Source organism: Mesocricetus auratus, unplaced genomic scaffold, assembly GCF_017639785.1.
Source record: "Mesocricetus auratus isolate SY011 unplaced genomic scaffold, BCM_Maur_2.0 Super-Scaffold_100010, whole genome shotgun sequence".
NCBI classification, from domain to species: domain Eukaryota; kingdom Metazoa; phylum Chordata; class Mammalia; order Rodentia; family Cricetidae; genus Mesocricetus; species Mesocricetus auratus.
Window position 1 is genome coordinate 75,697,625 of NW_024429194.1, and position 141,554 is coordinate 75,839,178.

At 49.2% G+C, this 141,554-nt stretch overlaps 5 protein-coding genes and 1 long non-coding RNA gene across 14 annotated transcripts in view; 3 read left to right on the forward strand and 3 right to left on the reverse strand.

Moving 5' to 3' along the window:
- The first annotated feature begins 13,644 nt into the window (after window positions 1-13,644).
- Window positions 13,645-23,946, forward strand: Rabl2b (RAB, member of RAS oncogene family like 2B). 4 transcript variants are annotated; one of them, XM_013111345.3, is made up of 9 exons: window positions 13,645-13,757; window positions 15,390-15,543; window positions 17,655-17,684; window positions 19,007-19,086; window positions 19,950-20,029; window positions 22,030-22,141; window positions 22,438-22,532; window positions 22,805-22,888; window positions 22,990-23,946. In XM_013111345.3, the coding sequence occupies exons 2-9, from the start codon at window positions 15,437-15,439 to the stop codon at window positions 23,080-23,082; spliced, it is 681 nt and encodes a 226-aa protein (XP_012966799.1). In that variant the 5' UTR covers window positions 13,645-13,757; window positions 15,390-15,436; the 3' UTR covers window positions 23,083-23,946. The 4 variants fall into 4 exon arrangements, with proteins under 4 accessions (XP_012966799.1, XP_012966798.1, XP_005067171.1 ...); XM_013111344.3 differs by having other exon boundaries at window positions 13,646-13,757; window positions 22,435-22,532; XM_005067114.4 differs by having other exon boundaries at window positions 13,646-13,757; window positions 22,435-22,532; window positions 23,051-23,946.
- A 7,822-nt stretch (window positions 23,947-31,768) lies between these two features.
- Window positions 31,769-37,934, reverse strand: Acr (acrosin). Of its 3 annotated transcripts, none has more exons than XM_005067109.4 (5): window positions 37,815-37,930; window positions 36,719-36,925; window positions 36,231-36,514; window positions 33,077-33,222; window positions 31,769-32,516 (listed from the first exon to the last, which is right to left on the reverse strand). In XM_005067109.4, exons 1-5 carry the CDS (start codon window positions 37,889-37,891, stop codon window positions 31,929-31,931), a joined length of 1,302 nt encoding a protein of 433 aa, XP_005067166.1. In that variant the 5' UTR covers window positions 37,892-37,930; the 3' UTR covers window positions 31,769-31,928. The 3 variants fall into 3 exon arrangements, with proteins under 3 accessions (XP_005067166.1, XP_040609904.1, XP_005067169.1); XM_040753970.1 differs by having other exon boundaries at window positions 37,819-37,905; XM_005067112.4 differs by having other exon boundaries at window positions 32,419-32,508; window positions 37,815-37,934.
- A 7,684-nt stretch (window positions 37,935-45,618) lies between these two features.
- Window positions 45,619-103,555, reverse strand: Shank3 (SH3 and multiple ankyrin repeat domains 3). Its single transcript, XM_040753971.1, is given in 23 exon segments — window positions 45,619-48,091; window positions 55,851-58,110; window positions 61,793-61,877; window positions 62,433-62,563; window positions 66,871-66,894; window positions 71,767-71,847; window positions 72,787-72,919; window positions 73,028-73,152; window positions 73,546-73,628; window positions 73,866-73,941; window positions 79,489-79,602; window positions 80,542-80,735; window positions 83,324-83,597; window positions 97,782-97,848; window positions 98,809-98,886; window positions 99,331-99,447; window positions 99,530-99,697; window positions 99,789-99,940; window positions 100,027-100,135; window positions 101,696-101,767; window positions 102,750-102,953; window positions 103,248-103,391; window positions 103,394-103,555. Coding segments are annotated over 23 exon segments (5,424 nt in total). The 5' UTR covers window positions 103,538-103,555; the 3' UTR covers window positions 45,619-47,502.
- Window positions 81,004-92,085, forward strand: LOC121142911. Of its 3 annotated transcripts, none has more exons than XR_005880054.1 (4): window positions 81,004-81,200; window positions 82,673-83,229; window positions 88,506-88,748; window positions 91,386-92,085. It is a non-coding gene; the product is annotated as an uncharacterized LOC121142911 (long non-coding RNA). The 3 variants fall into 3 exon arrangements; XR_005880055.1 differs by having other exon boundaries at window positions 81,008-81,200; window positions 82,673-83,011; XR_005880053.1 differs by having other exon boundaries at window positions 81,013-81,200; window positions 82,673-82,858.
- Window positions 103,556-121,771: 18,216 nt separating the features above from the next.
- Window positions 121,772-125,042, forward strand: Arsa (arylsulfatase A). 2 transcript variants are annotated; one of them, XM_040753972.1, is made up of 8 exons: window positions 121,772-122,528; window positions 122,671-122,911; window positions 123,020-123,238; window positions 123,313-123,482; window positions 123,804-123,928; window positions 124,022-124,149; window positions 124,374-124,476; window positions 124,561-124,895. In XM_040753972.1, exons 1-8 carry the CDS (start codon window positions 122,311-122,313, stop codon window positions 124,740-124,742), a joined length of 1,386 nt encoding a protein of 461 aa, XP_040609906.1. In that variant the 5' UTR covers window positions 121,772-122,310; the 3' UTR covers window positions 124,743-124,895. The 2 variants fall into 2 exon arrangements, with proteins under 2 accessions (XP_040609906.1, XP_005067165.1); XM_005067108.4 differs by having other exon boundaries at window positions 121,800-122,528; window positions 124,578-125,042.
- A 9,172-nt stretch (window positions 125,043-134,214) lies between these two features.
- The window catches only part of Mapk8ip2 (mitogen-activated protein kinase 8 interacting protein 2), an 8,120-nt gene continuing 780 nt past the window's right edge, over window positions 134,215-141,554 (reverse strand). Inside the window, exons 2-12 of the mRNA XM_005067107.4 lie at window positions 141,129-141,234; window positions 139,626-139,904; window positions 139,413-139,509; window positions 137,936-139,171; window positions 137,524-137,599; window positions 137,227-137,399; window positions 137,016-137,125; window positions 136,089-136,196; window positions 135,894-135,964; window positions 135,201-135,299; window positions 134,215-135,000 (exon numbers count right to left, since the gene is read on the reverse strand). Coding sequence (XP_005067164.1) covers window positions 134,928-135,000; window positions 135,201-135,299; window positions 135,894-135,964; window positions 136,089-136,196; window positions 137,016-137,125; window positions 137,227-137,399; window positions 137,524-137,599; window positions 137,936-139,171; window positions 139,413-139,509; window positions 139,626-139,904; window positions 141,129-141,234 — 2,428 coding nt within the window. The 3' untranslated portion in view covers window positions 134,215-134,927. The remainder of the gene's footprint in view (window positions 135,001-135,200; window positions 135,300-135,893; window positions 135,965-136,088; window positions 136,197-137,015; window positions 137,126-137,226; window positions 137,400-137,523; window positions 137,600-137,935; window positions 139,172-139,412; window positions 139,510-139,625; window positions 139,905-141,128; window positions 141,235-141,554) is intronic.

Genomic DNA, 141,554 nt, shown 5'->3' on the forward strand with positions numbered 1-141,554 from the left:
ACTAAAAGTTCTCCTTCTACAAACCATGTCAGGTGTCATAGAATTCAGGCATTATTCTGAATCCCATAAATGAATGGCATTTTTCATAATGAGATAATAGGAACTTAACCATTTGTGATTGTGTGGCCCTAAAAAGAAATCACCCAGCATGGTGGTACATGCCTTTAGTCCCATCACTGGAGGAGGTCAGGGATAGCCATATTTCTGGGAATTTGAGACCAGCCTGGTCTATATAAATAGCTCCTGGCTAGCCATAGTAAGACTCCATCTCAAAAACAGAAACACAAAGAAACTGTTTCTTTCAATAAGTAGAACCCCACATGCAATTATAAAGTGCTATGTCCCTTCTGTCTGCAGAGCGTCGAATCCAACTTTGGCATGCCAAAAAATAACACCAATGACAAATTCAGAAACCTACCAACCAGTGAGTGTACTGCATATAGAAACAGAAGGGAATAAAACATGAACGTAATAAAGCCCACAAAAACTAATAGTTTTATGTATGATATTTTACAGGCCACATTAAATGAATGTCTAATAAAATTAGGAGAAATGAGCAGTTAGGAAATGCCTGTGCATTTTGATTAATAAATTAACCTTTTACGTGCACTCCAGTCCTATTTCAAGTAGATACCAACTGTTCATACTAATTAGAAGCTCTGCAAATGTCTCAAGTTCCTTTGAGGTTTTTTGCTTTGTTTTGGTTATGGTGTCAAAAAAAAAAAAAAAACAAGAACTAACACTCAGGTGTTGCAAAGGGGAAAAAACTTATTTTACAACCGGGCTAAATTTTTACAGTCTCCTGGAAGGTAGAAGAATGAAGCAGCCAAGACTAAATGCGCAGAGCCTTTTTATACTCAAGCCTGAGGTGCATAGCAAGTGATTACAAAAAGCAGTGACTTTGCAGCTAATAATTTAGTTAGTTCTCAGCCCGCTCCTGTAACATACCATAAAACACTGGAAACAGTTTACAGTGCGCAAATCACCAGACTATACAGAAAGAACAAATCAAAAGAACAAGTTGACCTTTAGCTGAGGACGTGAGTAGAGAGGAGAAAAGCACCATAAGGAACAACTCAGAAATAAATCAAGTCTAACACTATTTAACTGAAAAAGGAAGAAAAGATGGAGTCACCTTTATGCAGTGCCGAGGGTTGAACCAGGTCTTCATACAAGCTACACAAGCACTCTACCAACTGAACTACAGCCCCCGCCCTGTTTATTCTATATGTGTATGTAGTGTGTGTGTATGTGGGCAGGTATGCACTCATGCCCATGTGCACACATCTGGAGACCAAAGACTGTTATCAGGTGTGACACGTCAAGACAGTACACAGGTTCCTCCATCTTGTATTCTTGCTGAGGTCATTTTAGGTTTAACTAGAGTTTGATCTCCTTGATGGGATGACCCATGGAAAATCACCCAACTCTATTCTAGGAATCTAAGGTCAAGATGCCCCAGCTAACTTAGCTTCTGTTAAACTACTTGTTTATTCAAAACCTCCCTCTGCAGTTGCCAAGTGAGATACCAGATATGGGTTTTGCCTTTAAAAAATCCCTTAATCTAAATGCTCGGCACTACACCTGGGTCCCAAAATACCTGTGTGTAATTCCAGTGGCTGGAATAAGGATTTCAAATAGCTATAGATTGCATCTATGTGTTCTTCTCCAGTTGGCACCCTGTAGCACGGGTGTCTTCAATCACTCCACTTTATATATTAAGCCAAAGTCTCACACTTGAACTCAGAGCTCACCTGTCCAGCTACGCTACCTAGCCTCTCTGTTCCCATGAATTGTCTGTCTGCACCATGAATTCTAATTGTTCTTAATAATAAAAATTAAGAGACAGATATTGGGGTTCAAGCTGAAAATCAGAAAAGCAAAGCAGCCAGTCACTAGAGAGTTCTTACCTCTACCATTGCTCAAGACCGAAAGGGTGATCCCGTCCTTAGACTGCACTGCTCCTCAGCCTGCGCTGAGCTCTTGTCTCCTCCTGCCTTATATTCCTCTCTAGTGCTGGGATTAAAAGTGTGGGATCCCAAGTGCTGAAAGCACCTTTATACGAGCTCTGTTTTTCTTTTAGGCTGGATCAATTTCATGTAGCTCAGGGTAGCCTTGAACTAACAGAGATCGGTCTGCCTCTGTCTCCTGAGTGCTGGAATTAAAGGTGTGTGTCACCACTGCCTGGCCTCTATGGCCAACTAGTGTGACTAGCTTTGCTTTCTGACCTTCAAGAAAGCTTTGTTAGATCATAAATAAAAGATCACCACACCTGTCTCTGCCTTCCACTAATGGGATTACAGGTGAGCCACCACAAACACATCCAGCATTTATGTAGGTTCTACAGATCCCAACTCTGGTCGTCATGTTCACATGGCAAGTTCTTTACTGGATGTACTAGTCAGGGTTATGTAGATGAATGGAATTAATAGGATGAATCTATAGTCGGGCGGTTGTTGGAACGGCTTACAGGTTGTGTTCCTGCTAGTCAAACTATGGCTGTCTAAGAATCCAGTGATTTGTTCAGTCCACATGGCTACACGTAAGTTCTAATGCCAGTGAAGGAATGGACTTGCAAGTGAGAGTGAGAGCAGGCAGAGAGCCTGCAAGCTTCCTTCTCCCACGGCCTTTATGCCTGCAGAGGGTGTGGCCCAGACTAGAGGCGTGGCTTCCCACCTCAAAGGTCCAGATTCAAATGGATCTTCCCACTTCAAAAGATTTAAGAATAAATCCCTCATAGGTGTGCCCAGCCTGGGTTTTAGTTACTTACAGATGCAGTTAAGTTTGTCAACCAAAATAACCATCACACCAGCTAAGCTGTCTCACAGACCCAGGGGTTTTTTGTTTTTTGGGTTTGGGGGGGGGGCTTTATTTGTTTTTCTTTTTTCTTTTCTTTTTTTTTGAGGTAATATCTTGCTATATAGCCCAGGCTGGCCTCAGACTTTCAGCAATCTTCCTGCTTCAACCTCCTGACAGATAGTATTACAGGCTTGCACCACCATGGGTATCTGAAAAGGACATTTGAAGAGAAAATAAAGAGCTTTGCCACTGGGGTCACGGTGTCTGCATAAAAGATCTGGCAAAAATAAATGTCTTCTTGTTTTACCTTTAAAGAAAGCCCGCATCTCAGGCACAGGCAACATCTGAGTGGAACAATTAACTGCTGTCCTATACCCACTACATCCGGGAATTCCAAAGGGCTGGTGTCCCTGCTGCTCAATAGGAAATTCCTCACTGACACATACCTACCTGTTCAGTGGCTTGTTGGTCTCTCCCAACTCTGTGTGTGTGTGTGTGTGTGTGTGTGTGTGTGTGTGTGTGTGTGTGTGTGTGTGCGCGTGTGTGTTTCAGAGAATCTGTGAAAGTGATCCTGAGTGGTGAGAATTCTGGCGGTTGCTTTTGACATGCTAGGCCAGCTGTGGTGATGCATGCCTGTAATATCAACAGTCAGGAGGCTGAGGCAAGAGGATCAGAAGTTCAAGGATATCCTTCTCTACACAGTGAGCTGGAGGCCAACCTGGGCTACACAAGATCCTGTCTCAAATCACAGCTAAAGACAACAAACAAAACGCAGTGTGTTAGAAAATGCCTTTGATCTCAGCACTTGAGAGGAGGAGACAGGTGGACCTCAAAGTCCCAGGCCAGACAGGTCTATATAGTAAGTGTCCAGCCAGCCAGGGCTACACAGTGAGACCCTGTCTCAGAAACAAAACAAAACAGGAGAAGGTGAGGAAGAGGAGGGCCAACTCTTGCTCCTACAGTAAGAGTTACATTTGGCCAGCAGACCTTGTCCAGTTCACTTGACTCCAGGTATGTTACTGAATGATGCCAAAACATGTTCTATACCATGTTGGGAACAGCCCTAAGGCTTCTTCGTGTGTGCTGGAATAGAATGAAATCTATAATCCCCATCACCATTTCTTGTTTTGTTTTTCATCACAGCACCCACCACTTTGTGCTGTAGAATATGTTTACCTTTCCTTTACTTCTAAAAAAAAAAAGAAAATTCAATTTAGAGGTGAGAAAATTGGCTTAACGGTTAGGAACACTTGCTGCTCTTAGAACAACCACCTAGGTTCAATTCCTGGTACTCACATGGCAGCTTACAATGGACTGTAACTCCAGTTCCGAGGGATATGAGGCTTCCTCAGGCACAGCACACAATATATAGTACACTTATGTACATGAAGGCAAAATATTCACAAATAAACATGCATGAAAATAAATTATGTACACAATATTATACATATAAAATTTACATACATCGAAACTTCATTCACACACATAATAACTTAATAATTTTATTTTATTAAAGAGTGTGTGTGTGTACACGAAAAGTTAGAGGACTACTTCTGAGTATCAGATCTCTCCTTCCACTGTGGATTCTGGGTGTCAAACTCAGGTCATCAGCTTTTCCCACAAGCACATAAATCTTATTTTGCCGGCTGAACCATCTCACCTGCCATTTTTTTACTTCCTGCAGTAGTGAGTTTTTAAGCCATCCAGGGTTACACGGGGAGACCCTGTCTCAAAACAAAATTTCAGCAATCACAGGCATAGTGGTGCACACCTGCGTTCCCACCACTGACGACGAAAAACCAGAAGAATCTGGGGTTCAGATCAGCCAGAGCTAGCCTAGGCTACAAGAGAATTTTCTCTCAGAAACAAGCAGAAAACCACCTACAGCGTTTACCATTTACTGAAGAATTAAAACCGAAATAGAAGGGAAAACATCGTGTTCTTTCAAAAGAAAAGAAAAAAATGCCAATGATCGCCTTGTAACAGTGCCCCAATATCATACTCTCCTGCCGGCTGATGAGTAAGAATGTCTCTTGAGTTCTGCTTCCCCACACCTGGCCTGCATACATACCCATCTAGATGCCCAGACCTCAGGAGAAACTGTGAATCAAATGGCTGGAGGAGAGCAGGCTTAATGCAGAACATTTTGGACAGAAACCTTGTTTGGCAAGCAACAAATGTCTTGAGTTTCTTTTTCCGGGCACCAGAGTTGGCAGCTTTATTTATGGTCACGGAGATTATAAAATTGGTGCCATCTGGCCAGAGTTCTAACATCCCTGATGGCACAGATTTCTCATTCTTCTGTTAGCACAGCAAAACCAAAATAGTGGCACGCATCTGCAATCCCACTGGGGAAGCCGAAGTAGGAAGGCCAGAAAGCCAAGGTCACCCTCAGCTACACACCAAGTCTGAGGCTAGCTTGGAATACAGGAGACCCAGGAGGCTTGGGTAACATCAGAGCATAGGCCCTGGATTTATTTTGTACTGTGTTAAGCTGTGAAGGCAGGTGACAGTGAACTACAGCTCTTGGGCTCTATTGCCACCTAGTGGTACACTGCTGTCATCTTGAGACCCTGTCGTCCTCAAGGTAGCCATGCCAGAAGAAACTGGGGAGGACAGGGTAAACGTCCCTTACAGTTCCATGCACATTAGTCACCAATTAAGAAAATGCCCTACTACCTTGTCTACAGCCCAATCTAATAAGGCATTGGTTCCCTCCTCTCAGGTGACTTAGCTTTATGTCAAGTTGACATAAAAGTAGTCATCACAGAACCTGAATGGGTAATCTTGTCCTCTTTTGGGGGTTACTGTCACAGTGCCCCTATTTCAGTCCCTACTTCAGAGAGCTACCAGAAATCACCCACGCAATGGCTTTGTGTCTTTCCTTTCCATTGCTTGGAATATTACAGCTGCCATGTATGTGTGTCCCATCGAAAGGAAAACAGGAGTAGAGTCAGTGTCGTCAGGGTAGACAAGTTATCGCCACTCTAGGGCCTCAGTTACCTCCTGTTTTGGATGAGAATGGTAGCATCTGCCTCGTAGAATTGTTACCATTAAATCAGTTCATATAAGACAGGGTGGGGGAGGGGAGATGGTTCATTGGACAAAGCATTTGCCTCGAAAGTACAGATGGATAGCACATGCTCACATAAATGCTGAGCTCCAGGTTCCACAAGAAAGCCTGTCTCAAAAAATAATTTTGGGCACTGGAGAAATGGTTCAAAAGTATTAGGCTTACAAGTCTTGTGAGCTGGGTTCAACCCCTAGAGAAAGCTGTATGCAGTGGTGTGCATCTGTAATCCCAGCACTCATCCAGCAAAATGGGAGGCAGAAAAGAGTCACTGAGAACCTTGTGAGCCAGGTAGCCTGGAGTACACCGCATAGCAGAAACAAGGGAAAAATGACAAAGACAGTAGAAAGAGATGTGGTTCCTGAAAGAAGGTATTCTCTCTGTGTCTTAGAGTTTCTGTTTCTGTGAAGAGATGCCAGGACCACAGCACCTCTTATCAAGGAAACAGTTAATTGGGGAGGCTCACTTACAGTTCAGAAGTTCAGTCTATTATCATCATGGTGGAATGTGGCAGCATGCAGGCAGACATGATGCTGGAGAGGTAGCTGAGAGTTCTTGTGCAGGCAATAGGAAATGGTCTCTGACACTGGGCGTGGTTTGAGCATATATGAGACTGCAAAGCTTGCCTCCATAGTGACATACTTCCTCCAACAAGGCCACAACTCCTAATAGTGCCACTCCCTTTGGAGGGTATTGTATTTTAAACCCTCTCTCTCACACACAAAACAGAGAAGTCATTGATGTCAATATCTGGCCTCCATTACTCCCAACTTTTCCCATAGGCAGGCACACACACATGCACGCGGGAACACACACACTGGAACACAAGCGTGTGCTCTGCGCACGCGCGCACACACACAGTGGCAGGGTGGGGGCAGGGTGGAAAGAAAGGGAGATGAGACAAAGGGAGATAGAAAGGCAGAGGGAAAATAAGCAGTCAATAAACTTAACGAGCTCACAATAGCATCCAACACACACAAACATTAAATCTTATAAAACACTATAAATTACTCTCGCATACCATGATAGCAAGAGCATCAGTGCTTAAGTGGGAAACCATGGGTTCAAGTACTTCATATTATTTTCCTTTTTTCATTCTTTCTTTTTTAACAAGGTCTCACGTATACCATGCCAACAGTGACTTGCTATATAGCTAAGGATGACTGTTGGTCTTCAGTAAGCTTCCCCTTAAGCAATTGCTGTCCTAATCAGCAACTACAACTCCACAGCTACACGTAGCGGTCTGGCTGCACTTGCCTTAGCCAGCCCAGAATTCTGTTCCCTCAGGCACCAGCTTTATCACAGCTGCTAAAGGGAACTTTATCTAGTTCTCTATCTCCCTATGGAACTCAGGATTCAAAGGTTGAGGTGAAATTCTGTCGCTCAGAGAGGCTGAATAGCAAGTAGCTAACTTTCTCTCCTAGCTCTCGTCTCCCCAAAAACATGGCGTCCTTCTGCTAAACCCCTACTTAAGAACCCAAGCTACACATGGCTCCTCCCTACCACTTCCTGTGAGCTAGCTGCTGACTCAGCCTCCTGACCCAGGTTAATTTTATTTAACCAAACAAATGTAACAGTTCTTCAAATAGTCTACAGCATAAATGAATTAACGCATCTTAAGTTAGTATCCCACAACAGCTGACCTTAAACTTCAACTCCTCCTGCCTCCTCCCATGACCAGTTTTTACAATGCTGAGGATGAACCCCAAGGGTTCGAGCACACTTCCAGGACAGTCTCCAGTCCGTTTCCCCTGTTTGTTTTGAAAGGAGTCTTCTATATAAACCCAGGCTGGCCTCAAAACTCTCCATCCTCCTGCCGCAGCTTCCTGAGGATGACAGACGTGCAGCGCCATGCCCAGAACAATAACCAAACTCCACTTGATGGTGTCACAGTGAGGCCTTGTGATACGGTATTTGAAGGTTTGTGATCTCACAATGCCCCCATGGACACTAGAACGTCCACTGTGACAGTACCGTGCTCCACAATGAGCCACTGAGGGCTGCCATAGCATCGTACCATCATAATACCCTGCTGTTACATGGAATCAATACAATGCCCCATTGTGTCATCACTATGTGAGTATGGCACGTGTGACATCATAAGGAGACATCAAATGTTAAATGGGATTTTGCTATGTCAGAATAATGATTTTTGATATCCCCAGTCAGCTTGGTAGTATAATGGAGAACTGTGATGTCAGAATTGAATACTGTGATAGTTCAGCATTGTTGATGACACAATGGGGCATTGTGTTGACTCAAGGGAACAACAGGGTATTATGATGGTACGACGCTATGGCAGCCCTCAGTGGCTCATTGTGGAGCACTGTACTGTCACAGTGGACGTTCTAGTGTCCATGGGGCATTGTGAGATCACAAGAACCCTGTGGTATCATACCATATGACGACAGACTTGGATTATCTCACCTTCCCTTTGTGATATCACAATGAGCCATGTGATGTCATATTCGAGTATTGTTATAGCACAATGGTACGATGTAATTGCCGAATACAATGCTGTGATGGAAAATGGATAATATGATTCCACAATTTATATTGTCGTGTCCCTGTTTAATTTTACATGTATGTGTGTTTTGCCTGTATGTCTGTGAACCACACGTGTGCCTGGTGTACTCAGAAGCCAGAAGAGGGTGACAGATCCCCTAGAACTAGAGTTACAGACAGTTGTAAGCCATCATATGAGTGCTAGGAATTGAACCCAGGTCCTCCAGAAAAGCAAGAGCTCTTAACCTCTGAGCCATTGCTCCACCTCCCCTTGTTTTGTTTTACATTAGATAAATATAGATGCTCGCATTTTAGTTTGCAGAAGTGAGGGTGTTTCCTGTTATCTAAATGACCGGCAGGCATTGACCTGTTGATATCTGTGGTGGTTTAAATAGGAATGGTCCCCATAGGCTCACATATTTAAATGTTTGGTCATTAGGGAGTGGCACTATTTGTTAGTGATTAGGAGGTGTGGTCTTTTTGGAGTAGGTGTGGCCTTGTTGTCCCTGTGGGTGGACTTTGGGGTTTCAAAAGCCCAAGCCAGTCCCAGAACCTCTCTCTTCCTGCTGCCTTAGGATTTGGGGGTAGAACTCTCAGCTCCTTTTCCAGCACCACGTCTGCCTGCATGCTGCCAAGCTACCCACCATACCAATGATGGACTAAACCTCTGAAACTATAAGCAAGCCCCAACTAAATGCTATCCTTTGTAAGAGTTGCTGTAGTCATGGTGCCTCTTCACAGAAACAGAACACTAACTTAGACGATGTCTATCTGTAGTAAGATTTTGTTTCTCATTACAGTTAAGTACAAATGTCATTCCCTGAACATGACTTCAATGAATGTATGTCTCACTCAGAAGACTTAATAGCATGATGTGTGTGCACTGATTTCCATGTGCTGTGACCAGAAGAGGACATCAGAGGTGTATTGACGTCAATTTGTGAGTCAAATGCTAGCTATCAAAAACCACTTAATAGAGTTGAGAATATAGCTTAGTAGCAGAGTGCACAGGGTTCAAACTTCCGTATGGGGAGCAGGGGTGGGGGGGAGGGAGAAAGGAAAGGCAGACTGTTCTCTGGTGAGGTGAATTCTCAACTTTCATCTGGGCAGAGGGAAACAGAGGGGTGCGAGGGAAAAGAGGCAGATGACAGAGAGGAGAGGGAAAGGAGGGAAGGGCTGGGAGAGATGAGAAAGATGCTAAAAGGAAAGAGAGTTACGACGGGAAGAGAGTGGAGGAGAGATAGAGAGGAGAGCTATGAACGAGAGGAGAGGAGAGAGCGAGATCAGAGGGAGAGGAGAGAATGGACAGTGAGTGAGAAGATGGAGAGAAGACAGAGTGAGGAGAGAGGGAAACAGGAAAGCGAATGTGTGGAGAAAAGAAGAGAAACAGGGAGGATAAATGAGAGCAAACCGAGAGAAAAAAAAGAGGTGAGAGCGAGCAGAGAGATGAGAGAACGGGGGTGAGAATGATGGAAGAAAAGAATGGAGGAGACAGAGACAGAAAAGAGAGGTGAAATCAAACAAAGAGAGAAGAGAGAGCCGAGATTAGAGAGAGGGGAAAAGAAGACAGAGAGCAGAGGTCAAAGAGAGCAGTAAGGGGAGAGAAGAGAGCAAGACAGGAGGGGGGAGGCGAGAAAGGAGAGGTGAGGTAGAGACAGAAGAGAGGAGAGACGTAGGAGAGAGCGAGAAGGCGAGGGGCAGGTCCACCATTTTACACATTACAGTGAGAGCGCAGAGCCGGAGGCCCAGCTAGATAAGTCTGGAAGGCAAGGGTGCTCTGCGGCAAGATGCAGTCTCATTCCCCAACCAAGCAGAAGGAAAGACAGAGACAGGAGGTACTGGGACCGGAGACAGGAGGGTTCCTGTGGTTCACTTCTAGCCAATTAACTAATGGTTAAGCTTCAGATAAAAAAAGACCTTGTTTCAAAAAATAAGCTGGAGAGTGAATGGGAAAGACACTCAGTGTAGACCTCTGGTCTCCAAACACAAACATGAGTATACACAACAAAAAAATAAGAATGAATTTAAAAACGGAAATAGGGCAATTGTACAGATTTGGGGTAAAAACCCATCATTTTTTCAGACTGTGGGCACATTGTGTGACCCAGAATGTCCAATAGTCCAATAAAGCTCAGAAGGACATCGTGGATTGTGTGTGTGTGTGTGTGTGTGTGTGTGTGTGTGTGTGTGAGACAGAGAGAGAGACAGAGAGAGACAGAGAGACAGAGACAGAGAGACAGAGAACCTAGTAGAGAATGGAATGAGCAAGTGTGCTCACACTCAGCATGAACAGAACTGTCCCTGCTGAAGCCTTCTGTCAGAATTCTTAGTGTGAACAGGGGTTGTGCCTCCATTTATTTAACAAAATTGGCGTTAACAATGAACACAGCTAGCTGCTAGCCCAATAGTAAATGTAGACCGATAGTTCAGCACCTGTGCAACCCTCACCTGAGGAAATGGGAGTTGCTTTGGGGGGGGAGTGGTCACCAGACTATGTCAGACTAATGCAGGCTCTGGTCTTCAGCAGATTCCAAGCAACACTCCCCCCACCTCTCGCGCCCTTGGTACAAACAAACAAGAGAGTTTCTGTGGAGAAAGAGTGTCAAAGCTTTGGCACAGAGCACACAGGTAATATAGCAGCCCTGTGTAGGAGGCGTTTCTGTCCCAGCAGCAAGCAGAAGTCTTACAACCTCAAACACACAGCAGTGCACCCCATTCAACCATTAAGAATGGAGCCTACCATCATCCCTACGAAAATGTCTCTTGGGGCAAGGTTGCTTAGGCTGGTGGGCTTCCAAAAGCAAAAGTGGACCTTGTCAGGGAGAAAATACAATTCCTTTTATTCATGTATTTATTCCTGTGTGTAGACAGTCTGCATGTCTATGTGCCACACGCATGCCTGGAACCCACAACAGACAGAAAAAGGTGTCGGGTCCTCTGGGACTGTAGCTACAGATGGTTGTGGCCCACCATGTGGGTGCTGGAAATGGAAACCAAGTTCTCCAGAACAGCAGTCAGGGCTCTTAACCACTTCTCCAACTCTCTAGCCCAAAGGAAATGTAATTCCTTAACAGCCATCAAAAGATCAGCGTTAGGCCAGGAGGAGTGGTACGCACCTGTCATCTTAGCTGAGGTAGAAGACTGTCATAAATTTGAGCATCCTGGGTCATAGAGTGAGACATTGTCTCAAAAAGAATGCTTTAATTTCACAGTTAAAATGGAATCTCTAACAAAAGACAGAACTCAGGACAGCAACCCAGTAGCTTGAAGTGGCCTTGAGGTCACAGAAGTCACACAGCCCTGGCAGGAGTGAGGGTATCAGTCCATCAACTTGAAGGGCCACACCTTGCAAGTCCTGCCTAGTCCCCTCCCTCTAGTATTACAGGTGACAAGTAACCAAACAGCAAGAACAATATTTACCAGATATCCAGAGTCATCCTTGACATCACACCTCCCTGGCAATCTTACCTTTAAATATCTTTCAATCCACCCCACCAGCCTCCAGAAGATATGCCTGTCTCCCAGGACCCAAAAATCCAGATCTGGTCATAGGCTGCTTCCCTTAGTCTTCAAGGAGCTCCCTGATCTCAGGATAAAAATGGAGTCACTGTGGTGGTCAGGTATCCCTTCTGGCTCACTTGGAACATTTCTCCCCATTCCTCAAGAGCCTTTGTTTACCAAGGCTTGCTAGTCAAATGGTCCATGCGTATTGTCGGTCCTGCTCTGTTGCTTCTGGTCCAGTCTTCCAATCTTCTCAGAGACTTGACTGCAACCATACAACCCTATCACTTACTCTAGGAGGGCCCAGTAGCAGCAGGTCCTAGGGAGTACACAGCATTAAGGCCTGCTTTCACAAACGTCTTCCAGGGACACTGGGACAGGGTGGGGTTCCTCTCCTGATTTCTGTTCCCATAAGGCCATCTAGGCCAAAGCTTCTTACATTGTTTCTGCCCATGACCCCAGAAATGTTTAGGTAAACCCAGGTATATCGGTATATAAAATAGTTACACACTTAACTGATAATAAATCATATAGAAATTTGTTTTAACTTTATTTTACAACAATTTTTTGATACACATATAATTTTACCATTTAAGACAAAAGCAAAGTATGGATGTGCTTGTTTTAGGCTTATTTATTAAAACATTAAATATTGACTGGACATTTGTTATTACGTTTTCATAGTTGATTTCATAGTTTAGATACGTGTGACCAATGCTGAAAGCTATGCTCTAGCACAGAATGGCAGAAGTCTGCCTGTCCTACTTCCAAGCCAAAACTTAGTCCTTTTTTTTAAATGAAACTCAAGTAAACAAAACACCAATTTCTAAATCCAAATATTTTACCACAATATAATTCAAAGATATACTAACTTGATACATGCTGATTAAAATAGTGATGAGATAACAGTAGGAATCTTTGTTTCCTGAAACTAAGTCATTATATTTTATATGTTCAGTAAAACACTGCAAATCATAGCACAATAGTATTGACTGAGCTATTTCAGGCCGTGTTCTTGACATTGTGGAAGGGCAGTGTAACATGTGTATGCTGTATTCACAACTAAAGCTTCAATGAAGCCACAAGAGGCCACAAAGGAAAGGCTACCAGAAACCCCACGAATACATTGCATTTTTATTTTGAAATAATTTTTGATTATTACTGTTAGGGACAACCCCCCCACCCTTCCCTATATAATCCAGCCATTTTGATTGCCCAGCCCTTTGTCTGCCCCTTAGTCTCCTGGCTGTCCCCTCTCCCCTCCCTCCTCTCCTCACACGGCCCAATTTGGGGTCAAGTTCACTCCTACCTCTGGCTAAGCTCTCCCTTTTATCTACAATAAACTTTCTCCACCATACCTAGAAGCAGTCATGTCCCTCCTTTTTCTTTCTTTTTCTTTCTTTCTTCCTTCCTTCCTTCCTTTCTTTCTTTCTTTTCATCCAATCGCACGTTCAGAAACTTCACGCAGTTATCAAGTTTTCCCCACTACCCACACACCCATAGGACCGCCATCAACAGATTACAGTGGGCAGAACGCAGATTACGAAAAGTCTAGAGACTTGCTTAGGTTTATCCTCTCAAGGCATCACAACCTGCAGCAACCTGTTGCTGGTCAGATGTCTCTCGGGCCTGCGGTTCCCACTCCCACTCCTGTCCAGTAAGCTGAATGCACCCACTCCGTCCGTCGTCCTCCTGGTCAGTGAAACCGATGTGCGATGCTGGCGGGTGCCAGGCAGCCAGGCACTGCGCTAGCCAGCCCGCGCGCCCCGATGGGGTCCTTCGGGCCATTGCCGGACAGCCCAGCTCGGGGTCCTGGTGCGGTCGCGTAGCAGCGGCAGGGACGCGGCCAAGCCGCTACCGGAGTGCGGTCGCCTGTTAGTGGGTAAGCCGGCTGCCTTTGTGACCCGCGGGCTGTGGTGGGCGAGCGCATCAGCGGTGTCCCGCGTCCCTCCAGGCCGAAGCAAGGACAGAGTGCTTGGGGGGGAACCCGCCTGAGAGGAGGGGCGAAGGGAAGGCGGGGACCCGGCCGAGGCCCCACCACAGTTGGCGAGTCCTTTACGGGAGATGGTGGTTAGGCCTGTTGGGCGCCTAAAAACGTTTGTCACACGAAAGAGAGCTTGCCCCACCCCCAGACCTGTGAGGACAGTGACAGTCACTGAGGGGTTCCTTCGCGAATCGGCAGGCGGGGTTTGGCTTTCGAACGGATCGCCCCCCTGTGCAGGGTGAAGGTGGAAGGGGCAGCGTCCTCGCTATGCTCGCCTGTAATCACTGCTTGGAGCCCGAGTTCCTCGTTTGCCGAGGCCGTGGCTGTGCGGAAATACGGTCGGGCAAACGTGGGACCCTGTTGCTGAGTTTTCTGCCAGGCTAGTGCCCATACCTGTGTCATAGCCCTCACTGCAGCCAGTTGAGCCCGCTCCAATGTCGGCTCGAGTTGATCAATGAGTGCGAGCTCCTGCTGCTGCTGCTGCTGAGTGTTAGCAAGACTTATGGAAGGAGGAGTATGAGTTTGCACAGAACTGAAGTACAGTTTGTGTTTAACATGTAACATCCCTATATGCCCCAGTCTCCTATTTACAAACCTAATGAGCAGTTAAATATCTGAGTTGAGGCAGTGAAGGACAAAATCTTGGCATAGGTATGGTTTGTATTGTCTGTATTTAGGAAACGGTTGAAACTACTAGAACAGTGCTTTACAACCTGTGGGTCGAGACCCCTTGGAGGTCAGATGACCATTTCACAGGGGTCACAAGAACATCAGAAAACATGAGTATTTACATTAGGATTCATAACAGTAGTGATATTACAGTTACGAAGTAATTGTATGAAAATAATTTTATGGTTGGGGTCACCACGACAATGAGGAACTGGATTAAAGGGTTGCAGAACCACTGAACTGAAGGTTAAAAATGACACCTGCAAAAAATGTTCTGTGAAGGCAGCAAGGTGGGAAGGGAAGGTGAGTCAAGAGTATGGGTCACAGGAGGCTGGAGAGATGGCTCAGACCTTGAGAGCACTGGCTGTTCTTCCAGAGGCCCTGAGTTCAGTTCCCAGCAACCACATGGTGGCTCACAACCATCTGTCATGAGATCGGGTGCCTCTTCTGGCCTGCAGGCATACATGCAGACCGAACATTGTATACTTAATAAATAAATATTTTTTTAAAAAGAATATGGGTCAGGCACCGTAGATGGTATGGTTCGTGTCCGCTTGTTTTTGCCAAATATCAGGCTTACCATGTGAGTTAGGCAGTATTTGTTGTTGTTTGTTGCTTTGTGTTTTACAAGCAAAAACACTTGTCTGTTGAACTTGTAAATCTAGTATAGAAGGGAGGAGGAGTGTGGCCGGATCACATCTGCAGCAGGAAATGGCAGGAGAACCTAGTAGCAAAGCGACAGCCCTAAGGCTCAGCAGATGGTGGCCAAGCTGTCAGGTTGTGTGTCCTTGGGCACTCTCTGGGCTTTCAGGAAAAAGAAGAAAGTAGTCTCTAATTGTGGCCTCTTGTTGACTTTTCCAGACAGTGATAAGACTCCAAGGCTGGCTCTTGTCTACGGCCAAGAGCTAATGGCAGGGGACAAAGGCAAGCATTGCGAGCTGGACCAGGAGAAATATGATGCTCACGACAACGTGAAGATCATCTGCCTGGGGGACAGTGCGGTGGGCAAGTCCAAGTATGTTGGGGAATTAGGGAGGAAGACACGATCCCAGAATGAATTGATTAGAAACGTCCTCCAGAGATGATGAAGAAGTGGTTTCTATGAGGCTGATGGAGGCGGGGGAGCCTCGACTGGAGCCCGAGTGTGTGTGGGCGAACAGCAGGCCAGGCTCGTGTCTATAACCCTATTAATGAGGAAATGGGAGAGTCAAAGGGACAGACCAGAGTCCTGACAGAAGTTGTAGAATGGGTCACCACGGGAATTGCTGGAGTAGTACAGAGTGTGGAAGTGGCAAGTGGGATATTACTACATGTGTGGGGGTTGAGGGATTGCTAGAGGGGGCGGTAGGAGTGGAAGAGAGGAACGTGACGGGTAGAATACAGGCAGTAAAGGTGCCTTCTCGGAGGGACTCCCTGAGTTGAAAAGCACAGGTAGCAACAGTGACAGACTGGGATGGTGTTAAAGACTGGACGGTTGTCGGCGCCTGCCTGTGCAGGTGTGGAACTCTCCGCCTGGAGAGCTGAAGTGAAGCTCTGCAGTCCACTTAGCTTATCTCCATCAGGCATCCGACCTCTCACCCGTCCAGGGTGAGACAGTGAGGGTGCCTGTGCATTTCTGCCTTCATAGAATGAGGACAGAGTTGTGCCTATCTAGTTTGGTCTCCCACCCCAGCTGATTCCAGATCACCCCACACTACAGACCCTTCAGACCGGGATAGCTATGGGGAGGTCCTAGAGGCCTTGCTAGTTTTAGGCCAGCTTCATAAATTCACATTCGTTGTTCCGCCTTATGTTAAAGCTCTGCTGTCATATTTTACAATTGCTTTAACCTCAGCAATATCCCATACAATTAAGGTAAGGTTTGGAAGATTATCTGGTAAATATCAGCCCTTGGTCCACACTTGAATTTAGATCTGACAGAAAAGCAAAGTGGTAGGCAAGGGGAGACCGATTGTTGACCTAATAACCAGTAGACCTTTAAGGAAGTGTGGGCTGGAGAGAAGCTAAGGAGAGCCTACTAAATCAGCATTAGCCCAACAGTGCAGTTAAAAAAAAAACTAAGTTGTTAACAGAACATCAAAAGACTAGCACAGTTCTAGCCTCTAGGACATTCTGAAGACAAGGAGTTCCCAGCCCCTTTGAGACCTCAAGCAGAATGTTAGAGAGACCATGGTAGAATCTGCGTCTAACGGAAGGTTGGTGGGTGAGAAAACCTCATTTCACAGGACTCAAGAGTTCTCTACCAGTTTTCAGTATTCCAAGGCCCCCTCCCAGGTGATTCTAGACTGCATCATGTTGACATTTGAAATGAACTATCATAGGAGTGTTAAAATCAGTTTGTTTTTATTTAAAACTTATATACATGGTTTTATAAATCATATGTATATTATTTTAATATCTTTCCAGGAGGTGGGAGGCTTGTTGTTTTGTTCTTTGTTTAGATTTACTATATGGTCTGGTTGGGAGTCAGTAGTTATAATACCAAGAAAAGGTTTCAAGACTACCCTGTGGCTCCAAAATGTATACTAAGTAAAGCTTGCTAACTATGCTCACATTCATGTGTTCAGATCTGACTAGATACTTGTACACTGCCTGGATATTGAAACAGCCATAGACAAAAGATTCCCAAACCACTGTGCCACATACGCTGTTCTGATTGACGAGGCATTAAAGTAAATCAGCTAGTGTTTCTGTTGGGGTTCTGTGCAGGTCAGGGAGGAACTTCTTAGCTACCACAGGGTCACCTTCCTGCTCAGGTGACATCTGAGCAAAGCCTTAAGGGATGGCCGAGCCTTGAGAAAATGACTATTGATTGAATAGTCTTCTTGACCTTGGGTTTTCCCTGCCTAGACAGGGATAATTGTATGTGTAGCAGTATGTGAGATGGAAATAATGGATCAGAGAGCCCCCTGCTAATTGGCCCATAAAGTGACACCAGTGGTTTGGCTCTGTGGGCTTGGTAATGGTGATTCCCACCGTGCAAGCTTGACTAGAAACTGTGACTGAAAGTGCACAAGAGATTGGAAGCCTCAAGTGGCTTCCAGGTTGTCAGCCCAGGGGTAATAAAGCAGGGACAAGAAGATAGAAATGCTACGTGACCTGTGACTTTGCACATTTGCCTTACAGACTCGTGGAGAGGTTTCTCATGGATGGATTGTATCCTTAAAAACTTGAAATTACTTTGTTCCTGTGGCTTTCCCCACTCTCGTGTATCATAACCTCCAGTCCACTCCTTTATACCAGCAGCCCAGGAAAAACCAGTGGGTTGTATCATATAATTCAGGCTGTTTTGTCTAGAGGTTACATATATTGGGGTTTCTACTAGGAAGGCCGGGAGAACAACAGTTAGCACTTAGTCTGTATCAAATGCCAGGATGCAAGTCTTACCTCCTTAGTAGTTCTGACCTTGAGTTAGTCATTTCACCCCTTTCCTCAGAGTCTAAAAAGTCTTTGTAGGAATAAGCTTTATAAAATGTGGTGTGTCCTCTTTTCCCTCATCCTGTACCCTGTGCAGATCTGGAGTAACTGAGATCTCCTTAAAGTTCCCCTAAGTAGACCCCCAAGGACTGCATTCAAGAGTCTCCATTCTGAGTCTCTTCCCTGACCTTAGCCCCCAAAGGCTGATGTCACTCACTCTATACCAAGTCCCACTGTCCAGCATATTTCAGCTTCAAGAGATGCTGTTCCCTGGGTATTTTGTTGGTGTTTCACACACAAGTGAACTTGAGTTTGTAAATGCTTTGTTAGCTGCCTGGTGTAGGTGGTTTTTACTGTGGGACAGTCATGACACTCTAGCCTATAAGAACTGTCCACGCCGGGCGTTGGTGGCGCACGCCTTTAATCCCAGCATTTGGGAGGCAGAGGCAGGCGGATCTCTGTGAGTTCGAGGCCAGCCTGGTCTACAGAGCGAGTTCTAGGACAGCCTCCAAAACAAGACAGAGAAACCCTGACTCGGAAAAAAAAAAAAAAAGAAAAGAAAAGAAAAAAAAAAGAACTCTGTCCACGAAAGACTCAAAGTGTCCACAGTTACATTTCCTAGCATCGTGACATCACAACTTTTCCATAAATTCCTGTTCCATGTTACCTCACACTTAGGTATCCAGGGCATTCTCCCAGGCCCTTCCTTAGACCTTGTGCCACTGAAGCTGGCTCTGTCTGTCTGTAGGATTCATTCAACTTGGAATCTAACATCATTATAGGGAGGGCAAAGTCAGGAGGATAGCCATAAATTTGAGGCCACCCTGGGCTACTTTGGAAAAACTGTCTCAACAAAGAGAGGACCAGGGATGGTGGCTTTTAATCCCAGTACTTGGAAGGTAGAGGCAGGCAAATCTCTGTGAGTTCCAGGCCAGCCAGGACTACAGAGTGAGACCTGTCTCAAAAAATAAAGAAAAACTTAGTAAGGAGAGGGACCATTCTGTCACATAAACATCTTCTTACCTCTTTTTCCTCACCTTTGCTCCTTAACCTGCATCCAGTCAGCCACAGCAGCTGTCCACGTATGCTCTGACCCTGTATAAGCACACGGCCACAGTAGATGGCAAGACCATCCTTGTGGGTGAGCAGCATGGGTGCTGGGGGCCACGCTGAGTGGTGAGGGGGTAGGAAAGGAGGCGCATGAGAGAGTGAAGGAAGAAAAAAAAGGGAAGTCAGGGAGCATTTATGGAGACACACAAAACATACAGTCTCCTAACACCCAGGCCAGGACTAGTGTGCAGGGCAGGAATTAGAAAAGCAGACATTGGGGCCTGGAGAAATGGTTCAGAGGTTAAGAGCACTGACTGCTCTTCCAGAGGACCTGAGTTCAGTTTCCAGCAATCACATGGTGGCTCACAGCCATCTATGATAAGATCTGGTGCCCTCTTCTGGTGTACAGGCATACATGCAGCCAGAACACTGTATACATAATAAATAAACCTTAAGAAGGGAGGGAGGGAGGGGAGGGGAGGGGAGGCAGGCAGGCAGGCAGGCAGACATTGAAAGACTGTCCCTGCCAGAGGGAAGAGGAGCACAGGGCCCTTTGAGTAAACTTCCTTATTGCAGGGATTATTATGCAGCCAGTATCAAGAAATAATCTGTAACCTGACCACTTCTCACATGTAGGACATGACCTTCCCATGGGGTCACTAGGTCACATATTCTGACTGTCCACCATGTGTGGAAATTTCCGTCTTGAAGGGCCCCATATCTTCAGTGTGGGGACAAAGGGCATCTACGTTCTCCATTCTGAGACTCCCGTCTGCACTGTCTGTGCTTCCTTCTGGTTCTGTGTCTTCCTACATATCAGTGCATATGCACCTCTCACAATGCATGCATATTCTGCACAGAGATCTGCATGGAAATCCTTGGGGCATGTGGGGGTCTCTCTGCCCTCTAACCCCCCAACCCTATTGGGCAGACAGAGTTGTGTTCATGTTTCAGACTTCTGGGATACAGCAGGCCAGGAGCGGTTCCAGAGCATGCATGCCTCCTACTACCACAAGGCTCACGCCTGCATCATGGTATGAAACCAGTTGGGTGGTAAAAAATGGTACTAGGCAATTCTGGCCCAAGGGGTAAGGAGACAAGGGGCTCATCTGTCCTTGACCCCACTGCCAAATGCAGATGTGTAGGAGAGGGTTCAAGGCCACCCAGACGATTCACCTCAGACCTTCTAAAAAAGAATATGCCAGAGGAGCTGTCCTCAGATGGGGACAGGTAAAAGAAAGGCCAAGACGCTGGGCTCCTGTAGCCATTGAAGTGTCCAAGGGAAACATGGCTGAAAGAAGGCCCTAGCTGTTTACTGATGGAGCATGCCCACAGTGAAACTTCCAAGAGTGTCCTCAGCTATTACCCACTGCTTCTGAGACCTTTCCCTCTCAGACCAGTCCTCACCTCCCTCCCAGGCTCTCGTTGTGCTGTCTAGGATAGTTACCATGGGTTCACCCAGTAATGGCTTTGGGTAATAGACTGCACAAAAGTCCCCAAAAGTCAGTGTGCACAGGGCTCAAGTGAGATTGAACATCTGTCTCCTGGGAGTGCCTGCCTCCCAGCTCCCCAGCTCATTTTCTAGGCCACCACTCTTACATGCTAAGAAGGAACATGTTTTTCTTTTAACCCACGGATAAAACATTCATATGAATACCATGCCAGCCATGTGTGACATGAGTCAGTAGACTAACTGAGGTTTCGTTCGGGTTGGTTTGGATTGGGTTCAGTACTAGGGAATAAACCCAGGACTTTGTGCATTCTGAATATGTGTTCTCCCACTGAGCTGAACCCCAGCCCCAAAGCCTAGTTCTCTGAATTATGAACCTTAGGGATTGTCACCAAGTGAAAAGAACACTCTGTCAGTAAGAACTGGTGTGGACTTGCTTACAGAATGGCAGCTAGACCTCAAGGCTGAGTGCCCAAAGAGAACCAGGTAGGAGCCATATTGTTTGATGACAGCTCTGTAAGTCACTCTGTCGGTAATCACCAAGGAAGGAAACAGGTGCTGCATCTCTGATAAGAACACAGGGTGTGGATAAGTAGACACCATTGTTATTTGCCCTGGCATTTTATAACATTTGACACCACCTAACCGTCTAACCCTACCTCTTACAATATGCATACCACTGTTTTTTGTTTTTTTGTTTTTTGTTTGGTTTTGGGGTTTTTTTTGTTTGTTTGTTTTTTTTGTTTTTGGTTTTTACGAGACAGGATTTCTCTGTATTGTTTTGGAGGCTGTCAGTCCAGCCCAGCCTGGAACTCACAGAGATCCGCCTGCCTCTGCCTCCCGAGTGCTGGGATTAAAGGCACGTGCCACCACTACCCGGCTGCATACCACTGTTTTATGAATGTGTACCATTTCATCCATAAGGGGTAGCACAAAGGGGACACAGAAAGGACTGGTCCATTCTCCTCACCAACCCCCATCTTCCCTCTGCAGTTTACACCCATTCAGTGAAAATGCCGCTCATGTCTCTGCTTAGATGCCACCATCCTCTGATGGTTTAGAGTCGCACAGGACTCTTGGCTATTTGTGACATAGACTGAGTGTGGTGTGCACATAAAGGCCACCTGGAGGGGCTTGCCAGCTGGTAGATGAGGACAGTGAGAGGGTAATAGAAGGGACTCATCACCTGTTCCTCCACAGTCCCTGGAGCACAGAAGCCCTTGAGAACTTAAAAATTCTTCATTCTGATAACCAAGGGTACTGAATAAAAAGAGTGTGAAATAAGGCAAATGGAGTAGTGTAACCCCAGAATCACACACACACACACACACACACACACACACACACACACACACAGGGTGGGGGGTGTCAGCCATTTTAGTTTCAGTCCTGCTCTGGCATTTGGGATTCCAGCTTACCTCTTTCCTGTATGACCACCGATGTCACCTGTGGCACATGGCCATTGGTTTCTCTATGGTCCTCTTCTGGTGCTGGTCTGAGTTTACATACACCTGGTCTGGGTGTGTGTTGTCTGGAACTGATAAAGTACTTTAACACATCTAAACTGTCTTCCACCCTCCATAGGTATTTGATGTCCAGAGGAAAATCACCTATAAGAACTTGGGTACCTGGTATGCAGAACTTCGGGAGTTCAGGCCGGAGATTCCATGCATCCTGGTGGCCAATAAAATTGATGGTGGGGCCATCTCTGCACCTGGGTGACAGTAATTCCTGGGGACCCAGCACCACACATTTCCTTCTTTCAAAGAATGGGTAGACTTCAGTCACTTCTCCTTCCCAAGATAATTCCTTCCCAATAGTGATGCCAGCAGCAAAACCTGCCCTCCCAAGACACAAATCCCTGTCACCTGTTTCAAGGGCGGTCCTTGATTGTCCCTCCCCTACTTCCTAGCACAGAGCCTCCACTAACCCCTCCAAACTCTTCCCTTTCCCTGAGTGGACAGGCCAATGCCCTGCTTCTCTCTGCAGCAGACATACAGATGACTCAAAAGAACTTCAGTTTTGCCAAGAAGTTCTCCCTGCCCCTGTACTTTGTCTCGGCTGCTGATGGCACCAATGTTGTGAAGGTAAAGGCATACCCGAGGCAGTCTGCTATAGTGGCTTGTCAGTCCTGGACTTACAAGGAGGGGGGAACGAAAGGGGACAACAAGGACAGTGAGTGGCTGGGTGCAGCAGCGGGGAAAGAGGCTGGGAGGACCCCATTTGGTGAGACAAAGACCACTAACTGTGGGATCAGGGTGATGAAAAGATACCGTGGGGGATAAGTCTGCTGATTATAAAGGTAGGGTCCAAGATCCTGCCCACTGCTGTATCTATGCTATTTCTGCCTCACCTTCAGCTCTTCAATGATGCAATTCGATTAGCTGTGGCTTACAAGGAAAGTTCCCAGGACTTCATGGATGAGGTTTTACAGGAGCTTGAGGTAAGTCAGGCTAAGGTACAATAGGAAAAGTAGATGATGTCTTCAGAGTTGTAGACCATAACCCAACACAGAGAGTTTTGCCTGCCTTTGCCACCCCTCAGGGCTTCAGAACTATACCTGGACAAATGCAGGGTCAGGCCTCACCTGTGACCTTGTTCACAGAACTTCAAGTTGGAGCAGAAAGAGGAGGATGAACCAGACCAAGAGCAGAGTAGTGTGATCAAGAGCCCGTCTCCTTAATCAAGAGGACACCCACATGTTGCTGAGTTGGGGTATTGGAGCCATTTGGAATACCCAACATCTCTGGAGAACCTCTCCAGGCTACTCCTGCTCAACTTCCTACAAACCCAGGGTTCTGTGGTCCATGATGAGGTCAACACAAACACACTAGACCGGCGTGATATCCCAGTTCCTGCAGCAGAATGAGGGATTCATGTCTTTCACGTCTCCCTACCCCACCAGCAGCCTGGCAGTGTAGACTCTGAACATTCTCATGTGTCTTAATAGACATTTAATGTTTGTTGTCTTTCATCCCAGACTGACCTCAGGGACTCTCCTTGCATTCCTGCTGACAGAACCACTGCTAACTCCTAACTCCGCTGTGTCCTGCAGAACCTGTGACACCTCTGTCCCCTTTCCCTCTTAACCTCCCAGCCAACTTTTTCAACAATATTTTGGACAGACAACTGTTAATTCCAGATTTCTTAGTGCTAGCTGTTTCAGGAGCCCTTCTAAGGTGGGTGGAGGGCACAGGAGAGGGGCTCTATTGCAGTCACGTGACACCACAGCAAGTCTAGCCATATCTGGTCATCTACACACATTACTGTTCCCACCACGTGAACAACAGCCTCCATCTCAGGGTAGAAAGCATTCCTCCACTTCTCCAGAACTAGTTAAACACTGCATCTTCTATGGTGGCAGGAAATGGCAGAGGGAGAGCTGCGCTGCTTCCTGCAGCTTGCTAGTCTACTTTGATTGTCGTGAGCATCATTTGCATTGTCTTTATATTTTGTTTATATTGGTTCCTTTTTTACAATAAAGATTAAATTTCATAAGCATTAAGTGTCTTAGTTACTTTTCTATTGCCGTGACAAAACATCATGACCAACGCAACTTACAGAAGAAATCATTTCCTGGGGACTCACGGTTTCAGAGGGTGAGTTCAAGACCATCATGCTAGGGAGCCTGGCAGTAGGCATGGAGCGGGAGCAGTAGCTGAGAGCTTGCTCTTGATCCACAAGCACAAGGTGAATGGCATGGTCTTTTGAAGCCCCAAAGCCCATCCCCAGTGACAGACCTCTTCCAAGGCTACCCCTCCTAGTCCTTCCTAACAGTTCTACCAGCTGGGAACCAAGTATTCAAATGTGAACTAATGGGAGCTGTTCTCGTTCACACCACCACACTAGGTAGCTGTGTACTCGGTGATCTGAAATCCCAAAGAAAATCATCAACCACACTGGTGAAGGAAGACTGCCTTGATCTGCTGTAGTCCAAGTTAACTCTTGATTGACTACAGGAGACCATTTCAGTGGAATTTATTGTTTGTGTGTGTGTTTTTTTTAATTAAATACTGATTTGAGATCTCAGCAATAAGTGTTTTGCCCTTTAAAGTGATACTTGCATCTTCTTTTTTTTTTTTTTTTTTTTTTTTTTTTTTGGTTTTTCGAGACAGGGTTTCTCTGTGGCTTTGGAGGCTGTCCTGGAACTCACTCTGTAGACCAGGCTGGCCTCGAACTCACAGAGATCCGCCTGCCTCTGCCTCCCAAGTGCTGGGATTAAAGGCGTGCGCCACCAACGCCCGGCAATACTTGCATCTTCAACTTGGATTTCTGATCAGGGATTTTCAGAAATGCATTACTCAGATGAGGTAAGATTTCTAGAACAAAAATAAAAACTTGTTACTGGGCATGGTGGAACATGCCTTTAATCCCAGCACTCAGGAGGCAGAAGCAGGTGGATCTCTGAGTTCAAGTCCAGCCTGGTCTACATAGTGAATTCTAGTCTATCCAGAGCTATAGAGTAAAATTCTTCCTAAAAGGAAAAAAATAGTTACTATAAATGATTATTAAGTTCTGGGGAGACGAATGTGTGTTGCAATTTTGGGCAACATGAGCTCATGAGCTAGCTAAATGCTCTATCACCAAACTACATTCTAGCCCAGTATTTCCTTTCATGTAAATAGCTCTGTTGAGATAGACTTCATGTACTAAAAAATGCACCAGTATTGATTTCACATAGCTGTCATGCATTAGGTTTCCTCAGGCAGAGCCTGAGAAGATAATTTTTAGATGGTCCCCTGGGGCTGCTTTCTCAGATGACTGAGGGGAACAGAGTGAGGTGAGAGACATAGCAAGGTTTTGATCCCAGCTGGAGACCAACTTTACTACCACCTCCAATCCCAGTGAGACTCTGAAGACAAACTGTCCCAGATTTGGTCCTGCCTGAAGACCAGAGGACTGTCAGCAAGTGAATGAGACACAGGAGACAGCTTGTGTCCTCCAGGGCAAAGTGGCTCCAATTTAGCTCAGACATGTCTCCAGGAAAAGGGGAAACTGTATTTATCCATTAGCACTAGTATTGGGGTAAGGGAGCTCATAAAATACCAACTACTACATAGTAGCTGTCATTATGCTTTATGATTTAGCTAGTTTTTGAAGGGATGTAATATCTGAGATGAAATTCACACTGTCATAATGTGGTCTAATTGCCAAGCCTATGTAGTTCCATCACGCCAAAGAGAAAGCCTTACTAATGATAAGTCTGTATTTCACATAAGTGAAAGCATGCAATGTGTGACTTTTTGTGTCTAACTTCTTCCACTTTCAAAGATTCATCCAGAGCAGGGCATAGTGTTAGGCCTTTAACTCCAGCACTTAGGAGGCAGAGGTGAGTCCCAGGTCAGCAAGGGCTATTTAGCAACCTTGGGGGGGGGAGAGAGAGAGAGAGAGAGGAGGAGAGAGAGAGAGAGAGAGAGAGAGAGAGAGAGAGAGAGAGAGAGAGGAGAGGGAGAGAGAGAGGAGAGAGAGAGAGAGAGAGAGAGAGAGAGGAGAGAGAGAGAGGAGAGAGAGAGGAGAGACAGGAGGAGAGAGAGAGAGAGAGAGAGAGAGAGAGAGAGAGAGAGAGAGAGAGAGAGAGAGAGAGAGAGAGAGATGTATCACGTACTTTGTTTCTTTTATGGCAGGATCACGTTCCAAAATGTATATACTCAACAATTTATTTATTTACTATAAATATTTAAGCCGTTTGCAACTTTTATCTATTGAGAATACCGTGGAGCCTGGTGTGGTGGCACACACCTTTAATCACTCAGGGTCAGAGGTAGGCAGATCACTGCAAATGATCAAAGCCAGGCTGATTCACATGGTGAGTTCCAGGATAGCCATGGCTACACGGTGAGCCCTTGTCTCAAAACTTAAACAAAAAACTGCAAATGTTATCACAAGTGGATCAGTATAATCTTTTTTTTTTGTTGTTTTTGTTTTTGTTTTTCGAGACAGGGTTTCTCTGTGGCTTTGGAGGCTGTCCTGGAACTTGCTTGGTAGTCCAGGCTGGTCTCGAACTCACAGAGATCCGCCTGCCTCTGCCTCCGGAGTGCTGGGATTAAAGGCGTGTGCCACCACCGCCCAGCTGGATCAGTATAATCTTAGGAATTTTAGTAAACTATTATCATCAAACATACATCACCCTTAAGTTCCATTCTCTGCAGACCTTATGGCTTGGCTTTAAACTTCAATGGTTTTGTCCCTTCTGTGGTTTGGATGAGAATGGTTCCCAAAATCTCATGTATTTGAAAGCTTGGTTCCTAGCTGGTAGAACTATTTGGGAAGGGCCTAGGAGGTGTAGCCTCTTCAGAGATGTGCCACTGGAGGTGGATTTTGAGATTTCAAAAGCCCAGTTACCCCTCTCTCTGTCTGCCACCTGCTTGACAATAAGGATATAAGCTCTCCTGGTTAATGGCCCAACACCATGCCTGCCTGCCTGCCTGTCGTCATATTCCCCACCATGCTGGTCATGAACTCACTGTCTCAGTTACTATTACTGTGATGAAACACCATGAGCAACGGAACTTAGAGAAGAAAGGGTTTATTTGGCTTATGCGTCCACGTCAGAGTTCATCACTGAAGGAAGTCAAGAAGGGCAGAAACCTAGAGGTAGGGGCTGGTGCAGAAACCACGGAGGGGAGCCGCTTACTGGCTTGCTCCACATGGCTTGCTCAGCGTGTTTTCTTATAGAACCCAGGACCACCAGCCCAAGGATGGCCCCACTCACAATGGACTGGGTCCTCCCCCATCAATAACTAATTAAGAAAATGTCCAACTGCTGGATCTGATGGAAACACTTTCCCAATTGAGGTTTCCTCCTTTCAGATGACTCTAGCTTTGTGTCAAACTGATGTAGGACGAGCCAGAACACTCACCCTCTTGAAACTGTAAACCCCAATGAAGTCTTTCTTCTATAGGTTTCCTTGGTCATGGTGTCTCTTCATAGCAATAAAACATAACTAAGCCCTCATTTTTATTGTTCATTCCAGGGACAAAAATCTTGTTTTATTACATAAAATGAATCCTTATCTGAAATACCTTCTTAAAACACGTTTTACCAAAACCATGAACTCATACTTACGTCCTTCTCTATAATTCCATCATATAGATTTACTATTTCTTTCCCTACGTAGGAATCAAATCCAAATAACATACATGGCACATTATAGCGAATTAAGGTTACCTATACACATACTTTTAATTACCAAGCTGTTTTCCTGTTGCAAGTCTCATGCAAACTTTTTCTTCCCTGGACTTCTAAGTCTTTTTTATTTTCTCCCTGTGGTTAGAAAAAAACAAAATTTAACAAGAGCCTTGGGCCCATTATCAAAATGGCCTGGATGTGAGGGGATACTCCCTGCTAACAAGGCAGAAAAAAAAGCATATACAGAGGCAAAACTGTCCACATTAGCCCTGGAATCGCAGTCTGAGATGACAAATGATATTCATCAGTCTTTTAATCCTCTGCAAAAGTCACACAGACATTACTTCCTGTTTTCTTTTGAAATGTCCCTTCTCCCTACATTTTCCTGCATTTGTAGCATTGATCTGCCTCTAGAACCTTCTGTCCTGTCAAACCTCAAATCTTTTGTAAATTTTTACTGTGTTTGGCCAGCTGTTCTTACAAAGTGTAACTTTACCATCCCATGTCCCAATCACTTTTATATTTAATCCCAAATACTTTCTCTGATCCTTTAGCCTTTCTAGAGACACTGTGGGCCATTCTTCTCCTTATCGTATACTAAAGGTTTTATATGTAGTCCAGAACTGGAGTACTGACTTTCCAATCCCTCTTATGGCCAAGTTATCCCTCATGTGGCCTCGATGAACCTCACTGTTATTATTCCGGATGTGTTGTTGGTTGGGATTTTTTTAATCTCTTGTCATCACACCCTATCCAGCCATAGCACTCCTTTTTATTGTTACAATTTTTGGGGGTAGGGGATAGATTTAGGCATATTTTGCCAGAAGTCTGTGTACCATGTGGGCTTGGTGCCCTCAGAGTCAGAAAAGGATGTCAGAGGCCCTAGAACTGAAATTCACTGGTGGTTTTGAGACACCATGTGAGTGCTGGGGACCAAATCCAGATCATCTGCAAGAACAACAGCGCTTTTAACTGCTGAGCCATTTCTCCAGCCCCAAAAAGATTGTGACCTCCACTTGAGCAGGAACCTTATCTTTTTAATATTGTATATGTGTTTTGCCTACATGTACATATGTGTAGACAGACCCTCTTAGCATCCCTTCTATTCACCAGAGAAGGCAATACTCAATATTGACATTAACTCAGACCAGGTATAAAGTTGGGTTCCAAGGTTTTGATCCAATTGATCAGACATCACATATGGGTGTTCTATCAAAGGCTTTAGTTCCCTTTATAATTTAAGATCTCTGAACTGGGAAGGGGGATGTTGACAATACTACCCTTTTACCACCCAGGAGAATGTTTCTGAATTAGAACATCAATTGAGGGGATTTCTTTGTTAGAAGGGAAGATTTGGGGTATCCTGTCATTGTTCAGGATTCATTCTTAATCAGGATACCAAGGGATAAAGAGGAGCTGGTACTGGAGCTGGTGGTTCAGAACTGGGGCTCCCAGCATAGATAAAAAGAGGACCCCACTTAGAGGTGCTGTCTATTCTCCTTTATTGCTGCTGTTTCAGAGAAAAGAGGGCCCAGGTCCCCTTCTCCAGCAAAGATCATAATCATCTCCTCCACACTTTTGGCCTTATATCATTAACATATTCTGCAAGTTCACCTACCTAGTGTGCTGGCAGGTTTTTGTCAACTTACACAAACCTATGTATACCTGAGAAGAGGGAATCTTAAGAAAATGCCTTCATAAGATTGTCCTATAGGCAAGCCTATATGGTATTGTTTTAATGACTGATGTGGAAGGACCCAGATCACTGTGAGTGATGCCATCCTGGGCTGGTGGTCCTGGGTGGTATAAGAAAGCAGGTTGAGCCGGGCGTTGGTGGTGCACGTCTTTAATCCCAGCACTCGGGAGGCAGAGGAGGCGGATCTCTGTGAGTTCGAGGCCAGCCTGGTCTACAGAGTGAGTTCCAGGACAGCCTCCAAAACAATACAGAGAAACCCTGTCTCGTAAAACCAAAAAAAAAAAAAAAAAGAAAGAAAGAAAGAAAAAGAAAGAAAGAAAGCAGATTGAGTAGACCACAAGGAGCAAGCCAGTAAGCAGCTCCCTCCATGGCCTCTGCTTCAGTCCCTACCTTCAGTTTCCTGCCCTGCTTGAGTTCCCACTCTGATTTCCCTCATGATGAAGTATAAGCCTGAGAACTATAAGCTAAAATAAACCCTTTCCTCCCCAAGTTGCTTTTGGTCATGGTGTTTTATCACAACAATAGAAACCCTAAGACCCCCAGTTTTAACCCACTTTATTTTCCCCTTTTGTTCTCCCTAATACTGGAGCACAGGCTTTAGAAGACATTTTATTCTTACTGGTCTCAGATCCTTTATACTTGTGTTTTCCCAAAGAGGGAACCTGGTTTCCTATTGTATTGTGATGTCTTGATCAGAGGCTCAACCAACTCTCTTTTCCTATAGTGAAGACCCTTGAAAACCATCAGAAGCCATGCTTAACTCTTGGAGTTTGTGTGGACACCCTTACAATACTGACACTCTACCCAAACGGCTCTTTTCCACACACGAAACTGGAGCTGCAGATCGGGGATCCACACTTGCTTCCCATTGGATTAGACATTTCAGTCACTCTCCTACAACCTCCAGGTGTCTCACCCACCAAAGCAGTATTAACACATCCAAGTTTTGTTTTTCTTCTCTTGGTTCAGAAGCTCTTCCCAGAAGCTCAAATTTCACCCTAATGGACTCAATGGGAACACCAGACAAAAAATATTCATTTCTCCTTTTCCCAAGTCCTCTCTGGAGTTACTCAAAAGCCCCTGCACTGGAGGTTTCCTGTGTTCCCCCTGGACCATCGGTTTTCCACTTTGAAGGAACTTGTGACTGACATCTCAGCCACATTCTCACCCTCCGAAAAAATACCCAACCACATGACAGTACTCTATAGTCCAATTTTCTTACCTTGGTTTATGCACAGAAGTTACCTAGTTGCCGCTATGCTGATTTGAGATCCTTAATCTGGACTGCCGATTTATTTTCCAGTTTGGGTCAGGAGCTTAGGAATGTATCCATATCCAGGGGCACTGCCTCAGGCAGCAGGTCCCAGGACCTTTGGTCACAGAGAAAGAGCCTCTCATATTGGGTGCCAGGCTTTTAGAAATAGGTCTGGGGGGCTCCCAAGAAAGTAACCGTACAATCCAAAGTGTGTTGGTAGGGCAAAAAGTTTTACTTCTGCACACCGGCACACAGCCCTGTCAAATCAAACAGGCAAGCACACCCAGAAGACGTCCTACTTACTGGGTTTTTACTCCTAACACAAAGGGGTCAGAGCGTGGTCTCACACTCCTACTAATTCCAAACGGCACAGCTGAAAAGCAAAATACAACCTTGAGCACACTGTGATTTCAAGAGGTGTTGTCTCTCTGCCCTGCCATCTTTAGAAACACAAGTAGTTAATCCAAACACCAAGCTTGTTTCTTGATCAGAGGTGAACAGCAGAACAGAGCCCACCAGGACTTCCTTCCCCAGGGCTTTGCAAACAAATGTGATCTGGCTGAAGGTCGACCCCAGCCTCAGGCCACGTGGGACAGGTCTGATACCTAGACTGGGCATCCAACAGCCACTTTGAGGAAACTTCAGGCCTTGCCCATGCCTTGCTGGCCTCTCTGACCCTTGAGAATGCTTCTGGTCTTTTCCTACCAGTTCTGTATATCTTTGTATCACTAAATAAGCTCAAAACTGGTTTCTGTCCCTTACCACTGATGTTCTTAAATATCTAATGATGGTAAGAAAGCAATTCCAAACTCCGGTGTACCTGTAAGATACCCCTCCCCCACTGTTATTCCTGGAAAGGTTTAGCATTAGTGGGTACGTTCTGATGTGACTGAATCCAGGAACTAATAAGATTTGGCTGCAGGCCTGTAATAACCCTGAACAGGTGATGCTTGATCAGCCACAAGGAAGGTTATTTGGTGGTAGATACTGGTTTGGGCTGCCCATCAGCCTTGCCATTCCTTGTGCTCTGAAGAGCCTGGCCTTTCACACAGAAGCATCTCTGTGGGTCAGTCCCACAGTAGCATTAAGAGAATATGCACTCCTAGTGAAAGGCTGTCCCTCCTTTTCCAGTCAGCTAGCTGGTAGAGCTTTTCATCCCACTCTCCAGTTACATAAACAGAGGCACACAATGCCTGCCAGCATCAAGCGTTAAAATTCACCCTTAAAAAAACCAGTATGAATGTATGAGCAATTCCATTTTATTTGAGGGTGAAGGGGGGGAGGGGATAGGTTTGATGGCGGGAGGTTTGGGTGGAGTTGGGGAAGGCAGAAGTCCAGAAAGCATGCCCTCGTGTGTATATATATTTATATACAAATATATGCTTTATTTCATTTCTCTTTTCTCAGGAGTGAAGGAGGGGCTCGCTGGGTTTGTTGGAGAGAGGCTCGAAAGTGGAGAGGCGTTGGTAGTTCATTGGTCCACCGTAATGTGAGGAATCATGCACAGGGTAAGTCCTCACCTTCAGGGCCTCTATGAGATGCTGTACACGCTGGGCAAAAGAGAGTGTTGTGTGGGGTCTTGTGCGATGTGTACCAAAAGTATAGGTTATAGGTTGGGTTGGCGTTGGGGGTAGAGGCAAGGGTGGGAATGGTGATTGGCCTTGCGATGGTCGGTGTAGCAGAGGCCGAGGTGGTCGTGGCCGAGGTGGTCGAGGTGGCATGTGTTGGAAATACCAAGGAGAGTGAAGAGGAGGCTGGAAAGAGACTGGTGACTGAGTAGTAGTAGTAGGCGGGGGAGGGGTGGCTGGCTGAATCAAATGCAAGGCATTAGGGCCGATCTTGGAAGCAATCCAATCCAGGTAGTCCCAGGTGGCTGTGTAGACTCCAGGACGTTTAGCACGGGCACAGCCTACCCCCCAGCTTGTGATCCCCACGACCACAAAGGGGCTGTCGACGTTGTCTCTGCACATGAGAGGCCCACCACTGTCCCCCTGTCCAGAAGGACAGAGGGGTCACTTTCAGCCTGAACCACTCTCCCTTTCCAGAAGGGTCATGGGGCTGTGGGAGAACAATGTCTGAAGCCACATAGTTTCCTGCTGCCTTACATACAACTGGTACAGTGAGAGCTACCAATATCCATTGGGATGTGAAGGGCAGGGGGACGGTCCTGAGATGCCCTGCAGTAAGATGAGCTCACATGTACATACAAGTGGCTTTCACTACGTGAATGAACACAGTGGCTTTGGGTACTTTGTGTTCTGGGAAAGAAGAAAACTATCTCTAAGGACTGGGCTTGGGCAATGGATTCTGTGTGCTAATGTTGGGATCAAATGCTCCAGTGTGATAATTGGTTCTCAGTAGGGACAGATGGTAGATAGCATCCCCATACTAGTTGTGACGGTGGATGTTAAGAAAAGGGTACCAGGGGAGGAGTCACTGAAGTGGGCCCTTGGGTAAGGAGAGGATGAAGATGAGGGGCCTAAAGTGAGGTTTCCTTGGGGACTAGGATCCCTAGAGGGACCCAGGGGTCTGGGCACCAGAAGGAAGTTACCTGGCAGGTGTCAATCTTGCCTTCAGGATACCCTGCACACACATTAGTTGATGTGACACGCCCATTGTACCACTGGGTTGAGTTACACAGGTCGAGGTCAATGAGATCCACACGTGCCTCCATCAGGACAGGCGATGGCCTGGGGGCTGCAGCCAGGCCACACAGCGGTCAGTGCTCAAGGAGGACATGAAGGAAGCCCCGCCTCCTCCCCACCATGAACCTTCATCCATCCTATTTAATGCTGTGGTTACACAAAGATCCCTCAGGCTCACCTCACACTCAAGGGGAGGAAATGCACAGTGGAAGGGCAGGTGGGGGTACAAGTAAAAGGAGTTTGCCTGAAGAAAGGAAGGACAGGTGATGCCTAGATTAATGACGGCTGAGGGACTGTGGAGGTTAGTTGTAGCTCTAACAGACACAACTAGCATTTGCCAAGCACTAACTCCATGGTCCTGCTACTCCCGTGTTGGATGAGGGACTGGAGCACCCCCCACCTACGTCAAGAATTTGGCCAGGATTGCCCCTCTCCACACCCATGCCTGAGACACACCTTTCATTCTCCACTGTATGTCTAGAAGTCACCCTCCCTGTTTTTTATCCTCCATTAGGACTCCTCCACCCAGCTTCAGACGGGATCCTCCCATGTGTCTCAGATCTGCTTTGAGGAGATTTTTGAAAGAGGAGAGCTGAGTCAGGGCCTCATTCACTACCACAGACCCTATCGCGGGGGTTAGGAGAGACACAGTTACGCTTCAGCTCATGCAGTCAGGGTGCGTCTGACACATCCTCAGAGCCAGCGCAGCCATCTTCATCACATGCAGCCAGCAGGGCCCTGAACGGCGGCACCTCTGACAGCCCCCTCCCGTAGCAGTGTGGGTGCAACACCCTGACGCAAGGCACACGCAAAAGACAAGCGTGTGAGCGCAGGAGTAAGACAGGAAATGCATGGGGTCTGTATATGCAGGGCTAAACATTCAGCAGGCAGGCAGGAGGTGTCTGTTTCCTGGGATTTGGGTGTTTAAAGGATTTGGGGAGGGTGCAAGGGGTGTTTTGTTTCATTTTCTGTTTTCAACAGAACATCCACCTTTCCTCATAGCCAACCCCCAGCGAGAGGTTTGTACAAGCACTGTTCCTGAGGCGGGAATTACACTAAAATAATAACAACCCAAAACTCGCCAGCCACTAAGATAACTTTTTAGGTCTCTGGCTGAAACCACAGTCTTGAAAGTCATGGACCTCACTGTGAGAAGCCAGGTGTTCTGAGACAGAATGTTCTCAATACCAGACAATTTAAATAAGAGGCCTTTGAGCACTCAAAACCCCAGGGAAAGGAACAATATCTAGGTAGCACTCCCAGCCCCAGAGCGGAGGCAGAAGCAAGCATATATAAATAGGCCATGGGAGTTTGGGGCCTGGAGATTTTTAAGACTGAGGCATTTATAGGAGATATGTGTTTGCAGGACAAAAATGAGAGATGCCCCCACCAATTTAAGGGGATTCTAGAACCAGAGACCAGCTACCCAAGGACCACAAGAACACAAACTGCATGTATGATCAGAGGTAAGATAAGACAGGGCTGAATAACATATGTCCTTATGCTGAGGAGCCACAGACACCAGCAGATGGGATGGGTACCCACAAGGGAGCTCAGATAGCTATCAGCACATGCCAGCAAAGGCCAGCAAAAATAAAGCAGCTACGGTTAAGATCCTCTCCCAGGAAGGACAGGACAGGCAGTAAATCTCTAGAGCAGTGCTTCTCAGTCTTCCTAATGCTTTGACCCTTTAATGCAGTTCCTTATGTTGTGGTGACTCCAACCATTAAATTATTTCATTGCTACTTCATAAATGTAGTGTTGCTACTATTACAAATTGTAATGTAAATATTTGGGGAGATAGTTTGTCAGGGGGTCATGACCCACAGTTTGAGAAACACTGCTTTAAAGAATTAGAACGCCTCTAGGAAAAGGGAGTAGGGGAGCAGGAATTCCAAATTTAAGGGGGGAACTGAGTTGTACACCCCAAACGACTAAATTACCTGGGATTAGAAAACCTAAACTTTCCAACATCAAAGAAGAAACTGATGGCTCAGCTAATTCCAGCCACATTTCCACATCCTTAATGTGACAATAAAAATCTGTGCAACCAGTTACGAGAAGCTGAAAGCACTGCCCATGAGCAGGGAACACCTTGTCTTTGGCCTTGTCCCACTGACAATGCCCTGCTACTTGCTGTTGTGACTTCAGGGTATGACATGTTACTTCTGGTACCAACAGTGACCCTGGACTTTATGGATGTGGGGAAGTTGTCTGGGACTCAGGCTAAAACTCTGCAGTCATTAACGACTCTAGAACATGTCCTGCTCCCTGTCAGCCTGTCTACTACAGAAGTCCTGTACTCACCCAGCGTCATGGGGGCCTGAGCCAGGGGAAAGGCAGACACTTTTAGTAAGGACAGGGAAGTTAAGACTCATCTTGAATGGCAAGAGATCGGCTGCACAATTCCAAGGGCCTTGAACTTATGACCCTAAGAAGATCATACCCACCACCTACATCCTTCCCAGCCTACATAGAGAACATCAAGTAACTTGGAAGGAAATGGTGAGTCTTGGTGCTATGACTATCCAAAGGAGAAAAAAAATGCCAAAGTACCTGTTGCTGATGGTGAATTAAGGCATCCCCGAGACCACAGAAGTTGGAGATGCTCAACTCCAGGGTACAGCCCTTCCACGCAAAAGTGAAGAAAACACCCTGGCAACAGAGCCATATCCAGAGGTCCTTTGCGAATACTGCTTCGGTTTAAGCTTCCAACGCTCAAAGTCTAGCAGTTGGGCCTCCAGATGATAGACACACACAGCTTTGCTATGTTCTAAAGTATTCCAAGGCTCTACTTGTACCTGCCACTCAGCCTTCCATAGGCAGACTATTGCCAGTCCTGCCCTCCGACAATCCGGACACCATGACCTTAGACATTGGACTCAGCTTCTCTCACACTGAATTCTCCAGTTATGAGAGGGCCTATGGTAGGCTCTATTCATGATTCCATGAGGAGAACTGAAACAGTTCAGCCATACACCGACACATGACTCCTGCCATGAAAAGGCAGCAAGGAGAATGGGCACAAGTGCCCACCACGGAGGCCCCACCGATACTCACCATCCTCTTTTATGTATCCCCACCCAGCCACGTAGCAGGTCTGGGGAATTTTGGGAGGACCAGCCTTAAAATGAGGTAGGCAGCTGGGCCCAATGAAGTCCCCACATACAACTGGAGGAGTGATCTTCAGGAGAGCAATGTCGTTCCCCTCTGTCACAATGTTGTATTTTTCGTGAATGATAATTTTCTGCACATATCTCTCCTGCAGAGGCTCTCTCACTGGCTTGTTTCTTCCATATTCAATTTCCTGTGCTCCAAAAACCAGTCTCCAGTCATAGACTTTTCTGTGGGCACAAAGGTAAGCCAGTCTTTCTCGTTTACAGACTGGCTACACAAAACCCTGTGGTGACAGTGACCCTTACAGCCCTGCCAGAATCTGGTTACCGTGTGGTCCCAGAGCTCCAGAGACCCTAGGCATCGCCCCTGGGGAATGTCCCTTTCCATTAGGAGTACTCTGAAGGCCTCCCTCTCTCGAGTCCCACACGTACTTTTTGTTATCGAAGCAGTGCGCAGCTGTAAGCACCCAGTGGGAGTTCAGTAGGCTGCCTCCACAGGCGTGGTACCTGCGGCTGTTATGGGACATGAAGATCTGTAGGCTGACCATCCAAGGCCAGGCCCCACGCTGCGCGGTCTGTCCTCCGACAATCCGGATACCTGCTTGTGGGTTCTGCCTGAATCGTAACCCACAGGGGCCACTGAGGAAAAACCAGGACACTGCTCAAACTAAGAAGAGGCATCCAGTCTTTGTACCTCACCTGGGGGGAAGGCAGGGACATAGGGTTGGGAAAGATGGGGAGGAACTTTGGGGAAAGAGAGGCAATCAAGGGTGGGTATGCAAGAGGCCACAGTCTCCAGGAAATATCTACGCAGGCCTTGAGGTATTGAGGGAGCCCTGGACATAGTGGCAGTCAAAAGTGCTATGGAGGCAGAGGAGTGTGATGATTTTCAAGGGCCAATCTCGGGTGGGAGACTCAAGCAAACGTCACATGACTAAGGAGGCCTTAGGGCTAAAGTACCAGGTTAGGACAAAAGAGCTGCAAGCTGATACAGAGGCTCACAAGCATTTGAGTCCCACTAGAAGCAGGGGGACTCCTGATGGGAAGTTCTGGGAACTGTGTCACAGTGGAAAGGCTCCCAATAGTTTTGAAGCTGCTTGCATTGTGGGTCCACTAGGAGTAAGAGTCTTCAGGTAGACGGCAATGCAAAAGGCATAGGATAGCCTGAATTCATGCACGGGTAACTTACCTCAATTGTCTATAGGAAAACAGGGACTCCTAAAGTTTAGGACCCAATGCTTGAGAGGCAATGAAGCCAGTCACTGGAGAAGCAGTGAGAGGAGAGCTGGGGTGAGGGATCTCTTTCTCGGGGAAACCGTGGCAGCTGCGAGCCTAATGATTCTGGGGTCATGGTTCTGGAAGCAGGGAGGGTCTGAGAAGGGGATGTGGGTCACAGGAACTGTGAAACTATCCAGAGCCTGCTACATATAAGCTTACTACTCATCCTAGCCCTGGACAAGGGGAGTCTAGGTAGGCCCTGTTATTCATAAAATGCCCTTACCCCCACCAAGGTACCCCCGACACTTACTCACACGTGGTGTTATCTTTGGCAACCACGGACACTGCCAAGACCAGCACAACGGCAGTTGAGAGCATCTCTACCATACTCCTGTCCTAACCTGGCCTGCAAGCTGTGACCTCACAAAGCTCCGCGGCCTCCTGGCCAATCAGCAAGATGATCTCCCACCCCCACCTCAGCGGTTAGGGAGGCTGGCCTCTGTGATTAACTGATTCATGCTGAAGGGACATCCCAACTTCCTGCGCAAACTCTCCTACCTCAGGGTGGTGAGGGACTCATGTGCGACCCATTCGCTCTGTCCTGAGACCTTCATTCACCCTTGGTGAGTCTCCTGAAGTCTCACTTTATGAATGTTGGGGATGTGCTCTCTGGGGGCTGAGCCACCACAGACGTATGGACTACACAGCAGCTTGCTCCCCCTCCCCCAGAGAGGTAGTACAGTATGTGCACGTCTAAGGGAAATCAGGTTCCACTGACTGACAGATCTTCGGTATGTGGTGGGGGGAGAGGTGTATGCCATCAGAACACGTTTCAATAGCCATTTTGAACTTCCTTGACACGCGACTTCAAAGCCCACCTTCCTGTCCACTGCTGAGTATCACAATGTTCCCTGAAGGTCTCTAGTCTCTTCTTTTGAACTAAGTGCACCCACATATGACTGTCACCTATACTTGAGCAACGGGAAGTTTCAAGACTTCCACTTGCATATTATCAAGTGTCTTTTTTCACATTGTCAGAAGATCTTATGACACGAACATCACATACTATGATGCTCCGTCTTCCCTGCAATGTCAGAAGGCCTCATTTCTGAGTTGTAAGTTCCCACCAGCCTGCCAAAGGATAGAACGGTGACATCCCCTTTAAGGGGTGTCACAAGATGCCACATCGCCTACCCACCAAGACATTTTTATCTCCTCCTGTATGTTGCGTTCTTGGATTATGGGATGATCTTGATTTCTCCAGGTATTTTCTCTAACTAAATGTCATACTTTCTTACATAACTTTTGGGTCACCTCTCCCTAAGCCGGCCAATAGAGTCTTGAATATCTTACCTGAGCATCAGAAAGCTCTTGACCTCCTTTCCCAAATGTAAGAAGAAGAAGAAAACCCTCTGCTTTCCCACCAGGGTCCAAGGTCTCATTTCTTCCATGAGTGGAACATCAATGCAGAGTCTCTACCTGAATATTCAAAGAGTGTGCCCTAACTATCCTCAACTTCCATAATGAAGTTGCGGAAGTATTCATTTCCCCTACCAAGAAGTCTCCTCTCGCTGCCTAAATGCCATATGCTTTTCCCTCCTCTCCAAGAGTATCTGTCTTCTCTACTCTGTTCAAAAGTCTCATCTCAACTTCATGTCTGTCTGTCTCAAGATCCTATCCCTGCTGCCTACGGGTCACAGAATTCCATATCTTCTATTTGAGTGCAAGGAGGTCTTACGTACCCTTTCAGAGTGTAATAGGGCTTGGGGACTGTGACACTTTATCTGACAATCCTTATCTTTATCCAGTCCTTATCTGACCATCAGGACTCATTTCTTCAGGCATGCATCTGGAGCACTGGTTCTCAACCCGTGGGTCACAACCCTTAGGGTCACACATCAGAGATCCTGCATACCGGATATTTACATTGCGATTCGTAACAGCAGCAAAATTACAGTTATGAAGTAGCAACAAAGTAATTTTGGGGCTGGGGCTCACCACATGGGGGAACTCTACTAAAGGGTCACACACAGCTTTAAGAAGGTTGAGAATCAGCCGGGCGTTGGTGGCGCATGCCTTTAATCCCAGAACTTGGGAGGCAGAGGCAGGCGGATCTCTGTGAGTTCGAGGCCAGCCTGGTCTACAAAGTGAGTTCCAGGGTAGCCTCCAAAGCCACAGAGAAACCCTGTCTCGAAAAAAAAAAAAAAAAAAAAAAAGGTTGAGAACCACTGGTCTGGAGGTTTCATCTTTTCTCTGTAAGTGGCCAGAAGGTCTCATCCTCCCTCCTAGGCTAGAAACACATCTCCTCTACTGAAATGCTACAAAACTTTATCTTTCTTACCTCAGCACCAAGTATTCTCATCACCTTTGCTAAGTAATCCTCGTTTCCATCCCCCTCCCTTCCTAGGGCTGTGTTCTGAAGTCCAACTTTTAGCCTTAATGCTTTTTAAAAATTATCCTTTTGTTTAAAATGTTTATTTTGTTTTTACTTATGTGTATCTGTCTATGTGACTATATGCTCTGTGTGAGTACCCTGAGGCCAGAAGAGGGCACTGGATCCACTAGAGCTGGAGTTACAGGCAGTTATGCCTTCACGCCAGGAGAGGGCACCAGATCTCATTATAGATGGCTGGGAACTGAACTCAGGACCCCTGGAAGAGCAACCAGTGCTCTTAACCTCTGAGCCATGTCTCCAGCCTTACAGGCAGTTATGCCCAACCTGGGGACTGGGAATCGAACTCAAGTCCACTGGACAAACAGCAAGCACGGTTAATCACTAAGCCATCTCTCCATCCCAGCTCTGATGCTTAAGAGCCATGAGTGTCCCAGTGCCTATTTCCTTCCAAATCAGATGCCCCGGGGCTTTACTGTGAACAGAAAGACCTGAATGGCAGAATGATTTAACTCTCTTATCTCAGTTTTGAAACGCGCACTCTCCTTATATTCTAACAGAGGTCTTATTTCCCCTAAATAAAAGAGAGATGACAGCTTCCAGGGCCAAGTCAGTGGGGCACTCTCCTTATATTCTAACAGAGGTCTTATTTCCCCTAAATAAAAGAGAGATGACAGCTTCCAGGGCCAAGTCAGTGGGACATGAGTTCAGGGGCCTGAGAACCTCCTCCCTACTGAAAACATGGGCTCTCACTTGAGGCTCTGCCCTGTGTCCTAACCTCTAAACTGGGATAAGAACAGTGTGGCCTATGGGAAAGGACCTCAGTTCTAACATCTACTCTGTAACCACAGAACGAGTCTACTTTCTCAGTGGGAGTAGTATGCAACTGGTTCCACACAACAGCTAACGGGACAGGGAAGGCATAAGAACTACATAACCGAATTTAATGAGATAGCTAACATGAAGATTAACATTCCTTCCAAGATTCTTCATTAATCTGTAGGAATGCTGAATACTAATTTTCAAATTTACATCTTTAGTGAAAATTTTAAACCAGTGCTCGACCTTCAAATAACAAATACCTCAAATTCTTTTACATGACTGTAATTCTCATGGAAACTGACGAATTCTTTTTACATGACTTCCACTTGTTAAGAACTACATCTATTACAAAAACAAAAGTAGTGGTTTGTGACGCAAATACCCATATGCTAGCAGAACCTCATGATGAAGGTTTGTAGTTCCAACTACTCAGGAGGCTGCGGCAAGGGAAGGATCACAAGTACAAATCCTGTCTGAGCTACAGAATGAGTTCAAGGCCAGAAAGGGGCCAGGGAACAATTATTGGAGGACCATGAGATTTTTATCTCTGTATGTCATAAATCGACTGACCCCCTCCTCTACCTGAACATAAAGGAGTGCTTAAGTCAACTTCAAGGTTCTTGGGAACTTTTGACCATTACTGGGAGCTTTTATCTGGATCACAAAGATATGTTTCTTCTCTGCGTCGGGAGGTTTCTCTCCTGAATCAGAGTGTAAGGGGTCCCTCTTTCTCAACCTTTGTTAGATAGTGAGTCTCACCTTCCCCACAGGAAGGTTAGTCATTTCTCACCAACCTGAGAGTTAATAGGTTTCAGCTTAACCACTGAGTATTAGAAGGCCTTCGGTACTGTAAACAAACGGGTGCCGGGTTTTACCTGATGAGTAGCCCCCAAGGCTTGGGAAATGGCCAAGAAATGGAGAGCAGCAAGTTGGATCAGCATAAAGGTACCTACCACCATGCCTGATGACCTGAGTTCAGTCCCAGAACCCACAAGATGGTAGGAGAGAACAGACTCCCACAAGGTGTCTTCTGACCTCCACGGGCACAACATGCTCACAAGTTAATACACATACACTAAATAAGTACAAACGCAATAATGTGCTTTAAAAACAAGAGATGGCACTGGGCAGCAGTGGTGGTGCACACCTTTAATCCCAGCACTCAGGAGGTAGAGGGAGGTGGATCTCTGAATTCAAGGCCAGCCTGGTCTACAGTGAGTTCCAGGACAGCCAGGGCTGCACAGAGAAATCCTGTCTTGAAAAACAAAACAAATTGACAACAAAAAAGAATGAACTCATTAGTATTGCAGATAACAAATCAGTATAATAATAATAAAAGTTTTACAGATAAAAGGTTACTCAGGCATTTTAAAAGAATTTTAATAGGTATAAAGTTGCAAATACAACAAACACTTAGAAACTGCTTTGGCTTTGGGCCCACAAAATAACTAAAAGCAGAATGGAAGCCTAGCATCTCTGTCTTCATTTTCTTTTTTTTTTTTTTTTTTTTTTTGGTTTTTCGAGACAGGGTTTCTCTGTATTGTTTTGGAGCCTGTCCTGGAACTCACTCGGTAGACCAGGCTGGTCTCGAACTCACAGTGATCCGCCTGCCTCTGCCTCCCGAGTGCTCTGTCTTCATTTTCTATGTCTGTTTACTTTGGGTCAGACACCTGCCTAACTGTGCGCATAAGGATATCAATCTGTGTCTAAAAACCAGTGATATCTACCCATCTCATCTTGGCCTTCAAGGCTGGAGGCACAAATATTCACTGAGCCTTTATCGTGTGTGTGTGTGTGTGTGTGTGTGTGTGTGTGTGTGTGTGTGTGTGTGTGTTGTATTGCTATGTGTATGGGAAATCAAATGCACCTAGTACATGTGTGACCATCAGAGGATAATCTTGGGCATCAGTCCTTGCCTTACCTTGTCTAAGAGCCTTTTTGTTGTTTGCCACTGTGGATGCTAGGGAACCAACTGGTCAACAGACTTCTGGGGACCTGTCCCTGCCTCCCACTTCTCATTACAGAAGCACTCAGACTGCAAGTCCCTGCCACTGCACCAGCTTCCCATGGCCTCTGGAGGTTGGAGGTCTCCCTGCTTTCGTGACATATACTTTTCCCACTGGCCCATCTTCCCAGCCTCTTACTGTCAGTTTTATATTGTCTTGCTCCAGACCCCAAAAAGGGCCTCTGAAGGTCTCCATTGTTTTAAGCCTATAGCCACCTTGGATGCCTCATACAGCAGAGCCCTGCACACAGATCACTCATCAAAGAAAAGCACGTGTCTGTGATGATAATGCCATGCCCTAAAGTGGGAATAATCATCATATTATGAGAATCTTTACATCAAGCATGAAGTACTGCGTTTGCCTCCTCGGAAGACTTAAATTTGAGACAGTGATCCATCCAGTGGATAACCCAGACTTGAGCCTCCTGCCCCACATAAACTTAAAAGTTCATGTCAGAGCCCCAAACACAGACTTGGTTCCCCTTCCCAATATGCCACCTGGTTAAATCTGCTTTCTCTTCTTTCACTACTACTCATCTCTTCCACTGGCATATTGAGACAAGAGGCCCAACTGCCTGATGGAGCTCCCAGAGATGGGGTTTCTGCCCGATATTTAAACCCAGAATTACTTTAAAGGAAGTTTTTACTTTAAAAGTTTTATGCAATTTTGTGGTATCACAGTCTTGATAACTACATAAATGTATGGTGAATGTGTTGAACATAAACTTCAAAATCAAAAATAATTACCTAGTTTAAAATATTTAGGAAGTTAGCTGGGCAGTGGTAGCACATGCCTTTAATCCCAGCAGTAGGGAGGCAGAGGCAGGTGGATCTCCGTGAGTTGGAAGGCAGCCTGGTCTACAAAGCGCGTTTCAGGACAGCCAAGGTTACACAGAGAAACCCTGTCTCAATAACCAAATATATGTGTATACACACACACACACACACACACACACACACACACACACACACACACACACACACACGAGAGGTATGTAAGAACTGAGTCTGGAGATCTAGTGTCTACACTCTAGATGATTACAAGCCATAGCAGAATGAGCCCACTCCAATTCTACAACAGGCTGTAAGCCTGGTACCTGTCCTGTGGTTACAGTGACTACTGAGGTGCACTGCCCAACCAGATTTAAGTTTGTCATTAAGTTTCAAGGAAGCACAGGCATTTCAAAGTGAGGATGACTTTAGGCCACCAGCCCTTCATCTGCTCCTTAAAGCTCCCTGGGACACCTTCTTTCCCTGGGTAGAGGCCTGTGGCCTTCCCTGCCATCCGGGATTACTTCTACTCCCCAATTTCCTAACCAGCTCCTTCCTTGCCCTATCCTTGACTCAGAGATGACTTTCAGAATCTGCCATCCGTGTTCGTGATGCCTGAGCCACTAACCCACTTGCCTCTCCGGAGCTCCTCCCTTCCGGCATGTTCCATCTTCTGATCCCTTAGCTCTCTCCAACTTCTTGCTGAGTGGGATCTGCCTGCCTGCTCTCCTGGCTGTGCTCCTGGCTAAATACCTGTCCCACTGCCACAAAGTGAGGCTCTCTGCCACGTGATTGGCTAGCGGCAGTTGGCTGCTCGCACTGTCTGTAATCGGGCTCTTGAAGGTCAAGTCTGTGTTCAGTGCTTGGCTCAGAGTAACAGGAAAAGGTCAACGTCACAATCCTGAGAAGCTACCTCTGGCCTTTGAGGGATTAGAGATGACCCAAGGTGAGAAGCACCAGTCTCCTGTGATTTGAGACAACACCAGCTGTGAGGACCCGACCTGAACTCCAGAGAAAGCAAAACAAGGAGTGTTCCCGGAAGAAGGGACAGAAGCACACAGCCAGGAAGGGTGGTGAAGGGTGGGCAATCTAGGCAGGAAGTGAAGGCGTAGACAAGGAACCCTGAAGTACCACCACAGTCATCGAGGACCAGAGCAAAGCTGGGAGCAGCAGGTAGGCTTGAGACAGGCAAGAGAAAGTATAGGAAAGGCTGGAAGGGCATAAGGGGGCCGGCCCCTCACCAGCTTCACTTGCCGTCTGGGAGGCAGAGGTGGGGGGGGAGGCAACAGTAGGATGGAGCTGAAAAACTACTGCATCATCAACCCAGGGGGAACGAGGCCAGACACGGCAGCCAAGGGTGAGCGCAGTGGAGGGGATAGGGTTTGAAACTGAAAGCAGATTTTATAAACAACTAGACACTGGAAGATGGTTTCAAATCTTAGGTTTAAAAGTGCATGGTGGCGCACGCCTTTAATCCCAGCACTCGGGAGGCAGAGGCAGGTGGAGTGAGTTTGAGGCCAGCCTGGTATACAGAGTGAGTTCCAGGACAGCCTCCAAAGCTACAGAGGAACCCTGTCTCAAAAAAACAAAACAAAACAAAACAAAACAAAAAAGAAGTGGGGTGGGATGTACTTACAGGGGTGACATACCGGTCTGGGTTCCGTCCCCAGCACCAGAAGTGGGGGGATGGTGTGGCACAGGGATCTCAGAGGACCATCAGTGTAGAGGTTGTCACCCAGGGCTGGAAACACGGCTCAGCCGTTAAGAGCATTGGCTGCCCTTGCAGAGAACTGGAGTTTGGTTCTCAGCACTGACACCGGAGAGCTCACAACTGTCTTAAGTGCCAGCTAGCTCCCCAGGGCATTCTCACGCACGTGGCATACACTTACGCAGACGTGGACAGACATTTAAAAAAAAAAAGTGCTACCCAGTGAGGTGTTAAACAGTCTGCAGAAAGCCTCAGGCAGAGTCTAGCAGCCTAGAGTAGGTCGGTCTAGCGGGAAGACCTACAAAGCATTGCTCCAAATAATATTGCTGAGTCAACAATACACTGGGTCAAAGCTGTGTGACTTGTCTGAGCAACAGGCTCTACTCCCTAACCCTAAGCAAGCAACCGAGACATGGTTTCATTTCTTATAAATTTATTACATAATATTATAATAATTATTAATAATAATAATAATATAAGAAACATAGATCTCTGTGGGGTGTATCACAACGTCAGGGTCAGGAGGCCTCAGGACTGGAGCAGGGGGTGAAAGCCCCCAGATGGAACTCCATACAAAAGGGGGGGGGGTGAAGCAGAACTGACCCTGTAAAGTTAAAAACCCAAACTGAACAGAACCAAAAAACCCACAGGTAAATGTGAGACTGTGTATGTGGCAGTCTGTTACAGTGACTGCTGCTGTGTGTGTGACCTGGTCTGTTGGTGACAGGGTTAGTGGGTGTGACTCTGTCTAGGGAATGGGGCCGGTGGGCCAGCACAGACCGGCGTGCCAAGCCCCTGGGCCATGAAAACATTTGTTTTCTTTTTTATATTTTTTTATTAAAAAAAGCTAGAAATAGAAACAGAAACTTGTGAGTGACGTGGATGGAGCTTAGTCCAGACTCCAAACCCTATGTTTAAAAATGCCCCAGGGCCCCCCCACCCCACAGGTCATTGCTGAGTGTGAGGAGTCACAGTAAGGGGGCCAGGGTACCCTCAGGAGCCTCTGCCTCTCTCCAAGGGCTGTTGTAGCCTGATATTAGTGGTCTCCACAATCTCTTTAGAAGCCCAAAGAGGGTACTGCCTGCAGGGGGCCCTTGAGGCCTCCGGAAGCTGACAGGACTCACCAAGAAACCCCGCTTAAGCTGAGTGAGGCTCGGGGAGAACAGGCTGAGGAAACAGCACGACCCGACCCGAGAGCAGCCTTTCTTTGGAGAAGACAGGGCACTTTCACAGGCACACACCCATGCATGCACCCTGTGCGAGCTTCCGCAACCTCCCACCCATCCAAACAGCCCCTGGGGACCACTCCACAATCAGGCACATACAGGGCACCCATGCGCTCAGCCACACCCAGTTTTCACAAGCACACAGGCGTGCACACACATATGTGGCACACACACACAGAGCAGGGATGGGGAGTCTTTGGGGTGCGAGGCAGGGAGGCTTCTCTGCTGTAGTTGCCCAAGAAGTGGAAAGGTTAGACCCCTCCTTTGGGAGAGACCCTGTGAAGATGATGGCTGGGGTTTGGGTTACCGGGGCCCAGCCCCAGGGCAATAATCTCCCAGGCCACCTGGCCCTGCTAGTGCCCAGCAGGCAATGCCTGCCACCCGTCCCCCTGAGCAGCACCTAAAGGGTGGGTGGGGCATACTATAGCTCAGCGAGGGGAGGGGGCTGAGCCGGGGTCCCCAGGGTGGGCTGCCAGGACCCTGGCTAACCCCAGGCCAGCTGGAGTGTCCCCTGCCCTGTATGGGGTGGCAGTGAGGGGCCAGAGATGGAAGACTGGGCAGCTGTGGCGGGACCAGCGAGAGGACTAGAGGGGAAGAGGGTGGGGACTGTTACGGACAGAGATATTTGTTCCTTTTCTCGTTCCAAATATAGAGTGGATTAAAATATGTAAAACAGGGGGCTCCTTGCCCCCCATCGAGAACCCCAATGTCTCCCCCTTCCCCCCGAGTCACCAAGGCGTGTCCTGACCTCGCATGCTGGACTAGGTTCCCCCTCTGGGAGAATGGCCACCAGGAGCTGTGAAGGAGGTGGTCAGGCCAGAGCACCCTGCCCTAACCCCCTTCCACCCAGCCCCCCTGGTCCGCGCCCTTACTGTGTGCTGGGTGGGGTTCAGCGGCAGGGGAGGGCACTAAGCAATGTACAGGGCAAGTCTCCAAGCAACAGCAAACAGGACGATTCATGCAACATTCCTGGCCCGGGGCGCCGTGGTAGGGGGCGAGCCGAGCCTGCGGCCTGGAGTAGGGGTGGGGGCCCTGCCGGCAGGGCGCAGCAGGATCGGGGGAGGGAGTGGGGCGTCAGCTGCCATCCAGCTGCCTGAGCGCACGCTCGATGTTCATGCGGTGGCCAACGCGTGTGACGCCCAGCTCCACGAAGTCGTCCTTGGTGAGCGCAGGCAGGTGTGCGCCTTCGATCTCATGGTCCTCGAAGCGGTCTCGGTGCTCGCCTAAGTGGATGCTCTCCAACCAGTCGCCCACATCGAACTTGCTCCAGAGCTGCAGGGGCTTCTGCTGGAATGGCCTACGCGGGCCGGCGCTGGGACCAGAGCCGGGAGAAGGCGAGGGCAGCGGAGATGGCGAGGGGGAGCGGCTGCGGGCACTCACACTTCGCACCACGAAGCGCACTTCCTTGGGTTCGTGCGGGATGGAGAGGCTGGACGACTTGAGGATGGTGGGAGGCGTGAGGCCGAAGGGCCGCCCCGCGCCTCCCACGCCCGCCCCCAGCCCCTCCACCCGCTCCAGCGATGCGGGCTTCACTGGGCTCGGGGCTCGTCTCGCCACGGGGTACCGGCCGCTGGGCCGCACCGAGTAGGAGGCCCCTCCGCCCGGGCCCCCGGGGCTGCGCTGCGCTGAGATGGTGCTCAGCTCACCGAGGCTGCTGAAGAGCCTGCGGAGGGAGAGTGGGTGAGGGCCAGGTGAGGGGCGGAAAGTAAAGTCGGGGTGGGCAGAGGGGAGCAGAGCCAGGAGGACTGAGGCTGGAGGAATATCCTGTGGTCACTCTTTTTTAAAAATCCAAAGACAAAAAAACAGAAACATCCTGGTCTGTGCCTTAATCTGGGGAATTCTTAAGACTGACCAGAATCTAAGGAGTAAGACTAGTCCCCCCTCCCCCACAGCTCTCCATGGAGGCCCCAAGGGCAGTTCGCCAAAGGAAAAGTTTCTCATGAACAAGAGCTGCTTGGCCTTCCCTGCCAGCCTCTAACACAGTCCCTGGGCATGGGCTCCATCCACAGATGCTCTGTAAGATTAGAACAACATCTTGACCACTCCCCGCATACAGGTCTGTTCTCAAGCATAAACAGACCCAGAAAACCTAGGCCCGTTTCAGGGAGAGCCGAGTCACGATAAAGGCCGGCAGTGGCACAAACAGGTCCGGGAACGCTGGAGACAAACAGCGGGTAAGGCTCGCACCCACAGGAGGTCGAGCAGCAGCACAACATAAGCAGGAAGGCAAGCTCCCTGCACAGAAGAGCACACCACAGCAGCAATGGTGACTACATGTGCTGCGGACATGCAGCAGTGTCACAGGAACGCGGCAGCACATAGGCAGACACGCCAGGCAAATGGCACCTCCATTCCCAGCCTCACCTGGCAGGATCGTGGGCTTCCAGCCCTGCCCTCCGCCTGGCTGGCTGGAGGGAGGCCAGCCTGAGGTGGCCGATGTAAAGGAAGCCTACTCCCATAGCCTACCCATCTCTACCCCTTACTATGGCCAAGGACAGTCTCAGTAGCTGTCAGTAGCACCAAAGCCATGCAGAGCAACCAGGGGGCGCGGCCAGGCACAGCGTGTGGTCTGCGAGAGGCATGGGATGGGCATGCTCACTTACACAGCCGGCACTCGGGACCACCGCGCAGCTAGACAGAGCAGCCACATGCAGATAGATGGGCAGGAAAGAGCAATGAGAGAGAGTGTTAGCAGGCCAGGCCCACAATGCCTTCAGTCACAACCACACAATGGGCAGCCAGGTTCAGGGACCCCTGTGGGACACTCTATGGAGGTTGGCACTCAGAAGGTAAGGTCCATCTACTTTAGAGGCACTGGGGAAGAGAAAGTGCCTAGGAGAGCTAGGCTACAAGGAATCTGATTAGCCTGCCCTGGGGAGGTTCTCCGGCTCTCTCCACTGTGCCGTTCAGACGGTTAAGTGTTGCTTAGCAGTGCCTAGAAGTCCGATAGTCTCTCTGCTGTCTGACCATCCTCTCCAACGGCCATCTCACCCCCACCCCCACAATGCCTTCTTTCTTAAGCTGGCCTAAATTCCTACCCACTAGGCACAGAATCAACAGTGCCTAGTCCACACCAGCCGGAGTCCCCTCAACACTTCTGTCTCCTTGTTATATTTCGGCTCTGCAATATTCCCCTAAAAGGCTTGCGTTTGGAGGACATAGTGGTGGATCCAATCATTGAGAGGTAACTGGATCACGAGGGTTCTGTCCTAACCAATGAATCAAGACACCGATGGGTGCTGGCTATGGTGGCACACACCTTTAATCCCAGCACTCAGGTGGCACATGCAGGAAGACCTCTGTGAGTTCGAGGCCAGGCTGGTCTCCAGACCTGGCAAGGTTACATGTTGAAAACTCTGCCCTCCCCCCCAAAAAATCAACAATGATAATGATCACAATAACACTGATGGCTTCAGAATTTGATGGTCTTATTCCTCCACCTTTTCCCCTTCTTCCTGGCTGCCTGCCATGAAATGATTTCACTATATCCATACCATTGCCCCATTACAATGCTCTCCACTACAAGGGGGCCAAGAAACCATGCACTGAAATCTCAAACTATAAAGCAGAGTTGTTCCTGTGTGGTAAAGTCTGTCACAGAAAAGGGAAAGCTAACATGTTCCCTTAAAGCAACTTTCGACTTCTACCTCACGCTAAGCCCTTCCCTGGAGACCTCATTTCCATCCCTCTTAATGGCTCTCTCCTCAGCCTGTCCCAAGGCAGAGCTTCCTGAAGAAGCCAGGCAGTGCCCCCAACACAAAGATCCCAAGAACTCTGAAGTATATACAAGGAACAGGCAAAGCCCCCAGAAGAAACTTTCACTCTTTTGGAACCCGGCCTCATGGAGCTATCTTGGCTTTTGGGGCAAAGTGGGGTGGTAAGGTCCCCTAGGGGGGTGGTGATGCTGGAAGCATAGTTGTGAGCTCAGACTGTGGTCACGCACAGAGTAAAACAAAGCTAGAAATGTCTGCCTGTTCGTCGTCCTGAATTCATGCTGACCCTAGCCCAGGCATCTGTGTCACAGAATAGACATCTACAACAAAGACCTACTCCAAAGGTTAGGTTTCAGCAGCATACTGCTAAACTGGAGGCTACAAAACAGCTGTCAGGCAGTACAGGGGTAGCTTCAAGCAGCTCAGAAGAGAGTCTGGGTTTAAAAGGTCTAAGCTGAACCAAGTAGCTATACCTGTCCGGATAGCATCAAAGCCTTCCTTCCTGGCAGGGGTGACCGGAGGCCTGGGCTGAGGGCAAATTGGCTTCAGGGGCACCCAGGGTCTGGAAACAAGAGTCTGTAGCCAGTGGCCTGGGAGTAGAGAAAGGAATGGACAAAAGACCTCAGCAACCTCCACCAGTGCTGGAGATGTTGGGAGGCCTAGAAGAAAAGCCCAAGGAGGGGTGTGTACAGGAAAGAGCAGCCAAAGCATCTGTGTCTGTGCCCTGCCCACTCTTGGGGAAGAGCACTACCCACACTGTCCCGGGGGCAAACCCCAGTAGTGTGCAAATCTGACTTGAACATGTTTATACACATCTCTGCATACCTATCTCTGCCTATTGCCACTAATGGCTAACTGACCCATCACCTAACGATCAGGCTGCGTCCACCACAAGGTCACCTCACAGCATCTGCTACCCTCCAGAGTGCTCCTGGCTGGCACACCCTCTAAGATCTCACCCCCAGGAACTCCCAGCCAGTGAGATCTGGCCTTTGCTCCTGGCCATCAGCAAGGCTGTAGGCAGGGCCCCCCGGCTGATCTGTTCATCTGTTTGCTTGGAGGAACCCTGTCCTTGGCATCCTCCTTCCTGGATGGATTCTCTAGCCCCCACTCTCTCATAACCTGTACTTTGTGAGGCCGTGTCATCTACCCCCATTCTATGCTATGCCTAGCCAGCCCAAGGGATGCCATAGTGAGAAGCCATCAGTTTCCTCTGAGCTCAAGGTTTCCACTGGGATCTTATAACATCTCGACACACAGGATGTCCAACCCTGCCTCAGTGAACAGCACCCAGAGGAGAGGCCTGGGAGCTCCTCTACCTTTTCATCTTGGGCGAATGTCACCAATTCCTCACATTAACCCAGGTCTGCCTCATCACTGGAGTCCAGGCTCCTCACAGTTTCAGGACCTTTACCATCCACCCTCCCTTCCTCCTCCCCCTCCTCCTCCCTCTCTGCTAGGGGTAGAACCCAGGCCTCATGCATGCAGGCAAGCCCTCTACCACCGAGCTACATTCTCCCCTTCACTTCTTCCTCCTAAGCCTCCCCCGACTCCTGGAACCAGGCACACACTCAGGAATATAATACTGACAAAAAAAAAAATGTCACCCTACAAAAACACCACAGTATCTTCCTCCTGAGACTGCCTGACCTCTGTCAGCTCACTGGTATAGACAGGCAAGAAATTGTTCATACTCAGGCCTGGCCTGTACCTCAGGCCTCCTGCCTTTGCACTCAGGTGGGTCAGGTCTAGGCCTATGATGGCCTCTGGCAAACTGGAGGCCTCATTACAGGACAATTCTTAGTAGCAACAGAGACCAGGCAGGGCTCCAAAGATTCTCCAGGAGTCCTTTCTGCTGCCTTGGCCTGCCTCCTCATCTCCTGGCCCGTCCAACAGTGGCATGTCCAGGGGCCTTCTGTCTTATGGTCTCTCTCTGTTCCCTAGCAGAGCTTGGGACTTTTGAGGATGCATCTGCATGTGACCCCGTGCATTTGATCTGCAGGGATACAATGCATCCTGTCCCCAGTATCCAACTGGTCTCAAAAAACCCTGCATGTATGTTTGCCCCAGCACACAGGCTCTGTCCATACCCTTAACGTGCAGGCAGGACCTCTATCAGACAGACAGGGCAGGGCTTTGTAGAGCAACCTAATTAGAAAACGGGTCTCCTTTGAGATCTCATTAGTGACTTCCACGAGTCTAAAGAACAGGGCACACTTTGACCACCCACACACAAGCGTGTGAGGGGAAAAGGCACTTCTCTGAGAAGTCTGCAGCAAAAAGCTCCAGAGCTATTTCACCACGATTAAAAAAGAGAGACAGAGAGATGAAAATTGAGTCAGCTGACACGACAGCACACACCTGTGATTCCAGAACTTGGGAGGCCAAAAGTGGGAGGATCTTAGGCTTAAGGCCAAGTTGGGCTACACAGTGAGTTCAATACCAGCCTATGCTACACAGAAAGACTATCTCGGGTTGGTGAGACAGCACAGTAGGTGAAGGCACTTGCAGCCAGGCCTGATGACCTGAGTTCAGTCTCCGGTCAGTACCCACGAAGTGCAAAGGAAATACTGACTCCCCAAAAGTTGTCCTCTGACATACAACCGTAAAATGTGTACACATGCACGCACACACACACACACACACAATAAACAAATAAACGTGAAAGAAAAAGATGCCACATCACAATAAAAACAAAGAAAGCAGGAAATGTAGCTCAATGGTTGACCACTTGCGTTCAATCCCCAGCACCCACCCATCCCACAGAAAGCCAAGGCAAAGCAGCGTCGCTATAGGTTTCAAACCACACGTAAGATTCAAGTTCCAGCACGAGACCCAGAAGACAAGTGGAATTTGGAGGCAGGTGCGGGTCTCAGGATAGACTGGGGGTAGCTGCACAACCAGTTGCAGAGTCTAAAGTTGGATTTTCAGCGATGAACAAATAAGATATAGCCCGAGTCGGGACCTCTCAGACATCAGGAACTGTCCAGTGGGGGCCAGACGTGCAACCTGAAGTGAAGCCCAGGTGGGAACGCTGGCCTCGGCAGCAGCACCAAGAACAATGCGCCTTCCAGCTTCAACCCAAACGCCAACAACGGGCCCGGTGTAAACAGGCCGATGTACAGGTTACTGAGCTTTTGTCCCGTGACAGCTATCCTCAGAAAGCTCAGATTGCTGAGCGCCCGTAGCTAGACCGTATCACTGCCTGGACTAAGCCATCTGTAGAGAAGGCTGACAAAGAGGGTCGTTCCCTTCTGTGTGGGATCCATGACAAGACACAGATGAGCCTGGGAGGTAAAACTCGGGAACCACACGCAGACCAACGATGAGGCTCAAGGGTACAGCCTCTGCTGGGACAGATCCTGAGGACACAGCCACGCCTAGACATCAGAATGTCACACGCTTATAGACACTTCTCTAAGAGAAAGGCTCGTTAGTGATGCTATGCCCGAAATCCAACACGAATACGAGACTCCAGTCCCCACTGGCTACCAGGCCAGTGCTGAGGTACAGCCCCAACAGACATGACAGCAGAGCATCCTCAAAGACCAAACAAAAGACCAGGTCTGGAATAAGCTAGATGTACACAATGTCACAGGCGCCCCAGGGCTGTAGCCAGAAACGAGAGCCCTGTAGCGCTGTGGCAGGCGGCAGGACACAGCCCAGGTGACTGCCATCTCACCCAGGCATGATGAGGCAATAGAGACACAGGTAGGAGGATCAAAGCCAGCTCAGACTGCATGGCAAGACCCTGCCTCCAAAAACAAAACCAGAAATAAAGAGCCCAAAAAGGTAGAAGAAAAGTGAGTGGGAACAGGACGGAACGCAGGCAAATGGAGGGCACCCAGGGTACAAGGTAGCTAAGCGGCACTCAGTGCAATTCATTACAGACCTAAGAAATGTCACGAGTGAGTGCGCTATACCACAGGGCTCTCTACCTCTGCCGTGCGAAACTGCCGAGGACAAACAATGTGTGAGAGAAGGTGCCACTAGAAACCCGAGAGACCTTTGCCCATCTGTCCTTCCTTGAAATTTGCCTTGGGACACCCTCTTGGATCTCAAATAACAACACAGCACTTGCATCAAGCTTCCCTCCTTTATCGGCATTCAATACATGTTTTCTGAGGCCCGGCAAGGGGCTAGGCAGTACGCTATATACGACTGCCATCAAGAAAAGAGGCAGAAAGAAGGGGGCTGGTGGTGGGCGGAAAGACAAGGAAGGGAGGGAGGGAGGGAGGGAGGGAGGGAGGGAGGGAGGGAGGGAGGGAGGGAGGGAGGGAGGGAGGGAGAGAGGGAGGAAGGAAGGAAGGAAGGAAGGAAGGAAGGAAGGAAGGAAGGGAGGAAGGAAGGGAGGAAGGGAGGAAGGAAGGGGTCCAGTTGAGGTTGTGTCAGGGTACCTCCTGGCTTTGAGGATCCAGTTCTGAAGACAAACCTGGGACCCCAGCCCCTCATCCTGCCTGGTCCATATCCAGCTTGCCCACTCCAAGGGTGCCTTGGTTACTGAACTACTGAGAAGGGCTTTCAAACCGGGCTGAGAGAAGAGGCCAAAAAGGGAGAAGGCCTGGGAACGAGCCACTAGAATGCCAGGAATGTCCCCGAACAGAGGCAATGTGAACGTCTCAAGCTCCCAATCATCCTTGGGATCCCAAACTGGAAGAGGGTAAAAACAGGCCCTTTGAATGAGACCTGCAGTTCTTAAGCCGTGCCCCGATCGCCACTCCGTGAACCCTTGTCTTCCACAGCTGCCAGTGAAGGGCATCTAAGAACAAGGAGCGGAAATCAGGAGGTGGCCTCACACCCAAACCCAGCACACGGGAACCTTGGGGCACGGGCAGAAGTAGCTTGAGAAACATAGACAAGAGGGGAGCAGCTCTCACAAGAACCCATGCAGCCCACGTAGGAGCCCCGGGGAAGGCTCCTGAGAAAGGACCTGGAGGGTCAATCTGCCTACAAAATGTTAGCAACAACCTTCGCAGCACCCAGACCCCAGATCAGCAACCCCCCCCCTCCACCCTCATCACCACTGAGGGGAGAGGCAGACAGGACAAGAAAGGAAAAAGGTGAGAGAGGAGATGGTGTGATTCCCAACTCTTCTTGATGGAGCGGTATAAACCACATCCAGGATTCTGTGGTTAAGGATCCTGAGAGGGGCCATGAGACAAGTGTTTCTAGGGCACAACATAAATTTGTATGACGTCCCTAAAGAAAATGAACCAATGTACTCTGGCCTGAAAAGGAAGCAAGGCAGAAGGCTGCTCCAGGAGAGGTGACACCAGCCATATGGGACAGCCATACTATCAGAAAGAGAAACAAAATGGAGCCACAGGCCTGTAGACACGGGGCCGAGAAAGAGCAGCCCCTCCAGAGTACAACATGAAGCGATCCTTAACGATCTTGAGTTAGAGCCAGATTGCAAAGTTGCAAACCTGCAGCAGGGCCTGCAGCAGGTCCTGGGAGGCCTGACATACCTAAGTCTCATAGGTACCCACTGCTTGCACCAAAATGGGTGCAGAGAGCAGCTGTACTAAGAGCCTTCTACCTCAGACAGCAAAGCAAGACCAGACAAAGACAGAGAGACGGATGGGGGACCCGTGCCATGGACAGACAAGAGATGGGACAGGACGAGTAAGAACAGAGGGAAGCCTGCGGATGAGCAGAAGGGAACAAAGACAGGGGGACGGCAGCCCCTCCCCACATCACCCTGCTCACCGAGCTGCTGCAATGGGCGACGACTTCTTAGCAGGGTCCAGCAGGCTGCCCAGGCCACCAACTGGTTCCTCCCCCAAGGAGCGTGTGTCTTTGTTCAGCTGTTGCAGACGGGAGCTGAGCTCACTGATCACAGTTGGTTTGTCATCTTCAGGCCCAGGGAGCCCCCGACTCTCCACGGGGTCCCCCCACAGCTTGGACCTTCTCTGGAAGAGGTAGCGAGGGCGGGCAGGCCCAGCAGCAGAAGCCAACCCAGTGGAGGCAGCATGGTGCTGCTGGGCCATGAGCTCACTGTCCGAGGATTGCTTCAGCAACGGGTCCCTGAAGGTCACCGGCCCCTTCCCCAGCGGGGACTTGAGCTTGGGCTTGGGAGGCACTGGTGGCTTCTCGAGTAGAAAAGTGTGTCCATCGGCAAAGGAGGTGTGGGTGTCAGTGAGTTCCCCACTCTCCGAGCTCAGGGTGGACATGCTGGACACTGTGGAAATGGTGCTTGTGGTCTCCAGGTGGGGGTCACTGGAGCTTCGAGTGTCGGCCTCCTCTACTCCAGAGTCGGCTGCAGACTCAGGGGCAGGGGGCAGCTCGCTGCTGGGCTTCCCTGAGGCCGGGCTGGGTACCGTGGTGGGCAAGGGGCCCGGTCCAGGGGGTGGGGTGGCCAGCAGGATCCCATTGGCAAACTCTTCAGGGGGTGGCACTAGCCCAATGCGGGCCAGCTCCTCCCTAGTTTCTTCATCGCTGGAGGACAGCTGAGCAGGTGGCAGGTTCACAGCAAATACCAGCTCTGGTTCCTCCTCTGAGCTACCTTGGCCTGGCCCGGGATCTGCTGGGATGCTGCCAGGGGGCTGGGCCCGGGGGCTTGGCATAGGCTCTGCCACAGCTGTTGCCTGCATGGGGGCTGGGGCCAACTCCGGAGTACCAGGGCGCTCCTCTTCAGCCCCCAGCCTGTTGGGCTCCTGTCCATTGCTGGTGGCGTGCACAACAATGAGACCAGCTGGCCGCTGCAAGGACGTGTCCAAGACGCTGAGGATCATGGATTTCTTATCCTCTGGTGACTTCCGCTCTTCCCGAGGGGGCTTCTCGGCCTCTCTGCGAGCAGGCACTGGAATCCAGGCAGGACTCCGAGGGGAGAAGGCTGGTGAAGCCAACGGCCCTCGCTCGGAGTCTCGGGTCTGCACATCCACAAAGAGGGGTCCAGGGCGGTCAGCATCGGGGCTGTGCACAGGTGTGGGGGACCGGGAAGGTGCTTGCGAGGCCAGAGCCCGCTCTCGGGCAGCCAGAGCAAGGGCTAGGGGTGAGCTAGGATCCAAGGGTTTGCCAGTGAGTGGGTGGATGAAGGTGGAGCCTGAGGGCCCAAGACTGGGGCCACTGACCAATGGCTTCAGAGCAGAGACAGGGGAGGGGAGCAGCAAATCGCGGCCAGTGGTGGCGCCTGTCCCCAGCAGGCGCTCATCAATGGAGCGGGAGGGCTGAAGGGATGGCAGATCTGCGCTGGGAGGGCTGCCCTCGATGGCACCTACAGACAGGAACACAGTGGAACGGCGTCGCTCCTCCAGGCGCCGCTCCTTGCCGGGGCCAGGGCCAGGACCACCAAATGTGAGCCCCATTCCTTCTCCAGAGCCGTAGTCAAGGCCACCTGGCCGGGGCCCGCGGTGCGTTGGAGAGGGATCTCGTGCAAAGCTTCCACCAACTGGGCCCGGGCTACCCACGGCCAGGGCCGCACGTTCCTGAGCGTCCTCCACCTGAAGCTGCTTCACCAGCGGGCTCTTGCGGCGCTGTGGTTTCGACGGAGCGAAGAGGCTAGCACTGAAGGCGCCCAGGTTGGCATAGGGGCTATCAGGGCCAGATGGCCGAGGCCGCCGCTTGGGGCGCTCAGGCGGTGTAGCTGCAGGCACGGGCCGGGGGATGTCGCCCACTTCTGGTGCTGAATCCTGCAAGATGATCATGGAGCGCGCACGCTTCTGACGCTCAGGGTAGGGCAGCGGGCCCAGAGGCGCGCCAGAATCATACAGACCAGCGGCCCCTGCACCCAGGCGAGCCTCCAGGCCTGGCTTGAAGCTGGAGCGCACAGTGTCATAGGCCCGTCCCGGCGGTGGCGGCGGTGAAAATGTGGGAGGTGGCCCGGAGTCGAAGTAGTAGGGCGCGGGTGGGGGTGGCGGGGCGGTCTGCGGCGGGGGCGGAATGCCACGACCTTCACGCGCTGTGTCCTGCATTGATGTGCTGCGTGGAAAGCGCCCTTCCAGTAGGGATGCCAGCTTCTCGTCCTCCCCTGGGGACGGAGGGGGCCAGGTAAGTCTGGCAAGGATGCTGGCCATTGAAAGACCTCTCTGGATCCAGTGCCACTGCCTAGGCCTATCCTGCCTGCACCGGAGTGGCCACAGCCCCACCAAGGAAGATGGGATAAAGGACCCATGAAAAGCCAAGGAAGAGAGCAAGAGCCCTGAGCAGGACCCCCCTTCTCTGTGCCAAATCTGTACGGGTAGTGAGAGCACTCCTGAAGGGCCCAGAAGGGATCCCAACCACAGTGTGGAGGGCTGCTCCTGCAGAGGAGCTAGGACAGGACCCAAACTCTGACTGCCTGGACTGAGGCCAAGATCTCCCCAACCTCTGTGGGCATGGAGCAGGCCATGAGAAGACACCAGGAGGGTATAGGCAGCCACCCCCCCACCCCACCTGCCCCCACAAAACTGTTAAGAGGACCCGGGGGTTGGTTAGGGGCTTCCCACACAAGGATGAGCACAGCAACTCAGAAACATTCTGTGTTGAACAAGCAGGAGCCAACGGAGACCCTGATGGCAACCAGAGATGGGAAGAAAGGTGGTCAGAAGGACAGCCCCCGACCCCAACACCCAAAGTAAACATCAATGAGGGAATGCAGGATAGTGGTCATGGACCCACGCATCTGGAAGAAGTGGCACTGATACCCAGGGTAGGAGGCTGGGAAACGAGCTGCATTGGTTCCTTGGAGAGACTCCTGAGGACTGGCTGCAGGATGCTAGAAAGTTGGTACCCTAGCCAGAGGCTAAAATTTAGATAGGCTGGATAGGCAGATGGAAGGAAGAATGGATGGGTAAACTAAACTAGATTTGAAGTCAAGCACTGGACTTGGGCCTGTTCTCTCATAGGCTACTCTTAACTAAAAGCGAACCCCATCCTCCTGTCTAGAGATGGCATTAGGCTAGACCCTTACAGAACCTCCTGAATTCTTTCAGATATAGTGTGGACACCTGTGCAGAGCTCCATATAGTGAGACTTGTAAATACTGAGCAGCCAACCGAAGAGGTTTGGTAGTGACATGCTACGTCTCAGACTCTGTTGCCTCAGGGCTACTAGCAAGGGTAGGTCTGTTGCAAGCCTAGGCTTCAATTTCAGCTTCACACAAGTCACTTTTAGGAATCTGTTTCATCACAGGACCTTACTTGCCCCTGTCACAGGGCTGTTAAGTTTGCAATTCAAGGTTACAGGTATCGTCACTGGTTACGTCAAGGTCTGCCTAGCTGGCCTTGGGCTCTTGACGCCATTCCCACACAGCACAGGGACATGTACTGAACATTCACCAGCCCGTGTGCTCGGTGGAGCTATGTAGGAAGAACTCACATAGATCTTAAGGTTACAGAAGGCAGGAACGATGTGTGACAATGAAAGAGGGGGTGGAATTTAATACTAATAGCATGGTAGGCTGTGCCTGAGGGTAAAGAAAGATCACCTGCCTCGCACAGAACAGGGGTCTGCGCTGACACCAGAATAAAGAAAGACCCTCTCTGTCTGCCAGTCCACAGCAGAACCGTTTCCTGGGTACTGGCTGTGTGCTCAAAACACGCAGAGCCTGGACCAAGGGCTGTTGCAACTACTACAACAATGTTCAAGGAAGAGCCTTGAACAGTCCTTCCTGGCAGTATCCACGCTCGGAGACTACAGTCCTGGGGTTCCAAGAGTTACATGCCCAGGGACAAGCAGCCAGATCTGAAGTGGGAGTCCAAGGAGACTGAGAACTCAGCCAGTGGTCACGCTGGCAACTGGCCATGTGCCAGCCATGGGGAACTAAAGCTGAGCACCTGCTACCCCACTGGCCAACTAGACCCAGCTAGGAGGAGTTGGTCAGCTTGCCAAGCAGCTTGAGGCCATACGACAAGTCCATACGTCTGGGTCTACAGTAGTCAGCTCTGGGGAAAGACCATCCAGGAAGAGTGAGGGGAGATAGGTAGCAGTAAGTGTAGGAACACTCATGTCATAGAGTCAGCAACAGCTACCCCAGATGAAGCAGGACAGAGCTGTTGACGCTCTGGGGACCCTGAGACCAAGGAGCTCACACAGGACCAGCTGGAGGGATACCAGATAATAAATATACTACAGAAAGCTTCCTTTGCCAGAGAGATGACTAAAGAACAGATCCACTGCAAGAGGACATGGGGATGACAAGGCTGTGGACCCAGGACAAAACAAGCCTGTCCTGAACAGTTTTAAGGCAAGGGAAGCAGGAAATAAAGAAACCACGGAGGATGCCCACAATGCTTAGGAGAGCAGAAGGTAGTAACTGCAGTCTCTCACCAGTCACCCTTCCCCACCCTCCTCACTATCAATCAGCCCATGAAAGACAATCCCATATATACACCCATGCTTTTTACACACTGGCCTCCATCAGACATTTACCCCACCATACCCAGGAAACTTCTGCTTGCCCTGTTATTCTAAGTGTACGTGTTGATGTGGACCTCTCCAGTCAGTCTCCATTTCTCTGTGTACTTTGACACCCGCATTATAACTGCTCAACTGACCTAACAGTAGACATGTCACCCTCTAACTGAGACCCAGATCTAGCCCACAGCCAGCTTATAGTAAGCAGGAATTCCAGGGTGGGTAATGGGTACAACTGCATAACTGTTTGGCTTAAGGATGGATAGGAGGTATAGGCAGGGCAGCTATGTGACTTTGGGCAAGTCATTTTAACTCTCCTTAAGTAAAACATAAATAATCCCAACATGGTTGCTGTAGGTATTAAATGAAAGTGTGCATGTAAGCACCTCATGTCTGTCCTGTCCTTGGGCTAAGCAGGAGCTTGCTTTGATATGGACCAGATGGTGGGTGTGGTAGGGTGTACATGAACAGATGGATGGATGGGTCAACATGTCAAGGAGTCTAGATGCCTGAGAAATGCAATAAACAGGGAGTTTGCAGATCCTGGTCTGGGATTAGAAGAGGCAGCCAAGTGTGGAGTGTGATAGTGGCCAGGGGATGAGGAAACGCCACAGTATGATCAACAGAAGAAAAGGAGGCCGAGGGCACATCCCTGGGTTGGCCTACTGTTTGGAATATGCTGAACAAATGCAGCCAAGAAAGGAGGGGAAAGCAAGAAACTTGCCCCCGCAATATAAGGAGTTTCACAGAGGAGGATGCAAAGAAATGAATGCCAACTGAGGTCAGTAAAAGGGAGGCCAATCATGTCTGCCAGGGGAGACGCCCCGAGGCTACTGGTGACCCTGGTGGGAGCAGCTTCAATGTGGCTGTGGAGAGACCTAGCTGCTTCCAATTTATGAGCATATGGGGATAAGAGAGCAATTACGAGTGACCTTTTGGGTCTGACCATGAAGGGATGGGGAGAGGATACTACCTGGAGAGGGGGTAGGTTCAAGGACAGGGTAATTTTAGGATGAAAAACTGTCTGACAGGATAGGAAATAGCTGTCCTGGTGGCGGCTGTTATCTGTGTAAGGCAGAAGTGACAGACAGGAAGAGAAGGACCAAGGATGCCCATGGATGGAGAGAGGCAGGCTGGGACAAGGAACCTCAAGGGTGTCTTCCCACGGCACGTCTCTGACTGGAAGAACAAACTCAGATCCACAAACAAAACAGCACCCCTGAACCTCGCAGAGAGAGATGGGGTCCTCCAACCCTGAAGCCGCCCACCCCAGCCCAGCCATCCCAACCCCAAGCGGTCCCTCAGCCCAGCCATACCTACAGATTTGGTCCGTGGAATCCCCTTCCGCAGAGAGCCCGGCAGCTTCTCTGGGCCTGGGAGGCCCTGGCGCTCAAACAATGACTGTGGGGTCAGGGAGGAACATGGAAGTTCCAGGGCACTGGAGCACCCAGTTCTCCATCCAGCCCCACCCACCCTAAGCTAGACCGGAGACCCACACACCAGACACCCCAAAGGCACTGATGCCCAGGCTCAGTCGGGGCCTTCACTGTACAGGTGGTGAAATGAACACAGAATAGACGTACAGGCCCTGGGCATCGTCTGAATAGAGAGGAAGGAAGAATCCCCGTGCCAGGCGGGCTACTGATGCCTTCTAAATCGGCATATGCTGTACTGTAGGCTCAGCAAAATCACAGACCCTAGTAGTCCCAGGGTGACACAGGACCTGACTGAGGTCAGAGGCACTAAAAGCTGCAACCATAGAAGCAAGCTGAACTGCAAACATTCTACAGGCTGAGATGGTCCCGGACGACTTCCAGAGAGGCTGTGGAGAGCTCCACCTCCTCTGGAGAAGGGCTCCAAATAAAGAACTCTTACCTCAAAAGAGAGGCGCATGACCCTCTGATCCCCAGGCCCTGGACCTGACCATCCCAGAGCCCTGGCCCAAGGCTGGCTTACGCTGATCTCGGCAGGGGTAATCCTCCGGCTGGTGGGCCGCTGCTTGACAGTGGCTGCCCTGGAGTCGGCATCTGCAATGTCTGGCCTCAGTGTCGGCTCCGCAGCAACTGCCAGGATCTCATCCAACTTTTCTGCACACAACCAAAGAGATGCAACCTCAGACCCGGAGCCACCTTGGCCTCACTGCCACACCCACCGGCGCCAGCCCCATGGCCCCGATGAGCCAACGAACCCTACCCACCCCTAGGTGTCTCACCGCCTGAGGCCCTAGAACATGCAACCCATCAACGCCCCTCAGACCTCGGGACCCAGCTCCTGAACCAGCCAAAGTCTGCCCTTTAAGAGACCCTGGGTGTCTCTGTGGCCACCTGGAGTGACACAATGACTGACCATAAGGAGACCAGACCACTCAGATCCATCTCTCCCAGACTCTCACCTCTCCTTTTTGCCCAGTGCCTTTCCTTGGAACATGGCCTAGCCTCCACCACTCCCCACAGGAAACTATTTCTAGTGGGACCACTGCCCCAGGGACAGATACTAACGTTCAAGCAAGAGACGATGAACGGGTGAATAAGCTGATAACCAAGTAATGAAAGGGCCGATGGGAAATATCTCCTGAGAACAAAAGTTGGGCTTGGTATCTAAGAGTGGTTCAACGCAAAACAGGAAGCGACAGCCCCTGCATCCTTGTCCACACAGAAAGAAGGTGCCGGTGGGGTGGGAGGCAAGGAAAGAGGAGAAACAGGTGTGGTGGTGAAAGGACTCTCCTCGCTGAGGGCCTACCCAGCCAAGCTCCTCACACTTCAGATCCGCTTAAGGCTGATGTCTAAGAAAGGCTTGGTTGAGGGGTACCAGGCAGCCTCGGGCATATCCCCGTTACATAAATGAAAAGCCTTGTGGAATCATTTTTTATTAAAGTCACTCTTTTAAAAAATGGGACTTTGGGAGCCAGGGAGCTGGCTCAGTGAGCAAAGCGCTTGCTGTGCAAGCACGAAGACCTGAGTTCAGATCCCCAGTGCTCACATCAAATGCTGAGCCCAGCAGTGCATGCCTGTAACCACAGCACCAGGAAGCAGGGACACACAGGTCCTAGGGACTCACTGGCCACCTACTCTAGTCCCAATGGTGAGCTCTGGGGTCAGCAAGAGAACCTGTCCCAAAGAGTAAGAATGACTGACGAAGAGATACCCAGCAGATAGACCTCTGACCTACACGCATGGACAGGTGCATGCATGCACATGTACATCCTTACGTACACCACACACTCCCCTCAAAAGAAAGAAAAGCAGTACTTTTGCTTATAATAATAAAAAAAAGATGTAAAGAATCTGTGGTGGCACACCATGTGTGACAGTGTTGTCAACACAGAATCACCCAGGAGACACACCTCCAGACACACCTGTGAGGGATTATCTTGACTACATTCACCGATGTGGGGCAGCCCAGCCTAAAAGTGGACAATACTATTTCCTGAGCTTGGGTCCCAAACTGCTCAAAAAGGTGAAAAAATAAAAAACCAACTTAGCAAGAATATTCATCGTTCTCTTCTTCCTGACTAGGGATGGAAAAGCCTTCAAACTGGGAGCCAAATAAATCGTCCTTCCTCAAGCATTTTATTTCACTATACTTTATCCTCGCAGCAAGAAAATCAGCTAGAAAATCCCTGTAATCCCATTCTTTGGGAGGCTGAAGCAAGATTACAAGACTGAGATCAGACAGAACTACAGGAGAAAACCACTTCTGCCGGGGAAAGGGTTTCCAGAAACCTTTAATGAAGCTGAAGGCGAAGGCTGTCTGAGATATGGTTACATAACTCCTGCCCAGAGCCCACTCAGGGTCAGTGTTCAGGTGTACACTAGAGGTTAGGGGAGTGCTTTTATGTGTCTATCCTCACTCAACAGCAGCCTCAGGCTCCAACTGTCTGCAGACCATATTCAACTCTTGAAGGCTGTGCCCACCTTCAGAAGATACCTGTCCTAGATACCTTTCTACTATCAAAATACCATTGCAGCCAGTCTGAACATCTCCTATTCCTTCCAAACCCAACCCCCAGCCGCTCACAAGCACCCACTGTTTCTATCTAACTTAACAATTGCTATGTGGGGTAAATTAATGCCTGAGGCAATCTTATTAAGTAGCGTGTTGAGGCGGCCACCTTGCACACTGACTCTGTTCAGATGCATGCCCTCTGAGACCCAGTGCCTTCACCTAATAAAACAGAAATGGCATCTATGTGGTATAGCTCTAGGGGAAATTAGCACAAAGGAGCCTACGACCACTCTAGCCAATGCAGACCACACTGGCCAACACAGATGCTGAAGACACAGCCAAGAATTACCTTATCTTCATCAACAATTTGTGGGTTCCTCATATAAGAAAATGTTCTGCCCCTTTGGAACCCTGAACAAAACAGTACTTTGCCAGCAAGCATGCTCCCACTTTAGAGAAACTTGTAGGGCCCAAGTATGGCTTCCAGTACAACCAGGTAACAGTACAGAAACTACAGATGCAAAAGTTCTCAGTTGTCTTTGTAATGGAATGTGTAACTTCCTTTTGAAAGGTGGAATCACTACCCTGGTCAAGTCCTTGGTGATACACAGTATCTGCCAAGCTTTACATGGCTGCCACAGTAACTACTGCAAGTTCCTATTATCCTCCTGCTTTCCAGGAGCAAAATGAAGCACTACCCCTAATCACAGCTCCTTGCTGCCACACCATCCAGAATATGCAGATCTACAGACATAAGGGAGGGGCTGGAGAGATGGCTCAGAGGTTAAGAGCACTGGCTGCTCTTCCAGAGGTCCTGAGTTCAATCCTCGGCAACCACATGATGGCTCACAACCATCCATAATGAGATCCAGTTCCCTCTTCTGGCCTGCAGGGATACATGCAGCCAGAACACTGCATACATATAAAAAAAATAAATCTTAAAAAAAAAAAGACATAAGGGGAAAGAGAAGTCCATGACACCATGGTGGCATGTTTCCTACCAAGACACACTGTCACCCGAGCCATGCACTTAAGAGAATGTGTGTCTCTTAATTTAAAAAAAAAACAAAAACAAAAAAAACAGAACCTGTTCCAAGACATCCAAGCAGTGTACACACTGTTTAACAAAGCAACTGTTTAGGGTTATGCTGCATTAGATAAGTGCTGAGGCCAAGCAAGAATTGTTTCCAAGAGGAAGAATTCAAGGATTCTACATATGAAAAGTTGACTACTTTTTCCCAACATAAATCCACAACAAAATTAGAAAACATAATCCTAAATTATTTTAGATATTTAAAAAATTAAATAAAATCCCTCAGGAACCAAGTGTAGTCATCTCCACCAGCCTTCCAAGGGGCCAGTCACCTGGGTTCAGGGCAAAGTATGTTAGGAACCCAAGCAGGGATGAAAAGAAGGGCCCATGGAAGAAACAAATCAGCCGTTTCCCCACAGCCGGAAGACGTACATGGCCACAGCCCAGCATCCTGGGAGTCCTACTATCACAGAGCTAGAATGCAGATCTCAGTAAGAGGAGACTGGGGGTGGGTGGGGGGAATCTAATATCATATAGTGAATGCTAGAGAATCCCCCTGCCCAGGCAAAGCCCAGTGCATCAGAAGTAAGAGAGGAAGGGATGCCGGATACACAAATCCACACACCCCGGGCTATGAGCATATCTGAACTGGACTCCTGTCCACTCAAGAGGCAAAGGAAGCAGCAGAAGCCGGGGAAGATGTCCCCAGATGTTGGACCTCAGTACTCAGCCTCAGTCCTGGGATCCTTGGCCCCAAATGGACAGTGTGTCCCCTGTAGCCATGCTGGACACACAAGTCGTATGAGAAAGAGCCTCAAAGGACACAGGGGTGGACCCGGAAGAGGAGATACTGACGTCAACAGCCTTGGGTTAAGGGAGTTCTGAGCAGGGAAGTCCAGCTCCCTTTCCACTGCCAACAGATTCCAACCCCTATTCTGAAGCAGTTCTCCTCTGGGCTCAATCCTACAACTTAGCATGAAGTTGGCTTAGGCAAAGAAAAGGACAAAAGAACAGCACAGAGCAGAGTCTAATACCCTAATACTACCATTCCACCACAGCCTAGGCACCTGGCTGCCCTAAGCTCCATGGTCTGACCTTCACAGGCATTTGTAGGGACCCCCACCACGAATTCTCTCACCTTCTCCCCACCGGACTATCCCCATAGGTCACATCTCCAAGCTCACCTGAACCCACAATGACTACGGTTGCACTCCCTATTGATCCCAGTGACACCCTGGGAACTCCCCTTCCATCCTTCCAAGACTCTTCACCACGTCCCTATCAAATCCCCAGGCAGAAACAAGAGAGTGTGCCAGATTCCAGACCACTCTAACTTGGACTGGAGCCTCATCACACACCAGTGCCCCCTTGGTAGGGACAGGCAAGCCAGTCCTAAAAACATAGCAGAAGACTTACCCCCTTTTCTTCTCCGAATGGAAGCTTGGAATTGAGAAACAGAACAAAGAGAGTAAGAGGAAGGCTTCATTTCCATGGCACCTGGACCATTTGCACAATGGTTTCCCCACCCTGTTGTCCCCAGCCCTTCCTCCCAATGATCAGGCCTCCATAGATCTGTCCCCATCTACACCTCCTTCTTAGACCAAGAAGCACAAGCCTACCAATGCTCTAAAACTCTAGACGAGAACAAGCAAAAGCAGGAATACACGCTGTGTGTCCATGCACACTCACACACATGCACACACATGTGCAGACATGCACACACAAAGATGTGCACAATTAAACTGTACATGGAGCAGCCAAATGTTTGTTAAGAATGAAGATGCATAACTATCAAAAACAAGGTTCAGAGTCTGCTATTAACTAAAGTGGTCATCTATGAACATTCTCTACTGAGATTTCTGTTGAGCCAAATGTTTGTTAAGAATGAAGATGCATAACTATCAAAAACAAAGTTCAGAGTCTGCTACTAACTAAAGTGGTCATCTATGAACATTCTCTACTGAGATTTCTGTTGAGTTTTGTTTTTGCAGTACTGTAGATAGGACCCAGGGCCTTGAACATGCTGGGCAAACACTCCACTGCTGATACACACCTCCATATTCCAAAGCACGTTTCTAGCAGCAAGCAGATGTAAGCAGCAAAGCAAACAGTACATGTTTGGTAAAGGCATCTTTTCTAGACTAAGGCAGTAGTTATAGGGATCTACCCTGACCTCACCACAAAAGAAAGACCCAGAAATTAAGAGAAGTCTTAATTTTGCCTAGATAAATGAAGAGGAACAGTATGACCACACTGGGGCCCTGACATGGGTCCCCATTAACCCATGTCCCTGATTCAAGCTGAGCATGTAAGATATGATATATGCTAAAGGAGCCCCAGACTAGAACGAGAGTGCAGAAAGGGATTATCTGTGCTTCTTCCCCGCCTTGGCTCTTATGAACAACCCTTCTCCTTCTGAGACCGGATCCTGCTACATACATCGTGTTGACCTTGAACTCACTCTGTAGCCCACACAGGCCTGGAACTCACAGTAATCCTCCTGCCTCGACCTCCTGAATGATAGGTATGTACCACACCACAGAGTTGCCCCGCTTTGGCTTTATTTAATTAATTTATTTAGTTTTGGATCAGCCTCTGCTCACTCCATTAGTTCCGGGGAACTCATCCCTCTTCCTCTTGCATCGCCTCTACACCAGCACAAGCCTCCACCTCTGCGCCCACACCCCCTCGCCCCGCACTTCTTTCTTTCTTTCCAAGTAGTTCAGGTCCATCTTTTTGACAAACATGACTCCTTAGAGGGTTCCATCAGTGAGTGGCAGGACAGACATGTTTATAACAGTGGTGACTCAACATGTCTTATTTCTACCTTTTAAAAGCACAAACAAATCCAGGCACGGTAGTGGATGCCTGTAATCCCAGAACTCTGGAGGCTTAGGCAATTCAACAGCAGCCTGGGCTACAGAATGATCCTGTCTCAAATAAACAAAAAGAACAAACACTGGGTTGTAGGATGTTCTCTTGGGTACATGAAGAACTCTGTGCTGGTCTGGCTTCTTCAAACCAGGCATTCCCAGAAGGACCAGATCACCTCCTAAGATAGGTGTCTTTGACTGCTGGGTCTTTCTAAACACAGCCCCATTTTGAGCCAGGTTCCAGTTTCAATAGCTACAATCCTGGGTCCAGAAGTACAGGCAGAGGCTACTGCTGAACTACCCCCACACCCCTTCCAGAGTCTACTCAGAAATATGATACCCTGCTCCTCTGGCCACCACGGTCTATAAAGTAGCTGGAGTAACCCTCTCCCAAGGCTTTTGGAGCAGAGAGGGGAAGACTCACTCTTAACTCCCATTTCTACAGGCAAAGGCTATAGCCAGACAGAATTCTCCCACTCTCACGGGCTGCCTCTCCGTTCCTAGAGTGCAAAGTTCAGGATGAACAACACCTCTTTGTGCAAAGTAGGTAGGGCCTTTCTGATCTGGTTATGGGACAGCTTCTAGCAAGAGACTCCAGGACCATGCACCAGTGTCCAATCAGACCTAGCTGTCTACTCTCTAAGACTAACCCAGGTTGGATTAAACCCTAAAGCCAGACGTTTGCTGGTACCTCTGTTCACCCTAGTCAACAAGTTTGGCTAGTTGGGAAAGCATCTGCACCCCATTTTTCATCATCTTCTACCTTCTAGCATAACTAATCAAAGTCTGAAAGCAAACCAGCACTCATTTCTAAGCCAACTGGCTCCCTCTGCTGGCTCTGGGAAGATTTTTCTATGGTATTCTAAAGTTACTCTTACGAGATAATATGTATTTGTGTCATGCTTTGTGATGAGCTTCTTCAGAATGGAGTCTCACATTTCTGTTTACTTTTGGGAACTCCTTAGCCCATCTATTATTTTCCTTTAGAAACCCTATCAAGCCGGGCGTTGGTGGCGCACGCCTTTAATCCCAGCACTTGGGAGGCAGAGGCAGGCGGATCTCTGTGAGTTCGAGGCCAGCCTGGTCTACAAGAGCTAGTTCCAGGACAGCCTCCAAAGCCACAGAGAAACCCTATCTCGAAAAACCAAAAAAAAAAAAAAAAAAAAAGAAACCCTATCAAGTAGATATTGTTGAGGTCTCCTCGAGTGACCTTACGTCCTCATGTCCTGACCTCTCCTTGATGTTCTATCTCATCTGCTTCCTAAGCTGATTCTGAGTAGGCTCACCCTGATCTGCTTACTCACTGCTGTTTTTTAGTGAGCCCTGGATACTGTGCATCCTAGCCACAGACTCTTCTCAACTGTAGCTTTTTGTTTGTTTCAATAAATTAAGGACTCCCAAACATGCTCCTCTTACCCTGTTAATTACATTAATTCTGTTAGTTTTCTTGCCTTTATAGTAACTTTAGCCATTTACTTTACTCTCATGCCCTTATCTCCAGTTATTTTTAAAATTTTTTTTAGATTTAACTATTTTTCAGATATGTAGGTATATAGATATAGATAGATATAGATATGTGCGCCACATTCATGCCCGGTGCCCCCACTGCCACTACCCAGAGGTCAGATGGGTTAGATTCTCTAGAACTAGAGTTACAGATGGTCATGAGTCAATATGTAGGTGCTGGGAATCGAACCTGGGTCCTCTGCAAGAATAGCAAGCACTCTTAAGTGCTGAGCCATCTCTCCAGCCCCTCCAGGGCCTGGCATGCTAACTGCAGTGCCTGTGGTTGTCTCTGGCTTTCACAGACCCACAGTACAACTTCCAGTCTCGCTGAAAACCTCTATCAGGAGTTGGAGGCACCAGCTTCCAATCCCTCTGACTTTGATTTCCCACTTTATTTCTAAAACAAGAGGATTCCTCCTCCTTTACACTATGTGTAGTTTTTATTTATTTCATTCAGAGTTTTATCATGGGAAATCTTGGTTATGTCAGCCCCTTCTATCTTGGTGACTGTTTTCCAAACTTCAGTCAAGGCACCTTCTTGGAGGTGGATGCTCAGCCGATGGCTTGGGCATGGTCAGCACTCAGTCTATAAACAAAGACAGGGACAGTTCTGGGAGCCACAATAAGGGTTTCCTTTTATGACTGAAGCCAGAGGAAAATCTGGGATTGAGACTAGGCTCAAACCACAGAAGCAAAGAGTGTTTCGATCTGTCACATGTGTTAGAATATACCTGCCATGAAATTGCTAACCAACAACCACCCACAATAAGGCTCTTAATAGTCAAATATATTAGCACATGCCCACAACAACAATAAAATCACATACATCAGCACATGCCTACGATGAGACTGGTAACAGTCCTATGTGTCAAGGTGTGATCATGCATATAGGACATACCTATGACGAGGCTGGTAAATGTCACATGTCAGGACATGGCTGTGAATATGAGACATGTCCATGACAAGGTTAACTGGCATATGTGTCAAGATACGGTCACGCATATGAGACATGCCCATGACAAGGCTGGCAACTGCTATACTTGTCAGGATATGGTAGTCATGTACATGGGACATGTCCATGACGAGTCTGGTTACTTTTGCCCATGTCAGAACATTGTAGTCATGTACACGAGACCTGCCTATAAGAAGGCTGGAAACTGCCACACATGTGCACATGCATATAAGGATGTGTTATGCATACGGACCACGGCCATGATAAAGCTGGTAACTGTTATATGTCAGGATGGGGTCATGTATATCAGGACATGCCCACAATGCGGTACTGGAACTGCACCAGTCAAAGCCTGACATACTTTGTTCCGCCTCCCACAGTTCACAGGGCCCCATCCCTTCCCGGTGACAGAGGTGCTCACAACGCCTCTGTTGGGTCAGTAGACCCACGTGGCAGGTAAGTGAACAGGTACCAACTGAGTGAAAGAAACACAGATGTGACCTAGCTCATGCCAGTCAGATCCAGCAGCAGACTCTAGCTTGCCCCTACCACTGCTCTTTGCCAGCCAGGTTGAAATGCAAGAGCAAAGTCTCGGTGGGAAGCACAGAACCGGGGGAGCGCTCACACACATGCATGTGCATGCATGCGGGCATGCTACAGGGCCAGACGCCGTTCCCCAGCCATCGGCCCTGGCCGTCCCTGCCCAGCTGCAGCAACTCACGCTGCCCCGAGTCCTCCTCACTTTACACTTCGCTGTGTCTCTCCTCACCACACAGGCGCCCAGCTTCCTTCCCCCACACTCCAATCCATGCCCTAACTGCCGGTCGGTCTGTCTCCACAGCCATCTGTTCCTCCTTCTGTCTGTCTCTACCTAGCCTCAGCCCCAGTTCGGCCCCACTGCCCTCCCAAATGGCCTGCGTCCATCCCACTTCGGCCAGCCCGTTGCACACCATCCACCCGCTGTCCACCCGCAATGCTCACCGAGTTCCTCCAGCTCAGCTGTCATGGACTTGGAGCGCAGGGTCAGCGTGGTGCTGGGGGCCCTCTTTGGGGGTGGCGGGGCTGCAAAGAAGAGGGAGGCCTTGGCCCTCCTGTCTAGCAGCAGGCGGCGCGGCGTGGCCAGGTGTAAGTGCCACTTGCGCTCCACTGCCTGGATCTCCTCGTACTCCCTTGAAGACGAGTCACACTGTGCCAAGATCTTGTTCAGGCTGCGGCTAGAGGCAAACTTCTTCATGGCGTGAGGCGCTCAGGCAGCGGTGGAGCCAGGGCAGTTGGGCCCCAAGGGCCCTTAAGACTCCCAGGGCCAAGGCCTCAGATGGTAGGTAGTAAGAGTACCAGCAGAGGTTAGGAGGCTGGCTGCCTCCAATCTGAGCATCCACCCTTCGGGCTCCAAGGCCCCAGTGAGTGGGCACCACCCATGGGGGCTGGGTGGCTCTCCTGCCAGACTACCTCCTGCTGCCTAAAGCTCCCCAGGCCCAGGCACCACCGCTCTTTATGAGACCACAGGGTGGCCTGGCAAGCCGCACACCTGGGCTGGGCCAGCGGCACAGCCTCTCAGGCCCAGGCTGTGCCGCGTCTTTGGCGTCGGCGCGGGGAGAAGACGCTTTTCCTCTTCCCTCAGGTGCCGCCTCCCCCTTCCCTGCACAATAAGCAGCAGCAGCAGCAGCAGCGTCAACCTCACAGTTGCCATGACAACCCAGCCTCCAGGCAGCTGCTGGCGTCGGGAAGGAGGGCTCTGCCACACCAGGGCTGGGGGATTCATAGAAGGGGACAGGGATCTGAGGAGGGGGAATCTAGGATCAGGGTCAGAGGCCTGGCCAGGGGGTCAGGCATCTAACAACACCAAGGACCTGTGCGGCAATCAGGGCATTTTATCTCATCTCAGGCAGGAATGTGATCCAGCAGATCAGAGATGGGGAGAGGAATGGACCTGAAGTCAAAGGGCTAGCTAGGGCCAAGTACCAAGGGTAGAGCCAGGAAGACGGCAGTCTGGGCCCTCACCTCTGCGCCGAGCACCATCCTCTTCGGGTTTCCTGGTCACAGACACGACTTTCATGACCAGGCGGTTGCCACCCTGACGAATGAGACCCACTACTTGCTTGTGTCCGACTTTGACGACGTTCACTCCATTCACCTAGGATAGACGAGCAGCGAGGGAACGTGTCCCAGTGTCCCCCTCCTCAGAGCTCAGGAGTTAGTCACCCCCTCCCCTCCTGCTGGGGAGGGACAGGACGGGCCTCACCTCGATGAGGAAGTCCCCAGTTCGAAGCCCAGCCCTCCAAGCCACGCCTTCCACATCTACCGACTCAAGGTATTGGAGTGCAGGGAAGGCCGGTGTGGGTGTGAACTCCTCAATGGGGGTCTCTGCTGCAGGGAGAGCAAGAGGCAAGGCACTCACTCACAAGCACAGCTTGTGTTCAAAAACTCACCAAAGCAACCTCAGCCGGCTCAAGGCCCCTGACTACCAAGGCACAGAACCCTGGAGTGAAGTGAACAGGAGATGGGGATACCCAAACCAGTGTACATTCCTCTGTGAAGTCCTCCATTTCCCCTCACCAAATGGATCTCTACTGTGTCAGACTCCCCACAAGGGAAGGGGAGGCAAGAAAGAGAGCGGCCTGCTGCCTTGTCCTAGGACATTCCAAACCAAGACATACAACGGGGGGGGGGGCATGGGGGTGAGAGGGACGACACACCACCAGAGCACAGAAACTATTCCCAGCAATGCAGTAGCCCCCTCATGAAATCCACGCCCCTTACCTTTGGCTCCCCGGAGAACGAAGCCAAAACCCTCATGGTCCCGTTTCTGCAGGATAGCCACCTTGTCATCAATGACATAATCACTGGGGGGGGGGGAGCAAGGTTGAGTGAGGGGGAGCTTGTAGGGAGCCTAGCAGACAGGCTGACCCTACAGGGTCCCCTACGCACAAGTCAGCTGAGGACAACAAAAACAGAGGCAGCTAACCACCCACCCGCTCCCTGCCCACCCGCCCACCTTCCCATACCTTCCTTGTCTTCCCCTTTCATGGGGTACACTAGGCCCAGCTAGAATCCCTGTGTGTCCACACCCCTGCCAATACCTGTGTGAAGTGAGGCTGTCATAGGAACCCACAGTGTAGTGACGGAAGAGACGCTTGGTCCGGTCCTCTCGTGTTTCTGGAGGGAGGAGCATCAAGGGCCAAGAAATGATCACGGCCTGCACCTAGCTGACGTTCTCCAAACTGCACTCATCAGTCTGTGTCCCCATATGCTCTGAAGCAGCGGTGGAAGTGGGGAGGGGGTGGGGGCAAATCCTGGGGCTCGAGGCCCTAACGTCCTAAGGCGGGGAAGGCTCAGATAACCATGCAGGGAATTCTGGCCTCTGGGAGTTAGAGCCCAAGCGGAAAGCAGTCCTCCCACCCCACCCCTTCCTAACACCCAGCTAGACACAGGAAATCAAACAACACCAGACCCTGGTCCAGTCAGCAAGCCTTAGAGCTGAGAGGACATGTATGTGTACCTCACAGTAAAATATAAACACTGTGTTGGTGCTATGTGTGTCAGAGACCCAGCCACACTGTGAGAGTCTTGTCTGTTATCTGTATGTGACTCCAGTCATTGGTAACAAACACACGTTTGTATAACCCACAGTGTATACAAGTGTTGGGCTCACGCGCATGCGTGTGTCTCATGCACACACGTGTGTCTGTGCCGTCAACGTGTGTGCATCAGTGTGGAAGCGTTCCAGCGTGCCCACTAGTTTCCTCACAACAGTAAGGTACATAAATTCAAGGGATAAGGAAAAGGATTACAGAAAGGTCTGCCCCCTACCCTGACTTCACTGTATTCCATGGAACTATATTAATATAATAATTAAAAACGATGTCAATGTCACTGTATCCCATAGAACTGTATTAATAAATTCCATAGAATATATTACTATGTCCTTTGATCTCAAAGTTCTTCATGGCTACTATGGAGCTGGTCAGGTCATACCTCCTGCTGAACCTCACTTAGCCTCGAAGACTCCCGAGGGCTCAATCTACAAGAAGACCTTAAGGTTCGGAATGGCTTCTCCTGTGACTCCACTTGCAGTGCCTCAGAACGCCTCAAGATGGCGCCACCACTGTTTTCAATTCCACCCTTCAGCACCTCCCTCCTTCATTCTCTCTTGCTATAGCACTTCTCAAGACTCAATTTTTTACTTCAACAACCATTCACTAAGCTTCTACTACATGCCAGGCACTGTTTATTTTTAAATAGAGCAAACCCTCTGCCTCTGAGGAGTTAATAAGCTACTCTAAGAAACGGAATGAACAGAGCATCAAATATAAAATGCTGGCTAGCAGGAGAAAAGCAAGCAGGAAAGGGATGTTAACAGTACAGTTCCGGGGATAGCAAGGGCTCATCAGAAAGAAGAGCTGAGCAGACGTCCCGACAGCTGAGGGAGCAGACTGTAGACACCAAGCACAGGGCTTCTGGGGTGAGGCAGTCAAGGAAAAGATCATGCAAACGGCATTGATCTGGAGCAGGCAGGAGCAGCGTAGAGTCGATGCAGCAGGAGAAGAGGGAGGCACCCGGATAGAAAGTGAAATCAGAGCCAGGCAGTGGCGCACGCCTTTAATCCCAGCACCCGGGAGGCAGAGGCAGGCGGATCTCTGTGAGTTCAAGGCCAGCCTGGTCTACAGAGCGAGTTTCAGGCCAGGCTCCAAAGCTACAGAGGAACCCCGTCTCAAAAAAAAAGAAAAAAAAAGAAAAAAGAAAAGAAAATGAGATCAGAGGGAACCTATGAGTTTTTGAGTTAGGTTCTCTACTGTTTAGGGTTTTTAAAAGATGTTTATTTGTTTTTACTTTATGTGTTTCCCTGCATGCATATATATATATATATGTGTGCATGTATGTATGTATGTATGTGTACCACATGTACATCTGGTACACTCAGAGGCCTGAAGAGGGAGCCAGAGCCCCTGGAGTTATATGTGGGTGCTGGGTACCAGAGTCCTACAGAACCCTGTTTTGAATTTTTTTTTGAAACAAGATTTGAATACAGACAGCCTGAGCCTTGAACTAGGATTACAGGCATGTGACACCATACCCAACAAAAACACAGTTTTGTATGACCTGTCTTCTCAGTAACTATGAACTCCTTAAAGCAAAAGATGAGATGTAATTACCCCTGGGGTCTCAAGTGCTCAACACAGCCTGGCGTAGAAGAGATGGAGCAAAACTGGCTACGTGAGTGGGGGAACGTACGGTGCGTGCACAAATGGATGAACGAGACATAAAATAACGCAAAAAGCATACGTGTGGATGGATGGGTTGGTGAGGGTCTGAGGGGATATATGGACGGCCCAAAATGGATGGATGGATAGAAGGATGGACGGATGGGGTATGTGGGTGGAGGCAAGGGGGAACTGGGTGGGCTGGGTTGGTTGCTGGGTAAGTAGGTAAATAGACTAATGAGTAAATGAGCTAAAAGACAGATGGGCACAGGCAGGAACAGGGCAATGGTTGGATGATCTTCACATCAGATGACATGGCTAGCGGGAAAAGTACTTCAGGTCCCTGCCACTGTGTGTGAGCCTCTCATAAGTGAGCAGTTACATCTGAGCCTCTCTTTGCACAGTAGGCAAAGCCACCTTGGAAGACCCCGGTTCTGATAACCTGTCACACTGTAGCCATATCAGCTTGCTAACTTACTCCCATCTGTCCCACTCTACACTTACCAACCCCGTTCCCTCAACCAGAGGCAGGCGACGCCTCACCACCACACAAGTAGGTTCTCCCTAACCTCCGGCGTATCCTTCTTCAGGCTGACCCAGTCACATATGAGGCGTGCTAGCTGAACCATGTCTAGGAGCCCTGCAGTTGACACAAAGCCTCCCCAGTCCCAATACTCTCACACCCAGCCACTGTGCGACCTGCATCCTTCTCTGTGACCCTGGCTAACACCACCCACCTCTCTGCCCTGCCCTACCCAGATCTTAGCCCTGACCCTAAAAGATCCGCACAGTGAAGCAGCCCTATCCTGGTCAGCTCCTATTGCAAAGCCTCTTGTTTTGTACATTTTCATCAACCAAACAAACTATTTATTATGTAACACAGATTCATGTTCTGGTTTTATTAATCACACATGGGAAAACCAGCTGAAAGGAATATGGCCAGCACCAGCTCCCAAGCGGAACACTCTGGAAAGGAGAAGGTAGACAGCATGGGAAGATAGGCTGGGCCTCGGGATTACACTTCCCTGACCTCGGCATTTCCTACCCCCAGCATTCCTCAATGTGAAAGCAATGTGGAGACTACCTTCTCTGCCCAGGACCTGTGTCCTCCTGGATGCTGACCTGACCTGTGTTCCTCAGCACCTGTCCTTGTCTTTAAAGTCCTCCTTCACTCCCACTCTGGTTCCTGAATTAAAGTTGGGGTGGGGGGGAGGCTACTGGAAACAAGTTCCTGTTGCTAGGATGCCCTCTGCTCTCTGACACAACTCAGCCTAAATCCCAGACAAAAAGTTCTGCCCAGACCAGCAAGAGGGGCATTGTGGCCGAGGTCAGAGGGAGCCCATGACTGCTCCTACCCCCTCCCAAAAGGCAGCCATAGCAAGGCCCACAAATGTAGCTCCCATCCACCTAGGTACTTTTGAATACCACTCCCTGTGGTCATCTATGATAGCTGTGGCCCTGCTAAGGAGTCCTGTGCTTGCTAGAAAGGCCCCAGCCCCCATGTCTCCCCTTGTCATCCTTTCTCTGTGACCTTGACACACCCTACTCAAACAGCTCTGTCCTGCCCAGATCTTAATCTTGACCCTAAAATATCTGCTCAGTCAGCTCCTACCAAAAGATTATTCTTTACCTTGACCCCCAGTGACAGGCGACTAGACTCAGGCTCCCTACTCCAGCTATGCCACTCCTCACAAAGCTAACTGCTTGTGTAGCAAAATAAAAAGCAATTAAACATCCCTGCCCCTTGAGGTGAATGACATCCCATAAACATACTAACCACCGGCCCCACCTCCCAGAATTGCTAGGATCATGTCCACAACTTCATTCATATAAAAATGCTAAAATCATGTCTGGCACTGCTCAAATACAGAAGCTGGCAACAGGCATAGTTCTAAAACACTGTGTTGGATCCCTAGAAACATGAGGGACCCATCTGCAAACTACCCAGAGATTTCAGCCCAAACAACACCTCTGCTTTGAAACCCTCTTTGGCTTCCTCAGGCTAACCCTGGATCTCCCTTCTCAACAGCCTATGCACCTGGGGGTGGGGGGGGGGCGACGGAGACACTTGCCGTAGCCACCGAAGCCAGCACGAGGGTTCAGCTTGGAGAGAAACTGACAAACATCTGTCCCTCTCAGAGTCTGACTGCAGCTCTCCCTTTCTGAGCTTCAAAACAAATGTTCCTGGAGCCACAATTCTCAGAACCTTATCCCCACCCTTATGGGAAAGCACAAGACTAGCTCCTACTCAACAGGTGTGCAGCCCCTGTCCCTTGTCCCTTACTCGGCTCTTTGGAACCAGGGCCCAATCTCTGAAATCAGTTACACCAGGATCCCACTACGTCTACTCTCCACAGGCCACAGATAACTGAAACTACTCCCTTCCACATCCCCGGTCACTAATAGAGCCACCAAGGCAGGATAGGGATAAGCCATGTAAGAAAGCAAGGCACCTAGCCAGCAGTAGGTCACTAACTGAGCTCCCTCCCGTACAACCTAGGCATCCATCAGGTTTGAAACAGAGCCAAGGTTCCTGGCTGCATGGTTGTGGCCTCCCCTGGGAAACTGCCAACTTAAGGTAGGGGCTACCACAAGCCAGGGCCCAAATCTTCTATGTACCGAGAAAGGGATACATGTACCCTGATCCAGACATACCACCAATAATAATCACCCTGGACCACCACTTAGGAGGAGTTCAATTGTCATACTCTCTGAACTGGAAATAATATCGATCTTGTGGCCTCCCGGGATCCCTGAGGGCTCAATGAAGGGGTGTACCCCAGACATGGAACCAGCCCACCCGGGGGCTCCAGAGGACCAGTCACTGTTTTCACCAACATCTAAAGGGACCATTCTTCCTAGATGTGCGAGCGTTCAGCAAGACTGAACCACAGCCGCTCAGCAGCCCCGGGAGCCGGAGCTCTCCCCTTTCCATCTCTGTAGGAAAGGGGCCATCCTTCATCAGCCAGCTGCCCTGAGACCATATCAACCCCAGAGTACCCGGAGCCACTCACTGGAACCCAACTGGCCTCATTTCCTCTTAGCTGGCCCAGGCCTCCTGCTCTGCCCACTTGGACAATCTGTCGACTTTGGAAAAACGCCTCTTTTCTCACGTTGACCTCCTTACTTATCTCCCAGTCGGTCATGAACTGGGAGCTCCAAGCACCTGGTAATTTCTGGTACTCTGGTACCACAAGGGTGGTCACCATCTCGGGAAACTCAGGTGCCCACGTGCAGACAGAGGATGGCCGTGAGTGATACCTCCTGTTGGCATGGCAAAGGGTCTTCGCTGTTTAGAACACGTCAGGTTCACACATTCATGTTCCTAGGGACGTGCATGTTTGCCCAGCGTGTACGTGGATACAAATCTGTATGCATCTGAGTGTAATTGAGTTTACTCCGCAGTCTTAGTGAACGTCCAGATTTGTTACCAGCAAGACCAAAGGGAGACTAGAAGCACAGGCCCTTTGAGAGCTACCTGGGCAAAACTGGGGTCACTTACCATGCCGGGCATCATACTGCCGCATCTGCACTTCCTCCACACAGTCAGCTGGGAACCAGCCAGTACGGCCCTTCACGGTTCCCTCCCAGAAACCGCCCTCCCCAATGCTGAGCACTAGGGAAAGAAGCCAGACAGGTTGTCAGGGCAAAGCAGAGCTGTGGGGCGGATACCCGCTTCCCCGCCACCTGAGGCTCAGGTGCGCCCAAGACCCTAACCCTTGCTCCCTTCCCAAGCCCACAGCCTCCTGGCATCTCCCCTGGGAAGATTGTGAGATCCACACAGAAGAGAGGACTGAACAGATGGCCTCGGTAAAGGATGGACATGTGGGAGACAGACAGACAGACAGACACAGATGGACACACTTGAAGAGGACAGAGGCAGAAGCAGGGGCCACGCTCCTGCTCCTGCCCACAGTGACCACTTCCCCCAACCATGGTAAGCGACATCTACCCAAGAGTCACTGTCAAGAGCTCAGGGTCATCGGGAGGCAGCCAGTGGAGTAAGCCACATGATGTACCAGAGGGCTCATGTTCACAACTACAGAGTGCCCAAGGTAGGAGCCCAGTAACGACAGACAGCCCTATGATGAGAGGGGCTTGTCTCCCCCAAACAGGCATCATCCGTGGAAGAAATGTGCACTGTACACAGACAACCACAGCTGTTACAGGGCCCCTGAAGACGGCAAGCCCCCCTCACCTGTATCCTAAGGATTTCCAATGAGGAAGCCTCAGAGTGCCACAGAAACCCCACAAGGCATGGGAGCTCGTCATGGCTTAGGGTCCTTCTAACACAAGCACCCAGGTGCCATTGGCCCCCATCATAACAAGAACCGCCCCACAAGAGCCAAAGAGCCTCTACCATGACAGAGCTAGAGCTTCACGCCAGGAGCCCATAAAACCAGGGCCGGTGACAGAGACCCCGGCACAGCAGCTTGCTCTAATGACCTAGGAACATCCCAACCCCAGAGACCCCAAAATGGCAAGAATCAAGCCGTGTGCCCCGGGGCCCGCCCCCCATCCCACTCGCGCCCCTCACCCCGCCCGCGCCCCTCACCCTTCACGGCCTCGCCGCGGTGCAGCGGGATCTCGCCCTCGCCCTGCGGGCTGTGCGCCTTCACAGCGATGAACTTGCGGCCGGGGACGGCACTGTAAAGTTTCCGCTTCGGGCCCCGGGGCGGCGGCGCGGGGGGCGCGGGAGACGCCGGGCCGGGGCCGGGCGCGGGGCCGGCTCCGCCGGGCCCGCTGGGGCTGTAGACGAACACGTAGGTGACGGACGCGATGCCGGGGGGCAGCGGGCACGCGAAGCCGGCGCCCGGGGCCTCCATGGCGCACGGCCCGGCCCCGCCGCCGGCCTCACCGCAGCCGCCGCCGCAGCGCCCACCGCCCGCCCGCCGCCCGCCCGCCCGCCGGGGGCCCGGCCCGGGGCCGCTCCATGGGCCGCGCCGCCTCGCCCGGCCCGCTCCCGCCAGCGCACGAGCCGCGCCCGCTCAGGGCTCGGGGGCCGCGGGGCTGCGCTCCCGGGCGCGCCGGGCTCGCTCCATGCCACGGCCGCTCCGCGCCCCGCCTCCTCCGCCAGCTCCTCCCTCTGCGGGCGGCGGCGGCCGGCTCGCCCTGGGTCCGCGGTGCCCCCCGCAGACCGACCCCGTGCGGGCGACTGGAGAGAAACGAGGGCCAGAAGGTGGGCGCACGGGGGACGCCGGGCAGAACTGGCAGGTAGGAGCTGGAGAAAGGCTGGTACTGAGGCTTCGGGCACCAGGGAAGGGCAGGCGGGGCGCACCCTGACCACCAGCATGCACTGGGCGCCCCAATTCTCCTGCCTCTGCGCCTGTCTCCTCTCATCTGTGACACCTGTCCCTAGGCCCGTGTTGACCACCTTCCCCATACCACTTCTCCGGGCTTGGGTAGAGGCTGAGGTCTTGATCTTCCTTTTTGCCCAAAAGCCTGCTTGGGCTCCCTAGTACCAGACAGGCCAAATTCACCTGCTCTGCCAATGACCAGTGCTCTGGGATTTAGAAATATGCTACACTGTTAACACCACTTAAACAACTGTGACCCTGCCCTTTTGGCGAGAGATTAAGTTACTGAGTCCGCTTCAAATTTGCCCTTGTAGGAGCCACTGTGGTGCCGGGGCCAGAACCTATAGACCATATTTCTGGGCTCAATGCCAGGCTCAGCCAACAGGGAGCAACAAGGAGGCACTGCAGTCCCACCAGGGTCCATAAATGCCATCGGTTTGGGTTTTGTTTTAACAACAGGCAACCTGTGCCTGAGGGTCTCTTCCTTCTCCGTGCGCCCAAATCGCTCTGCCACATCCTGTCTGGCAGACCACTGTCACACCAGGTAACCCCCTATACCTGTATCACAACTCATCTAAGTGCTTCTCAGCCCCAAGGCCAGGTGTCTGCTTCCTCAGAACCAGTCAGGTTCACTGCTGTGAGATTGGGGGGGGACACAACACGAAGAGGCAAGCTGTGCACGCATATGTATGCACATACTCTGGTTCCACTGCTCTCTCCCGCATGCACACACACACACACACACACACACACACACACACACATATATCTGGCATTCGAGTCGCCCAATGAATGTGGAGAAGAATACTGCCCTCCCAAAGAGCAGGTGAGCTGGAGACCCTAGAATAGAGGCGTTTATTCTGTGCCTGCTGCAAGTGTAAACAAGCACACCGTTCCACTCGAAAGCAGCCCTCCTGGCAAACTGCAACATCCTAGAATGCACTCTTTCAGCCACAAAACCCCATTCCATTCTTAGAAAACCCAAGGGGCAATGCAAAAGCTTCAGGGAAGAACTGTGATTGGAAACCAAACAGACAACCTTGGAGGGGTCCAAGACGGCTACAATATGGAAATCAGGCTGCATACCCAGGGGAATAATGCAAAAGGGAAAGCTTCATGTAAGCTGCATCAAATACCTTCCACCAAACACCTATACCCAGGTCAGCTGATTCCTACTCTCTGTGACTTTAAACAAGTCTCTGACCCAATCTGGGCATCAGGACCCCAGCCTGCACAGTGACATCAGCAGACACAGCCTAAGTGATAGAGGTTAACTGAGTGGCAAGCATTTGCTGCTCAGCCCAGGAGTGCATCAACCCATAGGGCTATAAGAGCTGGCGGACACTGTGAAAAACAACATGCTGCTTATGTAACACTTTCCTCCAACAGGCTTCCAAACACCTTCTCTATACCTGGCTCTGGAGAAACAGCAGGAGGCAAGAAAGACAGCCTCTGAACACAAGGCGAATGTAAGACTACAACCAGTTAACGCAGGCAGTCCACAAGGGTCCAAGAAGACGAACCGTCACAGGCACCCCAGAGAGCATCTCAAAGGAAACACCTCGTACTGGATGGGTGAGGAGCCAGCAAAGTGGCCACTCTTAAGCCTACAAATGCTAAGAGCTGCAATCTGCACTCCCTACTCTTAAGTTATGGGGAAGTCAGTACTGCAAATACCCTGGTTTCTCAGGGTCCCAGGACTCAGGAGGAAGGTTAAACATACTGGGGGTAGGTAGGGCTGGGCCAGGGCTGGCGGGGCAGAGGGAGCTAACTCTCACCTGTAGGCTTTGAGCCTACACAGAAAGGCATTCCCAACCAACTTATTACCGGCTTTCACGCTGCAAATGAGCTTTCTAACCACAAGCTGGACCATACCCTCTCCACCCACAACTCCCTCGGCTGCCCGCTATCCTCAGAGCAAGCCCCAGCCCATCGTCACTGCCCAGGTACCATGAACTACCTTTCCCCGCCTTTCAGCTCTGGTTTGTCATAGATCTCAACCCACCCTGACCCCTCTGGGACCTCTCATTTCCCTCCTACCTGATCTTGTTGTGGCTACCCCTGCCTGCCGAGGAGCCACTGATGTCCTTTTCCTGCTCGCCATCCCTGTCCCGATCTTTCTCTTCCTGAAGCCGCTGAAGCAGCAGTTGATGAGGGAGGCTTCGGAGAGCGGGCCCAGGAGAAGCTGCCGGCTGTGCATCACCTTTCAGGTTGATGTCACTGGCTGAGCGCTGTAAGGGCCGAGGGGATGCCAAGCCGCTGGGGCCAGCCAGACGACGTCGCTTTGCATAGCTGGGGGTTTCCCTGAATGGCACTAGAGTACACAGGCACAAGTTAGACTCTGAAGACTAATAATTGATGGGGGGGGGAGGGGGCTTGGAATTACAACATTTCTTCTTTCCTTTTCCTCTCTCTAAATCATCCCATATCCCCTTCCTCACTCTTTCAAATTCGTGGCCTCGTTTTTTCATTATTATTACACGCATATAAGCATAAATATTCCTAAGTATAAGCAGCTCAATGCACATGATGTTAGTTATATGGATGATTTCGGGACCGACCATTTGGTATTAGATAACCAATTAGTGTGTTCTTCTCTGGGGAAGACTGTTTCTCCCACTCCCAGCATACCTCAGTTGCTGTCTATAGGTCTTTCTATAGGGCAATTGATCTTTTTTTTTTTTCAGTGTTTCAAGGCAGGGCTTCTCTGTGTATCCCTGGCTGTCCTGGAACTCACTCTGTAGCCAGGCTGGCCTCAAACTCACAAAGATCCACCTGTCTCCACCTCCTGAGTGCTGGGATTATTAAAGGCGTACACCACTACTGCCCGGATGGGCAATTGATCTTTTAAAACTAAAATACTGGGCTAGAAGATAACTCAGTCATTAAACTGTTTTCTGTGCACAACTGAGTACCTGAGTTCAATCCTCAGCACCCACAGAAAAAGCCAGTTATGTTGGCATGCGCTTGTAACCCCAGCACTGGGGACATAACAGGCAGATTACCCAGGGCTCACTGGCCAAGCCTGCCTAGCATAACCAGTGAGCTCCAAGCCTTAGTGAAAGAGCCTGTCTCCAAAATCAAGGTGAGTAGCTCCTGAAGAAAAATACCCAAGGATGATTTCAGCACACATATACACACACCTACCTGCATATACATAAATCTACAGAGAGAAAAATGAATAAGTCTATGTGTTCTAGGAAGTGCCCCAATCCCAGGAAATCAGAACAATTAGCCACATTAATGATGTCACCGCTGGGTGACCACATCACAGTCATGCTATCTCCAATCCTAACTTTAAGATTAGAAGCTTGCTCCTCTCTTCTCAGCCAGCTAAGGCCTTGGAATGCCCAGATCTGTTGTCAGAACTTCTCACTTTACAAGGTTCAGAATAAAGCAGGCTACTGCTGTGTGAGACTGTGTACTATTGACTATAGCCAAGGAAACCAAAAAAGACATTCTAGACCAGAGTCAGTAAACACCCTAAAAAGAACCAGGCAGTAACTATTTCAGGCTCTGCAAACCACAGAATCCCCACCGCTATGTCTCAAATGCTATCACAGTAACATGAAAACTGCCACAAACAGTACAGAAACAAATGGGCCTATCCATGTTCCAATAAAACTTTAAAAACAGAAGAGATATAAAACTGTATGTTATTTATAAGAGAATCACTTTAAATCCAAAGACATACATATATTGAAAGTTAGACTATTTTTGTTTGTCTTGCCTTGTTTCAAGATAGGGTCTCACTATGCAGCCCTGGATGTCTTGGAACTCACTATGTAGACCAGGCTGGCCTCTAACCCACAGAGAACTGCCTACCTTTGATTCCCAAGTGCTGGGATTAAAAGTATGTGACAATATGCCTGGCTACATTTAGAATATATCTTTAAAAATATGTAAATAGTAACCAAAAGAGCTGAGTAGCCATATTAATATCAGACAAAATAAACTTTAAATGATAAAAAAGTAAGCCTATGAAGATATCACACATAGTAGAATGCTTGACATACAAGCATGAGGACCTGAGTTCGATCCCCAGTACCCACATAAAGTCGGTTTTGTAAAATGCACGTATCCTGGAGCTGAGGAGGTAGAGACAGCAGATCCCTGGGGCTCACTGGTCAGCTAGCATAATCTAATCAGCAATTCAATCAAGTGAGAAACCATGTCTCAACAAGCAAGATTCAGGATGACAGCCAAAGAACACCGCTGGAGGCTGACCCCAAGCCTATACAGTCATACAAACACACGAGCACACATGCTTTTATATACACACACACACACACACACACACACACACACACATACAAGTCAGAAAGATACATCAGTAAGAAGGGCGGTTCATCAAGAATATTAACAATTATTAACATATACACACCAAAGAATGTAAAAGCAAGCTTATGAAACAAATACCACTGATTGAAAAACAGACATAGATGTGGGCAGTGGTAGCACACGCCTTTAATCCCAGCACTTGGGAGGCAAAGGCAGTGGATCTCTGTTGAGGCCAGCCTGGTCTACAGGGTGAGTTCCAGGACAACCTCCAAAGCTACAGAGAAACCCTGTCTCAAAAAACCAAAACAAGCCAAAAGAAGAAAACTAGACAATTCCACACTAATATCCAAAAACTTTTAACAGTCATTTCCAGTAATGAACAGGAGATATAAAAAGATGAGGAGGACATAGGAGACAAGCCAGTCAGAGCTGACCAACACATCTAGGACATCTCACTCAACAACAGTGCCTTTTACATAGCTAATACCGGCATTTAAAAAGCAGCGTGAGCCGGGCGGTGGAGGCGCACGCCTTTAATCCCAGCACTCAGGAGGCAGAGGCAGGCGGATCTCTGTGAGTTCGAGGTCAGCCTAATACACAGAGTGAGTTCCTGGACAGCCAGGGCTACACAAAGAAACCCTGTCCGGAAAAAAAAACAAACAAACAAATAAATAAATAAATAAAAAATAAAGCAGTATGAAAAAGGGATGTAGTTCAGTGGTAGCTTGTCTAAGATACCTAAGTGTCAGATTCCATTCCCAGTATTGGGAAAAAGAAGACCTAAGCATGGTAGCACATGTCTATAATCCCAGCACTGGAGAGGCAAAGACAGGAAGATCAACACAAGTTCAAGACCAGACAGGGCCTCATAACAAGACTTTGTATCAACAACAACAAAAGCATCAGCACACTGGGTGTGGTGGTGAACACTTTTAATCCCAGCATGGGAGACAGAGGTTGTATTAACCTCTGTGAATTAGAGGCCAGCCTGCCTGGTCTACATAGTGAGTCCCCAGGACAGTCAGAGTAACATGGACCCTGTCTCATAAAAAGGAGTGTTGGGGGAGATAGCTCAGCCATTAGGAGCAGCAGCTGCTCTTGCAGAGGACCTGGGTTCAATTCCCAGCACCCACAACCATCCATCACTTGCAGGGGATCCACAAAGCCCTCTTCTGACCTTTGCTGGCCAGGCACATGGTGCACAGACATACATGCTGGCAAAATCTTCATTCTCATAAATAAAACAAGAAGTCAAGAATTCATATTTTTTAAAAGACAACTAAAATCAGAAATGACTCAGGGTATTGTTTTTTTTTTAAAGATTTTATTTATTATGTATACACCACTTCATGTCTGCCTGCAGGCCAGAAGAGGGCGCCAGATCTCATTACAGATGGTTGTGAGCCACCATGTGGTTGCTGGGAATTGAACTCAGGACCTCTGGAAGAGCAGCCAGTGCTCTTAACCTCTGAGCCATCTCTCCAGCCCCGACTTAGGGCATTGTTACCAAACTTTCAGAAATAAAATAAAAAATGATATTATGCACAATCATTTGCCACCAAATTGAATAAGCTACATAGGTGGACAATTTTTTTTTAATTCACAAGTTACAAAAACTGACTCAAGAAGAAATAGAAAGTATCTATAGACTCAAAACGAAGAAACTGAGAAACCACAACCTTCCTACCAACAACAGAAAAGTGATAATGGATAGCATTGCCACAAACACTTAAAGAATCAATATCAGTCCTTCTCAAACTTGTTCAAAGGAACAGGAAAGAAGAAAAAAATTCCTAACAGATTCTGAATTAGATACCCACGCCAGATGAAGCATTCCAAGGATGAAGACTTCAATAACCAATGTAACGCATCAACAGAACAAAAGAGAAAAACCAACATCACTATTTGAGTTGATTCAGCAAAATCACTGCTAAAAGTCCAACATCCTTTAATGATAAAATATTAGAAAACTAAACTTCCTCAATGTGTCAAGGGTTCTTTGTTATAGTTTATTTAAAATCACTGTGAGTTCCTAACCAAAATTGTATTTTTTTTCTCTTGCTTCTACAAATACCTTAAAGTTTCCCCTTCCGGCAGTGTTACTTGGTCCTCTATTCATGAGTTACAGAATAAAAGTCAACCATGCTTAAGATTTTCTTTTATCGGCTCTAATATAAGAAGAAACAAAGACCTTATTGGAGCCACACAAACAGCAGCAGTCACCAGCTGAGCCCTGGTGGTCACCACTTAGAACCCTCTAGTTTTGTGTGGAATTCGTTGGGTTTATTTGAGAGTATTTTAACTCATGGTGGCGCCTGAAGCCATACTGACTTCTGAAGCTGAAATAAAAACTGTCGTGGGTCCTGTAGGGAGTCTTCAGGTGTCTTAACTGGGTTTAATGAAAAGATTTCACTAGGAAATCCCCAGGAAGACACGAAATAATAGGTTGTTTAAATCCAGCAACTGAAACTATATCAGAACTTGAACTTGTTCTTTTCTAGTCAAAGGGTAAATCTTACCAAGAAAAGTTACCAGCTTGGAAATGAGAGACAGACAGAAAGAAAGAGAGAGAGAGTCTTTGTGTGTGTGTCTTGCTTCATAGCCCAGGTTGGCCTCAGTCTCTTTTCTCCCTACCTCTATCCCCAGAATTACAGCATATACCACAGTTAAGTTCTTCAGTCTGCTTTTTAACCACTGTTAGACTTTGATCAAAATCTTGAGCTCAGACATAAACAAGGGTATTCCTGTCTAAAAGTTTCGTCGCCAGTTGGTGGTGGCACACACCTTTAATACCAGCATTTGGGAGACAGAGACTGGCAAATCTCTGCGAGGTCAAGGCCAGCCTGGCCTACACGGCAAGTTTCAGGACAGCTGTTACACAAAGAAATCCTGTCTTAAAGAGCAAAACAAAATAAATACATAAAATTTGCTTTTCTCATAGGTTCCAACCTGAGCGCATGTGTAATCGTGTAATCTAAATACATTGATAAGACCTGGGTGTCACCCTGAGAATCATCCCCATGGCCACAAGGAGTCCCCATGGAGTCCAGATACACACTACATATGAAGTAGAAAAAGCTAGAAACCTACTGAAAGACATTCCTAGTGTGTTTCTTACCCATGCTACTAGTCACCAGAACTAAGGACAAAAGAAAAATAAGTTACTGATTTCAGAGTGCACCAGGTAATTTTGGGGTTGTTTGGTTTGGGTTTGTTGGTTGGCTGGTTGGTTGGTTGGTTGATTGAAACAAGGTCTCACTGTGTCACCCTGGATGTCCAGGAACTCACTGAGATCTGCCTGACCGCCTCCGCCTCTCAAGTGCTGGGATTAAAGGCCTAAGGCACCATGCCTGGCTCCGTGATTTGTTTTTAATTCTAAACTAACTTTGGGACAATCCAGAAAGTCCCCTGTAATCTTAAAGAGTTAGTGAATTAATTAAACTTGTTTGATGTGGTGAAACTGTATGGAGAACATTGTCCCATGTGTCATACTAAACCTCTTTTAGGGTAGAACCTGGGGATAAACACAGGAAATCCCTGTGTAACCCAAGCTGGCCCCAAATTTGTCATTATTCTGCCTGAGCCTCCAGAGTACTATGATCATAAGCATATACCACCCAAGCACCAAATTTTAAACTATATTTCCACATAATTTCAATATACAAATATCCTAAAAGTGGATAAAATTCCTGGAAATTAGAGCTGTCTTGGTACAATCCTATCAGTCATGTCAGTCTGGTTGTGTTAAAAATCTTGTAAGCCACAAGAAGAAACCCAATCCCTTGCTGACTTCATCATCAGATTTCAACCACAGCCGTCTGGAGTCTTGCCAAGTATAGTTATTATTGTCATTCTTCTCTAAAAGTGTGTGCAGTTAGCTGCAGCCCAAAATTACTTCTCCTTCAAAGTCATTGTTGGGCTTAGACAAGTACTATGGAATATAGGTTCCCAGGAACTTCAGGAGCGTACCAGTAGCTTGGATAAGAATTTTCAGAACTGCCAGGAGGTGGTGGCGCACGCCTTTAACCCCAGCACTCAGGAGGCAGAGGCAGGTGGATCTCTGTAAGTTCAAGGCCAGCCTGGCCTACAGAGGGAGTTCCAGGGCAGCCAGGGCTGTTACACAGAGAAACCCTGTCTCAAAACAAAACGAAAAAAGAACTGTAATGAAGAAACAAAAGCTAGGAATGGCAGCATGTGCCTGAAGTCACAAATAGTCCGGAGGCCGAGTCCAGAGAACTGCTTGAACCCAGGAGTTCAGGGCCAGCCTGGGCAATACAGAAACACTGAGAAGAGGTGGGGGCAGGAAGAGGAGAGAAAGAAAAAGAAAAAACAAATGAGAGCGAAGGGAGGAGAGGAGAGAGAAAGAGACTAAGGAAGAAGAGGAGGAAGAAAAAATTCCTGGGGGTTTGTTGCCACTGCTAACCAAGTCCAAGCTGCAGTTAGAGGATACCGTAAGTGCAAGACAAGCCTGGACTACACGGCGGGGTCCAGGACTCCTGGGATGCAGAATAAGACCCTGTCTCAAAATAATAAACAGACAGAAAAGGAAATATTGGCACTGAACCCAAACACTGATGAGGTATCTGACTCTGGTTAATTCCAGTGTGTGATTTTTTTTGGGGGGGGGGGACTTAATAGTTTTTTTAAAACTATGAGTGAATGATTTTGTTTATTTGAATTTTTCACTTTAATGATCTAAATTTAAGAAATATGTTTTCCTTTCTTACTATCTGTGGCCTATTGGTTACTTTTTGAAAATTAAAAATGAAATATTTATTTTTAAAAACAGAAATATTTTCTGAGCGGTGGTAGTGCACGTCTTTAATCCCAGCACTCAGGAAGCAGAGGCAGGTAGATCTCTGTAAGTTCAAAGCCAGCCTGGTCAATAAAGTGAGTTCCAGGCCAGCCTGGGCTATACTAAGAAACCCTGTCTCAAAAAAGAAAAGCAAATACTTATTTCTTCTCACCTGATCCTTGCGCATTGGAAAAGATAATCATGGATATTTTTAATTACATGGCAATATATTATCTACACAAATTCAGTAAGAAAGTTCTGCTTTTAATAGAATACAATTGGAAAAACTGATTCTATGACCAAGGCTTTGATTAGAACGTGGTTTGGGAATCTACCTAGAAAGCCAAACTGCTAGAGATGTTCCAAGCCTTATTTGTGAATAGAATGTAACTTCCTGCCAGAATTCCTCCAGAAACCTGAAGGTATTTGAAAGACCTAAAAAAAAAAATACAATTAATTACTACAGGGGAAGTCTGAAGTCTGTCTTGATTTTATTTCTGAGCCTTGGAAGATTTGCAAAAGTCCAACCTGAAGCCTCTTAACAAAATTTTCAGCAAAGCAAGCTTAAGAGCCTATGTGGTTAACTGCTCTTCTTACTAAATGTGTTACTGTGCTGTTACTGTTGTTGTTAGAGACAGCCTCATGTAGCCCAGGCTGGCCTCAAACTCACTTTCACTGAGGATGACTCTGAGCCTCTGATCCCATCTCCACTCCCGGAGTGCTGGGATTACAGATGTGCTCTACTGTGAGTGCCTTATGCAGTGCTAGTGCACAGCTGGGCAGGCACAGCACTTTAAGCAGCATCCCAAGCCTTTCCTACTGCATCTGTATAAATACATTCAAAGACTGACATGGCTACAGAGAAGAAAATTATGCCTCAGAGAAAACTGCAGGACACTGTTCTGAGACGCTGGGGCTGCTCACAGTTTTGAAATTGTATTATTATTATTTATGAGCTATAGACGGAACTGGATATTGATCTTCTATATTCCTCCATTTGAATGTTTCCCCGCTTTTCCAACACAGGATCACTAAGAACAAGAACCACTCCTTCCTGAAACTCCGAAGCTGGAGAGAGACACCTTGATGCAATTCCTGGGGATAACCCTCCCAGAAGTGCTGGCCACCAAGGGAGTTCAGCCTTCTCCCCAGTGCCAGAAATACAGGCATTTGAGATGCAAGCCAGGACATATGCATGCTTTGAGCTCAAATCCAGAAATCTTGGCTAACTTCTTTCTGGACCCTGACTGATGCAGTTTGTTCTAAGGATTCACCTTTGCTATGCTTTTATTCAATAGAAGTATTATTTTGTGCCAAACATGGCAGCACACACCCTTAATCCCAGAGGCTGGTGGATCTCTGTGAGTTCCAGGCCAGCCTAGTCTACATACTGAGTTCCAGAATGTAGCTAAGGACATACTCTAGTCTTGGGCAGCTGTCTATAATCGTCATAATTGTCCAGTGTGCTGCATTTTTCCCTAGGGTCTCAAATGTCTTCATAGCCATCCACAGTATGCTAACAACAAAAGTGAGATCAATAACCACAAAAACAAAAATCTTCAACGTCTTACTTAATATGATCTGAGTCAAAGACATCAGCCATGACACATTATGCTAACACTCATGCCCAAGTTCTGGCCAAAGTGGATAACTAGTTTTGTTGTTTTTTTTGTTTTTGTTGTTATTGTTTTGCAAGTGCCGGGGCTGGAGAGATGGCCCAGAGGTTAAGAGCACTGGCTGCTCTTCCAAAGGACTGGTTTCAATTCCCAGCACCCACATGGCAGCTAACAACTGCCTGTAACTCCAAGATCTGACACCCTCACACAGATACACATGCAGGCAAACACCAATACACATAAAATAAAAATATCTTTTTAAAGTGAAAGGCATGGTGGTACATGTCTTTAATGCCTCATTTGGAAACTCTCTGTGAGTTTGAGACCAGTCTGATCTACATACTGAGTTCCTGGCCAGCCAGAGCAACACAGTGAGACCCTGTCTCAAAAAGATAATAATATTTTAAAATCATCTAATTGGGATGTTGTTAATGGGAATGGTTCTGGCACTTTACTACCGAAGAAAGCAGAATCCATGGTAAACCATCATCTGAAGCCAGAAACTACACAGATCAGAGCAACCAACTAACTTCAAACAAACAAACAAAAAAGGTTTTTCTTGTCTTGTCTCTACAAATAATTGACCTTTCCCTCCTCCCAGAAGAGTACAACCTCCCCTTAGAAGCTGTGGATTATTCAAAAACTCTAAAATGTAAGCATGCTTAAGTTTTTCTTGTTATCAATGATAAATTAAATTATGTGACCTTATATTTGTTGATGGATTCTTAGAAACCACATCAAAAGCATGAGCAGTTTCTTTTTAATTAAAAAAAAAGGGAATGTGATGACAAGTCCTACAGTCCCTGTTACACAAGAGGCTGAGGCAGGAAGATCACCTGACCTCAGAATTCAAAACCAGTCTGGACCAGAAACAAAGCAGCACATGGTAGCCTTTTCCTGTAATCCCTACACTCAGGAGCTAAGGCAGAAGAACTGCCAAGAGTTTGAGGCCAGCCTGGGATACATCAACAAGTTCAACAACAACCTGGGTTACAGTGAAACTTTATCTCAAAAAAATATATATGCTGTGTATTTTTAACTGGTTACGTTTAACTTATGCCGTGGCCCTAGCATGTGCATGAAGGCCCTGAATAAACCAGCATTCTCCTTCCACCACGTGGATATCCCAGGCTTAGCGGCAAGCACATCTACCGACTAAGCCGTCTTGCTGGCCCTACATTCTTTATATGTCCAAAATATATACAAAGAATTCCTATAGTTCAACAATAAGGAAAACATCTTAAGTGAGCAAAGGCCTTCACCCTTCTCCAAAGACACACGGATGAACAACAAACTCATGAAAATATGCTTACTAGCATTAGGCATAACAGGATAACAATTTACAAACAACAACAACAAAAAAAAAAGCAGCAGGCAAGCATTGGGAAGAACATAAGGAATTTCTATCATGCACAGCTGATAGAAATTTAGTGGAAAACAGTTTAGAAACTCCTCAAAAATGTAAGAACGGCCACATCACCTAGCAATTCCACTCCACGGGACAAACCCCAAAGAAGTGTAAAGAAGTGTAAACAAGTGTTCATATAAATACATGTACAAACATGTTTCAATAGCAATATTCATAAATCAAAAAGTAGAAACCAGTTAGAGAGACGGCTCAGCTTTTAAGAGTGGATGTTGACTTGTTAGAGGGGCACAGGTTTGGGTCCCAGTACCCACACTGAGTGGCTCAAACATCTATATCTCCAGTTTCAGGGGATCAGGTGCCCTCTCCTGACCCCAAAGGGCACTTGTATGTATGTGATACACATACAGAAAAGCAGACAGGCACATACATGCAAAGCATACACACACATGCTATATATATACTATATATATTGTGTGTATATGTATGTATGTTATATGCTTTTGTTAAAATGTGTGTGTATACATATGCATATATACATTTATATGTGTATAGACACACACACATTTTGCTTTGTTTTTCCTTGGGTTTGTTTTTTTAGGTTTTTGTTGTTGTTGTTGTTGTTGTTTTTTAGTTTTTCGAGACAGGGTTTCTCTGTGTAGCTTTGGAGCCTATCCTGGCACTAGTTCTGTAGACCAGGCTGGCCTCAAACTCAGAGAGATCCGCCTGCCTCTGCCTCCTGAGTGCTGGGATTAAAAGCGAGGGCCGCTACCACCACCACCTGGCATGTGTGTGTTTTAAAGTAGAAACAACCTATACATCTGACAGGTGAATGGATAATCCAAATACCATGCATACAGACAGTAGAATACTTTTTAACCATAAGAAGGAATGAAGTGATCCTGCAAGGCAGATGGAGCTCAAAACCACGATGAGTAAAAGAAGCCAAACACAAAGAAATGACCACATTATAATTCCACTGATATGAAACAGCAATTACAAGTAAATGCAAAGAGAAATTATGTTCTCAGCTGGAAGGTTAGGGGAAGAAGGTAACACAGAAAAATTGCTTAATATATCTTTGGATATATCTTAATATATCTTTGAAGCAATGAAAATGTTTTGGGACTCAATAAAACTGGCATATAATAGTGCAAATGTAAGGAATGCCGCTGAATTGTCAATAAAAGTAGTCAATTTTAAGGAAGGAACATTTCGCCTTAATTTAAAAACAAAAACTATACCGTGGGCAGACTTTAGCCTGCAGCACTGCCTACCAACTTTGTCTACATTGATTATAAATAGAGTAGAGCCAGGATCAGCAGAGTAGGCTTCACCATGAGCTGATGACCAGTGTAGACGCCCAGGCCACACCCAGGCCCAGACTCAGAACCTACACTGAACAAGCTCTCCAGGTGACATCACCATGTTAGAAACATTTCCCAAGGCACTTAACCAAAAACATGAGGCAGACAGTCCACGAGAACATATATACACAGAATGTACACAGGAGGTTGCCTGAAGAAGCATAGCCCACTAACATGAAGTGAGAAAGCCAGTGACAGAGCAGAGTCCCACCAAGGTCTGTTAGTCCACAAAGAGAAGCAAGGATGCCAAGAGACAGGAAGTGTCTTTTGAAGCATGACACAGGTACCTACCAGACACTACCCCAGGAAGGAAGAGGAGGATGGACAGGCAGAGAGCTGTATACAACTCCTATGTGCAGGCCTCTGCCCAAAGACACAGAGTAAGCCATAATAACTTACAACTGTCACTCAAGCAACGCCCTTAGGGGCTAAGGGTTGGTAGCGCACGCCTTTAATCCCAGCACTCAGGAGGCAGAGGCAGGCGGATCTCTGTGAGTTCGAGGCCAACCTGGTCTACAGAGTGAGTTCCAGGACAGCCAGTGCTGTTACTCAGAGAAACCCTGTCTCGAAACACACACACACACACACACACAAAAAAAAAAAAAAGAAAGAAAGAAAAGGAAAAAGAAAGAAAGAAAGGAATGTGGAAAGGGCAGAGGGTAACCCAGATCCTGAGTCCCGAGATCTAGGTTTTCTCACTAACCCTCTGAGATTTGGTTTCCTTCTCTGAAAAAAAAAAAAAACCCAATAACCAACTTCACCAGAGAATATTAGGAAGGTGAACTGAGATAAGAGAGTTCATAGTAAACCTCATGACTACATCATTCTACACAAGGACAACTGGTTTGTGACGCTTAGTTTTCTTGTCAACTTTACACAAGCCAGGGGCATCTAGGAAGAAGAAACTTCAGTTGGGAAAATGGCGCCATCAAATCGGCCTGTAGGTAAATCTGTGGGGCACCTCTACTTCTTTTAATATTATTAAATAGTTGATGTGGAAGCGTCTGGCCCACTGTGGGTGGTGCCACCTCTGGTCAGGTGGTTCTGGATTTTTTGTTGTTGTTGTTTTGGTTTGGTTTGGTTTTCTGAGACATGGTTTCTCTGTGTAACAGCTCTGGCTGTCCTGGAACTCACCTTGTAGACCAGATTGGCACAGAGATCTACCTGCTTCTGCCTCCTGAGTGCTGGGATTAGATGAGAGACCAAGCTGAGCAAACCATGTGAAACAGGTTAGTAGGCAGCATCCTCCGTGGCCTCTGCTTTCGTCCCTGCCTTCGAGTTCCTGCCTTCGAGTTCCTGCCTTCATTTCCTACCCTTGACTTCTCTTCATGAAGGAGTATGATTGCGATATGTATGCTGCAATAAACCATTTCCTCCCCAAATTGTTTTTGGTCATAGTGTTTTATCACAACAATAGAAGCCTAACTAGGACAGGCTGTGATAGTAAAATGTGTGACCGTGTATAGTTACAAGAGCAGATGACACAGATGCCCACTATCCTCAGCAATGTTGGGCCTAACCCCAACTGAGCAAGCACACTCGGGTAAAACGGCAGTGCGCTTCAGCTGGTGACCCACAGAATCCTAGAGTGAGGGGCAGAGGAATATTCCTATGTCTCATCCTAGATAGTGTACAAGTCCCTCGTCTCTTGCAAAATCAGCTACAAACAGGCCACATCCTAGAATTCAGCCCCTTCCAGGATCAAATGCTATAAGAGACCAAGGTGAAAAGAAGATGCAATAACTATGACACTTATGACAAAATGAGGCACCACGGATGTCAGCAATTCTCTCAAGATTAGACAATCAGGCAAAACAAAGACCCCAAACATCCATCCACAAGCAAGGTGATCCCAGAAAATACCATCTCTGATATTGTCAGACTCAACCAAACTGTAGCTGTTGCTTACGTCCATATCAACCCAAAAAACTATACCCTGATCTTTCTACCTTAACCTGGGCGCAGCTTTATATCATGGATCATGAACTCATTCAGCACTGCTGCAGTATCTCTCTTGGGGAAGTCACTTGCCCTCAGTTCCACCACCATTATGACCCCACATTGCAAGGTTGCAGGGGCGTATAACCAAGCCTTATTCACAGAGAGCGGCTCAAAGAAGAGCCCCAACCATGAAACTGGCTTCAATCTTAACCCCATCCAAAGTGAAACCCCCAGGCCAGACTGTCATAGAACTGGGGAATATTCTAACCTTAATGCTAGCTCTAGCCCTTTGTTGCCCAATGTCACCACAAACTGAAACAAGAAATGGGGACACTTCAAGTAACACTCACAGAAGAAAGAGGAGCCTGGGGCTCCATGTTCCAGAAAGAATCACACGCAGAAAAGTCTATCCAGAACATTAAGGGATCCCTATGGCGAGGTTTTGCTGTAGCCAGACAGCAACCCTTTGCTGGAAGAGGGGCCTGCAGTACCCTGCAGGCTTACTCACCTGTACCCAGGATGAGTCAGCCTGGCTCCAGAAGCAAACACACATGCACACACCACACCGCCCCCTCTCTCACACACACACACATGCACGCACGCACGCACGCACGCACAGAAGCATAGGCTGGACCCTTCTGCCTGGCAGGCTTGAAGCTAACACTACACATACAGCTTCTGTTCCTCCTCCAAGGGCTTATACATATGCCAAGTCTCTTTTATGCGCTACCTGCTGGGAGCTCAAATCCTCTGGCAAAGTAGATAGCCACAAGCCTTATTCCCACTTAAACCTTCACCCTCACCATTGTGTTTTGTTCTCTCCACAGGTATGTTCATGGGATCTTGTCACATAGGAAGCTAAACACAGCCCTAGTACCTAACAGGGGAGTACAGACCCCGATCTAAATGTCAACCGCTAGACCCAGTGCTATCACAGCCTAGAGCCCAGACCTGCCCTCAGGCCCTATCCAAAAAATTCTGTTCGGACCACACAGGCCATTTTTCATCATATTCCCCAAGTCTGCAAGGGTCAGTAGCAGACAACTGTCTTGGAGTATGGGGGCCCTGTTACACCACCACTGCTTACAACCACAGTACATTCAGGAAGGATCTATGGGTGGGCAGAACTCACCGACATCCGAGTCTTTGTGGGTCTTGATTACCTCAGCAAGCTCAAAGTTCCCTGCGATGATTGCCACCTGGGAGAAAGAAGCCAACACATGGAGGGCACGTAGGGAGTCTCAGCAACCAGGTTTGACCCCGCCCCAGGGGCTCCTACTGGAACTCTCCCAAAGTCACCCTTCTCTCAAGTCAATGTCTACTGGGACATCGCTTCTAATGAACAAGGGACAGGATACCAGTAACTAGGGTTGGTTCACTGCCCTCATCCGCCTAAGTCCGAGGGTGCTTCTGGAACACAAGGCTTAGAGTTAAAACATGAGCAGATCTGCACACACCACAGAACTTTTAATCTGCCCCTCTATGCAGCCATGATTCCTATTATCAACCCTGGCCTCACAGCTTTTCGGCCCTCTTTCTTCCTGTGTCCCCAAACCTGGACATCTAATAGACCGTGATATATCTACTTCCAGATGCGCCCAAAATTTTCAACCTCTGCCTCATACTCCTAGACACAACCATGGCAGCTTGCCTTTCTGACATTCTCAGGGAATAACAAGACACCCCCTTCATGGTCCATAAATTCCCATGATACCCTCAACTCCTCCAAAACTCCAGGCCACAGAGATGATAGTTACCTGGCTACCCAGTGCCAACCAGCCTGGCAGACTAACGACTCTGAAATATGGCCTGGGTCAAGTCAGGGAGAGTAGTCGTCACACACCCCTCTCGGTTTTGTCCTCCACACTTATGACTGCTTCCGGGGACTCAGGCCCACCACACAGCCTTTCTGTCCTCTCCAGTTGACCCTTCTCCAGAGTCCTGGAGTCATGGCATTTATCCACGGGAGGAGGACAGAGGCAACCACCACCCCAAACACTCCCTCAAATCCTGGGCACCACACCAGTCCACACACAGTTCCACCCGCGGCGGCAATCCTGAGAGTGAACACTCCCTTCTTGCCTTCTGAAGAAGAATCCAGGTTCAAAGTCAGTGGGACACACAAGCGACCCCCGGGGCCAGCCTTACACTTCCTGTACCTGGAAGGCTGTCTGGCTGTTGTAATTGCGGACGTCCTTGTTGGCACCACGGAACAGCAGGACACGAGCACAGCTTTCCTGTTGGGGGGGCAGCAACAATCACACTGGGCAGCAGGAAAGGCAGGCGTGCAGGGCACAGGAATAATCTCACTGGGCAGCAGGAACCATGCCAGGTACACACATTAAAAATGCACGCACCGGTGTGCAGAGCACAGGGGCCACTCACACCCAGAGCCGCACACAGAGCGGTACACCGGGGCTAAGTAGGACTGTGTAAGCAGTTCTCATCCGAGAGCTAGTTGTTAAGAACATCCACACGGACGTTTCGACACGTGTGTTCAGAGAACAGACGTGTTTAAGTAGGCCAGCCAGTAACTGCACACAGAACACACACAGGGAGTGTCACACAGGCGGGGATGTACGGGTCACCTGTGTGCAGGCACACACACACACACGAAGTCACACTTCGCCACTCACAGGAAGCCTGAATGAACCTGCAGAGGGGTGAGACTCGAGGAGTACCTGGTTGTAGAGGGCACAGATGTGCAAGGCTGTGTTACCCGAGGCATTCTGGGCACCCATGTTGGCCCCATAGAAGAGCAAGTGCTCCAGGTGCTGCACATGTCCGAAGCGGCAGGCCTGAGGAGAAGAGCTATGCTGAAGCACCCCCCCAGACAGAGGCACACGGCCTGGACCCAGCCCAGGCCCGCTGATCGCTCACCTGGTGGATCTCTTGCCAGCCATTCTCATCAGTGGTCCCCAGTTGTGCATGATCATGGAGAAGCAGCTCGCAGCAGAGGGCATCCCCGCCCCCTAGGGCACTATGGTACAGGGGCGTCAGGCCGCGGCTGTCCTTGTAGTCAGGTGAAGCCCCCAGGTCCAGCAGGGTCTGAGAGTAAGGCACCTCAGGATCCATGCCAGGCCCAGCTTTCTGCGTGAGCCCATGAGTCCCTCCAGACCGGGATCTTGCCCTCACTAACCGTCAATGCCCCTGCGTTCCGCTGGCGGGTGGCACAGTGGACAGCTGTTAGCCCATCTCGGGTTCGGAAGTCCAGATGAGCGCCGCCATTCCGAAGAACCTTCAGGAGGTCAGTGGCATTGTCCAACTGTGCGGCAAGGCTCAGAGGGCACTCTGGGTTCGGAGACAAATGAAAGTTAGGGTCCCAGCTGCTCAAAACACACAAACAAACAAACAAACAAAAAGCCCCCTCTTCTCACCTCCTGAGTCAGGGTCATGGAAATTGGGGTCCAGCCCCTTGTCCAGCAGACGGGCCACCTTGTCTGTGCTGTGTAGCTGGACATAGTCCATGAACTTCTTCAGGTTTGCCTAGAACACCAGCCATCCCAGTCAGCTAGGTGCCACGGTCATGGTCATCTTACCATCACCCCCTTCCTCCAGCAAGCTCCCGACCACCTGTAAGGCACACACTGTCCCTAACCCCAATCTGTCTAACCTGCCATCTGGCTTGCCCATCCTTAACCTATACTCTCATCAACTCTAGCTCCACCTTGGCTAGACCCATGGGCTTTCAAAGTCCTTCTTTGCAAACCCACAACAGCTGCCAGCCTGAGCCTGGCCACTTTCGTCACAGCCAGGTCACCTTAGTCACAGACCCCTATTGAGTCCCTTCCCTCAGCCTGAAAGAGCACTGAGTCCATTCTGATAGGAGTCAAATACTAACAACTCTAGTCTCATTGCTCTGGCCATGGAGCAACCAAAACATGTCTTTGCCTCTTCATTCTTCACCCAGCAAAGCCTCACTAGCCTTGTCTGGTGGCATAGATGCCCTACACACAGGGCAAGGTGTCCCAGTCCAGGTATCTAGAAACAGCGTGTAGCGTAGAAAGGAGAGGGTGCCTTGTGGACCAGTATCATGGGGTCAGGGTGATGGAACCAGCGGAAAAAAAAATATGTGAATCATCTAGGATGAACCTTAGGACAGCCTCGAGGTAACAGAGGAAGAGGGTAGGGACAGCTGGACCCCAGGCAAGTAAGAGGACAGGGATGCAGTGAGAAGTTTGGATTCATCTGAAACACAGACAAGACTCACTGAAAAGCAAGTCACTCGCGTCTTGTGGGCCCCTGAGAAAAGACACAGAGAACCCACGGTGACAGGGTCACACAACACACAAGGGCCAATGGAGGGAGTCAGACACATCTCTGATGTGGTCTCTGCCCAACAAGAGTCAGGGCCACTGACTGTCACCTTTCCTGGGGCAGTGCAAAAGTCTGTCACAGAAGTCTAAGGATCTAGGACCATAGGTGTGGTCACAAAGACCCTTTCTGAAACTCCAGAGACCATCAATGAAGTTCCCACAAGCAAATTCCTATTGGCCCACAAAGTTGGGGGACTTGGTAAAGGACTATGACACCCACCTTGCCCCCTGGACACCCACAGAAGTGTAGGACTCCTTCAAAAAAACAAAAAAGCAAATGGAGTCAGGCCCGCCTGGGAGTTCAGCCCAGAAGAAAAGACACCATACAGGTGTACCCAGGCCACAGAGGGCCTACCTAGGCAGATCTGGGCCAGCTTCACTGGGCAGTCACAGCAGGTGACTCAACCCCCCTGCCTCACCTGTAAAATGAGGTAGCAAATCCCTCCTAGTAGAGAAATCATGGGAGATTTCATTCACTGGACCTCTTGCCCTCATGGTCAACACATTGAAAGCTTATTTGCTTCCTCTCCCCCAGTTTCAAACAACACACTCACCCCTATACCAGCAAAACACTGATTTAACTGGAACCTACCACTGGACCAGTCATGGGCACGGAGCCTGTGCCCAGCCCGGGACCAGGTCCTGAAACCCTCTCCAGGGAAAGCAGGCCGGGCCAAGGCAGAAGAGGGGCAGTGGTCATGGGAAGTCCCTCCAATGGTTGCCTCGTTACCTTTGTGTGTAGCTTTGCAAACTGCTTGTCATCTATGAGGTTCTGGGCATAAACTCTCCGCTTGTATCGAAACTGCTCGGATAAAAGAAAAGATGGAGAAAAGGTACCCACACAGGTCCAGTGAGCAAGTGCTGGTGGCCACCACCTCATGCTGCTCAGTGCTCGCCACCCTCCTGCCCACACTTTCACTGCCACACAGCCAGACACACGCTCACAGACCGGACAGACAACAACTGACAGCTACTGACCACCCCACTACACAGAAACGATGTCCAGAAGACGGTACTCGGCCAACTCATGACCTGGCAGGCCTGCAGCCTGTCTGTCTCATTCCCACCACCAGGTCTTGGAAAACTCCACTGCTCTCCCAAGATCTGAAACTAAGCTTTTATTCCTAGACACTTCCTCTCCAAGTAGAAAAAACCCAATTCCTGGTTCTACCATGAGAATCGGAACAACTTTGACCTTGGTACACACACACACACACACACACACACACACACACACACACACACACACAAGACCTTCCAATCTGGACTCAATCTCCATCCTGGGAATGGCAACTCAAATCACCTTTATGTATCATAAATGGTGCTAATATTTTGGGCCAACCTCAGAAGACTTGGGGGTGAGAGGCAAGAGACAAACGTGCACACCGTAACACTGTTCACACCACATGACCCTTAAGGCACTCACTCCTTCTCACACTCGCCCCCCCAGCAGTCAAACGGCTCACACCACACATGCTGAGCGCATGTGCTGCAGGTGCTCACTGTGTGCTGTAGACACATTGCCTGCTGCAAGCGCTCTACACACTGTTCTCCACGCTTAAGCTGCAACACACCACTTAGCACACACGCAGCTCACACTTCACCCTACCCACTGCACTCGGTGTACCCACCTCTGGCTATCAGCACACTGCTCAGGCTGCACACAGCCCCCCACCGCTCCTGCTGCCAACTCCTCCCGGCCTGCCCTTCATTGCTCCAGCCACGGAGCTCAAAGATCACACCCAGTGCGCTCCATTCCACCCCCACCCTGGTCTGCCCAGCACCTCCAGATAGGGCAGGGGCGTGTCCAGGTTAGGCGGGTAGTCCTGTAAGAGCCGCTCTTCATCCAGGAACTTGCCGGCGCGACCCCGGGAGGGCGGCTGGAATAGCCCGTAGTTGAGCGCGTCCTGAAGGCTGTGGTTGAGGGCGCAGAGCACACGCTGCTTGGCGGCCCACACGGGCGCGGTTGGGTCCAGACGCAGGCACTTCTGCAGCGGAGCGAGTCGTGAGCCCGGACCTGCGAGCGCAGGGAACCGCGCCCCGGGCCCCGCTTGGAGGGCTAGTTGGGGAGCAAGATCGGGGACCCCGCGCCACGGCGCCGAGGCCGAGGCCCCGCCCCGGGGCTGGGCTTCCAGGGCCCCGCCCCGGTGATGGGGAGGGTCCCGCGGAGGCGGCGGGGGAGGGGCGAGTGGCCGCGGCCGGGGGTCCTGGCGCAGGGCGCGCCCGGCGGGGGTCACCGCTAGCGGGCTACACAGGGGTACGGCGAGATCGCGAGGGCTCACCGTTTGTTGCAGGTCCGGGATGCCGACGCGCACGACCACGGCGCTGGCCCCGGGGCCGTCCATCCCGGTGCTAGCGCCGGGGCCCGGACTATTGCCGGCGGAGAGAGGAGCGCACGGGGATTCCGCGCGGCGCCCTGGCCCCCCCCCTGACCCCCCTCCGGAGCCCCGCCGACCGCGCTACGCGGGAGGGGGCCGGGGGGGGCCGGGGCCGGGGCCAGCGCGGGGGACAGCGGCTCCGGGGGCTCCGCAGGCGCAGCGGCGGCGGCGACGGCGGCACGGTTTAGCTGCATCGGCCCCGGCTTCGAGCGGCGCCTGCCTTCCCCGGGGGCGGGGGCGGCGGGGGGAGGGGGCCCGAGCCCGGAGCGGAGCGGAGGCGGGGAGGGGGCCGCGCCGGAGGCGGGGACGGGAAGCCCAGGGCCGGGAAACTGGGGTCCCCCGCGGGGTCGGGGCGGCGTGGGCGTGTGGTGCAGAGGGCGGGGGCCGGGGGGCCCGCGCGAGGGGGGGTGGCTGTCGAGGGGGAGTGGCTGACACAGCGGGGGGGTGGCACGCCGCGCTTCCGCTGCAGGCGAGCGTCGCAGACCACTGTACTAGGGTGACGGAGGGTTCTGGAGCCGGGTGAGGGACCTTTACGCGTCGGGGCAAGAGGACCACAGGCTGACCGAGAGGGAGAGACAAGCAGGAAAATTGGTGTCCCGGGGTGGAAATCTCCCCAGTCTGCCGACCCCACTCCAGACCCTAAGGAGGTGGTGGGATCAGCCGGGGCACCGTGCTGGGTGGGAATCGGAGGGCCGCAGACCCCAGGCTCGAGCAGGGCGGAGCTGCTGTGCCACGGAGGCGCCCCCCCAAATCAGCCCTTCTAACCGCACCCAGGGTGTTCCTCTCGGCCCCCACCGCAACCGAGTTTGGGGAGTCTGTCCGGACTCTGCGGTTTCCCCCACCTTGACTGGCCCAACCCTGCAGCTGGTCGCCCCCTCCCCGTCACCTTAGCGACAGTAGGATGGGGGCGCGACCTACGAGGAAGGGCTTAGGGGAGGGGGCGCCACTAGTCTCCACCTGCGACGGGGAACTGAATTTTAGTTTCACACGTTGTCGTGGCAACGCGGGAGGGGGTGACGAGTGGGCGGGGAGGGGAGCGCTGCGAGTGAACCAACTCAGGCGCCGCCCGCGTGGCGTGCCAGCCTTAGCCCGGCGCTGCCTCGGAAGTGCCCAACGCGCGGGGACCCCGCTCCCAAGGCCCAAAACGGTGCAGCCCGTGAATGGTTGAATTGCCCTACTAACACTAGGGTCTAGTCCTGCCTTCTGCACTCTCCCACCTACCTTGACTTACACCCCACCCCCTAACGGCCCCAGAGAGCCACTCATCGCTGGCGGCACACACTGGACAGCTTTTGCGGAGCAGCCTGGCCGGGAACTCTGCCAGTGGTAGAAAGCGTCCCCTCAGCCCCAGCCTCCCCAGCCCTCTCCATGAGCAGCCCTGGATCGCCCACAAAACTGGTTATTCCTGAACATCCCAGGAATAACCTTGGACCGCCCTGGTCCCATACAACATAGAGCCTAGCCTCACCAGATCCCACCCCCTGAGCACCCGGTTCACCTTAGACGTGCCCTCACCCCACACAGAACAGTGATTGGTTAGACTTCCCCAAGAAACAACCTGCACTCCACCGATCCCTCACCCTCCTAAAGTGTTTCGTGACTCCATACAGGGCCTTCTGACCAATCCAAACCCCTCCATGGACCACCTGGGTCACTCCCGCATCACTACCCTTGAGGAACAATCTCTCCCTTCACAAGAGCCACTTACCGGGCAGAGCTAAGTCTCCAGCGCTTCTGTGCCTCTGGTCCCTGCTGCCCTCAAGCCTGGGTGGGCCCTCAGCGCTGGAGGAAGTGAAGCCCCAGTAGGCCCTGACCTCCAAGCCCCTCCCAAGGTCTGACTGAGTGGTGCAACGTAGGGTACTCTAGGGGCTAGGGCAGGATGTAAGAGGGGCAGGGGCAGGAAAGAGCCTCTCATATCTCCAGGAAGCACCTTGGGAAGCTCAGGGCTGGGTTTCCTGTGTCCTGGCCCAGAGAGGAAACTCTGCTTCCTGGCCCGGGAGTCTCCACCATCTTCCTCTCTTGCCTCTTTCCTATCTGCCTTGACCTAGGCCTCCGACTCCCTCTGCCTAAACCCAATCCCTCCCATCAATAACTCCACCCACCTTTATTTTCAGCCTCCCTTTCCCCTAAACTAGCTGCCTGCTGGCGGGAAATGATGGCCAAAATCCACAGTGATGAGACTGAAATGGAGGGATCCTATGCCCTCAATCAGGCGACAGGCCAGCTTTGGACACTCCATAAAACTTGTCTCGACCTGAGCGGACCCAGAGCCCTGGGTCTTACCCTTTGGGCTTGCTGTTCCAAACTGGACCTCATGGGAGCCGTTGAGTCTCCTCTGACAACTCCCTTGCTGGGTGACTCTTAACTATCCTTGTAGCCTTTGTTGCTTTGGGGAGAAAGTCTCACCTTTTGCTAACTGGCTGCCTGCACACTGGTAGTCTCTTGAGCATCCCTGGCTGCTGCCTTTCCTCATGTCCAGCAGACCACATCTCCAGGCAAGATGACACTTTGCCTGGCAATGCCGTCAAATACTGGTGCATTTTGCTTACTTCTTTACCAGGGTCAAAATTCTGGAAAGATCTTATTTTGACCATCCAAACATACTTCTTCACCACCTTCCCGTGCACTTTCAGCTACAGTTTCAAGAGATTTGGGGGTGGAGGAAGATTTGTGACTACTGCATCCAGAATAGTGCATAGCACGTAGATTGGGAGCAAACGTGTAACTATAGTCCTCAGCCCACTGCCATGCAGCTCCAAGTATCCACTGCTTAAACGTTCCCTGGAGACATGACCCTTCCACATCTTAAGTATATATACTCTGGCCCTCTGGTTGACCTCACGCGGCCTGTATGCTCCTCTGTGTGCTAGTCCACCTCACTTCCACCTCAGGAGGTATCCCTTCCTTCCATCCATCACTCCTGCACATGTCTCCCTCTTGTCACTCCGTCACTGGCTTGTCCCCTAGGTTACCAAATACATGGACCTCTTGCTGAAAGTCTCACGGGCATACTTCTGCCCAACCTAACCTGTCTCCTTCTGAAGCTCTCCTTGGGTTTCCATAGTATCAGGAGGCTCCACACTCATCTAGAGGAGGGCATCTCCCAGATGCCTTCCTCTCCCAGATGGTCTGCGTCTCTCCCTTTGTGACCTACCTCACCTCATGCTTCTTGACCCAGTACTCTGTTCTGCACTAACCTGGTTTCTCTTTTGTAAAGCTGCCATTGTCTTTCGACACACTGTAATTCCTTTATTCGTTGCTTAGCATCTCTTTCCCTGCCAGAAGGTGGGATTCCTGTAGAGACAGGTCTTCTTAGCCTCTCTGATTCTGTTGTGTCCGAGCCCCGGCACACAGCACAGCTCAGTTTGTTTACTAAGTAAGTAAGCCAGAGATTAAACTGTCATCTACAAGATTGCACCCAATTTAAGCTCAGACCTCCTCGCTGTGGAGCAGATGAAACTTCAAGTGCTAGGTTGACTACAAGCTGTCCTGATCCTGTGTGTGTGTGTGTGTGTGTGTGTGTGTGTGTGTGTGTGTGTGTGTGTGCGCGCGCGCGGTTTCTAGTGCCCCTGGTTATGTAATATCTAAAGGTATATTCATATCCTTTGTCACCTTGAGTCTGGTTTTTCTTGTTCCAGGAATCGGAATCTCTGTAGATTTAGCTTTTTTGGTTTTGCTTTATGTTGTCTGAGATAGAGTCTTGCTATGTGTCCCAGGCTGCCTCAGACTTACCATCAGCACATCAGTCTCTGAGTTTTGGGGGTTTGCTCATCTCTTTTCTTTCATCTTACACTATTATGTTTCTCTCTGCATTTCTCTTCATTCTTGCTAAACTCACTGGGCTGGGCATTCTGATTCATCTCCAGTTTTCCCTTTTCTCTAAATTCCTCACAGGCATGCAGCACTGCCAATTTCCCATTATCATTTGAGTTAGAGTCTTGATATGTAATGCTTTTACTTTGTTTTGTTCTGATTTTCTGGTGTCATATGTTCTGGCTCAGGAATTACAGGAATGTTTATTTATGTTTTCAAATGTTTGCTGTATTTTTTTGCGGACTAACTTTTTTTGTTGTTGTTTTGGTTGGTGTGTTTGAGCGTTTTGTTTTGTCTTCAAGACAGGATCCCTCTGGTAGCTCTGGCTGTCCTGGGACTTGCTTTGTAGGCCAGGCTGACCTTGAACTCACTGAGATCCGCCTACCTCTGCCTCCCATAAAGGTGTGAGCCACCACTGCCCAGCGTAAACTAACTCTTCCTGTCAGAAAAGATGGTCTGAACAATACCAATATTTGTGCAGTTTGTAAAGATTTTCCTTGTATCCTGATGCTGAAGGAGGAAAAATGGCACATTCTGGGTCAAATTGGACTACCTAATGAGATTACATCTCAGAAACCAAAGCAAGTCAGGCATGGTGGTATACAGGTGGTTCACTGAGTTCAAAACCAGCCTGATCTACTGAGTGTGTTCCAGGACCACCTAATGAGATTACATCTCAGAAACCAAAGCAAGTCAGGCATGGTGGTATACAGGTGGTTCACTGAGTTCAAAACCAGCCTGATCTACTGAGTGTGTTCCAGGACAGCTAAGGCTACATGACAAACCCTGTCTCAGGGGCAGTTGGGGGGGGGGGCGTGAACTAGAGAGATGGCTGAGCAACTAAGAACACTTACAACCCTTGGAAAGGACCCAGTTCAGTTCCCAACACCAATGATCTGAAACTCCTGTTCCAGTGGTTCGGATGCCCTCTTCTGGCCTCTGTAAGCACTGCATGCATTCAGTGGACATACATAAAATGCAAGCAAAAACACTCCTACACATAAAATTGTTTAAAAATCTTTCCTTTATCTGGGCGTTGGTTGCGCCTGCCTTTAATCCCAGCACTTGGGAGGCAGAGGCAATCGGATCTCTGTGAGTTTGAGACCAACCTGGTCTACAAGAGCTAGTTCCAGGACAACCTCCAAAGCCACAGAGAAACCCTGTCTCGAAAAGCCAAAGAAACAAAACAAAAATCTTTCCTTTAAGTTTTGTGAGCGTTGTTTGTTTTGTTTTGTTTTTCTTTTTTGGTTTTTTTTTTTTTTTTTGAGACAGGGTTTCTCTGTGTAGCTTTGCAGACTATGCTGACCTTAAACTCACAAAGCTCCTCCTACCTCTGCCTCCCAAGTGCTGGGATTACTAAAGACCTGCACCACCACCACCAGACTCAGTGAGTACTTCTTTAGACTTCATCATATGTTGACAAGTTTCTTTACTGTTGTTTCTTGCTGCTCACTCTCTAATCTCTCTGGGGCCTAAATTATCTTCTTGAAAGTACATTCCTGCCGGGCGTTGGTGGTGCACGCCTTTAATCCCAGCACTCGGGAGGCAGAGGCAGGCGGATCTCTGTGAGTTCGAGACCAGCCTGGTCTACAAAGTGAGTTCCAGGACAGCCTCCAAAACAATACAGAGAAACCCTGTCTCGAAAAACCAAACCCCCCCCCAAAAAAAGAAAGTACATTCATTCCTTAGAGATTTCCCGGGACTGTCTTGCAATGAATGGCAAATGCTTTGTCTTTCTTTGACATGTCTCACTTTGCCCTTGCTCTTGTCTTGTTTTGATTTTGTTTGAAATTTTAAGATTTATTTTATTAATTATGTGCATATGTGTGTAGGTTTGTGCCTGTGAGCATAGGTGCCTCAGAGGCCAGAAGGTGGCCGTGAGCCTCCCCAAACTCAAGTCCCCTACAATAGCAGAACACACAATCACTGAGCTGTCTCTCCAGCCCCATTAAGGTTTATGAGACAGGGTATGATGATTTGAATGAGAGTGATTCCTATAGGCTCATAGATTTGAATCATTGGTCAGCACCAAGTGGCACTATTTGAAAGGATTAGGAGGTGTGGCCTCGTTGAAGGAAGTATGTCACTGACTGGTGGGCTCTGAGGTTTCAAAAAGCCCATTCCAAGGCCAGAGCCTGTCTCTTGCTGCTGCTTTGAGATCCAGATGTAGAACTCTCAGCTGCTTCTCCAGCCCTATGTCTGCCTGTCCCATCATGCTTCCTGCCATCATGACAACAGGCTAAACCTCTGACACTGTAAGCCATTAAATGCGTTCTTTTGTAAATGTTGCCATGGTCATGGTGTCTCTTCACAGCAACAAGACACAAAGACACAGAGTCTTAACCATACAGCCCCGGCTAGCCTCAAACTAGCAATCCTTCTGCCTCAGCCTCAGTGAATGGATTACAGATCTATACCGCCATGCTTACAGATATGTAACACCTTCACCTTTTGTCTTAGTTAGGGTTTCTATTGCTGAGACAAAACACAATGACCAAAAAACAAGTTGGAGAGGAAAGGGTTTATTTGGCTTACACTTCCACATTTCTGTTCATCGATGAAGGAAGTCAGGACAGGAACTCAAACAGGACAGGGTCCTGGCAGCAGGAGCTGATGCAGAGGCCATGGAGGGGAGCTGCTTACTGGCTTGCTCAGCCTACACTCTTATAGAACCCAGGACCAGCAGCCCAGGGTGGTACCGCCCACCATGGGCTGGGCCCTCCCCCACTGATCACTAAATGAGAAAATGCCTTACAGCTGGATCTCATGGAGGCATTTCCTCAGCGGAGGCTCCTTCCTCTAATGACACTAGCTTGTATCAAGTTGACACACAAAACCAGCTAGCCAGTGTACCCTTATTTTTTGAATGACAACTGAGCCAATATACAACCCTAAACTGATAGTTATTCTCCTCAAATTGTTTGAGGTCTTTTGTGGATCGAACCCAGAGCTTCATGCTTGCTAAGCAACGCTCTACCACTGAGCTACATCACCAGCCCACGTTGAAGCATTTTTCTTTCCTCACCTGTGTGTTACAAGATAGTTTTTGCAATTCTGAGTCCTTTAACAGTAATTCTCTCTTTAACTGTATTTAATTTGCTACCAATCCTATTTGTAGTATACTATCTGTAATTTTTAGTTTTAGAAGCTCCACATGGTACCTTCTGTAAACTTCATGTTCTTTGTAATTTTTTTTTTTGGTTTTCACTTAACTCAGTTTTGAAGTTTCTTTCATTCTTAGTCTTTTCAAACGTATCTATCTTAAATTTTTGTTTTATTATGTGACATTTTGGTGAAAAGCTGCTCTACTCTGCCTTTGGGACTTCTGCAGTATCTTACTGTGACAGGTAGATTCAGGGAAGGTTTGATGGTTCAGGGTTGTAAGTTCATACCAGCTTGGATTTACGTGAGAATCCTGAGGAATCCAGATGTGTTCCTTTAGAGGAGGTCCCACTAGCCCAAGATATCATTTATGTGTCCTTGAGGAACACAAAGGATAATCTAGTTCCCACTCCAAAACTAGTAGAGGGAGGCAATGGTTACTATTTCATACACGGAGAGAGACTTTTTCTCCAGATCTTGACAAAGCTTTAGAAGAACTGCTTGAGTTAAAAAGAAATGAGTAACAGCAATTATGTTGGGCACTTAACACGCCATTTTGAGTTTATTACATGTATGAACTCATTCAGTGGTTACGGAATCACTGTGCAAATCACTGTTGTCTTCATTTCACAAACAAGATTAAGTAAGTCGCCTCAAAGACAGAGACAGCAGAGCAGCCAGTGGGAGCTATTTGTGGCAGTACAAGCCTGAATCCAGCACTCTTTGGGGTGGAGCAGGAAGAATTCCCAGTCAGCCTGGACTCCGTATACCTGAGACTAGGGAGTTGGGAGCCGAAAGAACATACTGGGAGAGACAGGAGGAGGGGAAAAGAAAGAAAAAGAAGGAGGGGAGAAGAGAGAGAGAGAGGAAGCACATTTTGCTTATCTGTGGCTGTGACTATTTGAGTGTCTTGTTATTGTTCTATTGTTGTGAAGAGACAATGTGACAAGGCAACTTATAAAAGAAAGCACTTGCCGGGTGTTGGTGGCGCACGCCTTTAATCCCAGCACTCGGGAGGCAGAGGCAGGCGGATCTCTGTGAGTTCGAGACCAGCCTGGACTACCAAGTGAGTTCCAGGACAGCCTCCAAAGCCACAGAGAAACCCTGTCTCGAAAAACCAAAAAAAAAAAAAAAAAAAAAAAAAAGAAAGCACTTAACTGGAGGATTGCTTACAGGTTTCAGTGGGTTTGTTATTGAAACAGGCTCTCTCTGCATAACCCTGCTTGTCTTGGAACTCACTATGTAGACTAGGCTGTCATTGAATTCACAGAGAACAGAGATCTGCCTGCCTCTGCCTCCCAAGTGCTGGGATCAAAGGCAATCAAACAGTTTTAATTTTTTAGGTTCCTGAATAATTTCATTTCTGATTTCAGTGTCAAAAAGAATGCTTATGCTTTGCCTCAGGGGTGTCAGGTTGCTCAGAAACCTTTTTTAGAGTTTGAAGGTATATTTCAGTTAGTAGAATGTTTGCCTAGTATGTGTGAGACCTGAGGTTCAATCCTAGCACCACAAAAAAGAAAAAAGTTAAATCTCTCTCTCTCTCTCTCTCTCCCTCCCTCCTTCCCTCCCTCCCTCCGCCCCCCCCCATCTCTGTACTGGGAATCAATCCCTTGACCTCATACAAATTAGGCAAGAACTCCGTCACTGAACTACAACCCTGGCCCTCATTTTAAAAGTCTTTAAAAGCTATTATTTATTACATGTATTTAAGGCATGGAGACATGCACGCACCATGACTGAGTATAGAGGTCAGAAAAGAACTCGCAGGAGTCAGTTCTCTTTCACTGTGTGGATCTCTGAGATCGAACTCAGACTTTCAAGCTTGGCAGCAAGCATTTCTGCCCATTGTTCTAGTTTTCTTTCTATTGTGGTAATAAAACGACCAAAACCAGCTGGGAGAAGGGAAAGGTTTGTTTATCTTACACTTGCAGGACTTGATTAATCTCTGGGGAAACTTAGCACAAGGACGGAACACGGCTTCTGGTTCCTCACTGGCTCAGGCTCAGCTAGATTTCTTCTACAGTCCGGGGTCACCCGCCTAGGGATGGCATTGCTCATAGTGGACTGCACCCTCCCACACCAATCATCAATGGAGACGATCTCTCCCAGCTATGGGCACAGGCAAGTCTGATCTGGGCAACTCGTCAGTTGAGGTTGCCTGTTTCCCCATGACTCTGGGTTGTGTCTAGTTTACAATAAAAATGAACCAGGATGCCCATTGAGCCATCTCACCAGCCCCTTTGTAAATACTTTCATACCAAGTGTAGTGGCATACCTGTACCCTAGCACTTGGGAGACTGAGGCAGGATTAGGTTTTTTTGTTTTGTTTTTGGTTTTGGTTTTGGTTTTTTCAGACAATGTTTCTCTGTGGCTTTGGAGGCTGTCCTGGAACTCGCTTGGTAATCCAGGCTGGCCTCGAACTCACAGAGATCCGCCTGCCTCTGCCTGAGGCAGGATTAGTTTAAGACCACCCTAGGGCCGGGCATTGGTGGCGCACGCCTTTAATCCCAGCACTCGGGAGGCAGAGGCAGGCGGATCTCTGTGAGTTCGAGGCCAGCCTGGTCTACAGAGTGAGTTCCAGGACAGCCTCCAAAACAATACAGAGAAACCCTGTCTCGAAAAAACCAAAAAAAAAAAAAAAAGACCACCCTAGGATATATAACAAGACCTTGACTATATATATATATATATATATACACACATATATATATGTATTATATATTAAAATTTGTATAGCATAAAATTTTATTCGGCATGAAAAGAAACATCTAGAAGTGGACAGTGGTGATACATACATATGCACATACTTAATACTACACAACTGCACAATGATACATGGCTAAAATGGAATTTTTATGTTACCATTAACCAACCATCTCCTGTTCCCTTTTCACTGAAGGCCCTAACTACTGTAACTACTGTTCTACTTTCTCACTATGTTTTCCCTATTCTAGGTACATCTCAGCACCAGTTTTTTGAAAGCCTGCCCCTTTACCTTGAATTGCCTTTGCGCTTTTGTTGAAAAAATCAGCTGGCCACATATGTATGCTCTATTTATGGACTCTATTCTTCCATTGATCTATATTTATATACTTTCTTCAACACCACCATGTTTAATTTCTAAAAATCTTATAGTAACATTTGAAACAAGATAGTATAAATCCAGCCACTTTGTTAATTTTTAAGTTGTGTTGGCTAAATCGTAAGTATTTTTAGGACATTATCTTGAGGTTTTTGTTGGACTCCTAACAATGGGAGTGGGAGTGTCTCTGATGCTTTTCCCTGATCATGGGACCTTCTTCCTTCTACTGGGATGCCTAATCCAGCCTTGATAGAAGGATTTGTGCCTAGTCTTGTTGCATCTTGTTATGCCCTGCTCTTTTTCTGAAGGGAAATGGAGGAGGAGTGAATCTGGGGGAGAGGGGAGGTTGGGGGGGTCTGAGAGGAGGGGAGGTAGAGGTCAGAATGTATTGTATAAGAGAAGAATAAAATTTTAAATAAATTTAAAAGGAAACCTAAAATTTTTAAAGTCTAAAATCTGACCTATACACCAAACATTGAAAGTGATTAAAAAAAAAAAAGAGCCGGCGTTGGTGGCACACGCCTTTGATCCCAGAACTCAATAGGCAGAGGCAGGTGGATCCCTGTGAGGTCAGCCTGGTCTACAGAACTAGTTCCAGGACAGCTAGGACTGCTACACAAAGAAACCCTGTCTCAAAAGCAAACACGGTTAAAATATTATTAAGTAAGAGAGCTCTGAATGTCACAGTTTTTGTTTGTTTGTTTTGTTTTGAGATAGTGTCTCTCTTTGTAATCCCAGCTGTTATAGAACTTACTATGTAACCAGGCTGGCCTCGACCTAACAAAGATCCACCTGTCTCTGCCTCCCTAGTGCTGGAATTAAAGGTGTGTGGGACATGCCCAGCCTCATGAGTGTTTTTTACTTGGATGATGATTTCTGGTTTAATTTGGGATACTTTGGGATGATATTTCCTCCGTGTTTGTAATAGTCTTTGACAAGATTAGAAATAAAATGTCTTCCTAATTTTATTATTTACTTTTTTATTATTTATTTATTTATTTTTTGGCTTTTTGAGACAGGGTTTCTCTGTATTGTTTTAGAGGCTGTCCTGGAACTTGTTCTGTAGACCAAGCTGGCCTCGAATTCAGAGATCCGCCTGCCTCTCCTTCCGGAGTGCTGGGATTAAAGGTGTGCGCCACCAACGCCCGGCGTCTTCCTAATTTTTTTAAAGAGAGAAAAGAGCATTGTTGAGATTATTTGTAAGGCAGTTGTAAGACTCCAGATTCAATCCTCAGGATTGGTGATGAACAAAAGCTGACATCAATTTTCTCACAGGGGAAAAAATATGTTAGACAATAAACATATATGATGGAGAGAAAGGGAGAAACTGATTTGGTAGTGTTATATGAATTTCCAAATAATGTGCTAAGCAAAACAAATATAAAATTTTCATTTATCAGTTTTAGAAACACTCAGGAAAAGTATTCCCAGAGACAACAATGATGGTTAAGAGAAGGTTTGGGAGCCAGATGTGGTAGCACAAGACTGTAAACCTAGCCCTGGGGAGGGGCAGGCAGGAAGGACAGGAGGTCAAGGTCTTCCCCTCGGCCAAGTGGTAAGTTCAAGAGGAGCCTGGCTGTACAAGAGCCTGTCTTGTAAAAAACCCCAAAGGGCCAGTGAGAAAGTTCAGTGGATAAAGGCACTTGGTGCCAAGCCTGACAACCTGAATGACTTGAGTTCAGTCTTAGAGACTGAAAGATCGTGAGGAAGCTCTGCTTGCACGCATACACACAAGAAATAAATAAACGCAAGAAAATTAAGAGGGATTGAAAATAAACACAAACTCAGAATTATAGTTTTTGTTCACTTAAGAATGGGAACAGTTAGCCGGGCGTTGGTGGCACACGCCTTTAATCCCAGCACTTGGGAGGCAGAGAGGCAGGTGGATCTCTGTGAGTTCGAGGCCAGCCTGGTCTACAGAGTGAGTTCCAGGACAGCCTCCAAAACAATACAGAGAAACCCTGTCTCGAAAAACCAAAAAAAAAAAAAAAAAAGAATGGGAACAGTTAACCAGGTGGTTATGGCCCATGCCCGGCACTGGAGAGGCAGAGGCAGGCAGATCTCTGTGAGTTCCAGGCTAGCCTGGTCTGCAGAGAGAGAGTTCCAGGACAGGCTCCAAAGCTACACAGAGAAACCTTGTCTCGAAAAACCAAAACTGAACAAAAGAATGGAACAGTTGCCAAATGTGGTAGAACCTGCCTGCCTGTAACCTCAGTAATGATGTAAGAGGGTCAGAAATTTAAGTCCAGTCTAGGATACATTGTTTTGTTTGGTTAGTTTTGTCTATCTGTTTTTTGTCTATTTGTCTCTTTGTTGAGCTGATCTCACTCCTGTAGCTAAAGTTGTCCTGGAATTCCCTTTGTAGCCCAGGCTGGCCTCAAACTTGTGTTCCTCTGACCTCAGCCTCCCAAATGCTGGGATTATAGGCAGGCACCACTATGCTCAGTTTTAATTAGGGGTGAGGACCAGGCGGTGGTGGCACCTACCTTTAATCCCAGCACTCAGGAGGCAGAGGGAAGCCAATCTCTGTGAGTTCGAGGCCAGCCTGGTCTACATAGTGAGTCCCAGGACTGCTAGGGATGTTACACAGAGAAACCTTGCCTCAGAAAAAAAAATCGGGGTGAGGGGAGGCTTGCAAGTTCTCACTAAGTGTCCCAGCTGGCCTGGAAGTCTCTTTGTAAGCCAGGCTGACTTGGAACTCAGCAAAAGGTATCTGCAGCCCTTACCTATGTTGTGATGTAGACTTAATGTGAGCAATAAGTAAATACCAGTTGTAAGCTACTGAGGTTTGGAGATTTTTGTCTGTCAAATTTGGTGTTAGATCACTTTATACAGAAGGAAAACACACACACACAAAAAAAAAACCCTTTTATAGCCAGTGAGACAAAGTCATTGAGAAGCTGTGGGGATGTGAGGGGATATGATTGCTGTAAAAACTTGGTGTAAAACCTAAGTATCACTCTCAGGTAATGTTTACTTAACATTTGTAAGGTTCTGGGTTTAATCTCCAGCATTATAAAATGACACACACAAAAAGAGAGAGCTTGAGCGCTCTTTGTCTGAGTCAGAAGACTGAGAACCAGGATATTAACAGGGGCTATTCATATATCCACCATGTCCATGGTGATGAACTGTGATCCAAAAGGAATCAGCCTGGCAAGGTGATACAAGCTGATAGTCTCAAAGGTAATACTTAGAGGGGGTAAAGTGGGAGGGCCACTTGAGTCCACAGCCTGAAGCCACCATGGGTATCGACATAGCAAGAGAGTCCTAAGAAGCAAAATACAATGCATCACTTGGCCTCCAAAATAGCCATCTGGTCAGAGAACGTGAGGGCATCAGTGTTGGTTAAGGGCCACCAAACTCCTAGGCAAAGCCAAAGTCCATGGAATTTCTTCCTCTAATGCCTTTTCTGCCTAAAGCCCGTACTTCCCCTGGGGGGAGGGGGTGGCCTTGAATGTCTCCATCAGGATTGGCACTCATTGTAGGCTCCGGATCCAGGAATGACTCATATCCAGGAATTGCTCCATTGTGTTACAACCAAGTCCAGGACATGTTCCTAAAGCCCAGATCTTTTCCACCTTCCCCAGTGCTGGCTGTCTTCTGTTTTGTTCTAGGCTAGGGTGACTTTATGGCCAGTGAGTCAAAGGTGTCGGGGCTCTACAGAGTTGCTTGCCGATCGAGGTGACCTCACCAGCGTGGCTAATCACGTGGCCTCTGTGCGGCTAGACTCCTTCATTCTATTTCTTGGCTGCATTTCTACTTCATCCCTGCCTGACAATCAGCCTCTCCAGAGCTTTCTAAGGATGTTACTATGCACACATGTGCATGTGTGGGTGTGTTCATGGCGTGTGCACGGTGTGTGTGTGTGTATGTATAATATGTGTGTATGTAATGTGTGTATGAACATGTAGAAGACAGAGGTTAATGCCAGTTGTCTTCCTCTGTTGCTTTCCTTGTTGTTTGTTTGTTTGAGATGGGTTTCTCTGTGTGGCCCTGACTGTTCTGAGAATCGATCTGTAGACCAGGCTGGCCTCAAACTCAGAGATCTATCTGCCTCTGCCTCCTGAGAGCTGGGATTAAAGGCACTTGACTTCTTGCCTGGCTCCCCCACCCCCACCCCCGAGACAGGATTTCACTGTTTAGCTCTGGCTGTCCTGGAACTCACTTTTGTAGACCAGGCTAGCCTTGAACTCACAGAAATCCACCTGCCTCTGCCTCCTGAGAGCTGGGATTAAAGGCATGTGCCACCACTGCCTGGCTTTTCCTCTTTATTTTTTTGAGACAGAATCTTTCACTGAACCTGGAACTTACTGTTTTACCTAGACTGACTGGCAGCAAGCCCCCAGGACCCAATGTCCCCATCCCTCCCCTAGCACTGGGGCTACAGGAGCCGGCCTCCCAGATTTTATGTGGGTGCTGGGGACCTGAGCTCAGGCCCTCATGCTTACACAACAAGCACATTTGCCCCTGAGTTATTTTCCCCTCAACATACATCCACAATATACCTCTTAATGTCTTAAAGGGTATCCTCCAGCTCCTCCCACCCCTCCCCCCACCAAAGGAGACTAAGCTGAAGATTCACAACACACATTCCTTCGACGTGGGGTATCTTTTTCTCCACTAAACCAAGGAGCTTCTAATATTTACTATCATTCTCATAGGATTCTTAAACCCTGCTCTTAATTCTCTTAATTACCCAAATAGAAATAGTCCTTTTAGTCATTCCAATCACCCTTGTGTTCCAAAATCTATGATCATTGATTTGGTCCATCTGATTTGGGACCAACCTCTTCCAATATCCGTTCTTCCAGACTTTGTTGAGGAAGGTTTGTAAAAACGGCACAATTACTTTGGTGTTCGACTCTCCTCTCCCAGCCTCACTGTAAATGGCTCCTGTCCTATCCAGGAAGTCCCGGTTGTTGATCTACTCCTGTTCATTTCCCGGTCTTTGCATGTCCCAAGCCCTGGGCCTTATACATCTGAACTCACCCTCATCACAGTCACACTGACTCTGCATGGAGGCTCCTGGCCGCTATTACTACCAGGTCTGATGTCATTGTCTGCAGTCATTCTGGGGCCTGGTTTTACTTGAGGACATTCTTTAGTTCTTTGAAAGCACTGGGAAAGAATTTTACTGTGGCAGAACCAGCATTCCTAATAAAATGCTTATGGCTTTTTTTTTCATTTTTCTTTTTTTTTTCTTTTTTCTTTTTGGTTTTTTCGAGACAGGGTTTCTCTGTGGCTTTGGAGGCTGTCCTGGAACTAGCTCTTGTAGACCAGGCTGGCCTCGAACTCACAGAGATCTGCCTGCCTCTGCCTCCCAAGTGCTGGGATTAAAGGCGTGCGCCACCAACGCCCGGCTTTTTTTTTTTTTTTTTTTTTTTTTTTTTGGTTTTTCGAGATAGGGTTTCTCTGTGGCTTTGGAGGCTGTCCTGGAACTCACTTTGTAGACCAGGCTGGCCTCGAACTCACAGAGATCCGCCTGCCTCTGCCTCCCGAGTGCTGGGATTAAAGGCGTGCGCCACCAACGCCCGGCTAACGCCCGGCTTTTTTTCAGTTTTCTATAATGTTATAAACCACAATGATAGTAGGACTTGTTTTTTTTTAATTTGGTACTTAAAAAATAATTTATTTATTTTATTTCATGTGCATTGATTGGTGTTTTGCCTGCATGTCTGTATGAGAGTGTCAGATCCCCTGGAATTGGAGTTACAGACAGTTGTGAGCTGCATTGTGGGTGCTGGGAATTGAACCCTGGTACTCAGGGAGAGCAGTCAGTACTCTTAACTGATGATCTCTCCAGCACCCAGGATTTGTTTTGGGAAACTAGTTACCTACCCAGTAGGCTGTCTTTCACAGGTCACATGATTACCAGAGGTCATTTGTGTCATCTTGTTCCTCCTCTCAGTATGTTTGAAGGAGTCTATCAGGGTTTTCCCTCACATTTGAGATTATAAGAAAACCTAGCTCCTGATCATAACTCAACTGAAAACTCGCCTTCAGCAATCCCCAAAGCCCTATGTTGTCAGCCAATCTCCATCAGGTCTCAGGTCTCAGCTATGATGTTTCATCTTCTGGGAGAACTACCCTTTCAGGTCCTGCTCAGCACCATGCATCCCAACATTCACAATAACAACGATGACACCTACAACCACAGCATTATGGAGCAGCAATGGGGGAGGGAAGGTGTAGACCTGATGTGTCCTAGGTCCCCACATCAGCTGGTGCAAGAATAGCTCTACTCAGGCCATCCATCATACCACCATTGCAGAAGCTTCTCCCATCCCTTTCCAAGGTACAGAACTGAGAGACCTGCCACTCGTTGCGAGGCTTCTTTCTCGACTGTGGACTGTGGGCGTTTGTCCAAAATTAGCTATGCCCCAGGCATCATCTGAAGCCACTTCCTGAACCCTAGCAGGCTACTTTCAATTGGAGCTCTGTTGTTAAAAAAAAAAAAAAAAAAAAGAGTTCACATCTCTAAAGTCAGGTAGGCCTTCAGAGCTCAGCTTTGAACAGAGCTGGCAGAATACCTACACCTCTTTCCAAGTTTCCCGAGGCTTCAGGTCAGAGCTGAGCCCAAGCAGCTGAGGGTCCTCAAGAACCTAGGAGAAAAGTGCCACAATCTGCATAACATCACAACCCCACACAGCTCTCTAGAAAATAATGGGTAATGGACAGATCCTGGGGTAGTTCCCAGCTTGCAACTCAAAGAGAAGAAAGTACTTTGGGTTGATTCCTTTCAAATTACAATTCACAGTGCCCACCAGCTGTGAGAGCTCCAATTTACAGTTTTAAAGATTTCTGGGCCACAGAAGAGCTTTCTGTCCTGACTCTAAATAGGACTACCGGCAACCCCCACCCTGTGCACAGGCCCAGAAACCATGCTGGAATGAGACACCGAGAAAATCAATAACTGAAGATCACACACACACACACACACACACACACACACACACACACACACACACACACACACACACACAGAGGCTTCCCAGGACGTCTACAGTAGCCTCAGGCCAGGCTCCTTTTCTGTGCCATCTCTGGGGTCTCGGCCATTTAAACTTTGTTCTTGGGGTGCCCATCATCTAGCAGATTTCATCAGGAAAATTCCAGATGTCCAGGCAGTCAGGCTTCGGTGGAAGTCTGTGACCAGTTTACTCTACAGTTCTGAATCACTCTCCTTCTGCCAGCCAGAGAACTGCCTCCACCCAGTATCATGTGATGCCTGCTCCTGACCCAACCCCAAGTCAGTATTGGACCTCTGGGTGAACAGGGTCATATCTCACCTCGTGAGTCTGAGTTCTGATCCCTACTGTAGTCCGGAGACCCTTCCAGAACCCTGCTTATCTTCCACTGGCTCTGGGTACTCAGGTCTTAGAGGAGCACTCTAGTTCATGGAAGGATCAAAGGCCAAGAATCTAGATAAAACAGCCACTTGTGGGGAAATACCCTGGAAGAAACTTGCCCTGGAAAAGAGACTCAGGTCAGGAACTTTTGGGGGCGGGGTGATCTGGGAAGTCCGGTTAGCACAGGGACCTTTAGACGTTAAGGTACACAAGTAAGGGGCACACCCTTCCACTCTCTGAGGGGTATATCTGTTATTCTCCCTTGACAGTTAAAACTGGTGACCAAAAATGGTTAAGTTTAAGACTGCATAAACAAAGAGTTGGAAACAAGACATGTTGTCTACACATGAGTTCCTCAACACTAATGTATCCTGAATTATACCACACCAACATCCCTTCCACCTCAAACACCAGACAAACACACACACACACACACACACACACACACACACACACACTCCCTCAAACACCATGGACACACAATGCTAACTCAAACCCCACAGACACACACCCTACCTCTAACACCACAAGTACACATACACACACACTCCACCTTGAACACCAGGTACACATGTAGGAGAAAAAAAAATTTTTAGAGAATTTGACAGCTTGTGTTTCAAAAAAAATGCACCAAAGGTGATTGTGAGCTAACGCCAGCAGCCTATCCTATTTGTCTTCCTGGCTCGTTTCAATCCGACCGCATGGTTTTTTCTTCTCTTTGCTAACTCGGAAGGGGGTGCTGAGGTCTTTTCAACAAGGGTCCTTCAAATGTCTCATCAGGGGAAATGGGACAAGCAAACCACCCTGCGCCTAAGGAACTCCAGACACGCGCTAAACGCGAGACAGCACGAGAGCCAGATAATTGATGTAGTGCCAGGCTAGGCAGTCCCGCAGCTGAACACATCGCGCAGGATCAAAGAGCGCAAGGTTACCAAGCCTAGCACGGGACACGCCAACCGGCGCAGAGAAGGGTCCGGAGCGCGCGAACAATCCCCAGTCTCACCCCATCCCTCCCGGGTCCCAGATCGGCACAAGCCCCACCCCGGAAGGGCCCTTCGGCACACAAACCCGCCTCGCTCAGCTGCCCAGCTCCGCCCCGCCCCCGTCGCAGCTCCACCCCGTACCGCCCGGTCCCAGCGCCCGCCCTTCTCGAGCAGCCTAGTGTCTCGTGACCACGGGCGTATCCCAGACGGCCTGAGAGCGACGCTGTCTATGACCAGTTCCTCCCCAGTTCTGAACCGCCCTCGTCCCATGGCGTCGGAGCACCCCCGGGTCAATGTGAAGTGACGTCTGCTCCTGATCCCAAGCCGGTGCTGGGACCTCTGGGGGTGAACAGGGTCAGATCCTCGCGCGTGAATCTAAAGAAGCCCTGGTCCTTTGGGGGCTCAGTGGAGTTACACCCCAGACCACCGCCTCCCGAGTTCTGACAGATTCGCGGGAGCTTCAGAAAGTGGGCCTTCTGATAGAAGGACTGTTTGGGTCTGGGGTCTCAGGGGAGAAGGGCTGGGCCCGGGACCTCAGGCGGGGGGCCGGACCTGGGGACTCGAGAAACGAGCCTGCTGGAATCGCTCTGCCTTCCCTACCAAGGGTCTGAAGACATAGACCCATCTGTCTCTTTGCCATGGGGGCCTTGGAGGCCCTCTTTTTGGCATTGGCTGCAGGGCTGAGCACTGCCAACCCACCTAACATCCTGCTGATCTTTGCTGATGACCTGGGCTACGGGGACCTGGGCTCCTATGGGCACCCCAGTTCCACCACCCCCAACCTGGATCAGTTGGCCGAAGGGGGACTGCGGTTCACAGATTTCTATGTGCCTGTGTCTCTGTGCACACCATCTCGGTGAGTGAGGGTCTTTTACCCCGCCCCTACCCTTGCCCACCCCGCTTCTGTTCTCCGTGGGTAAGGCCGCAATTTTCCCTGCCCTCTCTGTGCTCCTCCCTGTGGGACTCACAGATTATGGCTTGTGTGGCTTGTACTACAGGGCTGCCCTCCTGACTGGCCGGCTCCCAGTTCGGTCAGGCATGTACCCTGGAGTTCTAGGGCCCAGTTCCCAAGGGGGCCTGCCCCTGGAGGAGGTGACTCTGGCTGAGATCCTGGCTGCTCGAGGATATCTTACAGGAATGGCTGGCAAGTGGCATCTTGGAGTGGGACCAGAGGGGGCCTTCCTGCCCCCGCACCAGGGCTTCCATCGCTTCCTAGGCATCCCATACTCCCATGACCAGGTACGAGCCACCTGGGCCCTCCTCTGCCCCCCACCCACCCACCCAAGCCTTCTTATTAACGTCTCCAGACCCACAGCCACACCTCTCTCACTGGAACTGTCTCCCCAGGGTCCCTGTCAGAATCTAACCTGCTTCCCACCAGACATCCCCTGCAGTGGTGGCTGTGACCAAGACCTGGTTCCCATTCCATTGCTGGCCAACCTGTCTGTGGAGGCCCAGCCTCCTTGGCTACCTGGACTAGAGGCCCGTTATGTGTCTTTCTCCCGAGACCTTATGGCTGATGCCCAGCGCCAGGGCCGACCATTCTTCCTGTACTACGCTTCCCACGTGAGTGACCCTGGCCCCACCCTCCTGGCTGCCCAAGACCTGTGCTCAGTGCTGACTCCACTCTCTGTCCCCAGCACACCCACTACCCTCAGTTCAGTGGACAAAGCTTCACAGATCGATCAGGCCGTGGGCCATTTGGGGACTCCTTGATGGAGCTGGACGCGGCTATAGGGGCCTTGATGACAGCTGTGGGGGACCTAGGTCTGCTCGGAGAGACTCTGGTCATCTTCACGGCAGATAATGGGTACGAGCCAGAACAGGGGATACTCATTGCTTGATAATAGGCAAGGACTCTAGGGTCCATCCGCCCCCAGCTGTTTGTTGAAGAATGTGGTATCAAAGGCTCTTAAGAGAGATGCTAGCCCTGTTATAGTAGTCCATGGGGTCATGGACTGGGGACCACAGGTCCACAGAGTTGCTGGTCACGGAAGGCAAGGGAGGAAACAGGCATATAAGCAGTCATTCTTGGTGAGATTTATAACTTTAAAATATGGGGCTGGTGGTCACCACTGCTGGGTCAGGGCCCTTGGCCCCTCATTACTGATGACTTCCTTGTGTGTCCTAGTCCTGAGTTGATGCGTATGTCCAGCGGTGGCTGCTCTGGCCTCTTGAGATGTGGAAAAGGAACAACTTTTGAAGGTGGTGTCCGAGAGCCTGCCCTGGCTTTCTGGCCTGGTCACATCACCCCTGGTCAGTCCTCTGGCCCTGTTTTTTGTAGACCCTCGGCCCCATCTCCCCAGCCTTGGTGGTGAACTGAGGGACCTAAGAGCTATCTGTCCACAGGTGTAACCCATGAGCTGGCCAGCTCTCTGGACCTGCTGCCCACCCTGGCAGCCCTGACCGGGGCTCCACTGCCCAATATCACCTTGGATGGTATTGACATCAGCCCCTTGCTGCTAGGCACAGGCGAGGTAGGGCTAATAATCCCTTGACCCCCCCCAACTCCACTGTCCCATGCTGGTCCTCCTGTCCTCCAGGTATGAATGTGGGCAGTGGCTGTTGGCTCATGCCTCATGTCTCCTTTAATGTGTGGCTTCTGAGTCCCCGGGTGGGCCAAAAGGGGGTCCACAACCAGGGCCCAACACAAGAGGGCTTAGAGATCTCTCCTACCCTGTGACCCTGATTTTGTCCTCAGAGCCCACGGAAGTCTGTCTTCCTCTACCCGCCCTACCCAGACGAGATCCATGGGGTCTTTGCTGTGCGGAATGGGAAATACAAGGCTCATTTCTTCACCCAAGGTAACTCTCTCTCTCCCCGGCTTCCTCTCCCCAGCCCTGCTGACCCGTAGCTGCTCTATCCTCTGCCCCTTCTTGTACAAAAAGCTGACCCCCCTCCCCAGGCTCTGCCCACAGTGACACCACTTCCGATCCTGCCTGTCATGCTGCCAACCCTCTCACTGCTCATGAACCTCCATTACTCTATGACTTGTCTGAGGACCCTGGTGAGAACTACAATCTTTTGGAAAGTATGGACGAGGTCTCCCCAGAAGCTCTACAGGCTCTGAAGCACCTTGAGCTGCTCAAGGCCCAGTATGATGCAACTATGATCTTCAGCCCCAGCCAGATAGCCAGGGGTGAGGACCCTGCCTTGCAGATCTGCTGTCAGCCGAGCTGCACGCCCCACCCAATCTGCTGCTACTGCCCAGACACCCAGACCTGAGGGTCTTGAAGAAATCACGGGGGTACCCCCCAAGGGTAGCCCAGGGCCCCTAACTCTATCCTGAGTGTGTGATGGCTCACCAGAAGGGCAGGGGCAAGTGTGTAGTTTGTATCTGGTAATGTAATAACATCAGCTGAGACTTGCAGGTGTGCTAATTCATCTAGTCCTTGTGGTAACTCTGAGATCAGTGCTATTCTGCTGTGCTGTGAATGAAGAAACTGAGGCCTGGGAAATCTCATGGACCTGTTCAAGTCCAGTGTCACCTTACCAGAAATAGCTTGAGCTAGGATTTGAACTCAGACATCCCTGGTCTGAAATGTGCCCCGCCCTGGTGATCTGCATGTGTCCATGGACACGTTGTTGAAGAATGAACATGTCCATTCACAGAAGCCGGTAGTGCATTCAGGTGCCGGGAAGTGTGAGGGAGGGTGGTGAGGGCATGGTATCCAGGAGACCCTAAAGGTGCAAAGCCTCTGGAGCATAGGTTTTCCTCAAGAAGCATTCTTAGAGGCCCTGCAGCTCGCCACCTTGGGTCTTACAAGAGATCTGTCATCTGGAATTAGATGACAAACGTTCATTCCAGATGGAGCTAAGGAACTGGGGATCCTGCAGGATCCCAAGAAGGAACATAAACAGTTCCTGAGACAGTCCCACGGGGCTTGCCCACCTTCCCAGCTCTGCAGACTTCAGTCTCCTCCTTCTATCTAATGTTCTACAAAGCAATCTTTTTAAAACGTCCATCAGGGGCCAATGAGATGACTCAGTGGGTGAAACTGCTTTCTATGCAAGCCTGACAACCCCTGGGCCAGGGGATCTTTACAACTGGCAAACAACCTGAGCTCAGTCCCCAGAAACTCACGTAGAAAAGCCAGATAAAAGTGGCCCCACATCTGTAATCCCAGCATTCTTAGGGAAGATAGGAAAGAAGAAAGCCTAGAGCATGCAGCATTGTAGAAATGATAGATCCTGCCTCAGCAGGAAGAAAACCAGATCCCCAAGGTTGTGCCCTGACCTCTGCACATGCTCTGTGCCCCACACATGTCTGAACTTAACATACATCACACTCACATGAGCAACAATAATAATAAATGTAAAAAAAAAAGCCAAAAAAAAAACTATTGGGTTGGAGTCTGCCATGTTCAAATTCCAAACTCCTTCAGTGACCCACCATTCCCTCAGGCCTGCTGCATGCTGGCTGTTCTTTCCACTGGCGATATTCTAACTCAGATGTTAGCCTCTGTAGAAAGACCTTTGACTGCCTACCTGTGCTTGCATAGCAAAATGTGCCATCCATCCAGGTGTTCCTCGGACTGGCCACATTAGAACAATACCCTCAGGGTGTGCCAATATCTCTAGCAAACTATTGTTGCCTCTCTTCAATGGGGACAGGCCTCCAGGTGTCAAGCTTACAACTTTCTCTCCTTCAAGGTGGTGACCAATCTGAGCTGGGTACATCCCAGGGACTGGTCCAGGAGTGGCATGTGACTGGGAGTCCTGGGAGTGAAAGGTTGGGGTGATCTGGGTGAGAACCTAACTTTAGCACTGGATGGAACCAGGCAATTATTAAACCACAATCCCCAGCTGCCTGCCTGGAGAACATCAAATGTAAAAAGTAAATCTTACCTGTTGGTACTTCTGCTAGCGAACTATTTGTCACTTGCAGCTGATGTGGCCTAGTAGGAATGAGGCATGAATGGAGTGTATAGATCCTGTTTGGTGTGGAGGGGACGCCTCATGATAACAGATGTTTGCCTGAGGTCCCCTACAACTCCATTTTCCTTACAACTCTTCTGTAACCTCTCACCTGGCTAAGAAGCTACACAGACCACACTCCAAGGTCTGCCGAGCCCCAGGCTATGCACACAAGGTAGAGGTTTCTCTGGAGCTATCCAGCAGGAACTGATCCTGGCTTAAAGAGCTCCTGCATCACTTAATCTAAGTGGAGGGCTAGTCCCAGATGACCAATACTGTAGCTCAAGGTGAAGACAGAAAAAAAACTGAAACATGGATCACATTAAAAACAACAATGACCGCCGGGCGTTGGTGGCGCACGCCTTTAATCCCAGCACTCGGGAGGCAGAGGCAGGCGGATCTCTGTGAGTTCGAGGCCAGCCTGGTCTACAAAGTGAGTTCCAGGACAGCATCCAAAGCCACAGAGAAACCCTGTCTCGAAAAACCAAAAAAAAAAAAAAAAAAAAAAAAACAACAACAATGACACACTCAGAAACATCAACCAGTCCCCTGTCAAAACCAGATATCAGCACCTCAGTACAACCTTTGGCAAGAGCTTCTGCTGCATTATTTCGTCAGCATAGGGTGTGTTTTAATGTTGATCCCACCACATTTACTCTGCTGTGGTGCTGGGGCAAGGTGTCTCAAATATAAAGATGATCTTAACACGGACATCAGGTACACGTGAGATTTCAATGCCAAAGAAACCATTGAATCTTGCAGAATTCAGTGTGTGGGTACTGCCTAGACAGACGCTAGGAAACCTGGGCATGCTGCAGTTTGAACAGGAGGTGGCATGAGACGTGTGTAGCTAAAACAATGGCTACGCAGTAAGGATTCTCGTATTTCCTTATATCATTCTGTAGTTTACACTTCAATAAAAGCGGTAGCAGTCCTCCAAAGCAATAACACTGGTCATATAAGAGGATAATCGTGGAGTAGGAGTTGGCCAGATAGTTTAACAGCCAAACTGTCTTTGCGATGATTGGTGTGCCTGCATAAATGCTTGTTTTTCATCATTTTAGCCTAATGCAACATATTCTCAACAGGGGCATGTTTGTGTGTACTTACATGTGCCCATACAAACACACAGGTGTACTAATACATATATACATGTGCTTAGGCACATGCACACATACATTCACACTGGCATAGCATAGATATTTGTGCAGATATGGTCATACAGTAACAGGTACATTCACATATGGATGACACAGGCACACATATGCACATGCACCTGAATGTATACATGCATTCACATGTGTACTCAAACAGTTATTATGGCTCTCCAGATGCTGTCCACACATGATACATGACTCGGATTTCATCATGTTTTCTGTGCAGTGCTGAGGCAAGGTGCCCTCAAAGGACATCTGTCTTTCTATGCTATTGAGAAAGAAAGAAAGGGGAAGGAAGGAAGGAAAGCCAGCACTTCTCCCTAGGAACCCAAGTATTTTTCCCTGGCCTAGCCATCCTTTCCCATGCATTTTCTGAAGTGACCAGAAGGGGGAGTAAAAGAGACTGTTTCATGGAATAATGTTTCATTCAATTCGCCTCTTTTCTGAGTATTCTTAATTACAAATGTAGTTTCAAGGAGGGCACAAGTCACTGGACTGACTCCATTTTGTCCTTCTCTGGCTCTATTTTTGCCTCTTTCTTCCCTCCTGAGTCAATGTCTCCTGCTTTATGCTGCAAACGACAGTACTGATTAGAATTGTTTGATAAATGTCTTTACACTTTGCAAGACAGGCCACCCCTCAAGTGAGGGTGACTGCCTAGGATGGCAAGTTTGCACCCTGGAGAATGAGCATTATTTTGGAAACCAGATTGCTCTCAAGTAATGATAGTGGTAACCTCCCCAGAATCCCTTGCAGAACAAAAACTAAAATCATGACCTGACCACCAAGATCATCTAGATACTCTCAGTTATGCAAACTCTCACACACACCCATTTATTGCCCTTTTCCATAAAAATCTCAAGTTCCTGTTGGCCACTTGAAGACAGGATCAAGGTTATAGACGCTCTTTGCTCTTAATATCATGGCCACCATGATTAAATCTTTCTCTGCCCAACTCACTAGTCACCTTTTTTTATTGGTTTTTTTTTGGGGGGGGCATGTATGGTCTAGTCCCTTGATACTCCTAGAATTAGATACTTTTGCCAGTAACAATGTATCATCATCAGAGCAAACCAGATCCACTCAGTACCCTTAGTCTGGGAAGGCAGTGATGACATCCTCAAACATCCTTCTCTGCAGAGTTAAAATATTTAACCTAAACCAGGGGGTGGTGGCACACGCCTTTAATCCCAGCACTTGGGAAGCAGAGGCAGGTGGTTCTCTGTGAGTTCCAGGACAGTCAGAAACTTACACAGAGAAACCCTGTCTTGAATACACACACACACACACACACACACACACACACACACACACACACACTTAACCTAGAGATTTCAGAGCTAACCTTACCCTTCTTACCCTTGTTTCTCCATGAACACACTCCCTTGAGGAGCCTTTAAACCCTGTCTTGGAAAACAGAGAGAGAGCAGAGACAGAGACACAGAGAGAGACAGAGACACAGAGAGAGAGAGACAGAGAGAGAGAGGAAGTAAGTGCAGAGGTACAATAGTGACATAGGTTCAGAGTAAAGTTCAAGGTGGAGGAACAGAGACCTTGGGGACCAACCTGTACCTACTCCACTACCTTATCTTAGAAGAGAAGGAGCCCTGTTTGCATATAGTACTACCTTTTTTTACAACACCTAATTGAAGAAGACTTTTAACTGAGACCATCCCAATGTGAGCTGAGATAAGGCTGGCTTCCAGGCAAGACATGGCCCTTTCCCTCTCAAAATCAGAGCAGTTACAATTACCTGAGTAGGCTGAGACTCTCAGGAGACAGGTCCTTCTAATATTCCACTGTGGAAGAGGAGGGTCACTATTGTTTATTTGCAAGGCATCCTGGTAAGGTTTTTGTTTGTTTGTTTGTTTGGTTTTTTGTTGTTTGTTTTTGTTTTGGTCAACTTGACACAAGCTGGGTCATTTGGGAGGAGGGAATCTAATTGAGATTGCCCCCATCAGATTGTCCTGTAGGCAAGTCTGTGTGCATTTTTCTTGGTTAATGATTGATATGGGTGGGTCGGCCCACAAAGGGTGGACAGTGCCACGCCTGGGCAGGAGGCCCTGGGTTGTATAAGGAAGCAGCTGAACAAGCCATGTGGAGCCAGCCAGTTAGGTAGTGTTCTTCCATGGCTCTGCTCCAGTTCTTGCCCTGACTTGTTTGTCAAGACAGGGTTTCTCCGTAGCTTTTGGAGGCTGTCTTGGAACTGGCTCTGTAGACCAGGCTGGTCTCAAACTCACAGAGATCCACCTGCCTCTGCCTCCCGAGTTCGCCAACGCCCAGCATTTATTTTGACTTTCTTTCATGACGGACTGTAATATGGAAGTGGTTTTGAGTATTTTATCAAAGTAATAGTAACCCTAACGACGACACAGGGCGGTTCAAATTGGAGAAGAATGGAGCCCCCACATCTCAAGTAAGCCTCCAGAGGGTTAGAGTTAGTGCTGCTTCTGGGAAAAACAGGGTCGTCTGAGGCCGGGTGGGGGAGCACAGTGAAGTATCCTGCAGTCTGTCCATTTGCTGCAGAGTGTCCCATAGGACCCTTGATGGTAAACACAGTCTTGGGGAGTTCTCTGATGTCAGAAGGACCACCCATGGAATGATTACATCCCCCAAGTGGAGGGACAATACTTTCAATGTGTTTGAGCTATCTTTAGTTCCGAAAAACACAACTCAAGTGACCATTACAAAGTATGCAGGAACATAATGCTTGGCTGAGCAATCTCTAAAATTTTTAATAAGCTCAAGCAATGTGTTTGTTCAGCCTTTCCCTTGGCTTCAACTTTTATTTTTAAAGTTTCCTCTCAGCAGTATTGAACTCATAATCTCTAACATACTATGTATGTTCATCCATATTTAATAGTATAACGTGTTTTCATTGCAAAATTCTTACAAGCGTATTTTTCACATCCTCTTAATATTCCAATATGTAAATATACCTCAATTTAGTAAATTCTGTTGCTCATTAGTTAGATTAGTTATGAGTCCTTTTGTTTTATGTGCATTGATGTTTGACCTGCATGTCTGTGTGAGGGAGTCAGATCCACTGGAATTGGCGTTACAGACAGCTGTGAGCTGCCATATGGGTGCTGGGAATTAAACATGGGTCCTCTGGAAGAGCAGCTGGTGATCTTAACTGCTGAGCCATCTCTCCAGCCCCTTGGTTTGTTTGTTGTTGTTTCTATTTGTATATCTCTAGGGACTGAACCCAGAGCTTCATGTAAGAAGGCACACATTCTGCCAGGCGTTGGTGGCGCACGCCTTTAATCCCAGCACTCGGGAGGCAGAGGCAGGCGGATCTCTGTAAGTTTGAGACCAGCCTGGACTACCAAGTGAGTTCCAGGACAGCCTCCAAAGCCACAGAGAAACCCTGTCTCGAAAAACCAAAAAAAAAAAAAAAAAAAAAAAAAAAAAAGAAGGCACACATTCCACCAGTGAGCCCCTCTAGCCTGCTTTTGGTAACTTAAATGAGAACATAAGTGAATGTATTTTGTGCTCTGTAGAGAACTTTGTATTTAAGGTGCTTCCCTTGACCTAGGTATCCACCAGTTAAGAGTGCCAGAGTTAGAAGTACTCTGCAGAGCTCTGAGGTTTCTGCATCAAACGAGGCACTCTACTGTCTGAGGACCTAAGGTATTGCAGCAACAAGAAAGGAATCAGGTGACCAAGGCCCAGGGCTCCTAATGCCCAGGTGGATGGTTACTGGGCAACAGGGAAGGGCAGCAGGTGCTCACAGAACACTAGTAGTAGCAGGGGAGGGGGAGAGGAGCTGGAGAGGGGTATGGAGGCCAGACTGAGGTCTAAAAGGAATTGCTGTAGCATTTAAGCACAGCCCCGAGGAAGCTATGGGTTTTTTGTTTGGTTTTGGCTTTTGTTTTGTTTTGTTTGTGTAGCCCCAGCTGTCCTGGAACTCACTCTGTAGATCAGGCTGGTCTTGAACTCACAGAGCTCCACCTGCCTCTGCTTCCAGAGTGCTCAGATCAAAGGCGCGTGCCGCCACTGCCTGGTGGAAGCCGTTCTTTTGCACAGAGGTCTAGGAGGAAATTGCAGGCAAGTTTGATCCAAGGTCAGAAGGTGGAGACAACGGACAGACTGAAGGATGGCAAACCGCAGGTGAAAGTGACAAGAGGAATCTGGTTTATCCTCAGCCCGAAGGTTTAGATGACTTGAGAGAAAAGATGTAAAACACAGAACACAAGTAGGGGGAAGTCTCTTGTAAATTCAAACTTTAGTTCAAAGTGTGCATGGTGTTGTCCCCTGAGTAGTCACAGGGTCCTTTACAAGAGATCCCTTCTCAACACTGGCCCAGGGACAAACTGTTGGAGTGTCTCTGTGGAAGTGATCCTGAGGTCAGCTGGGGCTGTGAGTTCATGCACGAGCACAGTGCCTGGGTGTGCCCCCCACCCCACACCGTGGTCAGTTCCATGGGCGATACAAAGCTATTACCGGTGGCCTGAGTCTGGCCTGCGTATTTTCAGGCTCTTGGCATCATATTTGAGAAACTGAAATAAACATACACCTTATAAGCCAGGTAATTTTATTCAAAGCAAAGCAATAATACAAGTCAGATATGCTGTCAAGCGTGACTGCGGGCCATATGAGTAGGTTGTTGCCTACGGGCTTCTTTTATCGAGACTAAAGGAAGGAGACACTATGCATAGTTTGGGTGGTTCTCTGTTTTGAAGGGCAGGCTTGAGTCATACAGAAACCCCACGGCCAGTGCACATGCCTCTTCCTTTAATGTATCTTGCTTTAATCATATGCATGCCCAATATGCATAGGTACAAAATGGTAAATATGGAATTCTCCCCTAAAAGTTCACCAACAGAACAGTTAACCTTGATGCACATGCACCCCCAAACCAATTAACACCTAATCAGCCTCCCTGGCCTCATACTGGACATAGTGGAATATGACTGAATATGATATTAAGTTTAGTGGTCACAAAGGGAAGGAGAAACTTATTCCACTTTTTAGAGTGACGTCTGTGTGCATCTCAATGCAGGCGGGGGTCCTAGGTGGCTAACACGTTGCTAGATACATTGTTTGAAGAGGGATGTGTGTGCACAGTGCATGCAGGTAAGCATCTCAGACTGCCAAGGGCATTATTAGAAGAGGGGTGTGGCCCAAACCAAGTGGCGTCCCAGGTAGCTAAGCTGTTCCCTATGCTTGCTTGCCTTAAAGCCAGTAAGGAAGAACCCAGAACAGGGCTGGGTTTGTGGGGCAGCTGGAGAGGCATCAAGGAAAGGCCACCAAGCATGTCCCACAGATGTCCTAACTGCAGGGGAAAAGGAAACATGTTAACCACATGAAGAACCAAAGAGACATGTTAGAGGGTCAGGGGAGGGAGGCTGAGCCCTGGGAGGGATACAGGGCACCAAGGGCTCAGAGCTGGGAGTGGAATGGTCTGTGCTGTAAAGCTGTGTGGGTCTGGACGGCTTGCCTCCATCACCCAGCACAGGGGCCAGGCTTTATACCACCCCCAAGCGGCTGTCTGCCTCCTTATAGCTTTGCTAAATCGCAGAAAGGCATTTACAGATCTTCTTGGACACGTGGGATGTCCTGGAATACTAGCTTAAAGGTGATAATTCCACAGCAATTGGTCTTCATCCCTGATCTTCACATATATCGTGACTGCTTTTGTTTGTCCACACACTGAAGTGATGATTTTCATCTTGTTTTGAGACAGGATCACATCATGTAGCCTAAATTGACACTCATCCTGCCCCAGCCTCCAATGTCCTGGGATTATAAGTATGTGCTACCATGCCCAGATAAGACCGGTTTTTTTCTTTTATGTGGCAAACTGTCAAGACTTCCCTTTGTTCACTCCTCCGTTCGCAACCCTCACCAGTGAGCTATATATACCACTGCTTAAGGTCAGAGAGCACAGACCTACCCTCAGGGGCCACTTACTGGTACTCCTCAGAGGTTGGAGTCATTTAGGGGTCCCAGGAGAGAATCTTGGTGAGGATCTATAATCACCTACAGGCTATAGGCATGGTTTAAAAAAAAAGTCACCTATTTTCTTCTGGCTTTCTGAGTAAAACTTATAAAAAATACCATTTTTTAAGACCCACAGGTATTGTTTCTGAAGTTGTTCAACACACACACACACACACACACACACACACACACACACACACACACAATCTGGACCATATCTCTCCCCGTACCGCACGTGGAAAAGACACAGGGTCTGTAGCCAGTGCCTTCTTCCAGGCCTCAGCTATCTCTGCAGGAAATCAAGTGTGTTTGGAGAAAACATCTGTGAGGGCCTCCAGAGGCCACCTCCAGCAAGGCTCTAACACAGCATGCAGTGACCCACCCTCAGCAGGACTACAGAAAGTGCTGAAGATGTCTCCCCATCCCCATAGCCCGCTCAGCCTGGGTCCTCCATTTCTATTGCAACAGGCAGGACCTGAGACTTGGACCCCCACCTGGGCACCACCTTAAAAACAGCCAGGGTCACACCAAGCAGAGTTTATTGAGGCCGTGGGCGGGGCCCATGTACACAGCAGGTGGCGTACGCAGGGCAGATACTCACTCGCTGGACTGCAGGGGTGTTAGCGGCAAAGCAGATGTCCTGTTGGAAGCACCCTTTGGGGTGCCCTCCTCCTAGCAGCATTGGGGGCTTTGGGTGAGCATCAAGAACCACCTAGTTGCCCGAAGGTTCTCTTAGTAAACCCCTCCCTCTTTCCCCTGAGCTCCTTGTGGGTTGGGGCTAGGGTCCCTTCCTGCGATCAAAGACGGGATGATCTCTTAAGATTCACTATAAAAATTAAAATTCATTTATAAATCACAGGAGATGGGCAGGAGGGAGCCACTGGGGGACCTGACTTCATCCGTTACCTTGAGCCTACTCCCCTCCCTTGAGTTCTACAGAAGAGAGCAAAGAGCGAGGTGTACAGGCACAGAAGGGAGACAGAGAAAAGGCAGTTGGGGGAACAGGACGGAGGAAGACAGGAGAGAAAAGATGCATTGGAAGGAAAGTATGGCTGCTGAGGCTCCTCCCCCCAACAGCTCCCAAAAGCTATGATCTGGGACTAAAGGATAAGAGCTCCCAGCCCAGAAACTCCCACAATGTAAGGTTCCAAATGTCCCCAATCCAGTCCTTGCTCAAGCCATGGTGGCCTTGAGACACCCAGAGCTGTGTAGACAGGAGCTGGGGGAGGTGGGTGCTACTCCAGGTAGATGTCCTCTGTGGGGCAGGCAAATGCCAGGTGCTCCTGGTAGTACTCCAGGAAGGCCCGGCTGCAACGGGGGAGAGAACGGTGCTCAGCGCGCGGTGCTCCTCCTATTCCTTCCCCAGCCACGCGCTGAGGTCTTGACTAGCAACCATACCCACACAGCACCCTTTTCCAGCAACCTGCAGGCATGAGGGCCCTCGCATGCACCTGAAACTTCCCAGGCCCCGTATCCTCCCTGGGCGCCTGCTCCATCTTCCCACTCACCCCACGCTCTGCGCCACTGGTCTCATAGACTCCTGGGACACAAAGACATGGCAGGCAAAGCGGCTTAGCAGCGGGTGTTTGGTGATGAAGCCAAAATAGCTGGGGAGACATTGACAAAGGGGGTGTCAGAGCACTGACCCAGCCCCGGGGAACGCCATTAGTATTAACAGCAACTGCTATCCAGATGAGCTTCTGGAGACTTCAGATCTCACCCCACCCCCAAACTGTGGCCAGTCAGATTCACTGCCCCATGTCTAACAGACATAACTTATGTATTTATATTAATTCACACGTGCTCCATAATAGCTTTGTAAGGTAGGTGTACCAATACTAAGCATAGGGAGCATTAGTGTCTTGCCAAAGGGCCCCTAGTCAGTCTGTGGCAGCACTGAGGTAAAGGAGGCAGTCTGTGATCTTAAGACCTAATACCATGCATCCCTAACCTCATACAAACATGGCACCTATTCAGAGTTATGCGGATGAACCATTCACCCGTCACAGTTTTCCTTACATTGGAACTGGGATGGAGACTGTTGCACCTCTGGGGAACTGCAGCTGGATCAGTGTCTAGACTGACCGACATGGATTGGGTGACCATAGAGGTAGAGGTGGGGTCCTGAGGGTGGGTGGGGATTGGAGAACAAGTGACCCTCGGCATTTGAAGGAGTATAGGAGGAACAGGTAAGTCCTTACCAGCTGTTCCGGGGATGACAGCCACAGAAGGAGATGTTCTTCATCTGGAAGAAGTGACTGCATCGCTGGAACTACAACAGAGTTGGGCAGAATCATCCCACACTGGCTAAGACAAGCCTGCGACCATGCCCACTACATGTGGCCCCACCGCCACCTCCCAGCCTCCCCCTGGCCCCCAGCCTATCACACTCCCACCTCAGGTCCTCCTCCACTCAGACTCAGCTTGACCCCCCGCAGAGAGATCTCAAGGTCACAAGAGGCAGGAGGGCGCAGGTGGACTGTTAGCTTCCGGGCTGTGGCAATCTGAGGGAGACGGGAGAGGAGAAGGGAGGGTCTTGAGGAACCCATCACGGGCTCTCTTTCTCTCTCTCTCTCTCTCTCTCTCTCTCTCTCTCTCTCTCTCTCTCTCTCTCTCTCTCTCTCTCTCTCTCTCTCTCTCTCCATGCCTCTGTTCATTTTAGATTATCTGAATACTCTTGGCACCTCAGGGCTCCAGAGGCAATTCTGGAAGACAAAAGAATGACCTTGGCCATCTTTGCTCTCAGAACAAGTCAGTCACCACCCTGCACCCAGCTTGCCTCGCTTCTGTTACAACCAGGGTGCTTCTCTTGGTTCAGGTGCCAAGAACTAGAATGTTCTGCCCACACTTCTATCCAGCTCACTGCCTGATCTCCATAAGCTGCCAGGAGCTCTTTGATATAGAGCTGGTCTGTCCTGCTCCTCAGGGTCCATCAGCCTTGGTTTCCTGGGGGCAGGGGTGGGGTAGGGGGGTGGGCAGGTCACAGGTACTGATAACTATCCACTGGGTGGATGACTGAGCAAATGAGGGACGCCCAGGGAAGAGGAGATAAGAGTTGGTTTTAATTTCTAGGCAGAAAGCTCACGGCTTAGGGGAGGAGGGACCAGCCACGAGGTGAGAGTTTTACTGAGCCGACCGACGGCTGCTTCACTCTGCCCTGGCCTTTCTGCTTAGGATTCTGAATCAGGCCTGAGAGTCAGCCCTGTAACACCCCCCTTCAAGGCCGGAGGCCTTGGGGCCACAGAGGCTGTGTGGCCCTGTGGGCCTGGGGTGACAGTCCAGGTAGGCCTCCAGCCTGTGCCCGCCACCATCTCCACACTCACCTTTTGCATGGCCGCACACAAGATGCCATTGCCCTGGTGACATGGCACTTCCACAGAACCCAAGAACTGCACGTCAAAGCGCTCTACCCAGCAGGGGCTCCGCTTGCTCCCTGGGGAGTGGAGGAGGGGAGTCACGTGGACCCAAGTCAGGGGGGTGGTGATACAGGAGAAAGTCTGTGGTGGCAAGCTTTCTCTTGCGGATGGGTCTTACCCAGCAGGTCTTTGGCAGGACCGGGCACTGCATGGGCATAGAAGGCAGGGAACACTCCACGCTCGCCAGTGCGCATGTTGAAGCCACGAAACCAAAAGTCATCCTCTTCAGCTTCCACCAACACGGGGTCATCCACATCTAGCTCCAGTTCGTCTGGATGCCGAGGGATGAACCTGAGGCCAGGTGAGAGGTCAAGTGAGGCCGGCCAGGCAGGCCTAGGTACATCACGTCCAGCAACGTCCTAAGGAATCTGTAGACTGGGGCCGGGGGTCATCCTGGGCAAGGGAGCGGATGTACCTGAAGACAGCCCGGTGTGTCTGCTCCCTCTCCTCCCCATTGACCACACAGGAAAAAAGGCCAAAGGACTCGGTGCCTGAGAGACAGACAAGAGACACAGAGACGGGGAGAGTCAGGAACTCCAAGGAGAAAGAAAGGGCTTAAAGGCCTGGCCTTGGGCTGGAGTCCAATCCCCTCACTGCAACAGACCTGTTGGGTACCCTAGGTTAAGAGGAAGAGCAACCCACTGTGGGCTGACCCGTGCCCCTTGGGGAGGATCACTGCTCATTGTCCCAGGAAAACAGCAAGTGCCCAGCCTTGGCCACCTCTAGAACTTAAGGCTTCCTGGACACTTTGGGGGACCAGATAGGGCCAGGGGCCAGGGTGGTGCTTCTTCCTCGGCCCCTCCCACCTTCCCCCACTTCCCACTCACTGGAGGATCGAGACGTGCTGTTGACAAAGACATTGAGGAACTTCTTGGAGAAGGTGAGGTCAGGACTGTCAGGAGAGGCATCCCCTAGCACCTGGTCACCGCCTAGTAATGTAGCTCCCGCCTCTTCCTCACTGGCCTCGCCGCTGCTGTCCTCTTCACTGTCGTTGCTCAGGCCTGCACAGCGCCGGAGGCTCACCAACTCTAGCTGCGTGTGCTCATCCACTACTAGTGTGTACTTAACTGCATCATACACCAGCGAGGCATCCAGCGGCGCAGTAGAGCCTGTACTTCTGGAACCCGGAGGGACCACGCTGTCCTCCGCATCGTCCTCATCCTCCTCATCCTCTTCGTCCTCATCCTCCTCCTCCGAGCAGGCAGCGGAGCAGGAGCGGCCAGGGCGGGCAGTGCGGCCCGGTGTGGCCCAAAGTGGGGTGATGGTATCCCTTGTCGGGTTACTGAGGAAGAGGCAGGGCCCAGGCTGCGCTGGGCCAAGCCGAGGTGCTTCGGGGGCCGGCGGAGGTGGCCCGCAGAGGGTGTCTATGTCCACCAATTCCACGTGGGGCCCTGCTACTGCCTCAGGGTCTTGGCAGTCCTGGGGTACCCGGTTGGCCTGTGATGCAGCTTCTTCTGGCAGGCGTGGTGCGGGAGATAAGCACTGGCCCGGGCAACGAATGGGCGAGGAACCCTCAGAGATCATGCGGCTCACCAGGTTGCTGAGCAGCCAGGGCGAGTCGGCATCTTCGCTGAGATCAGGCTCAGACTCAGAGCCGGACTCATACTCGCTGTTGGTGTCGTCGGGACCCACAGGCAGAAAGGCGGGGCGGCGGGGAGGTTCATGCAGCGGCTCAGGCTCAGGCTCAGGCTCTGAGGCTGGCGATGAAGCCTCCTCGATCGAGTTGGTGAGATGAGAAGAGCGGCCGCTGCTGCTGCCACCGTCACTGCTCAGCTCCAGCTCCGTCTCAGAAATGGACGAGATCATGCGCCCCAGGCGTGCACCACCTGCATCCTCGGAGTCCGAGCCTGGTGATGAGAGCTCCTGGCTGCTTCGCCGACCCTCGTGGTCCCCACTGGAGTGGCTTCTCAAGTCGGCCTCAATCCCAGGATCGGAGGAAGGGGAGGCCCCACCTGACACTGGTGGCTCTGGGGGTTCGTTCCCTTCACAGTCACAACCAGGGTGTACCAGAGACCGTACCTCATGGGGCTCCTCTTCTGCTGGCATGAGAGGGGCTGGGAGCTCTGCAGGGGGAGGGGTTTGGATCACTGCCACCAGAAAACAGGCCTCCTTCCAGCGCAGTGCCCAGCCATTCCTCCCAATCCCCCCCCCCCTCTTTTTTGGCTGTCATGGAACTGGCTCTATAGTCCAGGCTGGCTTTGAACTCACAGAGATCTGCCTGCCTTTGCCTCCCGAGTGCTGGAATTACAGGCTTGCCCCACCACCGCTTGGCCCCTCCCTCTTCTATTGACATCCATCCCTCACCTTTAAGGGGCTCCTGGGCTGGTGAACACAGCACTGTCTCCTGCCGGGAGGATGGGGGTGCAGATGTAAAGCCACCATTGTTGTTGTTCAGGGAGTCCTAGGGAAGAGAACGTATCAGCATGGCTGAAGAACACTCCGGCAATCAAGAGAAGGAGGGACCTGCTACCTGGCCTCCAAACTGGACTCTAGTATTGTGTCTGTCAGGAGGCTCACCTGGGCCCCGAGTGTAGTTAGGCGGAGAGTGGTGGGTCGGTGCTTGTGGGACTCCTCTTGGGAAGGAGAGGGAATGAGAGACTCTCCAACAAGTGCCTCTGAACCAGGTCCTCCCCCCGCTTGGCCTTCCCCATCTCCTTCCTCATCTTCTTCCTCCTCTTCCTCCTCCTCCTCTTCCTCCTCCTCCTCGTTGTCATCAATCATCTCAAACTCCTGGAAATCATCTTGGAAGGAACAGATAGGGTGTGGCTGCTCTGAGCGACCCAGGGAGAGGCTGTCCTGCAGGAAGGAGGGACAAGACAGGGCTGGGCCAGAGCACAACAGTATCCTGGAGTCCCAGGGATGAGAAGAGGGGAAAGCGGGAGTCCTTCCAGTTTGCACATCAGCAGAGCAATGTTTGTTTGTTTACAAAAAAAAATCTACTTAAGACACATATTGATCACTGCACTTCCAGGGAGGGCCTGAATTTCTGAGACATTCTCAGAGTAACCCCAAGTAACCATCCAGCTTTATTCACCCCTAAACCCCATCATATTTGACACTGCTACTCTGTTGCTTTTGTAGCATTTTAACAATTTACAACTCATGACTTTTTGATCTGTCTTGTACACCAGACTGTTAGACTACCAGAACAGGGTCATGCCCACATTATACATTGGCATACTCACCCATGGGAACATCATCGATAAGTAACAAAAGAATGTATAAATGAGGAGAGCCTGCCCTCTGATGATTCACCAAATTTGTACCAATCCCAGGGTCTTTGGCACAGCTAGTCCTTCTGCCATGGATTCCTCTCTTCCACGCCCTCGTACCTACCCCCATCTGCCTGCTTCCTACTAACCTCAGGGTTATGAGCGACATTTCCCTTGGGAAGACTTCCTGATTCCCCCAGCCTGGATTGGATTCCCTTTCCCCTCATCATCGCACTTGTCGACCAGTTGGAATCCCAGTTGGAATCCCGCCACTGGCGTATCGGATGATCACTCTCTCTCACGTACCTCTCCCCTGCTAAACTGAGAGCTGGAGGTGGGGGCAGTTTGGGCTCCGCTCACAACACCTGGAAGCCCCCTGCACTCGACACATGGCATTTCCTCACAACAAATGAGAATGGAAACATGTAGAGACAGAACCAGGAGACGGGAGGGGAAAGATCTCAAAGGGAGATGAGGCAGAAAGAAAGAGGCCACAGAGGTTGAGGTGCGGTAGAAGCTGGAGGGTTTAAACCGTTGTGGGAAGAGATCTGAGCAGAGGCACCCGAGCAAAGACACCCTTCTGCCTCTTGTGGCTCTGTGTTGGGGAGAAGTGACAGAGAAGGCCCTCTGAAGGGCCTGCCTACAGCATGTTGAGAAAGACAAGTACCAAAGGACTATTAGCAAGGGCAGAGGCTTTCTCGCATGGAGCTGAACTCAGACACTCTTAAACCCACAAGAATGCTAGGGAGACTGAGCGCGTGTGAAGCTCGTCTTTAGTCAGATCCTACGCACCCGACCCTTTCCCCACCTTCTCGCAGTGGTCTGAATCGTAGCTAAGGCCCAGTCCACAGTCGTCCGTGATCTCAGACAGGTCTTCATCATCAAATTCTTCCAGGCTTATGTCCTGGGGAGGCCTGAAGAGGGTGCCAGGGTCAGAGAGCCACCAGTCCTAGGCTCTGGCCCGAGAGCTGATCCTGAGGACACTGGTGGGAAATATCCAGCTCCGGGGGCCCCGACTCCTAGGCTAAAGCTCTCCCAGGCACGGCTCTCCCTGGATGCCTTCCTTCATGACAGCACTTGAGCCCAGCGGAGCCATTGCTCCCCAAGCCCCTCCCACTCCTCTTCAGCTCAGCTCTTGGCCCCTGTGGGTCACAGCTTCAGCCTCTGGGGAGACACCTTGAGCCAACAAGAAGAGGGGGAGTTGAAGCTGCCACAATAGGAGAGGGAGGGGTCC

Coding starts and splice junctions, on each gene's coding strand:
- Arsa (XM_005067108.4), top strand. CDS start 122,311: ATGGGGGCCTTGGAGGCCCTCTTTTTGGCATTGGCTGCAGGGCTGAGC. Junction 123,239..123,312: donor TCCTGTACTACGCTTCCCAC/GTGAGTGACCCT, acceptor CTCTGTCCCCAG/CACACCCACTACCCTCAGTT. Junction 124,477..124,577: donor GGCTCATTTCTTCACCCAAG/GTAACTCTCTCT, acceptor CCCCCTCCCCAG/GCTCTGCCCACAGTGACACC.
- Rabl2b (XM_013111344.3), top strand. CDS start 15,437: ATGGCAGGGGACAAAGGCAAGCATTGCGAGCTGGACCAGGAGAAATAT. Junction 19,087..19,949: donor TGGCAAGACCATCCTTGTGG/GTGAGCAGCATG, acceptor TTCATGTTTCAG/ACTTCTGGGATACAGCAGGC. Junction 20,030..22,029: donor AGGCTCACGCCTGCATCATG/GTATGAAACCAG, acceptor CACCCTCCATAG/GTATTTGATGTCCAGAGGAA.
- Acr (XM_005067109.4), bottom strand. CDS start 37,891: ATGGTAGAGATGCTCTCAACTGCCGTTGTGCTGGTCTTGGCAGTGTCC. Junction 33,223..36,230: donor GGGATACATAAAAGAGGATG/GTGAGTATCGGT, acceptor GCCTGGCTGCAG/CCCCCAGGCCATCGCCTGTC. Junction 32,517..33,076: donor GCAAGATTGACACCTGCCAG/GTAACTTCCTTC, acceptor CCTTCTGGACAG/GGGGACAGTGGTGGGCCTCT.